The sequence below is a fragment of the Crotalus tigris genome, unplaced genomic scaffold (assembly GCF_016545835.1).
Source record: "Crotalus tigris isolate CLP2741 ecotype Arizona unplaced genomic scaffold, ASM1654583v1 scf7180000017731.4096049, whole genome shotgun sequence".
In the NCBI taxonomy this organism is placed as follows: domain Eukaryota; kingdom Metazoa; phylum Chordata; class Lepidosauria; order Squamata; family Viperidae; genus Crotalus; species Crotalus tigris.
Genome location: NW_024096599.1, coordinates 1,808,533 through 1,930,428, shown reverse-complemented (window position 1 = coordinate 1,930,428; position 121,896 = coordinate 1,808,533). Strand labels below are relative to the sequence as shown.

Here is a 121,896-nt window from a genome sequence, read left to right as displayed (position 1 = left end):
AAGACTGCTGACCTGACAGTTGTGCAGAAAACCATCATTGGCACCCTCCATAAGGAGGGAAAGCCTCAAAAGGTAATTGCAAAAAAAGTTGGATGTTCCCAAAGTGCTGTATCAAAGCACATTAATAGAAAGTTATGTGGAAGAGAAAAGTGTGGAAGAAAAAGGTGCACAAGCAGCAGGGATGACCACAGCCTGGAGAGGATTGTCAGGAAAAGGCCATTCAAAAGTGTTGGGGACTTTCACAAGGAGTGGACTGAGGCTGGACTCAGTGCATCAAGAGCCACCACACACAGACGGATCCTGGACATGGGCTTCAAATGTCGTATTCCTCTTGTCAAGCCATTCCTGAACAACAAACAACGTCAGAAGCGTCTTACCTGGGCTAAAGAAAATCAGAACTAGTCTGTTGCTCAGTGGTCCAAAGTCCTCTTTTCTGATGAGAGCAACTTTTGCATCTCATTTGGGAACCAAGGACCCAGAGTCTGGAGGAAGAATGGAGAGGCACACACTGCCAAAAGCACCAAAACCTGGTTCAATGACCATGGGATTACTGTGCTTGATTGGCCAGCAAACTTGCCTGAGCTGAACCTATGGAGCAGCGTTTCTCAACCTTGACAATTTTAAGGCATGTGGACTTCAACTCCCAGAATTCCACAGCCAGCATTGCTGGCTGTGGAATTCTGGGAGTTGAAGTCCACATGCCTTAAAATTGTCAAGGTTGAGAAACACTGCTATAATCTATGGGGCATTGCCAAGAGAAAGATGACAGACATGAGACCGAACAATGCAGAAGAGTTGAAGGCCACTATTGAGCATCCTGGTCTTCCATAACACCTCAGCAGTGCCACAGGCTGATAGCTTCCATGCCACGCCGCATTGAGGCAGTAATTGCTGCAAAAGGGGCCCAAACCAAGTACCGAGTACATATGCATGCTTATACTTTTCAGAGGTTCGATATTGTTCTATGTACAATCCTTGTTTTATTGATTACATGTAATATTCTAATTTTCTGAGATTGTGGATTTGGGGTTTTCATGAGCTGTAAGCCATAATCATCTCACTTATGACACATCACGGCTTGAACTATCTTGCTTTGCATGTAATGAGTCTATCTCATATATTAGATTCACCTTTTAAGTTGCATTACTGAAATAAATGAACTTCTGCATGATATTCTAATTTTTTGAGTTTCACCTGTAGAACTAAGAAGAAATTGCCTGACAGAACAATTAATCAGTGCAACAACTTGCCTCCAGAAGGTATGTGTTCTCCAACACTGGAGGTTTTAAAGAAGGGACTGGACAGCAATTTGTCTAAAATGGTGTAAGGTCTCCAGGGTGTTGGATTAGAAGATGTCCAACTCCTTTACTCTGTAAGCAAGGTCTGTAAATATCCTTCAATTTTTCAGAGTTAAAATACTTTTCTCCATTCAGTATTAGTAGTTCTTCTCTTTTAATTATAATCTTTAGTTCTTTCTAATTGCTTCTAGTGACCAACCTTCAAAATCTCTTATTATGTTTGTTGCTAATCCACATTTTCCGGGGCAAAGGTTTCTTAAATTAAAAAGCTTCATATATTTTTAATAAGATTTTAAGGAAGTATTATAATTATTATATTCCATGTTATTTCCTATCAATTTGGCATCTTAGTCATTTAAAAGCTATATAAAACCACCCCTTCGCTGCTTATTACAAATAACAAAGACTTTGGTTAAGTTCTTAAGCTTAGGTGAAACTTCTTTCACTGAAAATTGAAGAAAAATCATCCAGTGTAATAATACTTGTCTTTCTAAAGGATCTTAATACTATACCTAAAAGCAATTTAAAATCCATTTCCAGTGATAGTCATTAAGAAAGAAAGTGTGCAAACTCAGTACCTCTTTGAAACTCCAAAGCACAGCTTGGGCAAGGCCGACTCTCCTGACTCCAAAGTTCTAAAACCCTTCTACTAGTACAGTGTTTCCCAAACTTGACAATTTTAAGGCATGTGGACTTCAACTCCCAGAATTCTACAGCCAGCAACAATTTTAAGGCATGTGGACTTCAACTCCCAGAATTCCACAGCCAGCAACGCTGGCTGTGGAATTCTGGGAGTTGAAGTCCTCATGCCTTAAAACTGTCAAGTTTGGGAAACACTGTACTAGAATATACTCCCCATCACAGTGGCAGGCATTTTGCTAATAGCAATATATTAATTATATGTTCACAAATAATAGGAATATACAAGTACAATCTTATCATGGAACTTTCAAGGATTTATTTGTCAAATTGTATAAAACTTCAAAAATGAAAATTTCACAATCACAAGGATTCAAACATCTGTTAGCATGACCAATAGAATTTATTAAACATAGTTATTTACAGTTATTTACATATGTTTCTATCAGGGAATATTAAAATAGACAATATACAATTTAAGATTTCTCATTGAGAGACATGTAAAAGGAAATAAATTGAACACTGAAAAACTCCCTTAGAGACCAGGATGTAAGAGCTGGTTTTCTAATCTTGTAAAGATTTTAAACAAAATACTCTTTTCAAGTTAAGTCACAAATATGGCATTATAGCAGCAGAGCAAACGACAAATGGCTCTGTGGAGTTAAGACATAATCCAATAAGCACTGCAACATACTACAATGAAAAGGGATTCATGCAAATTTCTCTGAATGAATGGATGCTGTACAAAGCCGTATATTGGATTGGTAACAAATATTTCAATCGGTTAGGTACCCTGTAGTAGGGAAAAATTCAACTGAGCTAGCATGCAATACCACTCAGTATCAAATCTTAGCAGTAATGGTGATGAACAAGCAGCTAAATCAAACACCATGCTTTTAAAAGAAAATCGTTTGTACATTACATATAAGAAACAACAACAATTTTGGTCCAATAAACATTAGACAAAACAGTTTTACAATTAAAATATCTATTTTTGTACAGGGCTGAACATTAAATATAAGAGTATTTACATTTGCACAATATGTATAAAATAAGTTATTTTAAAAAATGAAAACAATATAACATCTGTTTCAAAAAGAAAACTGTACAGTTAACCTATAAATTATGTAAGATGAATAGATTCATTCTGCACATTCCCACAAACTTAAAAGTTCTTCCACAGGTTTTTGCTGTTTTTGTAAGTTTAATAATAAAAAGCATTGAAGTCAACTTTAAATAGCAAGACTTTTTGGTGGACTTATAACAGCTGCCAGCGCTGTTAAATCTTGAGTGAAAGACTGTCATAGGTAAGATTTATTGAGTAGATGCTTTTTGAACCCAAAGGCTAAAATAATACCATTTATTAACAAATGGTATTTACATGTGCAATACTGAATGAGATCTGGAGCACATTTCAGAAGGAATACATGGAATATTGATAAAGGCAGTATTCCATTTTAGTGCTATAATTTAAACATCCCACAGTCTTGAACTGTAACAAGAAATGCTAGCTGTCATATAGGTGTCAATTCAAAGTCGTCATTAACATCCACAAGAGGAACATAGAATTCCTGGATTTCATAAATGCTGACTGATTTGTATGTTGCAGGATCAAGTTCTTGTAGTTTAAGCTGCCATTCCAGTCTCTGAACAGCATTTAAAGCTGCTGCTTCATGTTGCTGCCTCATCAGGAGACATGTCTATTTCAAAATAAATAGAAGAATCTTTAGTTATCTCAAGCAAGCTTCTATATAAAAAGCACACTGTACTTCTATTAATCCAGAAGCTATTAGTTTGGCAATCCACAGGTCAATTAGACTTATGAAATGGTTTGGCCTGGTTCTCATAACCTATTCCAATGTTTATCTACAGATATATTTTAAAATTTTAATCCATAATGTTATTATAATGCAAGTACTGTATTGAATATTAATTTTAATAATAGTCTCTTGTGTTTAAATAATTAAAAAAACAGAAGTACAATCTATCCTGTAAAACAATAGCACTCTTAGGCTTCAATTCTACAGGTAGTCCTAGTTTAGCAATTACAGCTGGGACTAGCAACTTGGTTGCTATGTAAATTGGGTTGCTAAGTGGAAAATCACCTGACCATAACTGTGCTTTCTGGGTTGAAACTGATAAGAGTAATAATTTCATACTTTTTGGCTTTTGTCTGCTAACCATTACCCTGCCCTTTGTAATACTCATCCCAGCACTGGGTAGTTAACAAATGCTTGTATCACTGGAGAGAAGGGATTAGAAGAGAATACGGCACACTACAGAAAATATACCTCAAAAGCAATGCATTGGTGTTGACAGCTGTGAGCATGCTTGGCAAATGGCTACATATATTTCCCTATGTGCCTCCTTACTCTCTTCTAACCCCTTAACCTCCAGTCTTTCTATTCTGTGAATGGAAGCAGAAGGGAGAAATCACTTATCAGGGCCCTTCTTTGCTTGTGGGCCAAGGGGAGAAAAGGGGCTGCAATTGACATACAAGAGAAGAAAGGGCATGGAAGCACTAGAGTGACTTGGATATTGATAGAGGCAGGAGAGAGAGAGATATGTGGATATTCCCTCTTTCTTACTTTACAAATCTGGGCAGTGTGTTTGAATGGGAAGATATCAGTGAGAGAAATGAGGGCTATTAGTCATGCATATGGCAAAGAGAGTTAACCCTAGTCCAATATGGCACTGGAAACCGAGGAAAGATGAGTGGTGAACAATGGGTTACACACAACTCCCAAGTGGAGCAGAGTAAAGAGGCGGCATCCCTTGGACTTCCGGTTCCAGATCGCGGTGCCTCTAGTCACATGGGGAGACTCATCTCGTTGGCTAGTTTCCCTCTGCCGGTAGACCCTTATGCGGGTCGAAGGTTGCCCTGGAATGTACGACTTCTGTCGAAGAGGCTTCGCTCGGCTGTGGAGGAGTGGCGGCTCCTCCAGCTGTCCGGGCCAACTCTGAGGGCCGACGGAGAAGAAGACCGGCCAGTAAAATAGCCGATCACCTAGCTGTTAGAAACTGCAAGTCAAAGAACATCTAAGCTGGAAAAAACACCGTGGTGAATCTGGGTAAGACTTTTTTCTTTGCTCCTCTTTTTATTCTACTTTGTTTTCTTTTCTTTTTTCTTCTTCTTTTTTTGCCTGTAAGAGCCCTGTTGGAATTATTTCCCTGGCTTGGAAAAGCAGCTTCTACTTGTTTGGGAAGAAAGGCATTGAACAAAATAATAAAACAAATCTTAAAGACTACATCTTTTTTATACATGTTTTGGGGTACCACAAATTTTTTTTTTTTAAGAGCTGTACTATCAGTTTATGCTGTTCTTTTTTTTTTTGAGCAGTATTATTATCTTATATTGGAAGAGTACTTCTTTCTCAACTTTTTCCTTAAAAAATAGAAAGGAAAAAAAATGACTCTTGAAAAAGATTTTCTAGCTTACTGAGGACACCTGCTGGTCAAAAGCTAATATTGTAATTGTTGACTATTTGGAGATGAGATGTTTGGCCTTCAAACTGTTTTTTTAAGAGAAAGATAACCTGATCCAGCTGAACAACTTTTTTTTTTTTTATTAAAAAGTTTTATAAATTTTACAAAAAATAAAAGACAATACAAAAACAAAAAACAACATATACAAATAAAAACAAACATTACCCAACAAAACCCCCCTTCCCCCACCCCTACCCAACCCCCCCTTCCCCCCCCAGGGCCTCCCAGAGCAGAATATAGGCTTAATTAAAAAAAGTTAAAAAGTTAAAAAAAATTTATATTTATATAAAAAAAAGAATATAAAATAGAAAATATATATATATAAAGTTAAAAATTATGAAAAAACTATATAGCATTTTTTTATATCAAATTTAAATTGTATGAATTTTATCCATTTATCCCAAACAGCAAGGAATTTCTCTTGCGTTTGACCCTTTAAGAAAGCCGAAATCTTTGCCATTTCCGCCAAATGAGACACTTTAAGAAACCATTCCTGCAATGTAGGCAAAGATTCCTTCTTCCAATATTGTCCTACTAACAGCCTCGCAGCTGTAATCAAATTTAACATCAATATAACCTCCTTTGTATCACAATCAATAACTATACCTAACAAAAATAATTGTGGAGTAAATTTTACCCTCCTTTTAAAAATTCTCTGGATATTCCACCATATCTTAATCCAGAATGCTTTTATCTCTCTGCACGACCACCAAATATGATAATAAGTAGCGTCCATACAACCACATCTCCAACATTTAGGTTGTAAGTCAGGGTACATAAAAGACATTTTTTGTGGATCAAGGTGCCATCTATAAAACATTTTATAAAAATTCTCCCTTAAGTTCTGTGCTTGTGTAAATTTGACATTTCTCACCCAAATAGTTTCCCAGGTGTCCAATGGAACTGGCTCACCAAAATTCTGCGCCCATCTAATCATACAATCTTTAATTAGTTCCGTTTCTGAATCCAATTCAACTAAAACCCCATAAATCCTCTTAATGTGGGTTTGTCTTTGATCCTTCACTTGCTTAATAAGATTTTCATCTTCTCTGAGAAAACCCACCTTACAGTCCATCTTCCATCTGTCTAATAATTGCCTATATTGGAACCAAGAATAAATAATATTTTCTTGTGCTAACTCTTCCCGTAATTTTAACTGCCAGTTTTGTCCATCCCATTTAAGTAACTGTCTATAGGACACCATATCCATTTTAACCCCTCTTTTTATTCCTTCTATTGCATGCCAAGGTATAGCCCATAATGGTACTTTGAAATCACTTTTATAATATTTTCTCCAAACCCTAAGTAAAGAAATTCTTAAGATATGAGATTTAAAAGCCCAATCCATTTTTTATTAAATATTAAATAGGCATGCCACCCAAAAAGTAAATTCCATCCCTCTAAGTGAAGTATATCAGAATTTGTCAAATTTACCCAGTCACTAACTAATGTTAAAACCACCGCATCATAATATAATTTCAAATTCGGCACCTTGAGTCCTCCCCTCTCACGGAAATCTTGCATAATTTTAAACTTAACCCTTGGCTTTTTCCCTGCCCAAATAAATTTATTAAGGCCTTTCTGCCACTCAGTTAAATTGATCTCATTCTTCAAAATCGGTATCATTTGGAACAAAAAGAGAAACTTGGGTAGAATATTCATTTTTATCACTGCAATTCTTCCCATGAGGGATAATTGCAACTTTTCCCAATTCTTCAAGTCTCTCTGTACCCTAACCCACAACCTTTCATAATTATTTTTAAATAATTTTGCATTAGGAACAGATAGCATCACCCCCAAATATTTTACCTTATTAACAATTTCAAAACCCGTCAAATTAACCAAAGTCTGCTTCTCCCGACTAGTCATATTTTTAGGTAAAATTTTAGTCTTATTAACATTAATCTAACAACTTTTAAAATGGAGCCGCATTCACACTTAAATTGTAAACTTATTCTGGAAAAGATCTATGAGGCTAAAGAAGAAATATGTGCTCTAATGAAAGAGTTTACTACAGAACTAAGAGTCAGAATCTCTTCTTTAAACTTCAAAATTGACTCTCAGACTACTTCTGATTATTCTATAAAACAGACCACATAAGAAGAAGACTTAACTGAGAATAAAGAGAAATTGACTTTGCCTGATAAGCAGTTCACTTATGGTTTTGAGGATCAGGAAAAGCAATGACTGAGATTTGAAATGTCAAAGCAATGAAATTTTATGGTTAAGAGAAACAGAGGGCCAATGTAGAGGCCAAGATGGTTTTCATGGATCCAAATGATACTGCAAGCAATAAAGAGAGACATGGAAGGAAAGCTCTGTTATGAAAACCTACCTGAGAAAAGAAGAAGGCCAGAATAAGACTAAAAAGAAGTGAAATTTAAAACTTTATGTAATGGATTAAAGGCAATTTAGAATTATGGACTGATTTAAGGACTAAGATTATGAGTGAGATGTAAGAGAAACGGGCGATTAATGGAAGATATATATTAAATTGACTAAGAATGTACTTTTTGAATTGATCGGTTTATCGATATGAAAATAATTAGTTTTAATAAGATGATTTGTTTGTTTGATGTTTAATGGAATGATTTAAGGTTTGATATTATCTTTTCAGCTTAAAAAGTAAGAGAAAAAGGGTTGATTAATGGAATATATAATTTTTTTAGAATGATAGATTTATTTGTAAGAAAACTATTATGTAATGTTGAGTTAATCTAATAAGATGATTTGTCTGTTTGATAACAGGGATGTTATTAGTTATGAAAATTAACTGGATAAAATTTGAATTCTGTCAAATGGATTGAAATGATTTAAGGTCGGACTTTATTTTGTCAGCTTAAAGAGATTGATTGATGGATGGACTAGATACGTATAGGATAGATTAATATTTATTTTAAATAAGGGATATTAGTGGAAGAAGAAATAAATAAGATCTATGATAAAATTAAGGAACTAGAATATATTTGGAAGGGATACCCGAACTGATAATGTTTGTACTTAAAGTTATTTTGATTATGGTAGTGTAAATTTATAAAGCTTTAAAAACAGGTTTAGGTTGAATAAATTTAAGCTAGAATTGGATTATGTTAAATAAAATATGTTACTTAAAGGAAAAAGAGAGGGAATATTTGATGTATTGATTGAATTATGTATCTATGTTTTGTCTGCGGATGTTTGACTACTCTAACACCTGTATGTATATCTTGAGTACTTTGTTTTAAAAATCAAAAAAACCAATTAAACTTGTTTTTTTTTTTTTTTTTTTTTAAAAAGAGGCGGCATCCCTTGTCTGCTGCTCCTGACGAGGACCTTTATTCCTTCTTGGCCACAGGGGAGATTTGCACCTGCCTTGAAAAGACATCCATTAGCTTTTGCATATCTCTTCCTGGCTAGGATCTGAAGGGACCCCAAAGGGCATTTTCATGGCCCCCTTTGGTGTTATGAATTGCACCCAGCTGGAGTCTCTATCTCAGCATACTTGCAGAAAGAATGTCCCCACAAGCGGATTGACCAACCAATTTACGTCATGCCGGCCATCTTTTTCTGTTTGGGCAGGGCAAGATTTACAGGGGAAGTTAATTCCATTATTCTCCATGCAGAGCAGAGCAACTGGAGATGAAGGGATTAGAAGAGAGTAAGGAGGCACATAATGGGAAAAATACCAGCACTCATGGCTGTCAGCACCAGTATATTGATTTTGATGTGTATTCCCATTGTATGCATGCTTACTCTGCTCTAATTCTTTCTTCTCCAATCCTCTGCTCTGCAAGGAGGAAAAAAGAAAACAACAGATTAGATGCAGGAAAATGAGAATTGACTGTAATGATGATCAATGTGAGGCAGCAGGGACAAGATTCCATCTTCGCACCCCAATGTGCGCAGATGATGCTTCTGGGCGCGGGTGGAAGGCGTGGCTGCCATGGCGCTGCAGGGTTGCCTGGGCAATCTGCGGCGGGCTGTGGCAGTGGGGGCCCTGCGAGTGGGCAGGGATGGAGCAGGGGGTGGAGCAGGGGCAGAGTGGATGGGTGGGCGGTTTTTGAGCACTCAGTCTCTAAAAGGTTCACTATCACTGGTATATATGCAAGTTACTCTTTAATATAATTAAGATTCTAGTGATATAATTCCAAAGAACAAGAATGAAAGTTTTTATTTGTGCCCAATAGACTTCATCTTTGCTTTGTCTTCTCTGAACTGCATTGGAAATATGCAAAATATCTGTGGTTGAAGCATTTCATTTTCAGAATATCCTGATCTGACATAGAATTAACTGTTCCCACCTCAAAATTTGACATTGTAAACTAGATAGCTTCTGGGATACTGGGTCAGAATTACATTCCAAAGTCTAAACAAGACACTCCACAGATAAAAACATTTTGACTCTGAAATGTTCTGTGTATCTTTAAATTGCAAATATAATTATAGCATTGATGTAGATTCACTTCTTAAGAATTGCTCAATTTGGAGATTCATTTTAGCTATTATAGCTAGTAACATTTCCCCTATTTTTCTGCTGCACCTGTGTGCTTTTGGCACACGAGCTTGTCTTATACGTAGCCTAAAATTTTACGTATATTGTTTCATTCAATAGGGTCCTGTTTGAATTAGGAGAAAATATGCTCTTTAACTTCCACTGAAACAAAAGTGGTTGAATGTATTTGCATTTGTCTTGACTGTGTACTTGGAAAAGTGTATTAAGAATATCTCAGTTAGAATTCTGCTATACTCTAAAGTGTATAATGGCCACCATTGGCTTACTCATCTATTCAATGGGAGAAATTTCTAACCAAACGATTCTTCTAGTACTGCGCAAAAATCAGAATAATAGTTGGAAACTGTAGAAACTGCTCCTTCTGACTCAGTATCACATAAAACAGTTTTGATTAGAATGTAGAATAGAAATGTAGATACCAATGCTATTACATTGCTACTATTTCTTTCTCGTTTGAAATCTAATAGCAAACAGTCTTTTTAGAATAGATCTAAAGACATTTTGGGAGGGTTTTTTTAGCAGACGAGTAAAATAAAATGCTATTTCCACTTGAATTTATAATAACACAAAAGAATCAGATAGAGTGGGCAGCATATCTAATGAGATACTAGAAATGTTTAATGGAAAAATATTTTTGGAGAAGTTCAATGAAGATACATACCTTTAATTTGTCAAATTTGTCATCCACATCCTGTAACCATGACATAAATTGCCTTGCATTAAATCTGTCTCTAACTGATGCTTTACTGTCATCAGTCTGTAAATTAAACATATCAAAAATTATACCTGTTAATTATAGGCCAATATCCATTCATTCTCATGCTACACAATATCTTTGATGGATCTATATGTTTAATGAAAACTATAGTTTATCTCTAAAGATGATATTTTTAGGGAAAGACTTATTTCCATTTAATGGAAGAATTAAAATTGAAAAGTGGGATTTGCTAGACAATCCAAAGAAATCTTTACTGCACAATCTCTTTTCCACTATAGGTACTCCTCACCTAACTCCCACAGTTGGGACTGTCAACTCTGTCACTAAGTGTTGCAGTCATTAAGCAAAACTTCATCTGACCACACTGGACTTATGACATCAGTTCTGCTGCACTTGTTATGCAAATCACCCAAGAATATGAAGTGAGCCATCGTATGATTATAACTTGCAATTTTACTGCTAGCTTCTCCATTGGCTTTGTTTGTTGGAAGCCAGCTGTGAAGCTTGCAAATGTGGTGCTGCGATGGTTGTAAATTTGCATCTGTTATGAAGCACCTAAGTGGCAACTATGTGATTGCAGGAATGCTGCAACTGTTGTGTTTGAAGATCATCATAAAGTTATTTTTTTAGCACTGTCATGACTGTGAATAGTTCCTAAATAGGGCAGTTGTTAATCAAGGACTACCTGTATCTTTTATAGCCCCCCTACAGTGTGTGTTTTCTTCATAGGTTATGCCTTTGATAATATAGCTTTAATTCAGCAATACAGCTGCATTGTAAGCTCTATTGATGCTCTTCTGATAGTTCATAAAACATCTCTATTTTCTACTGCCTACACCCACTTGGCTTCAAGTCATATAAAATGTAAAGAAATTTTACATTAGTATCACAATGCCTTCTTTGTGGGATGAATGAATTAATATAAATAGAATTTTATGTATTTGGAAAATTTATAACACATTTTAACACAATTGCAATGCTCCAATGCTCACCATTTTATAACAATCTTTACAACCTTTTGCTTAGAAAATCAACAGCAATCATGGTAAAATTTAAACATTATTCTAAATATCTCTGGTCATCATTTGTAAGATAAATATAAAATGGAGAAAATCTTTAGGGAATATACACAAGAACTTAATGAGAGGTATGGTTGATCAAACAAAAGGTCTACCCAGCCCACAAAGTTTCAGTGAAATTTAAGGTGTCACAAAAGCAATACCTCTCCCACTTCTCATTAAAAAAAACCCCACTATTCAAAGACATATTCCTTTTATCTTTTTAAAACTAATATCTATTAGTATCTATTTTTCATAAATTTTAACACACTCCTTAAGTTACTTGCATTTCTGACACTAGAAGCATGTAACATCATTGTACAGACCTACACTGGTTACTGATAGGTTTCTGAATAGAATTGAAAATGCTGGTGTTGACCTATAAAGCCCTTCATGTTTGACAATTGGGCATCTAGAGAACTACCTATTCCCAACATTAGCCTGACATATCAGATTATTTTGGGAATAGCTACTAATGTTCCATGCTTCCAGTAGGTGAAGCTTACTTTACCTAATATTTCCAATGAGTCAATAATTTTACATTTGCTATAATTCTTCAAACAACTTTTTTTACCTGTGTATCAAGAGGCACGTTATATACTTCAGCATCCAGCAGAACTGTACATGCACTGAAAGGCAAAGTCTGATTTGCTAAAGTTCTTGCTGCTCGATAATGGACTCGTAGTACTTCTTGCTCGTTGGAAACAATAAGCTTTTCCTAATTAAATTAAAAGACATATAATTTAGCAAAATTATATAGTCATTTTTTAAACTCAAAAGATACATCTTATTTCTCTGAAAAACCAACTTTTTCCTATACTTATGAAGGAATCCTGTTAAAAATATACAATGCATTGTATTTTAAAATTCCCTTGAAAAAAATGGAAATGTTTAGTTCTGAATCAATCTGAATTAAAAGTGGTGATCAGTCAGTAGATTTTATTACATTCTTACCCTTTCAATACTGTGTTGTAAACGAAGTTTCATCCTTACAACTTCTTGCTGTCTAAAGAGTTCCTTAAGTGGATCAGATAGTGATGGTGGTGGTGTGATCTGTGAAAGAAATATCACTTTGATATAAATCTATATATGCAAAAGATATATTCTGAATATGTAAAAGATACATTTGATGGGAGGTGAAAAATTACAGTATTTAAGTGGTGGCTAAAATTGAGGCAAAACTGAGTATAAAAAAATGAAACACTTGCTTTATATTCTCTTGAAATTTTTTAAATACAGTAATTTTAAAATACATTGGGACGTAAGGTTGGACTTGATATAAGGCTTGGTTCTAGTAAAATTGATCATTCATACAAGATTGTTCTAAATATTTTTTACACTGCAATCTTGCATCACCAATCCAAGAATGTCACACCCCAAAAATATTACCATGCATTTAAAATATTCTTGCCAGAAAAAGAGAAATAGGGAAAAAAAGGTAAATCCAGACAAAAAGTCCATGCAATTTCCGGTTTTCTCATTTTGTCAGCCTAAAGTTGTCTGCTGTAGCTCAAACCAATTCTGGAAATTTTCCTTCTCTAATAAATGTGCGTACATATACATATTCAGCAGTCTCTCCAAAAAAGTCAGGACCAGGTCAAGGATGGTATACATATATAAAAATACAAGTAATATTACAAAGAACTACTAAATGCAATAAATAACTACTAATGAGAATTGCTTGTAAAATAAGGTAATTCTTTTATAAAATAAATCCCATATCTATATATCTGAACCATTCGTTCTGTCATACACAAATCACCGTCACATAGAAAAACATATATGTACTCATATGTACATAAAAACACATATGTACTTTATTTTGTCTTTTTGGTTGTTTCTTGCTGTTTTTCAAAGAATAGGAAATACATATGTACTCATATGCGTTTCCTATTCTTTGAATAACATCAAGAAACAACCAAAAAGACAAAATAAAGGCTGAAGAGAACAAGGAAGAAGGAAAGAAAAGAGAAAGGGGAGGAACAAAACCAACTGGAGATGAGAGACAAGGCGAAAAGGTAACTGAACAAGGAAAGAGGGCAAACCCTTATTTAGATATATATTTAAAAAAGAGTCCAAATTTCTTTGATTAAACACTCTCAAGCAATTGCTAATCTTTAGTTAATCTGTAAAGGCAATCAATTTTTGAGCAGTGAAGTTTGTTATTATTTGCACCTCCTGCTTCTTCCTTTTCTATTTCTTTTTACCAGGCTATGTCTTCATAGATATTTATGGGGGGAAGCTGTCTTTCTATGAATTGATATAGAATAAATGAGATGATTTTTCACCAAACTACCACATGAATACATGATAACTAAGTTAATTTGCATCCATTTCTCTGTATAAATGCTGATGAGAGAATCTATGTATAGGAATTTATATAATTAAAAAAATATGTAGGAATGTACTTGAGCAGGAACTGTCAGCCAAGGAGCATCTCCAAGTTGCAGAGTACTTCTGAGCAGAGGAATGCAACCATATTCAGAACCAGGGTAAATTATTACCCTGGAATAATTTAGCCAAAGGTCCAAAGTTATCCAGTTTTGAAAAGATTCATTCTAAATCTGTTCCTCTCCATCCAGACTCTGACATCCTCCAAATACATTTCTCCTGTATCAAATGTCTGATGAGCAGCCAAGATATCTAACATATAAATCAGTGGTTGTACTATATGCATTTTTTTCATGATGCAGTCAAGAAATCTTTTTTTAATTCCGAATTTGCATAATACACATTTTATATTTGTTGTTGGAGGGAATTCATGAGTATAACACGATTATGTCTGAATATTCTGACTCAGCATATCAGCAAGATAAACACTGATATTGTTACCTTACAATGAAATGGAGCTTTTAAAGCAAGAGCCAACAATTAATTCTATAGTAACTCAAATTCCCAGTTACTTACTGTTGGAATGCATATCTTGCTCAGGGGATTGCCATCTAGGAGGTATGATCCATTGAAGGTTACATATTCATCATAATACTGGGGTGCTTGAGGAATAACGCTACATAGTAATTTACGTTTCTCTTCTATTTTCTTTCTTATATGCAAATATTCAAAATACGGATTTGCTCTCTCTGAACTGTATGGCTGAATCTCTTCTAGTTTTAGAGAGTCTACAACAGCTGCCAGAGACTGATGAGTTTTTTCTTTAGCTTGCATTATAGATGCATTTATTTGAACAGGCTGAGGAACACGTGACAGCTTTCTTTTACGTGGATGATGTGGCTGAACATCATCTTCCTCAGTTAATCTTATCCGTCCTTTCAAAGATGCAGATGAGTCAAAATCTCTTTCTGAGATCTGGGAGCAACCAGAAAGATTTTGCTTACTTTGATTAGCAAGAATATTTGCTCTATTCCTTGTAACTCTTTGAGGAATTTCATAGTGTTGTGCTTTAGGATCTTCTATTGCTTCTTCCAATTCTAATTTAATACTTGGACTATATTTATGTACTTCATGTCCAGTTAACTGTGAATGGCTTTCCAAATGAGGCAGTAGGTACTGTTGCCTTTCTTCCATTGAATTATTTTCTGCACTGTCCATATTAAAAAAATTTCTATTGTAGTCATTTGTAATTCCTTTCAATGTTCTACCATTTAGATCTTGAAGATCTAGGTCATTTTTATTACCAGCCATATGGGATGAACAGATGTCAACGGAATGAGGTTTTTCACCTTGGAACTGAATATCAATTACACTATTATCCAGTTCCTCAGCTTGTGACGTTTTATAAATAAGCTTACTTACTGCAGATGAACTTGCACTGGAGTGTAAACGAGGATCATTTGCAACAAAATCCTTTTCAAAATTTTGTGAAATATCTTTAGTAATATTTTCAGGATAAACTGTGATAAGCATATCTGCTTTTTTGTTGTTTGACAAGAAAACATTTTTTTCTATCTTTTTTTTGCTGGCAGCATCTATGTCTAAGATCGAATTGCTAGGTTGAATGGAACTTTGTGGGTTCTTAATCAGAAGCTCTTGGCTGTTTGTATCTGACAAAGCTACATGCTTTGACATATAAATTGTATCTGTGCTTGGCTGAATCTGAGAAGGGCAACATGACTGAACAGACAAAAATTCTGCCATTTCCTGGGATGTAGGATTTGATACATTTTCAGCATGATGATAAAAAGATTCAGAACTTTTCTGCTCTTTCATAGTTTTATTTTCAAAATTAGTTATGGTTGATACATTTGTTGCATCAAGCTCACAGCCTGAATAATTTGAACAGGAACACTCACTATTTAATGAAATAAATCTATCCAAAGGCACATCCCATGTTTTACTTGATGGAGTTGAATTATTATGCTCTAAATATTTATGACTTTCTCCTGATGAGCTTGAAGGAGCATTTTTACCAATTGCATCTAACGCATTAAGTTTATGAACAGATCTACTCGGGGATAAAGCGGAACTGGAATACAAGCTGGTCAGTCCATTCTGGGAATCCTTTTCAAGCAAATTGCAACATTCATGTTTAGGAAAAGAATTATAACTTTGAACTGAGAGCAAAGTACTGTGACTACTTTCTTCTGATACTCGGGACTGTTTTGTATTTTCATAAACAGCTGGCATACTGCATCTTCGCACTTCTACAACTGGTCTGCAATCATTTATAACAAATTTTACATCTTCAACTGATGCTGATCTAATATAAGCTGGAAGTCTGTTTAAAGTAGGTGCTTTATTGCGCTCTGGCAATTCTGACAAACTATCATTCTCATAGTTTGCAGGTGACTTGGCATTAGGCAAAAATGGTGAATGTGAAAAAGACATTTGAGAATCAGATCCTTCAAGCATAAAATCTGAATCATATTCAACAACAGGTCTTGGAGGAGTTACTGTAGCATGATAAGAATCCTCTGAGCTAGCAATTGAAATCATGGATATTGATCTGGAGGTTAGACCAGTTTTTTCACTTTCTGATCTAGGAGACCTACTTAAGCTACTGTCCAATGCTAGGGATGGTTTTCCACTGGAATTTTTTATATCAACTGACTGTGATCTACTGCTGGTAGCATCTTTTAGCTGTTTATCTTTCCCAGAAGCATCTGATAACTCTGAACTTTTTGAACGACTCAGTTCTTTGTTCTTTGATTCAGAATATTTTATTTTATCCTTATCTTTTATTTTATTAAGTTCAGTACAGGATCGATTCTTTAATCTTTCTTTTTCTTTCTGTTTTATTTTTTCTTTGTGTTTTCTATGCCATTGTTCAATTTCCAGATCTTTAAGACTAAGCATTCTTTCAAAGCTTGTCTGCATCAAGTCATCATTTAATAACCTCTTTTCTTTAGGTCGAGTATCTTTAGACACTGGTAATGGTTTAGATTTAAGCTTTTCAGTTTCAGATTTTAATTTAGGTACATTATTTTGCTGTATTTTATCTTTATATTTGTCACGCTCTTTGTATCTGTCAATGTCTTTATCTTTTTTATCCTTCTCTCTTCCATCAGGAGTTTTCAGCAATTCATCCTTTGGCTTCTCTTTTAAGAATAAAGTTTTTTCACTACTGCATTTTTTCTCTTCTGCTGTTTGCTTCATGTTTGTAATTACTGAACTATCACGTTCTTTTGATTTCTCTTTTTTTTCCATTTCTTTTTCTTTGTTTCTACCCTTTTCCATTTTTGAATATTCACTGTCCTTTTCGGAACTCTTGCATTTCTTATCATTGCTGGGTTTTTCTTTAGATTCCGAAAAGAATCTATCATTTTTTTCTTTATCATGCTTCTTTTCAAATCTTTCTTTGATTTTTTCTTTGTCATCAAGCTTTTTAATAGTACTGAAGCTTTTTAACTTATCATGCTCTTTATTTGTTTTTTCTACCTGTTGAAAGTATACCTTTTCCTTTTCTTTTGTTTTTTCATTATTTTCAAGAGAATCTAATTTATCCTTTTCTAATTTGTGTTCACATTTTACTTTTTTCTCTTTATCTGTATTTTTTCTTTCTATTTTTTCAATAGAAGAGTTCCGCTTTTCATTTTTTTCTCTATGATCCTTTTTTTCTTGTTTATCAATGTCTTCCTTCTCTATTACAGTTATATTTGTTGCCATATCCCTAACACCTAAACAGAATAAATCTGTTTCTTTATCAAGAAACATGCTATGCTCTTTTGTTTTCTCTTCCTTGTCATTTTCTTTTTTAGTTTTTTCTCTTTCTTTTTCTTCTCTAAAAATTTTATCTTTTTGAAAGCTTCTCTCTTTCACATATTTGTCTTCTTTAACTAAGATCTTTTCCAATTTAGATTTCTTCTCTGACATTTGAGGGTCATGCTCTACAGTTGACATATCTTCTGTCTCATCACTTTTGAAAAAGTTTTCTTTCCAAAATTCTCTATCAAACTCAATATTCCTCTGGACATCCTTGGAATTTTCCTTATGCTTATATCTTTCTTTCTCTCCATCCTGTTCCTTTTTAAGCTTATCCCTTTCCTTTTCTTTATGCTTCAATTTATGCTTTTTAAGCATTTTCCCGTCGTCAGTCTTCTTCATCATAGTGTCAGAATTTTCAAAGATTGGACTATTATCTTCATCTTTAAGTTTAGGACTGGATTTCTCACTAAATTCTAAAATAAATTCTTTCTGATGCTTACTTTTGTCTCTGTTCTTGTAAGACTTGTTACTAGAACTTTCTAAAATAAAATCAGTATCTGCATTATGGTCATATCGAATTAATTCAGATTGTGAAGTTACTTCTGACCCTTCTGGAGATAAACACATTTTAACATTTTCTTGTTTAAGTGTTGAAGACTGTTTTTCATTAATGCCACATGGATGTTTAGGGGATCTACTAGGAGTAATATGGAGTAAGGACAAAGAAGAATCCTCTTTTGGGCTAAATGTTTTTCGGAAATTATCATCTTCTTTGCTTTTGTCTAACGATTCTAACAGAGAAACACCCAGGTTTGTCAATCTGGAATGATCTTTTTCCTGTTTTAATTGCTGATTTTCTTTGTTTTTGCTTTGATTTTTTAGTTTTCTTTTAACTTTTCCTTTTTGTTTATATTCATTATAACCATATTCTTTTTTAATCTTTGCATCAGAATTTGAAATTTCTGTAACAGTACATGAAGGAGATATTATTTTTTTGTCTTGAAGAATGTCTTCATCTGAACTTTCAGAACTTGAATACAGGACTCTGGAAGGTTTCTGTTTTTTATTTTTAAATGATTTTGGAAATGATAGTTTTTCCTGTGTAAGAAATAAGTTACTTTGTTCTGTTTCAGACATATCTTCTTTTCTCAGATCTTTCCGAGGAATATGTCTATCATCTATCATTTTCTTAACTTCTTCTTCATCATCATCTTTAAATTCATATTCATCAAGAGCAGATGAAAGAGGTGTCTTATTAGAAACATGCTTGTTGTCATTAGGTAGAGATTCTTTCTCTGTCTCAGAATCTATATTGCATTCAATGCTGGAAGGATTTACAGATGGTGCTTCATCAAGATCTAGAATAGAAAAACATGTTGCTGCTGTGTTCATTTCTTTGCTATTAATGGCAATAAAATCTTACATATTTGTCATGCGTTTTCATTAGTTCAAATTAGTGTAAATAAATTAGACAGAAGTAAATATGAAAAGTTTAAGAAAAATTAATTTTATAATAAAACACTGTTATATTTAACATGGAATAATAGTAATTTGATTGAGAATTCCAGGGATAAACTACAATTCAAAATACCAATTATATTATTTGTTATTTAGGACTTTCAATTCATTTCACTTATTATGAACATTTTAATCTAGTTATGTTATTTTTTCTTACCATGCATAATTTATTGCATTTATGTTCTTTTCCCCCCTTACCATGGACGCCTTATTGTGTTTTATGCTTTTTCATTCCACAAGTTTAAATGACAGGTATATACAATAACAATAACAATGATAATTCTATATAGACACTAAAAATATAAACAGAAACATCAGAAATAGCTGGAACAACAGAAGGCCCCAAAAGGTTTTTTTATTGTACTATAATTCTCTTACTCTAATATACTGGAATATTTATTTATTTATTTATGAGATTTATATACCGCTTTAAGTGCAAGTACTCTCTAAGCGGTGTACACCAGTAAGCAATGTATATATATATTTACATTGCCCCCAACAATCTGGGTCCTCATTTTACCTACCCCGGAAGGATGGAAGGCTGAGTCAACCTTGAGCCGGTGAGATTTGAACCGCTGACCTGCTGAACACAGTCAGCTAAAGTGGCCTGCAGTACTGCACTCTAACTGCTGCGCCACCTCGGCTCATTATTATAAAATTATGTATTTTATAAAATTAAAATATATCTTCTTACTTCTGTATCTGTCAAGAAGGATACTTTTTGAAGACACTTGAAATAATCAAGCAAACCTATTTTATCCATTCCTATTACTAAACACAGCAGTTGAAATAATGTACATTTTAATTAATTTAATGGGTTAACAAAATATTTCTGAAGTTCATATTTACAATGTTTATTAATATATTCTACATACATACTTCAATTTATCAAGTCAAATTCCCTGAGTTAACTTAAAATTTGCAAGTTCTTTGATACCAAAATTTAGCAACAAAGAACCCATTTGCATACCCCTACTTGTGCTAGTATTTTGAAATATTACACAATTTAAACATAGTATATACAAACACTGATAATTTAACATCATTTTTTCTGACCTGAACAGCTATCTTCATCATCAGAAATAGGAACTTCTCTTTTCAGTAATAGTTCCAGTTCTTCTGTTTCTGCTACATCTACAGGTCTTTCTCCATGTTTATTGGCTTGGAATGGATTACCACCATGTCGGAGGAGCAACTTTACGATCTGAAATATTAAGTTCATTGCAACTAAAAGCCCCATTTTTAAAAAGTTTCATCAAGAAATAAACCATTGAAAATAAAAGGGAAAGAAGACACAGAATATTTTCAAACATGGGATAATTTTTACAAATGGCTAGAAAAACAGACTAGGGATGGAAGTTATATTATTATTAATGTTAAATATGTGGACCCAGACAACACATTGTTTATTAAGCATTAAAGATTTGTAACTATAAAAAATTAATAAAATATGTATAAAAAAGGAAATAAACTTAAAACACTAACCTGTATATAGTATGTTTTAGGTGTGTGTCATGTATGTGTTTCATTTTGAGAGCGGGCAACTAAATTTCATTTTTGCTGTGAGCTGTTGTGCCCACAGTAAAAAATGACAATAAAGGTTATCCTATCTTATCTATCTTATTTTTAACACTGTTACTCTGAAAAATGCCCCATGTATACTGATTCTATCAATAAATGGTAGAATGATAGCTATGATGAAAAATGTTGAAATCCTGATACTTCTTAAATGGCAAGTGCCATCTGTGATTACTCTAAAGAAGTTTTTGAAGTTGTAGTAGATATAAAAAGTTTATAAAAACCCACTGAATATTAGCATACAATGTTTAAGGATTTTTACATAATAACTTTATAATGAAGTTCTGCCAACTAAATAAATATAGGATTTGACAGAACTTTAAATATTCAATCAAAGCAAATATTATTTCAAAATATGACACACAAAAGGCTTTGACATAAGGGACTGGAGGCTAAAACATATAAGGAATAGTTGCTGGAATTGTCTAGTTTAATGAAGAGAAGGACGAGGGGGGACATGATAGCAGTGTTCCAATATCTCAGGGGCTGCCACAAAGAAGAGGGAGTCAAGATATTCTCCAAAACACATGAAGGCAGGACAAGAAGCAATGGATGGAAACTAACCAAGGAGAGAAGCAACCTAGAACTCAGGAGAAACTTCCTGACAGTTAGAACAATTAATCAATGGAACAACCTGCCTCCAGAAGCTGTGAATGCTCCAACACTGGAAGTTTTTAAGAAGAGACTGGACAGTTATTTGTCTGAAATGGTATAGGGTTTCCTGCCTGAGCAGGGATATTATTATTATTATTGCTGCTGCTGCTGCTATTATTATTACTATTATTATTGACATGACATCGACAGGTATTTTATTAAAACATGATAGAAGTATTGATGCTTTTGAACTTTAGTGTTGGAAAATACAATAGATAGTTACGGAGAAAAAAATGAATAACTGAACAAATCAGCCCTGAATTTTTACTTGAGACACAAATGATGGGCTCAAATTATTGTATTTTGGCATATTATATGAAAATCCAACTTCCTGGAGAAGTCTATAGTACTGGGATAGATGGAAGAAAAAGAAGAAGAACAAGCAGCAAAGTGGATGGACTTACATACAGTGGCAATGGGTACATTATTGGAGGACCTGAAGGACCAGGTTGGGGATAGATTCTCCTGGATAAAATCTATGTGGTTGCTAAGAGTCAACATCAATTTGACCCTTAATAAATTTCCCTTTAGTAGGACTAACTTCCATTCCGTGCTTTCCTATAAACTGAGATACCAGACATTGCATACCAAACTGTCTGGGTCTTATGCTTTGCCTTCACAACTTAATAAAAGAACTTTTCCCCTATAAAGGTTCTTGAAACATTGACCTAGGAAGATTGTCTATGCCAGTGGTTCTCAACCTTTCTAATGCCGCGACCCCATAATACAGTTCCCCATGTTGTGGTGACCCCCAACCACTTATACATCACCGGGTGCCAGGGGCGTGGCCAAAGAAAAGGGGGAAAAATGGCGGACAGCCTTGCTTGGCGACCCCCGTGAAATGGCCATTCGACCCCAAATGGGGTCCCGACCCACAGGTTGAGAACCACTGGTCTATGCGGATTCTCAGTCATCCAGGTCATGGGGGTCCCAAAGGTCCTTTTTTTTTTTTTTAAAAAAAAAAAAGGTAACTGGACTTTCTGATTTTTCTTTAAAGCATTTCACTTGTCATTCAAGAAACTTGAATTGAATTGAAGAAGCTTCTTAGATGAGAAGTGAAATGTCTTAAAGAAAAATGAAAAAGTTAAGTTGCCTTTTTTTTAAAAAAAGCACCTTTGAGACACCCATGACTTAGATGGCTGAGAGCACCTAGGAAGATTCTGTGTTTCTTTGCAGGCTTCTTTCTCCAGTGGCTTTATTATTATATATTTTCACAGATAATATTGTTGAGCTATATTGCAATTCTCCTTTATTGCCATATATATTATGGTTGTGATTGCATATGATTTGAATCTCTATCTGAATAGATACCTTGAAATGCACAGTAAAATAATTGTCTTTGTCTTTGCCATGATGCTGATAACAAATTATTCATATCCAAGGGTCTAACTGATAATATAGGATTCCTTTGTTACATTCTGTTTAGTCAGCTTTGTTTATTAAAAATAAACACATATTATGTATTTAATTTTTCCATGAATGATACCTACCTTTCTATGTCCACTGCTTGCAGAATCATGGAGTGGTGTATCATCATCTAAGCCTTGAGTATTTACATCTGCCCCTGCTGCTATCAAAACCTTAGCAACATCATAATAACCAGCATTACAAGCTTCATGGAGTGGTGTCCAACCTATAACAAAAGGCAGAACATAATTTTAATTTTAATGTTTTGCCTTTATCAAATTTTCAAAATGCAGGTAGTACAAATATATTTTTATAAGTAAGCTACAAGTAATTTTAAAGCCAGAGTATTGTTTTGTTTTATACATTGCACATAACACAATTTGCCAGATTTAATATATTATGTTTTTCCAAATGCAACTTGCTGAAAACTAAAGATATCACAGAGTAAAATTCTTTATATTAACTGTTTTTGGGAAAAAAAACCAAATGATTTTTATATTACATATTTTTAGAAAAGACTTTCAGAATACATGCCTATTGCTTTATAGAACAATGCTGAAATTGCTCAAAGTATTTTCTAAGTTGCATAAAGTTACTAATTATTTTTATTCTCTCATTTCCCCCAACAAATTATTAATTAGATGAGGCACTTACACATTCTTCATTATGAATTTATTATATATTACTGTGTTTCTACCAAAAAATCCAATCCAACTACAACTAGGCATGATCACAATTGTACTGAAAATATTGTATTTTTATTTAATTTTGATGTGTCTTATTTTATTATTTTCAGCTATAGGGACTGAAGTTTAGATGGTAATTCTGTCAATTCCAGTTTTAAAAAGGCACTATCATTTTCTAATGAAAAACAATTAGATAGAATCAAGGATGGTTGCAGTTCCTAAATATGATAAAATCAGATTTCCTATACAAAATAATTAACGATTAATAGAGTTATGAAACTTAAATCTTAAAAGAATATTCTTTGAAAATGTTTAGTTATTCTAAAAAGCAACATGAGGTATATCTTCTGAAATTCTTGTCCAAAGATATGTAATCTACAAACAAATTTTAGCCTGAATTCAGGCCTTGTGCTCAAAAGTCCTAGAGAACTGGATCAAAAACAGTAAACATAGTGCAGAAAATGTAGGCAGAAATGTCAGTGGTGTTTTCTTTTTAATGCTGCTTTACTCAGGTTGCTTTATTTCTGCTTCCATTTTCTATGTGTTTGTTTGTTTACAGATTCATAATTACTAATTTTGCATAATTTGATGTAGTGCTCTTATTTGATTAGTATATAGGTAGTCCTCAATTAACAACCACTCATCCAATGATGATTAAAGTTACAACCTAAAATGTCCCTGAACCCCTGCAGTAATGTTTGTAATCTGGAGACTTGTCAACCAGCTCGTACTTACAATAGTTACAGGATCCTGTAGTGATTGCAAGCAAAATCAATGGGGAAACCGGCAGGGAAAGTCACAAATTGTTCAGGTAAATCTCCCCCACCCGTGTACACTCCACAAACCTTGTATCATGCTTCTCTGACAACCCACGAACCCTTCTCCATCCTCACATACCTGCCATTTACCTGCCTCCCAGCCTGCTTGCAAGTCCTTGAGGATTGCAACTTCCTGCTGGATTCCCCAGGTGGTTATTGAAAGCCTATAGTTGCAAGGAGATGTTTGCTTAACGACCACAATCCTTGCTTGACAATAGCAATGGGGATGCAGGACTTGTTGTCCCTAAGTGATGTGATGTTACCTTTATTTCCTTGGCAAAGGAAATTCCATTCCTAACTGCTGTCATAACTCAAGCATTACCTGTACCTATTTCATTGCATTTATTAACATCAAAATATGTTTTTCATTGTTACTCCACTTTTGGGATTGTACTAATGCCACACACTCCCAAACTACTTATACCTAATGGACCTGGATAAAAATCCTGTGGAAGAGGAATTCTGTCCCATCTAGATTCTATTTGAAAAGAGGACATCTTTCAGTTGCCAGATGAAACTCTATATCTAGTTCTATCTAGACTGTAGAACTCAAGTGAGAGATGGGAAGATGACTATTACCCATTTCCCTGCTTTTGAGAAATTATAAATATTCAAATTCACTGTTTTTTAAAAACCTATACTGTAAAAAATCTTACAGTAAATCTGGAATTCAGTTTCATATTTGATAAGGGATCAATAATTTTACTAATTGTAAAATACAGATAGTCTTAAAACTGACTACTCATCAAACTTACCTGCAAAATCTTTCACGTTCACATTTGCACCAAGGCTAATTAATTCTTTAACTTGTTTAACATCACCTCTAATGGCAGCTGTATGTAAGGGGGTTTCCCCTCGTTCATTTCTTTTGTTAACTTTATCTTTTTGGCGTGATGAGGAGCTTGGAGTTTTCTTTTGTGTTGTCACTGTTTGTAAAGGGTGATTTAAATTAGGATCTACACAAAAACAAACACAAACTATGAATCAGTAAAAAATTGCAAAAATGAATGTTAACAAATTCATTCTTCAGATATACTGTACTCCTCATTCTTTCTGTACATTCTCTCTCTCTCTCTCTCTCTCTCTCTCTCTCTCTCTCTCTCTCTCTCTCTCTCCTTCCCTCCCTCCCTCCCTCCCTCTCTCTCCCCAGTTTAGTGTAACAATTAAGAATGTAACATTTTGTAGCTTCTGGTTCCGGGTCACAGCGCTGCGGTCATGCGAAGAGACTCGTCTCTTTGCCGATCGAGTTTCCCCGCCGGTAGACCCTTGATTGGGTCGAAAGTTGCCCTGGAGGGGGTGACCACCGTTGAGGAGGCTGCCTGTTTGACTGCAGAGGGGCGGCGGCGGCCTCTGCAGTCCAAGCGAGTTCCTTTGGGCCAACGGAGTAAAGATCGGTCAGTAAAATAGCCGATCACTTAGCTGCACCAGCCGTAAGCCACAAGAACATCTAAGCGAAACAGAACTACCGTGGAAGATTCGGTGAGACCTTTCCTTGCCGCTCCCTTTCCTATTTACTCCTGTGAAAAGCCTCTGGAATCATTTCCCTCTCTCTTTAAAGCGGCTTTGTTGATGGGGGAAGAAAAGCCTTGGAACAAAAGAAAAATTAATTTTAACTTTTTTAATGGTTGATTTTATTTTTGAATATTTGGGAGTCCTAAAATCCCTGTTATAGAAACTTAATATGCTAGCAATTTGGAGAAATTTTTTTCCTATTTTTATAACTAAAGAAAAGAAGGAAAAAAGGAAAAGAGGAAAGAAATTATTTTTATTGGGGGCTGGAAAGACTGAACAACTGGTTAACCCTCTGGGGACATCTTGTGGTGAAATTATTTACTACTATTGTTATTCCCTTTCTTTGGACTCTGAGTCTGACTTTGACCTTCAAATTATCTCAAAAGGGAAAGATAAAGAAGCTGTATAGCTGGGTGGAAGTGGATATTGACTGATTGTTATTAAATACAGCCTCCACCAAAAGAATAATGGCTTTACATACTACTGAAATGGAGGAACTTTGTCCAGATTTCAATTACAAGTATATATTGGACAAAATTCTTGAAAATATTGAACAAATAATTGCCTATATAAAAGAGATTATTTTTCAACAACAAATCAAAGTGCAAGGTGTAAGTGAGCACTTTGTAAGCCAAGAAACAGCAGAAGGGGTATATACTAAAGAGACCCGTCTTCAACCTTATCCACAATTTACTGAGATGGAGGAATTAAACTTACATCAGGACTATCAACCTACACCGGAAAAAACTTTTGATGCTAATGAACAAATGATTTTTAGCACGGAAACTAAGGAAGTTACCCCAGAAGAGCAGGCTGATCTCCAGACTCCAACTGATTACCTGACAGATAAAAAACCAATAGGAGGAGAGCAAAATAATATTAAAGAAGACTCTACATTATTTTATAGACAATCTATTGAGACTTTGGATGATTAAAAAATGACTGTAATTAAACTAGATGCAACTTCAAAAAAGACGAAGATGGATCCACAAACTTTTGAGAATCACTACAACTTTTTCACTAGCCTATTAAAATGGACAATGGGAGATTCTCCCCTGATTTATGCATTATGGAAAAAAATGGAGGGAGTTTTATTTGCGGACTTAGAGGCCTTACTATGGAAACCCGTTTGGAACAGAAAGAAAGCTAGAATAAGATATAAATATGGAATTTAAGATTACATTTATGGGTTGCAATGGCTTTATAGAGATGTGGATTGATTTGGATTTGGATTTTTAAAAGGTATTTTTAGGATAAGATTTAGAATTTAATATTGAAATATAGTAAGAATATATATTCTGGAATAATAGATCTTCCTTCTTTTCTCTTTCTTTTTCTTGGTCTCTTTTTGTTTCTTTCTATTAATTTTTTTTTCTATTTTTCCTATGCTTTTTTATTATTAGTTATGATAACTAATTTGTGGATGATGGAAGAGATGTAATTAATAAATGAAGAATTACTGAATAAGAAATAAAATATAGTTGAGAAATGTAAGAATGTAATTATGGAAATAATGTGCTTAAATAAGAGAAATTATGGACACCCGAATTGTAAATAATATTTTTGTTTAAGGCTAAGTTAGATATAGTATTTGGAAATTAATAAATCTAAAAACAGGGTTTGATTTACATCGATGAAAGGTTGCTGATAATGTCTATTGATTAATTGAATTCTTATTTAGGAATGTATTAATGAATTAATTTTACTTCGAAATGTATTAGTTTGACTATACTATTCTAATTGTTAGAGAGGCAAATTTTAAGGAGCATTATTTGAGCTATATATGTATGATGTTATTGTACCTGATTACCCTTTCTCCATGTTGTTTTTTAAATGTTCTAGTGTAAAAGTGGAAAAATCAATAAAATTGTTTGGGGGGAAAAATGTAACATTTGTAAACAGATTATGATCAGAATAAACTGCATTTTTATTAATACCCAATGGATTAAATTTTTAAGTGTTAGTTTTAAATAAAGCTCCATTTTTTTCAAAATTACTAGCCTGACTTGAAGGGAAAATAAATCTGCAAAATAGTATTGCCAAATAAAAAATAAAAATAATTTAATTGCCAAATTAAATATATGAAGCCATGACTTGAATCCACAAATCAGTCCCATGCATGTGTATTCAGAATACATGTCCCAGTACTTAGTAAAGCTTTTTGTCATGAAAGGTGTCTCAGGATTAATCATGTTACATTAATTGTCAGAGTACAAGTGAAGTAATTCAATTTTTAAAATAAAGTTGGTCTATTATCCCATTTATCCCAAATCAGGAGTAAATTGCAGTACAGTTCCAATTAAAATCAAAATGTCCTGCTATGTTACCTTACCCTCTACATGCCCTTGATTAGAGAGTTATATACAAATGGAAAGAGTTCTGCTATTACCTGGGCTGTTGTCTCTTGCAGTCATCTGCATAAGAAGGGCCATCTGTTTACGTTCTGATAAGGGGTAACCAAAAAGAATGCTAACAGGTGCTGTTTTTTTATTTCCAGCTTCCTTTTTCATTTTCTTCTTTTCTGGGACTTCTTTCTCTGGAAATACCAGTAAACTCATAAGAGCAGTAAAATATTCCCAATTATAGCAGATTCTAAATAAAACAAACATCTTCAAACAGGGAAAATAACTCCCTAAAGCTGTTACATGATTTCCTTATGTTGATGGAAATCCAAGAACATTAAATATTCCCTCTGTCTGAGTCCTGAGTAAATGAGACGTACATAGAGCATCAGTCATAATTTTTGGAGAGTTAGATTCAAATACATGAAAAGCAATACTTTTTACTCTAGAACAACACATCTAAGCTCAACTATGCATACAAGGCTTATAAAGTGGAGGTGGTAAAAGCACTGTATTTTATCAGCATAAACTCCGAAAAATGGATATATAGCTGGAGAACTGGTACTGAACTGCTTCCTCATCATTTATACACACATACACATATACATATTATACTGTGAGAGTGTGTCTGTGTGCGCAGATAGATAATATAGTGATTAGAGCACTGCCTTTGATATGGGAGGCCAGGATTCGAATCTCAGCTGGTACCTAAACGTACCAATACGTGTCTTTGAGCAAGACCTCTTAACACTTCATCTGCCTCACTCAAATATGAGAGTGACACAAACTAGGAAAGTAATGCCAGCACAGATGTCATCTGGGTCAACAAGTTCTGTGTCAGCTGTTGGGGAACCAGGACAATCTGACAATGTGGACTATTGGAACAAACCATAAATGGACTAGGTAAGAGAACCCTGAATTCATGAATGCTAATCACAACAGTAAATTTAATGAGAGGAGATATATGAACAGTATGAGGGAGCTATGGATGGACAAAAGACCTACATCCACACTAACTGACAAACAACTAAGTTACTTGATTCTTCAACATTGTAAAAGGAAGCTACTCTCACAACTTGAGAAAGACCAACTACACATAACACATGAACTCAAGAACATCTGGAAGTACAATTAGATATGCAGCCAACACCTGAAGCTGGAACATCACGTTCACCTCCTCTACAGAGCAGAGCAACTAATGTGAGGCATAAAATAATAATAGTAATAGTAATAGTAATAGTAATAATAATAATAATAATAATAAAGAACTGTGGGAAAACCCAGTGGAATATAATAAAACTGCGTCCTGGATCAAAGATATCCAACACAAAACAAAATGGGGAATATTGTAATAACCACTGATATGGTTGCAAAACAAGTAAAGAAGGTCAAGAACTGGAGTGCACATGGCCTGGATGAGCTGCATGGATACTGGTTGAAAGATCTCACCAGCTTCCATCACCGCATGGCCACTCAGTTTGATGAAATGCTTCAAAATGCCACAAGTAAAGAATGGTTAACAGCTGGTCGAACATACTTGATAATGGACCCAGAAAAGAGCACAGAACCAAGTAACTACCACCCAATTACTTGTTTGCCAACAACATTCAAACTTTTTACAAGAATACTGGCAAATTCAGTATTCGATCATCTGATGGAAAAGAGTCTGTATCCGGTAGAACAAAATTATAAAAAATCAAGAGGAACAAAAGATCAGCTGCTCATTGACAAAATGGTACTTAAAAATGCAAAACGATGGAAAACGAACTTAAATATGGCGTGGATTGATTACAAGAAGGCATTCAACTCATTAGCCCATAGCTGGATCAATGCGTGTTTGGAAAATTTTGGAATCAGCAAAAATATCTGTACATTTTTGAAAGCAAATATGGAAAAATGGAAAACAGCCCTAACAGTAAATGGGGAGAACATTGGTGAAATTAACATCAGACGAGGAACTTTCCATGGGAACTCACTTTCACCACTACTGTTCAACATCGCATTAATTCCATTGACAATAATCTTACAAAACACAAAACTGGGCTACTACATCTCAAGCCAGCATGGCAAGATAAACCATCTACTGTACATGGATGACTTAAAACTGTATGCAAAAAGCCACACTGAACTTGAATGAATACTCAACGCAGTCCAACTATTTAGCAGCGACATTAGAATGAACTTTGAACTTGGAAAATGTGCTGTACTATCCATGCAACGAGGAAAAATGGCAAAAATAGAAGGAATAGAACTGGGAAATGGAAGTATTGTGAAAGCACTAGCAAAGGATGATGGTTACAAATACCTGTGGCTCCGGAGCCTGCTCTGCCATTTGCACAGAGAGAGAGAGAGAGAGAGAGAGAGGGAGAGAGAGAGAGGCACTTGCACTTCCCTTCTCTCTCTCTCTCTCTCTCTCATGGGACTTGCCCCCTCTCAGGGCTCCTGATTGGCCCTGCACCCAGGTGCCCCGCCCCTGGGAGAAGGGTGGCCAGGAAATCCCTTTCCCAGGCCAAGATGCACGTGGCCGGGGAGCCGTGCAGGGAAGCCCTGCTATCCCCCCAGGGAGCGGCCCACCGAAGCCTCTGCTAGCATGGGAGGCTCCAGTGTCACCAGTGGACAGAGCTGACTGGTCGGCAGGCCGTTGCAGCGGTTCCAGCCCGAAGATGCCGGCGGCGCACAAGGTGGGCGGCCCGGGGAACGATGTCGTTGCTGGCTGCCACCCCAGCTGGGACTCCATGCTGCCCAGGCTCGCCCTCTGCCCGTGGGATGTAGCCACAGCGCCATGACAGGCCGTCCCTGTGTGGTGGGGGTGAGCGCTGCTCCGGAGTGCCTGGACGGCGTAGCAGAGGAGGGCGTGGGGACGGCGGCGGCGGCAGGCAGGATGTGCAGCGTTTGGGGCAAAAGGCTCTCCAGGCTCTTGTTGGCCTGCTGGCGGCGCAGCCCCACCTGGGCAGCCATGACACACTGCTACTCTTGTGGCCCTTCAGCCGTGAGAGCACGCTGTGGTTGCAGCAGCGCGTGCACTTGGGCATCTGCTGCAAGGGCGCCCGGGCCGGCTGAGCCACCGGGCCACCCATGTACAGGTATGGGGAGCCGTAGCCATTCATGGCGCCCTCTCACTGCAGCCACTAGATCCACCTCACTCGCGCCAGGGCCATGCTCGGCCGAACCAGGCGCTGAACTCGCTACTGACAATCCAAATTGCTGACTTTGCAATGACAAAGTTGAAACTGTTTCACACTTAATTTGTGAGTGCAGCAAATCGCGCAAACTGATTACAAATCTAGATATGACCAAGTTGCTAAATTATCCACTGGGCATTGTGTAAAAAGTACAACTTGCCTATGTCCGAAAAGTCGTGGGAACATAGGGTGGAAAAAGTTGTTGAGAATGAGAGGGTGAAGATCTTGTGGGACTTTTGAATACAGATAGATCGCCATTTGGAACATAATACGCCGGATATCACAGTTGTAGAGAACTGAAGCATACAGCTAATTGATATCACTGTATCAGGAGATGCCAGAGTCAAAGAAAAAGAACCGGAAAAAATTACAAAATATCGCGACCTGGCCATCGAAATTGCGCGATTATGGATGAAACGTGTAACAGTGGTACCCATTGTCATCGGGGCACTGGGAACTATGTCCAAAAAATACAAAATGTATTTTGCAAAATACATCAAGAAACTGTAACTTCCTGCAATAACTCCATCAATGTTACAAAAAACTGCGCTACTTGGAACATCTTATATTTTAAGGAGATACCTGGTTGACACCTAGGATGCTGATAGCAACCCATGTCAACCACCAGCACCAGCCAATTTGAATGTTCAGTTGACTGAGATTCATGTTTAATGAATAAATGATGATAATGATAATGATGATGATGATGATAATAAAAATAGTAGTAGTAGTAGTAGCAGCAGCAGCAGCAGCAGCAGCAGCAGCAGCAGCAGTTATTGGAAGGTATCTTGAAGGTCTTCTAGTCCAACCTCCTGCTCAGGCAGGAAACCCTATACCAGACAAATGGTTGTCCAGTCTTTTCATGGCTAAAGTAGCTGCAGTCAAGGCTCAGTGCAGAAGTATCATCCAATAGTATACTAAAAGATGCTAATAAACCTTCACTACAATTCCTATGACCACTATAACTCAAACCAATGAACTGATATATGCTACAGCCTCTGTAATGCTGGAGATGCTTGGCTACATGATCAAGAACAACAATACACACCCACACACCTAGAAAATGAGGTTAGAGGCTAAGACCAAGACAACTTAGAGAGAGATTAGTCAACTGGTGGAATTACAGAAGGATGTGAATATTAAAGTTAAGATTTGATCAATGAAAAAATACAAGGGCCTGACTCCATCTGAAGTCTTAGAGACTACTAAGCAAAGGTACTGGCTGCCAGATAAGTTGATACACTAGAAAAGCAGCGATCAAGAAGATAAATGTCCTCCTCTGTAAAGAACCATCCAAAGTGTACTCAAAACTGCAGTGCAAAAATACAGTAATAGCAAATCTATCAACAGCAGAAACTGAAGAGTATTGGAAGAAGATATAAGAGAAACAGCAGACATATAACATCAATGCAAAGTGGCTGCAGGATCCGAGAGCAGATTCCCAGAACAGGAACCAGTCACCATCATGTTAACAGACATCCAGCAAATAACCACATGTATTGGCTAAAAAAAAAAAAAAATTCAGCAGTACATGAATGCTTAGCAGCACAGATGAACCAACTGCTAGTAGCAGGTTCCTACCCAGGCCGGCTAATACAAGGAAGGACAGTCCTGATAATGAAAGTCCCCCATAAGGAAACAGATCCATCAAACTACCAACCAATAACCTGCCTTCCCACAACATGGGAAGTCTTATCAAGCCATATGGACAAGACCCTGCATGAGATGAACCATACACAGATTGTTGAGATGGCAGACATTAGAAAATCCTACCAGTGTCTGGAGAGGGCTGGACCAAAAGATAATACTGAGGCACTAATCACAGCACACACAAACAGTACTAAGCACCAGATCCATAGAAGCAGGAGTCCACCACACCAGACAAGACTTGAGGTGTAGACTATGCAGAAAGGCCTCAAAGACAGTCCAACACATAACAGCAGGCTATAAAATGCAGGCAGGAACAGCATACACTGAACGCAAAACCAAGTAGATGGGGCGTTGTCTTACTTGAATGCCTTTTCTCAGCACGGAGATGGAGAATCCACCAATGGGTTTACTCTGTCTTCCTGCCCAATCAGATCAAGTCAGCCAAACCTGTTACGCCTGTCCTGGACTAGGGTGTCCCAGTCTTGACGTGGGCGAAGCCATTAACTGACAGTATGACGTGTTGGCTCACAGAAACTAACCATAGGCCTAAAGAACCTGCGAGGGAGGGAGTGGATTCTCCATCTCCGTGCTGAGAAAAGGCGTTCAGCTAAGACAACGACCCTTCTCCAGCACAGGAGATGGAGAATCCACCAATGGGACATACCAAAGCCTACTGTACCTGTGGGAGGGAAGCAGGCTGGTCTGGTGTGACGCCTCTAGGTATAACCTGTTGGAGAACTCTCCTGCCGAAGGAGGCCTCCGTAGAGGCGAACCTGTCCAGTTTGTAGTCTTGAATAAAGGATAAAGGTGAAGACCACGTAGCCACCCTACAAACGTCCTCAATGGACGCCTGAGCGCTCCATGCCGCAGAGGTAGCTGCCCTGCGTGTTGAGTGGGCCGTGACCCAATGTGGAACCGGCAATGAATCGGACTGGTATACCCCCACAATGCAAGCCCTGATCCATCTGCCAATCGTGGAAGCAGACACCTTCCGAACCCTGGAGGAAGGGTAGAAGGAAACAAAGAGGGCCTCAGATTTGCGGAAGGCAGCTGTCCGTTTGATGTAACAACGGAGTGCCCTACAAACATCCAGAAAGTGCCATTGCCGTTCCAGATCATGAGATGGATTAGGGAGCACAATTTCCTGAGCCCTGTGGAATAGGGAATTAACCTTAGGGACAAAGGTAGGATCTAAATGAAGGACCACTCGGTTCTGGTAAAAGATGCATAAGTCATCCCTGATGGAAAGTGCCGCCAACTCAGATAACTGTCGTGCGGAAGTGATTGCCACCAGGAAGGTGACCTTGAGAGACAATGATTGCAGATCACACGTCCTGAGAGGCTCAAAAGGTGGCCTGGTGAGGGCCTGAAGAACCCGAGGCAGTTCCCAAGAGGGATACCTATGCACCACAGGGGGCTTAGTGTTTGTGGCACCCTTAATGAATGAACGTATCAATGGGTGTTGACCTAGGGATACTGTGATGTCACAGGTAAGTAAGGTGGAGAGAGCTGCAACCTGTCTGTGTATCGTATTCGGTGCTAAACCCCTTTCTAGATCCTCTATTAGGTAAGATCCTTGGAATGTCAAATCCGATGTAGTCAGGTGGTGTTTTGTGCACCACAGACAAAAATTCTTCCACGTGGTCTCATAAATGCGGTTGGTAGCAGGCGGTCGGGAGGCCTGGATCATGGAAATGACGCCTGGTGAGCAGGACTCCTGGGATAGGATCCTGCGCTCAAGTGTCAGGAGGCTAATTGGAGCCATTGGGGATCCGGATGTTGCAGGGCCCCTTGGCTGAGCGAGACACGACCCAGAGGGATCCTCCACGGGTGAGATATGGAAAGGCTCATGAGATTGGTGAACCATGATCTTCGCGGCCAGTACGGGGCCACTAGAAGAACCTCCGCCCTCTCCTGAAGGAGCTTGCGGACGACCGCTGGAATAAGAGGGAGAGGGGAAAAGGCGTAGAGCAGTCCCTCCAGCCACGGACTCTGGAGAGCAACCGCCCTTCCCGCTCCTAGGGATGGAAAACGGGAAAAGAACCTTGGTAGTTCAGTGTTCGTCGGGGAAGCAAACAGGTCTAATATCAGAAAGCCAAACCTATCGGAGATCTGCCTGAAGAGGTCCGGATGCAGATGCCATTCCGAGTGGTCCACTGTCGACCTGCTCAGGAAATCCGCCTGTCTGTTCGCCTCCTCTGAGATGTGGTCATCTCTGATGGAGGCAAGGTTGGTCTCTGCCCAGGAGCCCAACAATTGGGCCTCGGTCATGAGGGTATGGGATCGGGTACCGCCCTGCCGGTTCACATGGGCCTTTGCTGCCACATTGTCCGTGAGGACCAGCACATGATGTCTCGCAACTTTGTTGTGGAAGTGATGTAGGGCTAGGTGTATGGCCCTGAGCTCCAACCAGTTGATGTTGTGCCTCAAGTCTGAGCGGGACCACCGTCCTTGAGCCCACTGCGACTGGAGGTGCGCTCCCCAATCGAATAGACTGGCATCGGTCGTGATGGTGATTCGAGTGGGTTCTTTGAAGGAGGACCCTCTGGCCATGGCTCAGGAGAGCCCCCACTTGAGGGACTGCAAGGTCTGATGAGGGACCCTTACCCTTCGGTTGGAGGAGCTGGAGTCCAGCCTTTGGAAGGGGAGCAGGAACCATTGGAGGTTCCTGGAATGTAGTCTGGCCCATAGAACGATCACTATGGCCGATATCATCTTCCCTAACAATTGGGAGAGGATGGCCAACATCGCTGTCCGGTCTCTGCATTTTTTGAGGACCAACTCCCAGATACTGTCCCAGTGTTCCTGGGACAGATAGACCCGTCATCCTACCGTGTCTATGATAGCCCCTAGGTGTAATAGCCTGGTTGCGGGAACCGTCTGGCTCTTTAAAAAGTTTACCGAGAACCCATGGTCCTGGAGGACCTTTATCACCAACCTGACATCTGAGTGGGCAGCCGGGATGGACGATGACTGGATTAGGATGTCGTCCAGGTAGCATTGGACATGGACCGGCATCAGTCTCAGGTGAGCAGCCAGTACCGCCAGGATCTTGGTAAACACTCTCGGAGCCGAGGACAGACCGAATGGGAATGCCCTGTATTGATAATGGTGACCCATATAATTGAACCTTAGAAACCGGCTGTGGTCGAGAGAGATGGGAATGTGGAGATACGCTTCCGTAAGGTCTATGGACGTCAGGAAGTCTCCCCTTCTTATGCTGTTCAAGATGGACTGGAGCGCTTGCATCTTGAATTTTCAATATGCAAGATGGTAACTCAGACCTTTGAGGTCTAGGATCGCTCTCCATCCCGAGGCCTTGGGGACCACGAAGAGGATGGAGTAGAATCCCCGACCCCTCTGACTTGCCGGCACCGGTTCTATGGCCCTTATGTCCAGGAGGTGATGAATGGCCTCTTGCATGAGTCCGCGCTTTGTGGAATTTCTTGATTGAGGGTAAGAGATGAAACGCCCCGGAGGGCTGGAAATGAATTCCAGGGACAGGCCATGATGAATGGTGTTTAGGACCCAGATGTCTTCAACTGGTGAGCGAAGAGGGACAACCTGTCCCCTATGGGAGGGACTGCCTGAGAGTCACTTAGACCGTTGGAATGGATGTCCCCCCCAAAAGGGCCATTTGCTCTGGAATTGCTGCCTGGGTCTGGAACCCGGCCTGTCAGCCGGACGGTCCTGCCTGGCTGTGAAGGGATGGTGGGGTTGGGTATAGCTGGGACTAGCTTCTGACCGAAAGGACTGCCTCTGGGCTTAAGGGTTGACCCGTCTGTCGGCACATCTGGTAAGATGGTTAAGTACCTTACATTTGTCCTTCTTCTTGGTCCGGTACGATGCTAAGGCTTCCCCAAATAGTTTACCACCCTGGTACGGAGCTGCTGCCAGGCGCCACTTGGACTTAGCGTCAGTGTGCCCAGTGCTTTAGCCAGAGCATGCGACGTGCTATCACGTTGGATACCATGGCCCTGGAGGAAAACCTGGCAGCGTGTAGAATCGCATCGGAAGCATATTCTGTTGCCACTATTAGCTTGCTCAGGTCCTGATATGTGCGAACATCCTCCAGGGGAATCCTGGCTTGGAGCTGTCGAAGTCAGAGGAGAGAGGACCTGGTAAAAAAGGATGCTGAAGTGGTTGCCCTAATAGCCCACGCCGCTGCCTGATGGGTCCTGCGGAACATTAGTTCCCATCTCTGATCCTCCACCTTCAGTGCCTCAGACATATCTCCTGAGATCGTGGTGGGGGATACGAGAGGGGTGAAGGGGTCGTCCACCGTAGGCACCTCCAGCACATCTGCTAAATCTGGAGCAACGCTGAACAGTTTTTTATCGTTCCCGTTGGGGAGGGGAAAGGTGTGAAGGGAGACCCGCTGTTTCCGGACCTCATTGAGGAATAGGGGCGGACAAGGTACATGGTGCTGTGTTGTTACCGGTTCAGTGAAGACAGAGTCTGCATCTGAATCGGGTGTCGTTGTTGCTGCTGGCGTAGACCGATCGGGGCCAATGTGAGCTGTAGAACTGGCCTTACGAAGCAAGGGTAGAAAAAGAGAGGGGTTTAAAAGCCCGCCAAATGGCGGTGAGTCCAGGGGGGGATCCTCCTCCTCCGACCAAGGGGCATCTAATTCTTGATCATACTTCAGTGGGGATGAGGCCCTGCTATATGAAGATTGGGATGGGGAGGGAGGCCCGTGATATCCCATGGTTGCCGATTGGGGAATCGGAAGGGAAATGACTGAATTGGCCCTGGGCATCTGTGACCTGGCTGCAAGAGCCCGATTCACTGACTGAGCAATCAACGCTTGAAGGCGATCCTCGGGGGGGAGGTGCCAGCCTCAGCTACCCTGAGTCCAGCAGCCATGGGGGTGAAGGTAGCCTCTGGGACCGGGCGCTGGACCCATGGTACAGGTAACGATTGAGGGTTGTAGATATCCCGATCTGGTCCAGGCGGAGCGGGAGAGGTGAGGGACTCTCCTGGTGACCAGACCCCCTGGGCAGAGGTAAAAGGACCCAGTGGTAAATCAAAAGGAGGAGCCTCGGCTTGTTCAGCCTCAGCCCTGGCCTGTTTTTGTGCTTTGGAGACTTCCTTCTCCAGCCTAGGGTCTCCTGCTGGCCTGTTTCTCTGCCAATTTGGAGATCTTCCCCGCAGAGATGGCCTTGGCCTTGGCCGAGATCCTACCTGCGGCCTCCTGGTTGGAGGATCTATGCTGTTTCCAACCCGAGGAAGGAGGTAAGGCGTCCTTGGTCTGGGAGGCTGTGTTGCCCTCCATCCTGGTGAAGGTAAATTCAGGTGCACAAGAGGGTACCCGTGGTAATAAGTCGATTGGCGGCTAAGAGTGAAAGGCAGGGGAGGATAATGATCGCCCTGACCCCCCGGTCACCAGACCGGTGCTACTTCGATGACCGGTTGCGTCTACAGCCGCGGCAAAATCACCAAGGTGATGACAGCCAGCCTCCTCGTAGGATGCGTGGTGTTGCCAGGCCAGCGAGGTGATAAGTGGCAACACAGTTTGCGTGGTGGGCGGATCTGTGGGACGGCAAAAATTCCTTGCATGCTGACCACAGTCCTATGGACGACCCATCAGGGGGTGACCAGGTAGGGAGACACCAGATTGGGACCTAAAATCTGGGCCCTGTGGACCTTGTTCTCTAGAAAAAAAAAAACAAAAAATAAAAAGAAAAATATGCCTGGAGTGGTAATGTGCCTATGAGGAGGCTGTAAAACTCCTCAGGGGAAGCCCCTTACTGCAGGCCCCGGGGGGTTATTGCAGGTACTGCACAGTCGTAGAATGCACGGCCTACAGGCCAGTGAAACCGAGCATGAGGTCCAGTCAAAATGGCGGCCATGGCCTGGTCTAATTTTCCCTTTTGCAGAGCGAAGAGAGTTCTGAGAATGGGGTCTGGGGAGAACGCTTCCGGCTCACTCCACTGAGCGAGGACCCCAATTGAGCTTGAGATGACTGAGGAGAAGGAGGGAGGATCCCCCCAGTTGTGGTCCCCAGTTAAGGATTGTTGCCACCACGCGATCTGCAACCCAATTTTCTAGTCCCCCCGATCGATTCTCGGAGAGGAGGGTGAAGACGGCCCACGCACCTGCCTACGCAGCCTTTCCGGCAAAGGAAATGATCAGGAGACCCCACAGGAGGCGGCCGCCGAATTCGGGATTGGCTGTACGTCAGTGTGAACGCACGATCCGGTTGTCACGCGGCTGCCGAGGCTGCGGCTGTAATCCCCGACGAAGGGAGCAAAGGGGATGGTAATAGCACTGAGGGAAGGGAAGGAGAACAGAATTCAGGTTTTAACAGTCGAACTGAAACAGTGCTGGTCCCAGCGCTGCTCAGGAGACTGAGGCAATATGAAAAATCCACAAATAGGAGCTGGTGAAGGGGATGACAATAGCACTGATCCCAGTGCTGTCTGAGGGAAAGGAAGGAGAATGGAAGCCTCCATTCCGTCTGGATCACAGGGGGGAATTCAGGTATTTAACAGCCAAGCTGAAGCAGTGCTGATCCCAGTGCTGCTCAGGAGGCTGAGGAAATATGGAAAATCCACCAATGGGACTCGATCTACCTGCCTAAGAGCCAAACTTGCACATCTGTCCTGGGCAAGATCAAGTCGAGACTGGGACACCCTAGTCCAGGACAGGCGTAGCAGGTTTGGCTGACTTGATCTGATTGGGCAGGAAGACAGAGTAAACCCATTGGTGGATTCTCCATCTCTTGTGCTGGAGAAGGCATTGTATACATCTGCACAGTGTATGGGCCAGACCCTCCTAAGTCTCCATGGGAGATTCCATTGAAGGTCGTGGAGAATAAAAGAGCTAAGACCCTGTGGGACTTCCAGATCCAGATGAACAGATACTGGCCAAATAACCAGACATCAGGTAATAGACAAGGATCAGAAGATAGCAATGATGATAGATGTAATTGTGCCAAGTGACAGCAACATCAGAAAAAAGGAGAAGCAGAAATACTAGGACTCGAAGAAGGAACTAGCCAGGATGTAGAAACCAAAGGCCAAAGTGCTCACAGTGGTTGTAGGATTCAGGCAGTGAATCCGAAGCTGGGAGAATGGCGCCAGCATAACCCAGGAAGAACATCAGAGCAATTTCTCCAGAAGAGTACAGTGCTAGGAACAGCTAAGATAACTGCGCAGAATCCTCAAACTCTGAGGCCTTTGGTAGAAGACCTGATATTGAGGAAGAAACAGACTATCATGAGAGTGAGAAAGGAATTTTTTAACTATTTCACTTTTTTTCATGATGGAACATCATGATTTGAAATAATATTTCCCTGTATTGGCAAAAACTCCTGGGAGGGAAATAAGTGGGGAAGATGGAATATGGAAAAATAAGACTTCAGCATTCCCTTTCTATAACATTGTTCACATAACACCATATTCTATAAGTATTGTACTTGATGTGTTGGATCATTAACAATGGATTTAGCTTGATCATATGACTTATATAATGTGATACAAAATAAATATATTCAGAAATTATATAGCAGGATACTAATTTCCATATTCTCATCCTAAATAAATATAATTTTCATAAGAAATTCATAAATAAAAGTAATTATTTTTATAATTGAATTTCATTGTCATTGTTAACATACTTTTGCCATAATTATTATAATTTGTAACACATTTCATAAATAAGTAAGCATACTGATATTTTCTATATTTATCGTATTTTTCTTGGAAGCAACATTATAACATGAAGAAAAATGTACTGTTAGTAATATGACCACATATTCAAGAGCGTTATGATTCACTTACATACATAATTCTTTGCAAATTTATCAACAGGATTTATTCTGATGTATAGGACAGCAGGCCGAGTTCTCAGTTATAACTACATTGTCTCGATATACCTTCATAATAAACAAATAATTTTCATTTTTTGAGATCGGGTATATCAACTGAATGCACATGGAATCAGGAGAGAATTGATGGGAAAATATGTTTACTCTAAAGATGAAATGAGGTGGGGATTAATATGCACCAATCAGTAACTTCTGAACATTTTTGCATCTATCTTAATCAGCAATTCTTCTTATAGCCACATGACTTAGTTTCTTTAATATTGTCACTATATTAGTTTGGCATCAGCTATGGGTAAAGAGTAGACCTGTCAAGTTTATTAGCCTGAATGTCATGCACATATTGCTTTTGCTTTTGTAAATCTAATAAAACAGGGAAGTCAAGCTTGTCTAGCATGAGTTATAATCTGTAAACTATTTTCTAAGAAATATATACCCCTTGTACAAATACATTGTTTATATTACATTTGCAGAAAACATATCTAGCAACAGAAGCATTAAGAACACTTTTACAATTATTTTACAGATCAATCCAAATACTTAAATGCAGCTCAGAATCCTAGTTCTCAGAAGTTTCTTTTGCCAATGGATGAGTTCCATTGCATGGTGACTTTTTCCACCCTAATGCTCCACTTCTGTCTGACAAAAATCTACTGGCTGCAGAAAGAAGGTATATACTATGGGCAATTAATCTCAATCCATCACATCCCCTGCACCCCACCCCTCATTCCTTAAGTGCTAGGACTAGACCTCTTAATTATATTAGCCTGGAGTTAGTGTGACAAATACTCAGACAAGTCAGTGCATATAATGAGAAAAAAGTTAAAGAAAAAAATATTTGCTCAATTAATATTGTTCCCATCCCTTTTTGCTTGAATCGATATAACAAAAACACTTAGACTTATATAGTGCTTCATAGAGCTTTACAGCACTCTAAGTGATTTGCAATGTCTATTGCTCCCAACAATCTGTGTCCTCATTTTATCAACCTCGGAAGGATGGAAAACTGAATCAACCTTGGGCCATCAGGATTGAACTCCTGGCTGTGGACAGAGTTAGCCTAACATGTAAAGTTTTAGATGTGAAAATAGATTTCCTGCTTCACTCCCATCAATACCTTGTTCTAGGTCAGTGGTTCTCAACCTTTTTAATGCCGCGACCCCCAACCGGTCGTAAATCGAGGACTACTCAACCGGTTGTAAGTCGAGGACTATTCAATTGGTGCAGCACCGTTTGCAGAATGGGACTTTTGGCGGGCTCAGCAGGGCAGAGACAGCCTGGACAATTCCTATTGGCTTTTGAAAGCCAATAGAATTAGACTCTATTCAAGAGATTCTGTTCTATTGGCTTTCAAAAGCCAATAGAATAAAAGGGAGTAGCACAGCTAAGGAAAAGGGGGAAAAATGGCAGACTGCGTTGTTTGGCGACCCCCATGAAATGGTTGTTCGACCCCAAATGGGGTCCCGACTCACAGGTTGAGAACCACTGTTCTAGATGTTAATTACTCTTACTATTTAACATATAAATGATGCAACTGTATATGGAATCAAAACTGCTTTTGCTAATAAATTAGTGGTTACTTCATGGTAACAGTCGTATTCCTCCAAAGGTATTCACTGGAATGGAAAAATACTATAATAGAAGTTTAATCTGCATTTTTAATTTTCCAATGAAAAAGTAATATTACATTTATATTAATAAGTAAGTTATTTGCAGGCTGTTCACTAGTACAGAAAATAAACAAGTACTGTGATGAATTAACAATTTTAAAGAAGCAACTATAGTAAGTACACCTGGTAATCTATTTACCTGAATATGTCCTGTAAGAAGGTATTAATCTCTCCCCCCCCCCCCAGTTTTCATTTGTATGTTCTGGATCTGAATCTATAGAATGAAGAAGACATGGGAGAAAGGGATGGAGAAGAGCAGGAAGAAGGAAGTCTGGCATACAAGATAGATACACTACACATGATATTTTGGTTATTTTGTAACATCTATCTACCACCAATTACAGTGTCATTTAAAAAACCCTAACAAACTTTAGAATAATTCCTACTTGTATTAAACATACTGGTGATATCAAATAATATAATGTCATATTGAAATACTGAATAATAATTCAGGGAAACATTAATGATGTAATTTCCTTTTAGTGCTCCACTTTAATGCTGTTATATATGAAAGTTATAATCTAACTAGTACCAGCTTTCTCTTATTTATACATTGATGCATCTTTTTCAGGTGTTGATTGGCTCAGTAACTATCTGCTTCTACTTTATTCTAAGACTTTACTGCTTTTCACTGATTCTATGCATATTCACTATATTTTGCCAGTTAGGGAGAGTGGAGGATGAAGTGAAAGAAAAGTTTTTTTCAACATGCACAGATTTAGCTAAATCACACTTCTACAAGAATATTCAGGTGAAAATTTTTCCTTCAAGAGATCACATAAAGTTCTAAATATACAAAGGTATGTATAGCTGATATTTACTTTCATTTCTAAAAACTGAATGTGTTGAACTGGAGAAAAGCCCTAAAGAACCACCAATATGAAGTAGCATCATTAGAGAGGGCTGATATAGTTCTATAACAAAATACAATTTGTTAGATTTTTCCTTTACTTTATCAAGTAAAGCGTTGCGCAGGGGAAGCTGACGAGGGTGAGGAGGAATGGAAGAAAAATACCCAAGAGCCCTGGGAAAGGAAAATGGAGAAGGTACACCCCCCAGCCTCAAATCGTCCGATCTGAGGCAGCGTTGATCCCAGCACTTCTGGAGAACAGTTGGGATGTGAGGAGAGTTCCAAAGGGAATCCACTAACCTGGCGGAAAGGTGGAGGAGGAAAGGAAAATTCAACAATGGGATATCTAATCTGCTGAATAAAGATTCAGAGTCTCTTGAAATCTGAGAGCCAAACCTGACACGTCTTCAAGAGCTGGAGACCAAGTCAAGACTGGGTTCTCCTAGCAACAGGGGCGTGTCAAATTTGGCTAACTTGGTCTCAAGAGCAGGCAGACAGAGAAAACCCATTGGTGGATTCTCCATCTCCTGTGCTGGAGAATCTTAATTACATCTCAAAATTACTTTTGGTTTTAAATACGGTTTGTTCTTACTAGTTAAATATTAATTTATTTCTCTCGTAACTGAACTCACACTATTAAACAACAGAGGAAAATAAATCTCAGATTAAAGAATACACAGACACACACACACAGACATACACCCACAAAGAAATATTTCAATATCTTAATAGATCATTAAGAAGCTGGAGAGTTGAATTATAAATAATCTTCAACATACAATCATTTACTTTTGAGTCCAATAGCACTGAAAAAAGTGACTCGCAACTAGTCCTTGCACTTACAAATGTTGCAGCATCCCTACTGTCATGTGATCAAAATTTAAATGCTTGGCAATTGTCATGTATTTCAATGCTTGTAGTGTCCTAGGGTCATGTGATTGTCATCTGCAAGCTTCTGAGCCAGTTTTTGACAAGCAAAGCCAATTTGGGAAGCTAGAGTCACTTCACAACAGAATGATTCATTTAACAACTGTAATAATTTGCTTGATAACCATGGCAAAAGGGATCATAAAACTGAGTGTGATTCATTTAACATCTTGCTTGGCAAAGAAAATTCTGGTTTCAGTTGTGGTTATAAGTTGAGGACTATGTGTATTTTTGAATACATTTCCATTAAATCTAAAAATACATTATTTGTTACAATGTAGGTCATTAAGATAACCAGTTTGGTGTAATGGTTAAAGTGGTGAGCCAGAAACCACAGATGGTATGCTCTTGGCCTCCTTTAGGCATGAAAATTGCATGATTCAGTCACTTTCTTTCAGCCCAATCAACTTCACAGGGTTGTTGTTGGGAAAATATGAGGCAGGAGTGCTAGATTTGTTCGCAACATTCAGCTATACATAAAAATGGGAGTATAAATATCAAATTATAATAATTTGTGTAAGGACATCATTATGCAAATAGCACAAATTATAGCATTCATGAAGATTTATGGTAGTTCTTTAACATAACATAAATTTCAGTTTCTGTTCTGGACAACTTCAGTTGCAGTCAGTATATTGAAGGAACAACTTCAACTTCAGGTATTATGTTAGGGCATAGTCACACAGAGGTTTTGACTATTACATCTGAAGTCCATAAAATAGCAGTTTGTAAAATTTTCTCCATTCATAGATTGAACCACCTAGTTTTTTGAAAAACACCTGATAGGGCAGAATACATCTGAAAGATACTTTTCAGTGTTTTTTGAAAGCAAAAATAGGTTTCTATGTTTCAGAACACTATAGTAATTAGGAACAAGAAACTACATGAAACCTGTCTAATCTTATTACTACATTTTTGGAAGCACAATAGGAAATATACGTTGATACTTGACCTATTAGTTCTAAGCATTTCCTTCAAGATGGAAGAAAAGGAAAAAAAGAGGATGACCAGGAGCAAGGTGGCTGAACTCAATTAGTGGCAGATCGACGCAATATTGGAAGATCTGAAGGCCTAGGTTGAGGACAGGTCATTCTGCAGAAAATTTAGCTATATGGTTGTTAAGAGTCAATACCAACTTCATGGAACATCACCACCACCACCATCATGGCCCTGTTCTTGCAGTGCCTCGAAAACCTTTCTCCAAATTGTGCAATTTGTAGAAGTAAGCTTTTGAAAGATTGCAAAAATGGCTCCCGTTTGCAGAATGGTGTGAGGTGGCCTCAGTAGGAAGGCTGTGCCTCTCAGTGGCTGGGCACACCTGATAGCAGCTGCAGAAAACTGCAAAGGTTAAGTGGGACACTTTAACTGGCTGAGGCCTTTTCATAGGCGGGAGAGCAATTGAGGCCTCCTGGGCCAAGACAATTTTATGTGTGGTGATGGGCTGAGTAGGTGAATAAGAGATAGATGGGTAGGGATAGTTGTAACACACTTTTGATTGTAAATGCAGGTAGACTGCTAAACTCCTGAATTTTCATCATGTGACTGTGGGAGTGCAACAATTTTGAGCACAGATTATAAATTCTTTCATTGAGCATCATCTTAATTTTGAGCAATTGTTGAACTAATATTGTTAAGCAAGGATTACATGTATTCTGAACCAACTGAAATTTAGAGTGCCTTAAAAACAGCCTTGTTGAGGAGATAGGACACGGAAAAAAAAATCCCCAAGAGAGTATGATTCCACCACCACCCATCCCCCCAGAAAGGGCATAACACAACTGGTAAACAGATTCCTGGACACTATCACTAGCAAAAAATTTTAAAACCTAGAAGTATTCCTCTGCACAAAGAAAATGTGAATCCTTAAACAACATGATCTATACTTCTAGATCATCAAAGCAATTCTCAACTGTCTAAATAATCTTTACTTTTATTGTTTCCACGCCAAAAAACCCAAACAAACCAAACCCACAAGGAACTAAACTTTCTTTCATGTTAATTCAATATCCTTACTTTGAGGATTAGGAAATGGAAGCTGAGTATCATCTCAATCAGGATGAATCCCCACATATTTATTAGGTCCATGTAATGCTAACATGGGAAATAGGAAAATACTGTGAGAGCCCTGTATTATACTTGTGAAATGTAGAAGCAATCTTCCAACAAAATTTAACCCAGAACAATACAAAAAGCAACAATTATCAAACAAACCTTTCAACATGTATGCAATATAATGTTGCAATATAAAGCAGTATAAGAATATTCAGGGAGGGGGAAGAGGAAATGGACTAAGAATGAAAGAAACTGTCTCAATGAAGCTCCACGTAAAGCAAATTATTTTGTAATGAGTTATAATCTCACAGAGGACTGTTTCCTTTGATCTATACCAGGGGTCCCCAAACCCCAGTCCTTGGCCTGGACCCAGTCTGCAGCCTTTTGGGAATGGGGCTGGGCAGGTGGCAAGTAGAAGCACGAGTGCATGAAGCTCCATTTGCGCAAACAGTGGGAGCGCGCAGGAAACCATCTTCTCTCCCACCCCTGCCAGTCCATAGAGCCAGAAAGGTTGGGGACAGTTCATCTGTACTATGTACAAGCTTGACTCGTTTTACATGTTAATTAAGTAAACAAAGAATCAAGCGTGCTTTAAAAGTGCTTTTGTGTATATATATTCTGAACTTAAATACTGCTACTTTCCCTTAGACCAGGATAGGCAAACTTGGCTCTTTTATGATTCGTGGACTTCAACTCCCAGAATTCCTGAGTCAGTGCTGACTCCGGAATTCTGGGAGTTGAAGTCCACGAATCATAAAAGAGCCAAGGTTGCCTACCCCTGCCTTAGACACTAACATTGCTGAAAGATCAGGCAAGCACAAACTCATCTTAAAAATTAAACTTACAGTTCACTGAAAATAAAATACAAAATCATAAAGAGCAAGGTCATTAGATATTTTAAAACAATGGAATTTGTAATTTAAGCAATGGAGTGCATATTCACATCAATTCTGAGTACATCATCTGTCAAAATGAATATTTTAAGCTTCTTTAACTGAGAGATTTAAAGATGCACTGAATTATATATTTTAAATAAGTGGGATTTGAAGATGCTTAAATGTAAGTGATTTGTGTCCTCTATATTTACATATCAATACATTAATCTACAACAAATATCTGATCGTGTTCTTTATCAATTTGATTCTTTTTTTCTGCCAACACATCACTTATAATTAGCAATTGTGTTCATCATTGATATGCATGGGTATGAATTTATTTAAATGCATTAATAGGAATGCCCACACAAAATACTGTTGTAAAGCACCGATCTGACTTTAAAACAGATGCATAACAGGTACACTTGCTATGAATTCTATAAAATGAAATATTTTAATAGTTTCCCTTATAATTTAAGAGAATCACTTTGCTGAACTAATAGCTAAAAAATGGGATATTTCACTCTTATTTCACTATTAATTTTCATATTTTGTGACAAACCAATGTTAACAAAATTACCATAAGCATAATGAAAAGAGAAAATAAAACAAAAAAGGCTCTACCTGTATCTGAATTTCGATCTTCATTTCTGGATGGACTAACATTAAACTGAAGTTTACGTTTCATGGAAGATTTTTCTTTCATGTCCTTTCCCACATCACTCCTATCCACTTTTGCAGTTTTGCTGTAGGAGGCAATCTTGTCCTTGCTCTAATATAAACAAAAATATACTATGTTATAAGTACAATGTTTGCATAAGACCAATAATAAACAAAATAAGTGCATTCATTGAAAAGGCTTCAACTCAATTAGCTAACAACAGTTTCCCCTATAAACTATTCCTTAATTTATAACATTCTAGTAAGTATATTAAACTTTATTGTGAAAACTTTGTAAACATAGTTGAAACAAAATGCTAAAGAGCCAGATATCTCCTATTTTTTATAGATAAAAATAAAATTGTTATTGTGCAAACTGAGCTAGAATAAATAGAATTATGGAATAAAGAAGCTATTCCAAATCTCCCTATCTCAAGAAAAATTCTAGAACAAATTATCAGTTTGATCAACTTGTATCAAAATATTTTATTGAAGTCAAAAGAAAAATCAGTAAGGATATAATAAACTGATTCCTAAAACTACAACTGAATCCTTCAGGTATGTCAGTTTGTATGTTCTAATACACTACACATAATACACTACAGAGGGCATCTGAGTAACTGATTGAGCATATAATCAAGGGGTGGGTTTTTTTTTTTTTTTTTTTTTTACAAAACATACATACATATTCTGTTTATATATGCACCCAAAGGGAAAAACAATGGATTGCATTTTATCTTTCTCTTCAGCATTCTGTTTTAGAGTAGCAAAAAGTTAAGCGGACAAGCTTTTTGCATGAAAACTTTTGATAATTGTTTAATTGTGGCAGAGTACAAATTAAATGAATTAATAAAATAATTATCATAACCTACTTTAGCAAAAGTCAAAATGCATTTGGTTTTTCTTTACCTATCACCCTTATATTTAGGGCTTGTAGTAATTGGCCTAGAAACTACACCTTGCACAGTAAATAATAATTTTAAGCAAAACTTCAAATTCAACAAGTGGGATGCCACTTAAAACTGATAATATAGAAATCTCTATTATTAATTTTGGTGGCCTCTTATAGGAAAGCCAGGACAGAGATTGTTATACTTAATAGAACTGGAATTACTACAACTTAATATCACCAATTAAATTCTCAGGCATTTTCTGGTTTTTATGTGCACATCCAGCATCTCCAGAATTACTCTGATTTTGGCAATTGTTCTATGAAATGAAACATTTTTCATTAACTTTGATGCATGGATGGTGGGAGGGCCTAGCATTCATTTGGCAGTCTCCCTATACTAAAGTAGTTAATATATTCAAAAATTCATCAGGATGAATACAGAAAAACATATTAGAAATAAATCAAAGAAGACATGCTATAACAGACAGAAAGAGCTATTGTTATAAAACAGACAATATTAATGCACGAGAGCAAACTGTTTTGAAAGATTAATATGAAACAGAGAAAATCAAACTTCTTAATCTAATATTTCTTCACTTAGAACCTTAAAAACAGATCTTACTTTTTTCCAGCCATTCTATATAAATATACTGCTGTTAACCTGTACATTCCAACATTTAGAATTTATAATTTTCATTCATTCATTCATTCATTCATTCATTCATTCATTTCTCACATTTATATAGCTGCCCATCTCAGGACAAAGTAATTCTGGGTACCTTATAATAAAAACAATAATAAAATCCAAATGTTAAAAAGAATCACAATTAAAAAACATCAACAATATGAATATTAACAAGATAGTGGAGAGAACTGAATGCAGACATCTCAAATTCAGCAATTCAAATAAATCCCTAAGACATGACTGCTAATATATTACTGATACTTAATAAATGCAGATGTTATCCTCTATTTACACTGAAGCGTACTATCGGGATCTGCAAAACTTGCTTATTTGAGAATCAAACGTTAGAGAGGATTCTGAAATAATTTATTTCCCACCAGATTATGCTGACTTCCATCTGGAACATAACATCCCAGGACTGCTTCAAAGTTTTTCTAAAGTAAATCATCTGAACTGGAAGCAATTCAAAGAGTTCTGGGAAGAGCCCAGGTCCAAGCAGATGTATTTTATGTGGAATGTTATATGTAGGACATCATAAACTGCTTCCAGTTCAGAGAAACTACTTGCAGAAAGTGCCAAATTTGCCCTTGAAATGGCATTGTCCAGAAGAATATTTCTAAATACTGTAATTTCATGGAAGCAGAAGGAACTGCATAAGAATGGAAATATTAGAATATAAAGGATGCAAATTAAGTTTTCTTGACTGAGAAAACGCATAGGGTGCTAACTCAAATAAATGTCAATTTCAGTTTTAGCCAGAAGTTAAGTTATTTAATTTTAAGAGAATTGTTACTGATGCAAGTGACCTACTTCTATGGACATATTTAAAATTTTTAATATGTCCCATTCATTTATAAACGATGTAACCGAATCAATATTTCAATTTTGGCAGAATGATACCCTGTTTAAACTTGTAACATACAGTACATTTAAGTAACTAATTTATAAGTCTGGTTTAATTGTTAGATCTAATGGAAGATTTGGCTGATTAACTGGTTACACCTAACTATAATTAGATAAACTTTTCATGTTTCAGCTCTATCTTTTGCTTAACTATGTAATGCTGCATGTATATCTTATAAATAAACAATTTAGTAAGAACAATGTTCTAAAAGTGCATTTATTTATTTTTGCTTTAATCTGGATTTAATCTATTTCTATAATTGACAATGAAAATGGAAGGGTTCCTTGAAAGCAAAAAATGCTACTATCTGTATACCTTTTTCTAAGAGAAAATGCAGTTTGCATACCTAATTCACATTATTAACAGGCAGCCTCATTTAACAACTACTTGTTATATTCTGCATGGCAACAGCTACCCCGATCCTGTTATATTGTGTGAGCCACTCACCACATCCTCACCTGCCCAGCACCAGTCACTTGGTTCTGTTATATTTGTGCTGCACCTTGCAGGCCACTTACCCATCCTCCACACTTAACAACAGGACCCCTATCCCTGTTGTAATTGTGCTACACCTGATAGGGCACTTAAACACCCTCCATCACTTGGTAACAGCCACCTCCAGTTCCATCATGCTCACACTGCACCTTAACTGTTGGCTGGTCTGCTTGCAGACAGCCTGGGACTTGCTTAATAACTCACAATCCTTGCTTAACAACGGCAGTGTTAAGGATTGCTGTCGCTAAGCAATATTATGTTGTGCTTTATGATCGCATTACTTAATGATGGAAATTCTGATCCCAATTACCACTGTTTACCAAAGATTATTTGTATTCAGAAATAAGTCTTTATTGCAATCTTATCAATTAAAAATGTCCTCACTGATTCTGACTGAAACTCCATAATATTTGTTACAGAATAAGCACAAACGGACTGTTTAGAACTTTCTTTCACTATATATTTATAGGAAACTGCTATTAGTTTATTTTATTCTTCAAGATAGCCAAGAGATGAACATTACTGTAGTCAGAAATTCAAGCGAAGCCTTCCAAGAGGGAAAAAAACCCTGTCTTTTTCAGACAAAAAGTGACTTAAAAAGACAATTCCCAGTTGCACAATGCAGAAGCAATAAAACACACTATACCTACAAACAGAAAGTTTTTGCAATTTTGGCACAGTCAGTCTTAAAAGCCTCAAATAAATTTTCCTTATTTACACTCAGTAGACTAGCTATAAAATGTATGTTTTATTACAACAATGTATTAGTCTTTTGAAAATAGGCAAACACAGGAATATTAGTATGCAACAATTCACAATAACATTTTAACACATTAATTCAAAAGATAAAATATATTAGCTCTGTATTCATGCTAAACTGTTGTCAGGTATTGTTCCTTGATCACTCTATTCAAAGAAAGTTCATTTTACTCCAGAAAAACAGCTCTACTAGTAATTCGAGAGATTGCTAGGAAGAATGATTATCCAAAGGAATAAAAAAGAGCCTAATTATGTATCACAGTGATCAATGTAAGGTAATATACGTGCATCTTCAATTGGGGAACTTGTGCTATATACTTACCTACTACACTAAAGTGATATGCCCCCAGAGAATTATTATTTTTCAGAAACTGAAAACTGACTGCTGTTCAGTTATCTAATCAATGAGAAAAATCTGTACAGTAGATATCAAAAGCCAAAATAAACCAATCCTAAGGCATTCCAACTACTAAATCATATGAATATTTTAGCTATGTACTCTTGTAGCACAATTTTCATTAAGCAGATCTATAAGAATACAGTCAAATATACAGTCATATAGACAGAATTTTGCCAGATTAAACCTATCCTAACCTAATAGATATACTCTGGAAAATTCTAGGGCAGCGGTTCTCAACCTGTGAGTCGCGACCTTTTTGGGGGTCGAATGACGCTTTCAAGGAGTCACCTAAGACCATAGGAAAACACATATTTCCGATGGTCTTAGGAATCGAGACATTAGTGAGAATTTCTGCTCAAGGCTAGCTCCGCCAGCCAGCTCAGGTAGACAGGAAAGCAGCCACCTCAGCAGCATGGCGGGGCTGCGCTACCCATCGCACAGCAGCTACTGCCGCGTTGCCACGGCTATGAACCTCCTGCTCTGCGTCTTTCAGGTCCTCTTGCCTGGCTTCCGTCTGGGAGAAGCGCAGGGCCAAGGTAAAAAAAAAAAAGCCTGGTGAAATACTCCCAAGGGGTAGCGTTGATCTGTAGCGGGAGGTGAAGGGGGTGGGCAGGCGGGAGGGGGGTCAACCAGAAGGGAAACAGGTCTGATAAGGGTGAAGGTTGAGTGAGATTTCCCCCCTTGCCCCTCTCTCCGCCTCCCTTTGTGCAGCGGCGTCTCTGGCTGCTGCCTTCCCAGTCGCCGAGAAAGGGAAAAAAAGAGCCATGACCAAGTTCCCCTTTCTGCCTCGTTGCTTAAAGCTTTTTTTTAAAACGACCACTCGTTCAGAACTCCTCGGGCTTGTTTGCATGAGCTTGTGGCAGATCAGTAAATAAAGGGGTGGGGGAGTCAAACCGTCCAAGGCGTTTGCACCCTGAACATGTGGACGCTGCTTTCATGACTTCCCGTCCTGCTCTGGCAACACGCTGCTGCTGCTGGCTAAGCTGCGGCGCCAAGCTGGTCCCCACACCTCCTGGTTGCCCGGCCGCGCTCCACCCCCAGCCGCCCTCTCCCAGAGCCTCCCCCGTGCCGCCCGGCCAGCCTCCCTCACCGTCGGAGGCCACCTTGGCCCTCTGGCGCCCAGCGTGGCCCTGGGACTGGCAGGCAGGAGCAGCTCCTTCCCGGCTCACCAGGCTCCGGGCCTCAGAAGTGGCCAGGCAGCAGCAATGCCCGCATGTGCGTCGGAGGCCAGCTGGCCGGGCTGGGAGGGGAGAAGCAGCACCTTCCGAGCGGGAGTTGGCGCTCCGGCCGTGCCCCTCTCATGTGCGACAAGTCAGGGAAGGGTCGTGGTGGTGAAGGGCTGCGCGGCGTGGAAAGGGGCTCCCGCAATCCCGTCGCTGCAATGGCGCTCAGGAGGCTGGAGGGGTGGGCAGGTCCCGGGGGGGTGGCTGGGAGAGGGCAAGAGTGGGGAATGCTGGGAGTTCATCACCATCTGGAAAAACATGACTCTCCAAAGATCAATCCTTCCTTCCTTCCTTCCATCCATCCATCCATCTCCTTCCCTTCCCCTTCAATCTCTCTCTCTCCTTCCTTCCTTTCATCCATCTCTTTCCCTTCCCCTTCAATCTCTCCTTCCTTCCATCCATCTCTTTCCCTTCCCCTTCAATCTCTCCTTCCTTCCTTCCATCTTTCCCTTCCCCTTCAATCTCTCCTTCCTTCCCTCCCTCCCTTCCTTCTCAATCTCCTTCCTTTCCCCTTCAATCTTCCTTCCTTCCATCTCCATCCCTTTCCCTTCAATCTCTCTCTCTCCTTCCTTCCTTCCTTCCTTCTCCATCTTTCCTTTCCCCTTCAATCTTCCTTCCTTCCTTCCCCTTTCAATCTCCTTCCTTCTCCATCTCCTTCCTTTCCCCTTCAATCTCCTTCCTTCTCCATCTCCTTCCTTTCCCCTTCAATCTTCCTTCCTTCCATCTCCATCCCTTCCTTTTACATCTCCTTCCTTTCCCCTTCAATCTTCCTTCCATCTCCATCCATTTCCCTTCAATCTCTCTCTCCTTCCTTCCTTCCTTCCCCTTCAATCTCCTTCCTTCTCCATCTCCTTCCTTTCCCCTTCAATCTTCCTTCCTTCCTTTCCCCTTCAATCTCATTCCTTCTCCATCCCCTTTCTTTCCCCTTCAATCTTCCTTCTTTCCTTCCTTCCATCTCTATCCCTTCCACTTCAATCTCTTTCTCCTTCCTTCCTTCCTTCCTTCCTTCCTTCCTTCCTTCCTTCCCCCTTCAATCTCCTTCCTTCTCCATCTCCTTCCTTTCCCTTCAATCTTCCTTCCTTCCTTCCTTCCTTCCTTCCTTCCTTCCTTCCTTCCTTCCTTCCTTCCCCTTCTCTCCCTCCCAACATTTTTGAGCAAGGAAGAGTAAGCTTCTCCAGCAAGCATTGCTGTATTGTTTTTGTGATTAATCACTATGCTTTAATTATGTTCAATTCATAACAATGAAAATACACCCTGCATATCAGATATTTACATTAAGATTCATAACAGTAGCAAAATTACAGTTATGAAGTAGCAACGAAAATAATTTTATAGTTGGCGGTCACCACAACATGAGGAACTATATTAAAGGGTCGCGGCATTAGGAAGTTTGAGAACCACTGTTCTAGGGAATGGCTATCCTAAATCACTTCCTTTTCCTGTGATCCAGCTCCCTTGTCTTGTCTCTTCCCCTGCCCCACTTTCGCCTTGTAATGTGCTCTCTTACTCCTGAAAACTTGGTGTGTTACTGTAGTCCATCACATCACCCGCCTGTCATGGTTCCAATAGATGAAACCCATCAAAAGAACTTCAAGGCAAGAATTCTTCCTTAAAGAACATTTTATTCAGAAAACAAAGTATCGGCACTACATAGTTGAACCCAAAACGAAACTCTCTTCCCCCGGATTTAAAGTAACAAATTGCAATTCCCACCCCCAATAAGCAGTCATAAATCATGTTCTCCAATTAGCCTGAAATGTGGGCTTTCTCTCCAGCTCCTCAGCCCGCCAAACCGTTATCAGTTCGTCCTTTATTTCCCACAAAGCAGCGTTATTATTATGGCTAGCTGAGCTCAAGCATTCATCCCAATCCCCTTTCTGCACCTGATTTCTAAATAGAAGAAAAAGCAAGTTAAAAGCAAAGTGGAAATGGCTTTGGGGTGGACTTTCCCTAAGAGTCTGGGAAGCTTTAACTCTACCATAACTGGGTCTATAATTCTTATGATGGGGAAGGGACCTAGATACTTTGGTCCCAACCTCTTACTAGGTAACTTGAGCCATAAATATTTTGTGGATAAATAAATTTTTTCTCCAACCTGGAATGACCTTTTTTATCTTTTTTATCCACTTGTTTTTTGTATGTCTCGGAAGCCTTCTTCAGAGCGAGTTTCATTTTCCTCCCATCCCTTCACCCACTGGTCAAGCGTTTGGGAAGTAGAGGGTCCTTGAGGATATTTGGGTATTGGGTTGAATTCTTTTCCTGTGGCAATTTTAAAAGGCATAAACCCGGTACTGCTGTGAACAGTTATTGTAAGCCACCTCTGCGAAAGGGAGGTCAGTCCAGTTCGTTTGTTGATAATCCACATAGCATCTAAGGTACTGCTCCACTATTGAGTTCGTTTTTTCAGCTGCCCAATTCATAGATGGGTGAAAAGCCGACGACAGTCCCTGTGATGAGCCAATCAACTTGAGGAAACCCTTCCAAAACTTAGTCGTAAATTGCAATTATCCGTTTTGGCGCGCCTTACAGTGTGTAAATGTGTTTAAGAAACATCTTAGTTAGTCTCTGGGCTGATGGGAGTCCTTTGCAAACAATGAAATGATCCTGCTTCGAAAAAAGATCAATCACAGTTCAAATCACTGTATTTCCTCTGCTTTCAGGTAACTCGATTATAAAATCCATAGTAATTTCTTCCTATGCCTGCGAAGGGTCCGCAACCAGTTGTAATAGTCCAGGGTACTTCCCCGGAATTCTTCATGGTGGCACATACAACACAGCTTTTGACATAATTCTCCATGTCTTGTTTCAAACCTGGCCACCAAAATTGTGGACGAACCAGATGCAGTGTTTTTAAATAGCCAAAGTGCCCAGCTTGTTTCACATCGTGACTGTGCTGGAGAGCATTGAAGTGGAGGGTTTTGGGCAAATACAGCTTCTCCCCCTTGTAAGCCAATCCATCCCTGCATGTCAAGGAGGTTTGATTGTCTTTGAACCATCGATCATTGAGGAGTTCCTGTTTTAATTTTGTCGCCCCAGGGTTACCGGGTTTGGACTCTCGAAGACGGGGCTCTTCGTGGCATTAGTTGAGATGCAGCTTGTGGGGTAGCTATGATTGCTTCATTGACTTCTTCACGCTAACTTTTGTACTGAGGCAATCTGGATAGAGTGTCAGCTAAAAAGTTTTTCCCCTCTGGTATGTATTTCAGGGTGAAGTTAAATCAGCTGAAATACTGCGCCCATTGTACTTGCTTCGGGGACAGCTTGCGAGGAGTTTTCAGTGCCTCTAGGTTTTTGTGATCAGTTCATACTTCGAAAGTCACCTTACTCCTCTCTAGGTAGTGCCGCTAGTTTAACAGAGTCCATCGAATTGCAAAGGCTTCCTTCTCCCACACTGCCCACCTTCTCTCGCAGTGAATTCTTTTGAGGTGTAGGCACAGGGCTGCAGGACACCCTCATGATACTTTTGCAATAACATAGCTCCGACAGCCACGTCGCTGGCATAGGCTTGAATTACAAAGGGCTTCCCTGGGCAGGGGTGCTTTAGGACTGGCTCAACCGCAAATAATCTTTTCAGATATTTGAAAGCAGTTTGACAGTTCATAGTCCATGTCAGCAGCTGGCCCAGTCGCGGCTTCCCCCCATCTTTGCTGGTTTTTAACAAATCCGTGAAGGGTAAAACAATTTTGACAAAGGGGATGAATTGTCAATAAAAGTTGGCGAACTCGAGAAAGCTCTGAAGCTGTTTGTGAGTCTTCGGAGGTTGCCATTCGAGTACAGCTTTCACTTAGCCAGGATCCATTTCAATACCCTTACTGGAAATTCTATAGCCTAGATAATCCAGTCGGGTTTGATGGAACTCACACTTTGACAGTTTAACATATAGTTTGACATTCAACGATTTAACATTTCTCGCACTAGCTTCACATAGTCAGCCATATTCTGACTGTATATCAGGATGTCATCAAGATAAACCAAAAACCCCTTGTACAAATGAGTGTGTAGCACCTGGTTGATCAGCTGCATGAAACCAGCTGGAGCCCACTGTAGTCCAAATGGCATAACTTTGAACTGATAGCTCCCCATGGGACAGTTAAAAGCGGTCTTCCATTCATCTCCTTTTCTTATTCTCACTCGGTAATATGCCTCTCTTAGGTCCAATTTAATGAAGATGCTCCCCTTTGCTAGATGGGTTAGTAGATCCTTCAGGAGGGGGAGGGGGTACTTGTTCTCTATGTTCACAGCATTTAACCCTTTATAGTCCATGCAGAGAAGAAGCCACCCATCTTTTTTCTCTTTAAATAACACCAGAGTTCCCACCTGAGATTTGGCTGGCTCAATTAATCCTCTTGCTAGGTTTTTGTTCACATATTGTTGCAGTTCATCCATTTCGATGAGGGTCATGGCGTATATTCTCAGCCTTGGGAATTTAGGTCCCGGTAATAGTTCTATGGTGCAGTCATTGGGTCGATGGGGCAGCAGGATGTCGCACTTTCTCGCTAAACACCTCTGCTAGATCCCACTATTCGCTGGGGATAAGTGGTTTGCCCGGCTGGGGCATGGTAGCTATTTTTGCTGATTTGGTGGATGGCTTAGACCCTCCAGTAACGTTGGCCGAATCAAGAGGGGGTTTGGGCCCTATGGGTAATCTCACAGTCCTCATTCCTTTTTCCCACCAAATAAAAGGTTTTCATTTGTCTAACTAGGCTAGACCTAAAATCACAGCCTCAGTCATCTTCGGAGCCACCATGAAATGAATGAACTCCCAATGTTCATCTATTTCTAAGCATATAAACTCTGTCAGTTGTGTGACTAAAGTTCCTCCCATTAAAGAGCCACCTGCTTGTTCAAATCTCACGGGCTTGGAGAGTAATCTTGCCCGTATGCCCATCTTAAGGGCAAGTGGCAAGCTGATAACACACCGGGAATGCCCTGAGTCCATTAGCACTCTCAAATCCATTTGTACCCCCGTCTTAGGGACTATGAGTTTGGCTGCAAGAGAAAAAGATAGAACAGGTCGACTCATCACCGGGTCGTTCTCCCCTTCGTCGTCGCTGTCGTAAGAGGACAGAGCGGTGGCAGGTCCAGCTTGGGCCTCGGCGCTTTCCTGAATGACCTGGGTAACGGGTTCTTGTGTGATCCAGTTCAATTTCTCTTTAGCTGGCTGTTGGGTTGGTTTCTTCCTCACCGGTGGTCCTGATCTGCTTCCCTCTTGGGGGTATGGGATTGGGCAATTCGCTGCTCGGTGTCCCTGTTGTTCACACCCAAAGCATTTAATTGGTGGACCAGCAGGTGACTTGGGGGATTCCATGGCTGCAATGGCCGAGGACTTTCATGGAGGAGGCCGCCTGGTCTGCTCTGGTTTTGGCCCGGCTTCCTGAGGTGATGGCTTCTTGTAACAAGCAAGTTTGACGTCCAATCTTACTGCCGCCTGATATCACTCCTGTAATTGATTAGGGACAGCCCGGTAGATGCAGGCCTGGGAAAGGTGATCATCTAGCCCCTCCTTGAAGTGATGCACTTGGGATTGCTCAGGCCACCTTTCTATCCAACCTGCTACCTTGTGAAACTCTCTTATGTATTCCAATGCAGGTCTGCCGTCTTGCTTTATCTTGTGAATTTGTTTCTCTGCTTTGAGGGCTATGGACGGGTCCTCAAACCTGGCTCTTAATCCAAGGAGGAAGAGGTGGAGATCTCCCAGCTCAGGCACTTGCTCATTGTATAGATTGTTTAGCCACTCAGACACTTCCCCTTCCAGATTGGCCGCAACAACATCGACCATAGCAGCTGGATTTGGGTAGAAATTGGCATTGCGATTAAATGTGGGAATGTACTTGATTGAGGAAGAAGATCAGCTTCTCCGAATCGCCATCAAAAGTAGCTCTAAGGGGAGGTGTCATCATGGACTGCTGCCCCCCCATTGCGGCTGCACTCCCAATGGCAGGTGGCCTCCCTGCTGGGGCTATTGCCAGCGGCTGCTGACCTCCCAACGGTGGCTGCGGCATCCCCAATTGCTGCAGACCCCCCAGTGGCTGTTGCACGTTCAGGGGTTGTTGCCCCCCCATTGCTGCTGGGTTCCCAACGGTTGCTGGCCTCCCAGCGGTGGCTGCTGCGGCATCCCCAGTTGCTGAAGTCCTCCCATCGGTTGTTGTGCATTCACGGGGTACTGCCCACCCCATTGCTGCTGCATCCCGAACGGTTGCGGTGCCCTGACCTGCCCAGCCAACAGGTCATGCAGCTGTTGAATTAAATCTTGATGAACACTCACATTTGGGTCTTTCCCCTGTGCAGGCCTCGGGTGGCGCCAACAGTGATGCAGAGGGCTGTGACCAATAGTAGCAATGGTCAGAGCTCTCACGGTACCTGTGATGATCTGGACTCTGGTTGCCCCAGTGGTGGCTTGGGCTTCGGTAGTGGGGCTGTTCGACTGGGCTGTCATCATAATCCACCACCTGGAACCATCAGGTGGCAGTGGCTGTGGAGGGATCGCGATAACTGACCAGGGCCTCTCCAGTGGCTGGGGCTCTTGAGTTGTGAACGACGCTCCAGAGTCCTGGAGGAGCGGCGATGACTCGGACTGCCATGTCTAGAGTGTTGGCCGGGACTCTCCGTTCTCGCGGAGCTGGAGGTCAACGCTGGCGGCTTTGAAGATGGGGAAGCTGCCTGCACTCCATCAGTGGGGCTGGAGTTTCTCTTAGGCACAGATTGGCGTCAGCATGGTCATCATGTTCACTTGCATGCAAAGAGTGAGAAAGTTGTTCCCTGCTCCTCACCTCCAGCCCTTCAAATCTCTCCACCAACTTTTTCACCGACTGGCTACAGACTGTGGATAGGTACTTCCATTCTCCAGAATCCTCGGTGGTCGCCAACCTTCTGGCTCCCCGATGGTCCGGGGAGTGAGATCGTCAAGGGGCCCATGCTTGCAAGTCGGCTTTGGACGCTTTCGAAGAACTTGCCTTCAGCAGGGTTGTCTTGAGGTGCTTGGAGCCTCCACTGGGTAAGGTCCACTCTGATGACCAGATCAGGTCTCACGTCTTCAGTCTGGCCCCCTGCTGTGAAGCATCAAAAGTTCCTTTCTCCTCTGATGTGCTGTTTACAGGTGCTTCTTCCTTCTCCATGATGAGATCTTTCCTGAGTGTTTGTCAGCCTATTCCTCGACTTAGGGAAGGTGACTGGAGCTCGGGACCAGGATAGAAGTGAGTTTTGGATTAATGTCATGGTTCCAATAGATGAAACTCATCAAAAGAACTTCAAGGCAAGAATTCTTCCTTAAAGAATATTTTATTCAGGAAACAAAGTATCGGCACTACATAGTTGAACCCAAAACTAAAACCCCTTCTCCCAGATACAAAGTAATAAATTGCAATTCCCACCCCCAATAAGCAGTCATAAATCATGTTCTCCAATTAGCCTGAAACGCGGGCTTTCTCCCAGTTCCTTAGCCCGCCAATCGTTATCAGTTCATCCTTGATTTCCCACAAAGCAGCGTTATTATTATGGCTAGCTGAGCTCAAGCATTCATCCAACCCCCCCCTTCTGTACCTGATTTTTAAATAGAAGAAAAAGCAAGTTAAAAGCAAAGTGGAAATGGCTGCATTTTCATCAGTTGTCAGAGCAGGAATATCCAATGATTACAGTGTTGACAATGCCCCTGCTTTGTTATTATAGTCCGTCACACCTTGCCATGATAAGGGAGTGAAGGTAATAGCCCCCAACTCCAGATCATCACCACTGCACCAAGATAACTAGGTCTAGTACAGGGGTGTCAAACTGCTGGCCGACGGGCCGGATGCGTCATACCAAAACATCGTCTACCCCATTGCCGGCAATGGAAAAAAATCACAATACGTCGCAACACATCACATGACATTGTGAGTTTGACACCCCTAGTCTAGTATATAATCACTGCTATGAGGTTTATTTGTTTTTTATTGTGTCTTCAGATCAGTGTTGACTTCTGGTGACTGCCTGGACAAGTCCCTTTAGTTTCCTTGCTAAGGTTTTTCAGAAATGGTTTGCCATTGCCTCCTTCCTCGGATTGAGGGAGAATAACTGCCCAAAATCATCTAGCTGGTTTTGTGCCTAAGGACTAGAACTTATGGTTTCCCACTTTCTAGCTGCTATCTTAACCACAACAAAGTAACTTTCACTTTCACTTTTTTCCTTCTCTCCTCTCTTTGGTGCTTTGAGTAAGTCTTGATGCCTGGTGATTGCCTGGAGAAGTCCCTACAGTTTTCTTAGCAAGTTTTTTTTGTTTTTTTTAAGTGGTTTGCCTTTCCTTCTTCCTATGACTAAAAGAGACTGGTTTAAGGTCACCCTGCCTAAGACAGGACTAGAATTCACAGTCTCTTAGTTTCTAGCCTGGTACCTTAACTCTTGTACAACACTGGTATTTTTCTAATGAATTAGGTTCATAATGTGGGCCAGGTACATAGTTGCCCAGAATGCCTGAGCTAATTCTGAACCTGTGCTCAGAGAAGAGAAATCAATGTTGCTCAATACCATGAATTTGGGGACCTCCATTGCCAACCCAGCCACGGTCTTATGCAGTTTGGATGCGGAGCCTCCAACATAGCAGGAAGGCTGGTACAGTAACAGCAGTCCTATCTGATGCCTGTACTAGTGAGATTTCACTAGTGCAGACTCATAACCAGTTAGCTATGGAGCAGTACCTAAAAGCAACCAGGATCTCTCACATGGCAGCAGCTTCCTCCTGTCCTTGCTCTGAAGTTGGGCCACTCTCAAAACTCAAGTCAGCATGTTTCTAAGTGAAGACTCTTCTCGTTCTCTATCAGATCATGAAAGAGGAGGAATTATTCCAGTTAGATCTGATATTCAATAGCAACAGTCAAAGCACGGGACACTGTCAGATTGCCGGGTAAACCAGACAGGAAACATAACTAAATGAGTTAAATCTACTTTACTGTAAGACTATATTAATATAATCTTGTAAATCTAAGGGTACAAACTTCCCACTGCCACTTTTAACCATTTGATCAATTAGGGTGGGTCCTTCCTAAATTTCTTTTTCTGACTATTAAATCCTTGGTGGTTCCCCCTTCTCTTAACTGATTGATCCCTAGGCAGCATCTCTTTCTCTGAACCCCCAAGGTCATCTGCATATTCCATTACAGGCACTCTGGGCCTGAGCACAAAGAGCTGGAATGTAGAATCTATACAACAGGTCAAGCATGCCTTCTCTGAGAGCACCTTGAACTATCTCCCACTATATCTCCCTTGCCCATCATCATAGGCATATATCACAGCCTGTTCCTACCCTCAACACACTAATCCTATCATGTCGTCCCCTCCCTCCCAAACAAAAGGCCTCAACTCACATTCAGATGACATAACCACCCACCAGCTCTCTAATCAGTTCTTTAGGATCTTCTGTCTAACACTCAGAATCTCTAGTCAGATGAACAGCTGATCAATGAGGCTCCACTGCCAGCTCACGTTCAATCCAAATAGCTGTATAGTCCTGTCCTAGCCATGATCAAGGATGTTCATCAAACAGATCTTCCTGATCTTTCATCTCCTTTGCTGCTACTCTTTACTGCTGCTGCTGTTACTATTGTCACAAAAAGGAAGTCTGAAGACCCCGAGTCCATACATGACCTCCTCAGATACAAAAAACCAACAAGCTTTTTCTAAAACTCCTGCATTCTGATCCCAACATAAATATATATATACACATCCAGGAGGAGGAAAAAGCCTGCAGATCTCTTAATGTTTTGTCATTCTTTATGCTTTCCTGTATGATTCTATGTTGCAACTAGGAATTGTTTGGTCAGAATCAATCCTTTTGGGAAGATTCATTATTGTTTGATGTCTCCATTTCAAGATTGTCTCCACTTATGAATCAGTTGAGCCCTAGAGCTTTAGACATTTTTTGTAATCTTTGCCAGATTAGTAGGCATAAGGACTCTTTACAAACGTCTATACAAATTTCATTTGAACAGGATGTGGTCTATAAGCTGGTATGAATCTTACTGTAATGAAACAAGGTAAGATTATGAGATTTACATAGGCTGGATCTGGCCCAAATCAGCACTGATTATTTAATGAAGTATCCAAATAATTGGCTATAGGTATCCCTTTAACAGAATTGCTTGAAGTAGGGGTAGAGGTGGGGAACAGTAATACTTTTCCACATTAGCACATTGTATGTTGAATAACTTTGTCAGTAGGATCCACATGAAACTTTGATAACATTCTGGGGCAAAAATATGTAAAAGTTCAGAGAAACTCAAATGGGAAGAATACTTTTAATAGAATGCATTCATGGCAACAGAAAGCACCAATTTACAAAATAAGAATTTCAATTACAAAAGTCATTGTGGAAGCACCAGCAATTTTAGTACAGGATTGGTTTATTAAACTAATATTGAAACAATAAAAACAACAATTATTGTATCAATTTATGAGTCTTTAAAATCTTAATGAAAAGTAATTGAATTAAAATTCATTCAGGCAAGTAGTATTATGTAATTAATTCCACGAACAGGTGTTAAATCTTGAACATTTCAACTCATCACATATTATAACTATGATTCTATTGTTCCTGAATGACTATTCCAGAAATTATAGATACTAAAGACTTCCCTTCCATAAACAGGAAATGACTAATTAGCAATGCTTCTTTTCAACAAAATCCAGTGGCCTTTCCTGAGATAAACTTTAAACTATTTAATTAGTTTTCTCCTCTTCTAATATTTCATACTGGATGAAGTTTACTGAGATAGAACAGGAAGTGACAATTTCTATAATACAATTTCCCATCTCACCTCATTTTACTACTGTTTCAAATCTTAAAATTAATGCTATGAAATACCATATTCAGTATGTTAAATGAAACAGTGAGTTTACCTTCAAGCAATTTCACCAATTATTATATATGACTGAAATGTTTTATAAAAAAAATACAATAAAAAATATTATATCAAAGGAGTAGGGTTTTTTTTAGCATGTGACTATAACAATTCCTTTTGGTACCAATTTTGTTGTTGTTAATTGCGAAGTCGCGTCTGACTCATCGCGACCCCATGGACAACGCTCCTCCAGGTCCTCCTGTCCTCCACCATCTTCTGGTACCAATTGGTACCAATTAAAATCCATTTATTCAACTAATTGTTTTTAACTTACAAAGATTCCATTTCCATAAATTAGCTAAAATGTAATCTTAAGTTTCTTTTTATACCTTTCTTCCAGTTGGTTTCTCCACCATGGTGCTATCGCTGATAGAATTCTGAACTTGAACTGTCTTTGTTGACCCAAACCTGGGCATTTTATAGTTGTTCACTAAATTTATCTTGCATCAATATGCTCATTATGTATCTGCCAAGTAAAAGAAAGATAAAGAAATAGAAATAACCACCTGTATGTATGAAATTATTCAGCTACACAGATAAGAAATGCACTTCAGTCTTTACAAAATTGTTTACATGTAATAGCATAATTAAATTTTACTGAGGCTCTTAAAAGCATAAATATACTAGATAGATATGATTCTGTTATCTTTATTCATGTGATAGACATAATGAAATGAAAAACAACCCCTATGGTAATAGTGGAAGTGAGGTAGCTGGCATTCTTTCTGTCAATGCAGATTATCAACTTAGACTCAATCAATATAATTTTCAGTTGCTTATTAAAAGATATTGAAGTTAAAGTAGCACCACTTACTATGGAGGCTAAATCGTATGTCGAACAGTTGAAGGAGCTAGGTATGTCTAGCCTATTGAAGAGAAGGATTACAGGGGTACGTGATAACTGTCTTCTAGTACTTGAGAAGAGGGGATTGACATTCTCCAAAGCACAAGAGGGCAGGATAAATAGTAATGGTGAAAGCTTAAAGAGAGATCTAACCTAGAAGTAAGGAGAAATTTTCTGACAATGAGAACAATCAATGGGATAACTTGCCTCTTGTTATGAATGCTCCATCACTGGAGGTTTTCAAAAATAAACTGGACAACCATTTGACAGGGATGGTAAGGTCTCCTGCCTTGAGCAGGGGGTTGGACTAGAACAGTGGTTCCCAACCTTTTCTATACCCCGCATCCTTAGAATGCTTCTGATATATTCTCGCACTCCTTACAAAAGTTCAAAATGACAACAACAAATTATGCATATACACTATAATTTTGAAAACCCAAGCTTTTGCACCCCCTGTAATATCGTCTCACACCCCTGGTTGGAAACCCCTGGATTAGAAGAACTCTGGATCCCTTCCAACCCTGTGATTCTATGTTCTATATATTTTATATTTGTAACAGTATTGGAGAAAGTTGGAAGTTATTTATTTCTATTAGGTTTTCTTTATTTCTTTGCACCTTCCCTTCCCTGCCGTTCCCCTATCTTTTTCCTTTTTAATAATTTTTGTTTGCTTTTTTATATTTTATCTTTCGTAGATGTTTAATGAAGTATTTTATAGAACAATGGGTCTTGAACTCTGCTTATAAGTACATATTAAATAAAAATACCAAATATTAGAGTTAAAATATTACATAAATTTGGGAACATGTTGTACACATAGAAAAGGCTAAAGGATCCATAGACTGATCAAAATGTTAAATTAACATTTTGTATGGTTAAATTAAAGATTGGCATTATATGTTAATATTTATCCTTGGATAAACAATGATCAAACTGATATGCAATTTAATATGTACTTTCAAAAGCCATGGAAGGTTAGGTCTACAGTACATATAGAAACTTTAAAAAAAATCCTAGTACACAACTCCATGTTATGATGACAATTTTCATGACAATGAAAATATCTCCCTCCATTTGTTGCTCTTTGGCATGGATGGAAGCTGATGCTATCATTGTAAGGACCAGGAGCAGTTTATAAATTGCTTTATAGTAGTCCTTGGTTACAACTCTAATTGGGACCAGAATTTACATTACTAGGTGAATATTTAACTACATGAAATATCACATGACTGTGCTGCTTAGCAACTGCTGTCCAGTCATTCCTGGTTGCAATTATTAGGCAAGGACCTTGTGCTTTTCTTGCCAATTGCTTTTGCTTCAACTTCCCCAGACCTTCCCTCTCCATCTCTGCCCCTTGGCTGCACTGTACAGCATGGCCAAAATGAAGAGGCTACTGCATTTCTCTGCTGATATCCTTGCCGCCATTGCCCAAACTGACTTTCAAAATTCTTCACCTTGACTTTCTGTTGGGCTTGCCATTGCTCCCAGCCTCAAGTCTATAGGGCAGGGGCTTTGTCTGCCTTGTAAGGTGCATTGGTAGGGATGCCCACTTCACCAATATCAGCCCACCACCACCCTTGCCTGAAAGATTCTGCATGCTCCATGTATTCCTGCCCAAGGTCCAAGAAGCAGAATCCACACATCAATATCACACATAAGCCATATATCAGACATTGTTTCCATCAAAAATAAGAAGCAATGGATGGAAAGACAAGAAACAATGGATGGAAACTAACTAGAGAGAGAAGCAATCTATAACGAAGGAGAAATTTTCTGACAGTTAGAACAATTAATCAGTGGAACAACCTGCCTCCAGAAGCTGTGAATGCTCCAACACTGGAGGTTTTTAAGAAGAGACTGGACAGCCATTGGTTTGAAATGGCATGGGGTTTCCTGCCTGAGCAGGGGGTTGGACTAGATGACCTCCAAGGTCCATTCCAACTTTATTATTATTATTAAAAAGAATAGGGGTAGAGCAGATTCTTATATAGGCTGCAACCAGTTGTCATCAATCAGGCTTATTTCTTTGCTCAGAGCAGGGGTGTCAAACTGCTGGCCCACCAATCGCACTCACCACATTGCTGCCAATGGCAAAAAAAGTCACGATATGTTGCAACACGTCACGTGACCTTGCGAGTTTGACACCCCTGGCTTAGAGAAAAACCTAATAGACCTTCTCTGTTCTGCTTCCCTTTCATTGTGTGTTTGAGCTGGGAAGTTTTTAGTCCTCCTCCTGTGATTCTTCCAGCTGCTCAGGTGTTGCCTGTGTTTGATCAGCCACATATGATTCCTCCAGATGCTTATCTACTACAGATTCAGTTGGAGCTTCATTTTTTAGGGTCAGATCCAGAATCTGAGCCTGGCCCTTGACAGATGTTCCACTAACTTTACAGTAAGTGTTTGAAGCAGGACCAGCCAAGTCTCACAAATCCATGATTGAGCTGGTGTTCAGGCTGCACCACCATTGGCAGCAGCAGTTAAATGCCCCCCCCTCTACTCAAGGGTTAAGAATTCTTTCTCACCACTACACTCACTGAATGGTAACAAGAGGCCTGTCTGCACTTGGAAGTGGATGTTGCTTTGTCAAAGCTATTACTTGGCCAAGGGATTCCCATGTGGCAAAGCGATTGTAGGGGGAAGTAGTGGAGAGAGTGCCCTACATACATGGTTGATAGAGCCCACATACCATGGAGCTTGAGGCCAGCCAGCATCACTGAGGCCAGTGGAGGGAGGAAGGCAAAGAAGCTGTCAAAGCTCAGCTGGGGCGATAAATGATGGCTGGTCACCACATGCTCAAATTTTGAACATTTGATCACAGGGATGCTGAGATCATCATGTGCAAAGACTGGTCATAAATAGTTTTTTTCAGTGCTATCCTAACTTTGAACACTTGCTGAATAAATTGATATAACCCATGAACCGTATATTTTACAGTAGATTCCTGCCTACAAGATGGTCAATCATATTTGATTCAGCATCATTAATCTCTCCAAAGCATTTTTCCTCAGTGTTTCATATTTGTATTCATTTTTGTCCAACTGAATCAAGGGTGATCTGTGGCAGGGGTCTCTAACCTTGGCAACTTTAAAACTTATGGACTTTAACTCCCAGAACTCCACACCTAGCAAAGCCCAGGTTGGAAACCCGATCTACAGCATCTTAATACACTGTTAAACTTAAATTAAAATGAAAGACAACTGATGTCAATCATTAGAATTCTAAAAATAAATACTATTGATAAAATATTTTCAAAACTGAAATGCACTTTTTTGCTTCCGTTACTCAATAGAGGACTGAAGTTCTATTTTTAAAGAGAATCTACGAGTTTTATTTATATATTGACAGTAATTTGGCTTTTCTGGATGACACTTCAAACATAGGAGGTATTTTTATTAATTCCACATTTCTAGATAAACATTATGACTGCTCTGGAAGAAAAAAGAAAATAGTGACCTTACATATTGAACAAACAGAATAAAGTAGCTCTCCAGGTTGGAAATCAAAAGGAGCTAACATCTTGCTGCCACCTACAGGAGAAAAGGAAGCTAACAACTGATTTTGGATTATAATTTGATTTCCAAATTGTAGAGAAAAAAATATTCAAATTTATGTTAAAGACTTAATTTTTTTTTTATACTGAGCATCTTATAAAATCAATTTGGCTACACTGAAAATGGTGTTCAAGTGAAGCTCTACTAATGCACGTCAAAGAATAAAGCCTATTTGATGGACTTCCCTTATTGTTTTGGGTAATTCATGAATTACCATATTTTAAGTTACTATTTAAACTGGACATTGTTATGATTAGGGTATGAATTTTATGAAATTTGTCTTAAAGTAACAGCAAGAATTTGTACAGATCAAGTGCCCTGATTACATAAGATATTTTAAGTAACAGATGGTAAGAGTAATAAAATTCTCATATTAAAGTTATATTTTTCTAAAATGCATATAACACAGCAATATTGTCTGATTTTTATTAAACGTACATGAAGAATATTTACTTCTTTTCATAGAAGTTAAATTGTGAATATTTAAGTTATCTATTGATTACACTAAAATAAAAGGTCACTTTGAAGGACACATTGAGGATACTATTACCTGTGTTGTGATTTACTATCTGCTAACATAATTCTATGTTTAGATATTTGCAAAATTAGCACAGCTAACAAAGATACACAATTTTAAACCATATTCTCATCTAGAGGAACACACAATCATGCATTCATGGAATTCTTCTAAATTAAAAAACTGAATGAGTACATGACAATGATATATTCAATATAGACCTGTATTGAAAACCAACTGCATTTTGTACATGTTAATATCTTCATATTAAGATACTGCCAAAGGACATAGATGTCAGACTGCCAATGGGCCCAAATATATTTTTGAATCGAGTGATATAACCAGTTAACTTTCATTTTTGTATTTTCATCATCAGCTATAGCAAGCAGACACAATAATAGAAACCATGGAAGCTTCTTGATTCATCCAATTATTTAGGATTCTACAGATGGAACATTTTCACTTGGAAAAAAAAATCCAGTCTCATACACTATACCAGACATGTCAAACATAAGGCCCAGGGGCTGGATGCGGCCCGCGAAGCCATTCTGGAAACAATGAGGGAATGGCCCCCACGCCGGCCGGGAGCCAACGTACAATTTTGTGCTGGCCATCTATACTGAAACGCATTCAGTCTCCCTCTGACTTTGCCCTGGTACTCATCATGAACAACCTGGCTAAGGAGAGCAAGCACAGCAGCAGCAGCCTTAAGGAGGAGGTAAGTGCAGCTGGATGCCCCCTTGGGGAAGTGGGGCTGGGCTTGGTGCCATGGGTGCTCGAGGGCCAGGCTGGGCATTTGACTGCTGCCCAGGGCTCTGGGCAGCCTGCACCACCATCCAGCCCCCCCCCACATGGCCTGAGAGGAAAAGTGAGGCTCCTCAAGTAGACCATGCCTTGGCACTTGCCCTGGTCCCATCCCCTTCTGCCAGAGACCCTCAGATTTGTCCCACTCCTGCCCAGGCCCCCACAGGCACCAGTTACGTGAACAATGTAGAGCTGGCCACACCCACTCTCTCCACACCCACCCAGTAGGCCTCACCCACCCTGGCCACACCCACCCGGCCCCCCAAGGGCAACTTCAATACTGATGCGGCCCTCAATGAAATTGAGTTTGACACCCCTGCACTATACAAAACTATAGTTTGCCTTAGTCAATGCTTATAAAGTAAGCCGCAATCGCCATCTGACTTTCTGCATTCAGTTTACACCCAGCATCACTAAAATGGAGGTTGTGCCAATAGTACTAGATCTTAATCCTATTTAACTTTTGTATGTCTCAAATCTTCCTTACTTACCCTATTCACTTATCTGACAAATTTTAATGTAATCACAGTAAAGTTACCTATCCAGCTAGCAGTCTGAAAGCCTGCAAATGCAAGTAGATAAATAGGTACCACTTTGGTGGGAAGGTAACAGCATTCCCTGAGCCTTGGAGTATAATTGTACTGGCCACATGACCACAGAAATATATTCAGACAATGTTGACTCCCTCAGCTAAGAAACAGAGATAAGCATCATCCTAGAGCTGTAAATGACTGGACAGGAGAAACCTTTACCTTTAAGGGAAAGGCATCATCATAGGTCTAATCCACAAAGCAGCCAAATCTTCATGAAGCAGCTCTTTTCTTTGCCAGCTATAATATTTATGATTATGTTCTATTCTTCCAAGTTTATACTGCTGTTCACTTTGGTCATACCCTTTCATTCAAGTCAACATAATTTGACTTGCCCCTTTGTTAAAAGATGACAAAATCCCATGATTACCTGCACAATAATAAAGTTATATGTGGTTCTTTTTTATTATTCCCATCTTGCAGCAAGTTCATAATAATTGGTTCTTTTGATTAAGGAAAATGCAAATTCAAGGACAATCAATGTAATTTAAGCTTCATTTTGTTTTCCTTAAAATAAAGCAAATGACTATAACCCACCTAGTTGTGAATCAAAACTCTATACAAAATCAATTCCTGTCTTTCCACAATAAAGGTTCATTACAAATGGCATTGCCATGGGAACCACACCCAACAGAAGAAAACTGGGATGGACCATTAGAAATAATATATCAGTTTATCTGCTATGCTTTTGATATATAATAGTTACATTTTTATTTTCTAATATGCATGCCTACATTTTCTGTTAATTATAAATAAAAATATGCAACTTTTGAATTAAACAGATTGAGCAAATTATTCCCCATTTTAGAGAGAGCTGTTCCTCATTTAATGATATATAACATGCAAACCAGTTGATAACTCTATAAAATCTCTTATCTTGAAATCTGTTCATCAAAAAACAAACAGGAAAGAATAGATTTAGATCCCACTGGGACAAGTATAATCTGGTGCTTATTCTGTCCATTCAATGAAGAGTTGTCATGTGTAAAACAACAACAATAGTTGGAAGGGACCTTGGAGGTCTTCTAGTCCAACCATCTGCTCAGGCAGGAAACCCTATACCAGTGATGGCAAACCTTTTAGAGACCGAGTGCCCAAACTGCAATCCAAAACCCACTTACGTATCATTGGGTGCCGGGCGGGCGTGGCCCGTTGGGTGGGTGGGGCCCATTGGGTGGGCATGGCCAATTGAGTGGGCATGGCCCTTTGGGTGTGCATGGTTTTGGTGGTAACGGCAGATTGGTTGGGATTAAAAAGTTCAACCAGTCAATTCCAAATTTGCGAGATCTTTTTCCCCCCCCCCGTGAGATGTTGAAATTGATTGATTGAACTTTTTTTTTTTGCACATGGCGGCGGAAGCTTAAAGTGAAAAGGTTTTATAAAACCCAGCTGAAGGCCTAACTAGGACTGGGGCGACTGTGTGCATGCCCACAGAGAGGGCTCTGCGTGCCACCTGTGGCACGCGTGCCACAGGTTCGCCACCACGGCCCTATACCATTTCAGACAAATGGTTGTCCAGAGTAATATTTTCTATAGTTTGAAAATATTTGAAACCTTTACATTGCTTAATAAAATGCAAACAACTAAGGTAAAACTGATAAAAGTAAATGAGGCCACTTCTATTTGTGCCATCCTAGCCATTAGCTTTTCATCATCTGTCATATGGACAGATTTTTTCCATCTTAATTAGTAGGGATGAACAATTTTTATGTTAATATATACATCTTCTACAAGAAAGTTATAAACTTTTATTTATAGAGTTTTACACTATGTTTGTTGCCCACTCCAAGCAAAATATATTCTTATTGTCCTCACTGATATGTAGACAGTTATTGAAAGACAAATGCCATAAACTATAAGCTCCTAAACTAGTAAACTAAAGCACTGAGCAGAAATGTTTTGTTGATGTTCTTCTTTACAGGTAATCCTCGACTAAATGATCACAATTGAACCCAACATTTTTGTTGCTAACCAAGACAGCTGTTAAGTTAATTGTGCCTCATTTTATGACCTTTCTTGCCACAGATATTAAGTGAATCACTGCAGTTGTTAAGTTAGCAACATGGTTGTTAAATGAACTTTGCTTGTCAGAAGGTAGCAAAAGTGATCACATGACTCCAGGACACTACAACTGTCATAAGTATGTGTCAGTTGCCAAGCATCTGAATTTTGATCACATGTTACAGATACTGTAACAGTTGTAAGTGTGAAAAACAGTAGTAAATCACTTTTTTCAGTGTCATTGTAACTTTGAACAGCCACTAAATGAACTGCCTGTATAACTTTCTGTGTACTGTCCTGAGTTTATGTTGAGTTTCAGAAATTACCTGTGATTATAAGAAACTGATACTTTATATATAAAAAAAGCCAGCTACATGGCTAAAATAGAGTCAAAACATAAAATTTCAGAGAAAGGACAAATTCTTTTTTTTGAGGGGGAGGAATATCATATCTGGTTTATTGAAGGAATGTAAATTTAAGCCCATTTTCAGTTGGGGAGGATTTTTACACAATTTTATTTGCTATTTCTAACCAAAGCCATCTACATAAGCAAATAATTTACCCATTAGGATTTGAAAATCTCGCCTACCCATCGCCAGTGTTATCACTATCAGAAATCAAGTCTGTGAAATACAATAAAGCACCTAGAGATTTTCTTCTCTTGGAGCTTTTCTGGATACATACTGATTGGTGAGCCCCACTGTTAGCTGAGCTGTTCTCCCATATAAATAATACAGGTTGCATCTTGCCTGGGTTCTCCATATAAAAAAAAGGAAGCAAGGGTGATCCAAAATCTTGTAGATTTATAGTCTTATTACAATCATGGCTAAGATGAGTAAAACAGAAGACTTGGTGATGGGGAAAAAAACCCTCTTACTGGAAGAACAAACTGCAATTTAGATCAGAGCGCTCCACAATAGACAAATGTTTTGTTTTACACTGTGTCATAACAAAAGGAGTAATTAAAAACAAGAAACCGTTTACTTCCTTCAGAGATCTCAAGTGTAGCTTTCAATTCCATAAATAGAAACATTCTTTGGAAGAAATTAGCTACATTAAAGATGGAGCCCAGACTCATACTCCTGATTAAGACCCGCTATTCAAACACGTACTTGAAAGTGTGTAGTGGTGTAAAACCCCATCCATCAGAAATAGTTACTTGTCAACTGTAGGCCCCTTTTAGCTTTAGATATCTAAAATCCCTACTTGAAAGAACAGTCACCTGGGACCTGAACTGAAGATTGTCCTATTTTCTCTTGGGCTCTAACATATGCACTATTAAATTTATACACAAGGTAGTTTAGCTAAGAATCTATTCTATTAAACAGATTGGTGTATTGAGTAAAAGTGATTATTTATCTGAACATTGATGTTTTTATTTAACACATATATTTTATTATTGAATTTTCTTTTACCTATTTCATCTTGGAAATATACCTTATATTTTACCTTTATTTTATTGATATGGTCATAAGATCAATCAATCAATCAATGTATTAAACTTAAGTCTTATGTTGAGTGTCTGGTCATAAAAAATGAATAATTATTGTTTGGGAGTAAGTCATACCAAACTGTCCTTATTTTAAAAAACATAGTTCTAAATTGAACATCGTATAGTAGAACATATATCAAGATTATCAAATTTATGAGATACCAAAGGTGTATAAGTATGCAGTATATATTAATGCAAGAAGAGTTTTTTTTTTAAAAAAAAACTGGCTATTTTTATTTAAACATTCTTATAACTATCATTGCCTTTTTCATTTTTCTAAGTGGGAGTTATTCTTTATATATCATCATTGTATTATATTTAAAATGACTGGAAAACATTGATATTATAAAACATGTTTTACACATGTTTTAAAATTAATTAGAATGCAAATTAAAATTATTTTGATTTTATTACTTGTTTAATTCAATGTTTGTAAATAGAAAAAAATAGTTCAGCCAATATTATTTTGGAAGCTTCACACAATTACCATTACACTGGAAAATGCCAGAACATTTTGCAACAGATTGCTCACACAACAAATATGGAGAGCAACATAAGTGTTGTATCTTTGAACATTAAACAAGAGAAAACATACTGGAGAAAAATTACCTTTGTTGGTTGTTTAATAAACACAGAGCTATAGTTATTCTATTTCTACCACCAAATCCAAAGCGAAGGTAAGTACTATATAGAGGGTCCTGCAGTTTTTAAAAGTTAGTTACTGCTAGTCTTCAATAGCATCTTATTATTGCATTTAATTATGCTTTGCAAAGCTTTTTGTTTCATTCACAAAAAAATAAACAGCTCCAACATTTGGAAATACCTTTTTTAAAATCTGCATTTGCAGACATGTTGCAAGTTGAAAAAATATGGAAGTTAGCATCACCACTATTGATAACACATTCCAGAATTCAATACACTCAGATGCAAACATTTCAAGTAATTAAAAACGTACTGATTGAAAATGTCTCCCAAAAATTTAAAACACTGTACCTCACATCTCACATAAAAATCCAGCAGTTTCATTAGAATCAGCAATGAAATAGAAACAAATTTATATTCCACATAATTCAAAATTAGCTCATCAACAATGATGCACAGCCAATAAATGGTGTATAGTGAAGCAAAAATCTTAGTTCTGCTTAGTTCTCTTTTGTGAAATCCTGCATGCTCCAAAGTAAAATCTAATAGAGAGAGGATTTTTATTATGCAGGAAGTTGGGTTTTGAAGCAGTTTTGCTCCATATCCCAACTGAGTGTAGAAAACAATACCTACTGCTTTCCCAAGTCCTCTGACAAAGGAACATTTATGTCTATCCTACATTACTTCTAATGATGTTTGTGAAAGAAATAGTATCGATAGTGTACAAGGAATTTGCTGTATCTTTGATATATTATGAAATAATCATGACTGTACTCTTCCATTTAATTGCAAAAACAATAGAAACAAATTTAAAATATGAATAAAATAACTCTAAGATGAAAAAAAATTCTAATCAATGTATAATAGAATTTGAATTCAAATAAATATATGAAAGCATACATATTTTAAAACAAGTATTTCAATTTATCTCAGTGAAAGGGACTAACTTCCAATATATTTTTCTATCTAAAAACAAAACCACTGTCTTTGAGGAAAAACTACATTTAAATGGTACATACAGCAGAATATTTTGAATTCAAAATATTTCGAGCTCAAAAGAGTTGTTGCTTCAACTGTCATTTGAAATGGGTTGTTCAAATCTTACTGGAACTGTTCTGATGTTGTTCCAAGGTTCTCGAAATGGTTTTGCATGTCCCTCTAAAATATTCTAAAATGTCATAATGGTTGTAAGGTGATGTTTTGCTTTTTTTTGCTTTTTGCTTAGCTTAATTTGTAGACATCCCCATTACCCAGAAAGTTCTAGGGGAACCAGGCTATTATCATTTGATCAACAGACCATAGTTAAAAGGTTAAACACTTGAACTCCTGAAAAAAAGCAAGATATAACAAACAAATATGTGTGATTTTGGCTATTGATATAGTTCAAAGGTTTATATTGTTTAGCCTTGTGTCACCTGCTCTCTTTCTTGCTGAGATCTCAGAAAAGACTAAAATTTGTTCAAAGCTATACAGTACACACTTTTGATTTAATCAAAATGAGATAAACTTAATACATTCAACAGTCTAATTACATTTAAATTAATTTTAAAAACATTTTTTGTTCATTCTGCTTAGTATCTACATTCTCTGATAAGTCAATGGTTAATGTAGTTCTATGCTAAGTTCAGAGAAGAGACGAGTGCAATACAGATAGTCCTCAAATTACAAATACAATTGAGCCCAAAATTTATGTTGCCAAGTGAAACATTTATTAAATGAATTTTACGACTTTTCTTGCCACAGTTGTTAAGTGAATCATTGCATTTATTAAGTTAGTAATATGGTTGTTAAGTAAATCCGGATTCCACAATGATGTTGCTTGTCAGAGGGTCTCCAAGCTGATCATGTGATTCCAGGACACTGCAACCATCATAAATAGGAACCAGTTGCCAAGCATCTGAATTTTTATCATGTGACCGTGCGGATGCTATAACAGTCATAGTGTGAAAAACAGACTTAAGTCACTTTTTTCAGTGTTGTTGTAACTTTGAATGGTCACTAAATGAACTGTTGTAAGTCAAGGACTACCTGTACTATACTATATAGATAACTATACTCTTTCGTATAGTCATCTATATAAAATACTTTATCATTTCTGGCTGCTTAATGTTTAAAAAAAGGTCGCATGACTTAACTACATCATACAGGTATTTAGAACGTTTGATCTCAACATGCATGTTTATTTTATGCAAGTAAACTACATTACCTGTTTCCAATCAGTGGAAAGATCCGAAAGCTTAGATGACTGATCTAAAATTGACCATTCCTTGGAATTCCCTGCCTTCCTTCTACATGTCATTCTCCTGCTAACTGAATATCAGCATAGCTTTGCTACTCTTTTCATAAATGCACTGTTCTTACCTTACAGAAACTCAAAATGTATGCTACCAATGCATATGTTCAACATGTAACAAATTGAAACAAGTGAAAAAAGGAATATTTAGCTCTTTGCAAAGAAATTCAGTTGAAAAAGGGCCAGATAATGAAGAAAGTAGCTTGATGCATGGGGGAAAAAAATTAGCTTTTCTCCCCCATGACAATCTATCAATTTGCAGTTTGTCAATAAAACATCCAAATAACATGACTGAGCAGTGAGGACAAAGAGTGGATAGCATTCTAGAGCCTACATAGGTATTTTACCTCTGATCTTTGAAAGGAGGTTATTAGAAAAGAATGGAAAATTGAATTAGTACCCTTTTGGGGGGAAACTTTACAGTGGCACTAGAATAGCTAGATGAATTAATGAATCAATGAATCAATAAATTAATTCTATGGAGGATGAAGTAATATGGTGAGGACTTGAAATAGTATTCTGAAAGGTAGATGATTAGAGAAAAACATCCACCTCACTCTGAAAAAAAATATATATACTCACTGGGATTTTAACTCATAGAAGACTGGCCTTCCCTGAAGGAAGGAAGGAAGGAAGGAAGGAAGGAAGGAAGGAAGGAAGGAAGGTCATATTTTGAAGAAAAAAGTAACTTTTACAGGAACAGAAAGCTTAATTATAAGTGATGCTTCTTTTGGATACACAATGTGGAGATAGCATGCAAATTGGGATTCTAATACCACAACATCATAGTGATATGGAAAGGTCTATGTTTAATATGATCATATTTGGACTTCACTTAAGTAAGATCAGATAAACTTAAGATGTTAATGGTACAAACATTGTAAAAATCAATTAAAAATATTTTCCTATTTTACAAATCATTTTATTTAGTATCTTTTGTATGTTGACCGTAGTAGTCCTACAGGAATTTATAAATTTAGAAAAATTATAATGAATTTGTAGCACATGTGATTTAGAAGAGCAGAAATTCCATCCTACGCTTTGGTTTTAAGCATTCTTTTTAGTTGAAAAAGCTCTGGTTTTAAGCATTCTTTTTAGTTGAAAAAAGTATATGCCAATTATTATTTTTATTATGGTTTGTCACACAGTCAGCCAGATGGTTAGACTGGATTTGGCATTTTTATCCACCTATTGAGTCCTTCCCAAAGACCTGGAGTAGTCTATATTTGATTTGTATAGTCAATTCTCCTTATTGCTGGATTCTGTCTTTGCAGATTTGCTTACTAACTAAAGTGTATTTATAAGCAAAAAGTCAACACTCATGTGCTTTCACAATCATTCACAGACATGCAGAAATTGTGTCTATGAATCAAAATATATAAGGGAGAAGAAGAAAACAAATCTGAAGCTTATTTAAAACAACTAGCCTATAAATGGAGTTTATCTTTCATCTTGGCAACAATTTTAAATTGATTAATACAATAATATCAATATTTTATTAGATTTATTTTGTATGCTACATTTCTACATCACTCAGTAGAGATGAAAACCAAGAATAGTAATAAAGAATAACAATACTACAAATTGGAATAAAATTATTGATCCAAGAAACACAATAAGGTAGGTGATAAACTTTTCCAGGTTTGTTTTCAGGTTTCATAAACAAAGCACCTGTCCTAAAAATGTCCTTTTTGTGATTATCTGCCTCACTTAATTTGGCAAAGGTACTTGAAGATAAGCCTTATTCACAGATCACTAGAATCCAAATAGGTAAATATTAGGAAAAGATGTTCCTAAGTTACTAAGCCATTTAAAGCTTGTAAATTAAACACTAATACTTTGAACTGGGTTTGGAAATGGACTATAGACAGGCTGCAAAGAACAACATAATATATTTTGCACCTGTAAGTCCAGCTGGCATAGATGCTGATTTGAATGAACTGTAGTTTCTGCACTATTTCCAAAGACACAGACAAATCATTGTAATTGTCCATAGGAAGTTATGAGAACATGAATAATTTTTACAAAATAAGCCGGTCACAAGCTATAAGAGAAGAGCAACTAAGATGATTAAAGGCCTGGAGACTAAAATATAAGAAGAACGGCTGCAGGACCTGGGTTTGGCTGGTCTAAAGAAAAGAAGAAATAGTGGAGACATGATAGCAGTATTCCAGTATTTGAGGGGCTGCCACAAAGAAGAGGGGGGTCATGTTATTCACCAAAGCTCCAGAGGGCAGGACAAGAAACAATGGTTGGAAACTGATCAAAGAGAGATTCAACCTGAAAATAAAGAGAAACTTCCTCAGTGAGGACAATTAACCAGGGGAACAGCTTGCCTCCAGAAATCGTGAGTGTCCATCACTGGAGATTTTTAAGAAGAGGCTAGACAGTCACTTGTCTGAGATGGTGTAGGTCCGTGGTGGTGAACCTATGGCATGTGTGCCACAGGTGGCACGCAGAGCCCTCTCTGTGGGCACGCGTGCCGTCGCCCCAGTCCTAGGCCTTCAGCTGGGTTTTATAAAACCTTTTTGTTTTAGGCCTCTGCCGCCGTGTGCAAAATAAAAAAAAAGGTTCAATCAATCAATTTCAACTTCTCGCGGGCAAAAAAAAGATCTTGCAAAGTTGGAATTGATTGATTGAACTTTTTAGTCCCACCCAGTCTGCCGTTACCACCGCAGCCACACCCACCCAATGGGCTATGCCCACTCAATTGGCCACACACACCCAATGGGCCACGCCCACCCGGCGCATGACAATACATAAGTGGGTTTTGGGTTACAGTTTGGGCACTTAGTCTCTAAAAGGTTTGCCATCACTGGTATAGGTCCTCTTGCTTGAGTAGGGGGCTGGAATAGAAGGCCTCCAAGATCCCATTCCCATTCCCTTCCATTCCATTCTTTTAATAAATAAAAAGTAAAAGCCCCTGAGACTTTGAGCCTCTAACGCAGTGGTTCTCAACCTGTGGGTCGGGACCCCATTTGGGGTCGAACAACCATTTCACGGGGGTCGCCAAACAACGCAGTCCGCCATTTTTTTCTCCTTTTCCTTAGCTGTGCTACTCCCTTTTATTCTATTGGCTTTTGAAAGCCAATAGAATAGACTCTCTTGAATAGAGTCTAATTCTATTGGCTTTCAAAAGCCAATAGGAATTGTCCAGGCTGTCTCTGCCCTGCTGAGCCCGTCAAAAGTCCCATTCTGCAAACGGTGCTGCACCAGTTGAGTAGTCCTCGACTTACGACCAGTTGGGGGTTGCGGCATTAAAAAGGTTGAGAACCACTGCTCTAACGGATCCAAGAGTTCTTCCATACCATCTACCTGATCTTTTAAGTGGAGTGAAACACTTTTCCTATACATGTAGAATACTTTTTAGAATTGATATGAACAGTATTCAGAACAAATAAGAATGAATATTCTTAACCACAAACATGATTATCAGAAATACTGAATCATTTTTCCATTATTCCAGCACATATTTATGTTGTGGTACAGTAGTCCATGTTACTGATTCTGAACAGCAGAATGAGGGAGCATTCATCTCAGGGGTGGGTAGGTAGGTGGGTGGGTGGGTTGATTTACATAGCTGCTACAACCTTCTTGGCCTACTTACAACTATTAAACATTTATCTCTATATGAATATTAGTTTCAAGCTGAACTTACCAAATTTTCCCCTAAATACATTTATGTATAGCTAAATAACAATTTCAAATACAAATATAATGCAATAATCCAATACATTTATGATTGGGACTTTGGTTAATAATCTTGAAAAGAGCTCAACTAAGGAAACAGCAGGTTAAGGGCAAGTTTTATCTGTCATCAATCCTGAACTATCTTTTCTGGTCAAATCTGACAGAGTTACCATGGCATTTATAATCTCGTTTTCTTCTGCCACATGAAATATTGCCAACATTGTATGATATTTTCACATCATGCCATGTGGCACACAATTACCAGTACGTATCATATACAAAAAAAATTACAAAACCTCTTTGCACCCCATTTCACAACTAACCAAATTTTTAGGTGTGATTTACTCTAATATACAGGGCAAGATGAATAGTAAGGAAAAGGATAAGAAACAACAACAACAAAAAAATCCAGAATATTTGTGAGCAAAAGGAAGAGAAACTTTTCATTTAGGACAACAGACAAACAAGTGGTTCTTATATTGAGATATATGTGATGAATACATTATGTATTTCAGGGGAAATGACATTCCTCTACTCTCAGTATAGACAGAAACAGCAGCTTTCAGTCTGGAATTTCAGGAACCAGATAAAGGACCACCTCAAAGACCAGTTAAAACCATTACACATCTGTGACATCTGCAATTATTTTCAGGCAGTATGATCCAAAAGTAACGGCTTGTGTGAGGCACAGAAGCAAATGAGAGCTAATCAAATCTTCTACAACAGCACTTCCTGTCTTCCAGGTATATTTATTAATTACATAATTCATTACTATATAATTTCAGTATAATTGCATTAAGTATTCACTGTTGCAAGCTTGGAGAGCTTTTTGTCTAAAAGCACATAGAAATAGCTAATACCGGTACTCTAGCAACATTCACCAAATGTCACCATGGTTCTCAATATGCGATTTTTCTCATTCTAAAAACTCTGGCCATTTTTAGCCAAAGAGTGGACTTCTTTTCCTTTATTTTTTTATTTTCAAGCCATTTCACTTTTAAAAGTTAAATACGAATTTAAGAACTGGCAAAAGTCAAGCAAGAAACAGAAAGCTACTTAAAGTAAAAGACTTTTGACATAAATATTTTATTCAGTCTTAAGACCCAGCCAAGAGACACGTCCTGCACCAAACTAGGTTAACCGGCTTGCCTGAACTTAAGGCGCAGTTTTTAAATAATATTTTACTCCTAGCACACACTATCCATCAGAATGATGCTGGCAATAACTATTTCCGTAAGCTCTAGAAACGGCGTTTATGCTTTCTCTCCCCCCCCCCTCAGCAGCCTGTAGAAATCTACGCACTCACTCACTGGCGGGGGCGCGCGCGCGCCCGCTAACCACCGCCTCTTCCTTTTAAAAAGGGCTGACAATGCTGCAGCCCAGTAAACTCGGGAGTTAGCAGCGCTGGGATTGCTATGAATTACCCTACTTTGGCCCATAAAAACAGAAGCCTTAGTATATGATGGGGAACACGGAGAGAACGCGTATCAGGGACCAGCCCCCAAGTACGGAGAAGAAGTGACAGCAGCGGCGGCCATGGCTCCAGCTGCAGCCGCGCCAAAGGTGACAGGCTGGGAGAGTGCAAGAAAGCAGGGACTGCTGACTACCGAGCGACGGTTCCAGAGAATGCAGCCTTTTCGTGGAGGCTGAGAAGAAGGCGTGTCGGGAGAGCTGAGAAGATTCGTGCCCGTTCTAGGAAAGCAAACCGGCTCCAGTACCTCCATTACGAGGAAAGGCAATGCAAGAAAGGGGGTGGGAAGCAGGAGGAGTGTTCTCTCTTCCTCTCAAACGCGCCGGGGGAGCAAAACGACTCCCGCTCAGCATACAACACACAGGACCCCAAGAGGGACGATTCGCGGGGTGCACCACCGTAAACTGTGCACTGACCCGGGTCTACACACGTACACGCGCGCGCGCACACACACACACACACACACATATACATATACATATACATATATATATATATATATATATATATATATATATATATATATATATATATATATATATACACACACATACACACATACACACACATACATACATACATACACATATACATACATATATACACACACACACGCCGACGTCCGTCCATCCGTCCATCTATAGACGGGTTGAGGCTGTGAGGGGCGGACATACACGCTCGCCTCTACCACAGAAAAACAGCCACATTTGCAGAAAAGAGCGAGTCTGACAGACACATATATCTATATATGGCAGAAGGAAGCGAAAGAAAAAATCTCGGAGCAGCGTTAAACCATTACCGCGGCTGTTTTTATTCCCGCCACCTCTCCCCCCTCACCTCAGGGCTATATTAACACGGGGTGTCATCCACCTAATTACTGTCGCCGCCGCCTTCATTCCCCCTCCCCGGACCCGAATCTGCGGTAGCGACAGTGGCAGTTTCCTCTCTTTACCTTTCCTCAGCGGAAGAGAGAAGAGTCCTGACAAGGCGGGCTGTCCTTTCCAAGAGAGCCAGGCTGCTCAGCCACCCGCTGCCTGTGAGCGGCGCCCCGAGTTCCAACCCCGTTCCAACAGCTACGGTAATAGTCGGGTTTGGACGACACCCCTTCCCCTCAGTTCAGTCGCTCCCCTTTCCCTCGCCTCTCCCCCTCCCTCAAGCCCGTCAGTATGTCGGTTTGTCACTCGCCTCTCGGATTGGTGGAAACGCCATTCACGTGACGGGAGTCGGGCGAGAGGAACGGGTAGACACGCGGTACGATCGTGAGCATTAGCGAGACGAAGGGAGGTGAGGAGAGTTCGGAGTAAAGGCCAACGTCATAATTGCCCGTTCTTAGCATTTCTAGGTGTTCCGCGGCAGTAATTTAACTCGGTTCTTAACATAACCACCGACCAGGAGAAAAAAAGAATAACGGGCACGGTTACGATTAGAGGGCGGAGAAAGTGAGTGTCAGTGCGCAAGCGTCGAGATCATCTTCTCTTCTTGGGTGGTGCGGCTAGAACTTTCTCGAAATACCGGCGGCGGGGGCTGGGGTGGTTTTGTAAAGACGCGTAGAGGGGAGAGAAGAACCTACGGACTTGGCTTGCCCAGGTGACTCGAACAGGTACCGGAGCACCTACGTTTAGGAGTCAGTCGTTCAGGATACTCCCTTCCCAAGGGAAGGGCTTTTCGGGGACGGTGGCGCAGTGAATTTTTAATAAACACTGAGCACGCATGCGTGGCTGGTTTGAGGAGCTCTGCTGCATTCTAATAAAACAGTCGTCCGGGAACAGGTGTTGAACCGCATTCGGGTTCTTTTCTTCCTTTGTACTTGTTGCAGACTGCCCTCCTTTTTTTCTTTTCGGGGGGGGGGTGGATGAGTGAAATCCACGAATGGCGTTCAGTGCACTATTGACATGTCATTGTAGGCCGACTTCCATGTAATCCTTTTGCTTGTCCTGAGTAATAGTGTCACGAACAACCGGTTTCTGTTGGAAGCTTTTGAGTGGATGCCGACATTGCAAGTTCGAAAGGCTGCTCGGAACACTCTTCAGTGGTTTGATCGTGAACTGTACCTCTCTCTGCTTGAATTAGAAAAATGGGCTTTAGATTAAGATTTAAATCAAAGTACTATATGTTGGTAAGTTATCAAGTACCATATTATTAAATTTAACCTTAGTTAAAAATGATTGGTGGATACTCAGTGATGGCCCTAGGTTACAACAACTGTTAAACGACGATTTATGAAGTTATCTTTACTGTTAAATTAAGAGCCTATTTAGGATGAATCTATAGTAAAAATATTTTCCTTTTTGGACCATAAAGTTTTGTATTTAGAATGTGTTGTATACACAATGTATTTAGGTGATGTATACAGCACTATTTGTATACAAATAGATATATGGGCAATAGTTCTATAAGATTGTTGTTTCAGTATTCATGAACACATATAGCAGATAGGTAGGAACCTCTGCTTTGAATTTCATAGCAAATTTTTAGCTGTAACAGAGTAGACATTATGGAATGGTCATAGAATTAACTGTGTTGAAGGATAGTTGGCTAATCTTATTTGTAGTATTAACTGAGAGGCTCCTTAAATTACATAAAACAGTTTTGGCTATTTAAAACTTCAGGACTGAATGAACAGAGCATAAAGGATTACAGTATAGTGACTTTTAGAGTTAATATCCTCATCCCCATGTTATTAATATTAATTTCCAAAGAAAATATTAATACTTTTTATTTGGTCTTTATAGTGGGATACAAAAAAAAAAAAAAGTGAAAAAGTAATCAATTCACCAGAATTCTTCCAGACCTGTGCAAATGATTAGTAAGTTTTTAGGCAGCTACCAATGTAGATGTAATTCTACATACTATAGCAGCAAAGATGAAGCTGAATTGTTAAGATATTAATTTGAAATAAGAGATTCAGAAAGATGGGGAATCATTTCATTGTCCTCATTTGTTTTCAATGTAATTGTATTTGTGTTTTATAATTATTTATAAACTGCCCTGAAAAGGAGCTGACTTGTTTAATTGACTTTGTTCACAAACTAGGACTACAGATCTGGGCTAGCAAAAAGTTGTTGCCAGCTAGTGACCTGTTTTTTGGGCTCTAAAGATAATAAATGTGTGCCTTCTATAACTTTTAATTCCTGATGATACTTGGACAAGGCCCTGTAGTTTTCTTGGCTAGCCACTGCCATCTTTCTAGGGTTGAGATAACAACTGGCCCAAAGTCACCCAGCTGGCTTTGTGTTTAAAGCATAACAGGATATTGGAACTCTCCCAATTTCTAGCTTGATACCTTAATTCCTATACCAAATTGTCTCTCTCATGTACCCTGTAGATATTTCAATAATAAACATGTTTGCCCATGTCACAGTGAGAAAACCAAATCTCCAATAATAAAAACCAAATGGTTATCTTGGTTTGAATAATTTCTTTTAAATGTAACATTAGATTTTATAGTTTGCTAAAGTGATCTTAGGAGAATGCATTGCCATAATTTCAAGAAAAAAACAATAGAGCCTAAATATCAGCATGATTCATTCAGTGTTATGTAAACTTTTTTTCCAGTAGGATTTTCGCTTACATTCGATCCATGATTTTCCTTAATTTTCCTCCATAAGATTCCTTAATTTTCCAAAAAAGATTTTATGAGAAAAGGGGGAAGATCCGTCCAATAGATATAGTTGAATATAATTCAAGGCATTATTTTCTTCTTTAACAGATTTAGTAGTGTTATTTTGGAAAATGAGAAATGCAGACATATTATTCTGAACAATTTGATCCATCAGTTTATAGATTTTTTAAAATTAGTTTATTTTATTATATCCTTATGTCATCCCCTTTTTCTAATCCTCCACAATATGTGGGTTTTTTTCTCTTTCACCCCACATGTAGAGGATACTCTTAATTTTGTTGTGTAGAGAATGCATAGAAAAGTATAGGTTGCCATAATACACATTTGACCATAAAAAACATAGTAAAGAATATTATTCTGTCAACATGCAACAAAATTAAATTTTAATATCTCTTCTGAAAATGCGCCTTTTAACCACAATTCTGCCATTTCTTTTTTTCTGCTCTTTTACTTCCCATGCGTAACTGAAAGCAGTACCATAAATGTTTTTTGTCAATCATCAGAGAAACAGCACCCATAAGTTGGAATCTTCCTTATTTATATTTATTTAAAAAATTGCAATAATTTTATATCTATTCTTGAAAGGTCATCCTATACACCTCACTCTATGATTAATAAGCACAACTTGCATTAAATTTTGTAGCATTAGGATTGGTTAGACTTTAGATGGAAGACAATCTATAAAATATCAAATTCATAGGAACCAATGAAATAATGCCAGAAATCTTTTTAAATTTTTTATATGCTGAAGCCAAAGTGACTGCTATTTCAATCAACATGAATATATCATTTATATCAATATTTATATAATGGGAACATGACAGTAATTATTCAGGACAGTAGCTGTGCTACTGACTTAAAGCTATTTTAGGTTTGGCCCTAAAGACTTCATTAATTATATTTTCTTAAAGCTAGTTTTGAAATATAACCACTAAATAAAAAAATGAGAACAAAATAAGAAAAAACTAGCAAATCTTCTTTTATCATGAAAGAAAAATGATATATTTTTGAATATTGAATTAGCTTGATTATAACATTCTATACACACATAATCAGAAATACATAAAATGAATTTTTTTGAATATTGAATTAGCTTGATTATAACATTCTATACACACATAATCAGAAATACATAAAATGAATTTGAATTTGCAATGCCATAAGTTGTTGACCTTAAACACAGATTTTCAATACCATTTTTAGCGTAATTGATGAACTAGATTTAGTTTAAGAATCTGTAGCTATTCATACCAAACTGAAAATTCATTTGAAATAAGGCAAAGAAATATTGTATTAAGGTTCTTTATTTATATATGTGTCCTCCAAGTCAAGCTATGTTGCCTCATCATGATGGGTGTGTAGCTGTTTCTGGGAGAATGGGCTATGAATGCCAGGAATTTACAACAGTATGATATAGCTACAACATCTGGGATGTGAAGGTCATCCTAGGTGCCCTTTTAAAGCAGGCAGGGATTTATATACGGGAGCAGTCACAAAGAGGAAATGGATGATTGTTTTAGCAACAACTGCAAATGTATCATTTCATACTGTAATGGGAAAAGGCAATAGTAGGTCATTCCTGTATTTAACCATAAAAGCCACCTGAATGAAGTGATTGATGTTATAATCCCAGATGAGGGGGGCCCCATGGAACAAATGGCACTTAACTAAATGGCAGCAAATATGATACTGAGAACAGTTGAGGGTTTTTGAGTACCAATAATTTTAGGACATGGCTAGATTGAAGCCATGTCTAGTTCTGGGCATCTAGTTGCCGTGAAGTTGCAATGTAGGAAAATAAAAACTGAAACTGTGAAAACAAAATTACAGTGGGAACATAGAACATAAGAAACATGGGTCTGGAAAATCTCAACACAATGAAATACAATGAATCAGTTACACAATGCATCTCAGGTATTAATGAATTGAAATAACGAGTTGAATAGTTTCATTTTTTTTTACTAAGGAAATAAAAAAATGGCATTTCACAGGGATTATTGCGAAGACAATACTGAGGTAGAGTCTAATCAGTGACAAAATATATCTTACACTTAAGGGACAGCCTTGCTTTAATAACTGATGCAGTATAGAGGTTAATGAATTTTATGATCAAGTTCAATCTGAAATGAACAGAATGTGCAAACAAGATATGCTGCGTGTGGTTGGAGAATGGAACGTCAGAATTGGAAAAGGAGGAAAACAATGTTAGACTATATGGCCTAGGACAGAGTTCTCCAACCTTTTGGGGCTTGCAGCCTGGAGGAGAGAGCAGTTTCCAAATTACTGTGTGCGCATGCATGCACACAAATGGGGACAAGCCCACTGGCCCATTACTAGTGGTCGTGCATACACTGGTGCCATGCGCATGTGCGAACGGCCACACCCCTGCGGTGGCTAGTGCCCGTTCATGCATGCGCAGATGGGGCGTGCACACCCGCTGCGCTAGCATTCCTGTTCGAACCCACATGCATATTCACACAGCTGTGGGTGCTAGCGTGAGTTGGGAATGTGCACCCATGCATGTGCGCCCCGCTCAGCCATTTCTGCGGCCCGCTGACCAAGAGCCTGTAGCCCAATAGCGGCCTGTGGCAGAACAATTTAGTTTTTAACAATCCAATAATTTATTGCTAACACATTCTTCAAACAACCTAAACAACTGCTACATATATGGACATCTCTAGATATAGTACACAAAAATTAAATGGACTACATTATTAGCAATCATTGGAAAAGTTGTTATAATAGAAAAATGTGGCCAGGGACTGATCAACTGCTCATGTACAAGTTCCAAACCAGTTTCTACAATATGATCCTGAGCATCTACCCACCATTTTCAAGGATAACATCAAGAATTGCTTTCTAGAATAGAATAGCATAAGAAATAGAATAGTTGGAAGGGATCTTGTAGGTCGTCTAGTCCAACCCCCTTCCCAAGTAGGAGTCCCTATACCATTTCTGACAGATGGCAGTCCAGCACACAAAAATTAAACGGACTACATTATTGGCAATCATTGGAAAAGTTGTTATAATAGAAAAATGTGGCCAGGAGCTGATCAACTGCTCATGTACAAGTTCCAAGTCATGCTAAACTGAAAGAAAATCAAACAGTTTCTACAATATCCTGAGCATCTGCCCACCCTTTTCAAGGATAACATCAAGAATTGCTTTCAAGAATAGAGTAGAATAGAATAGCAGAGTTGGAAGGGACCTTATAGGTCATCTAGTCCAACCCCCTGCCCAAGTAGGAGTCTACACCATTTCTGACAGATGGCAGTCCAGTCTCTTCTTGAAAGCCTCCAGCGATGAAGCACCAACAACATCTGAAGGCAGTCTGTTCCATTGGTTGATTGTTCTCACTGTCAGGAAATTTGTCCTTATTTCCAGGTTGAATCTCTCCTTGATCAGTTTCCATCTGTTATTCCTTGTCTGGCCTTCAGGTGCTTTGAAAAATAGGTTGACCACCTCCTCTCTGTTAATAGTCCTTAAAATATTGGAACACTACTATCAGGTCCTTCTCTTCACTAGACTAGCCAAGACTTGAACACCATTTATAAGGAACTATAGTAGGGGTTCCCAACCGGGGGTGTGAGATGATATTCCAGGGGTGTGAAAACTTTGGCTTTTCAAAATTATAGTGTATATGCATAATTCATTACTGTTATTTCAAACTTTTGTAATCAGAAGCGTTCTAGGGGTGCAGGGTATAGAAAAGATTGGAAACCACTGAACTAGAGGAACTGAAATCAAATAAGTTATTACGGATCAATATGAAAAGAGATTGTAAAAGATCCAGTAGCAGATGAACACTGCATGTCAGAACAGATGATGGAAAATTGCCAAGAAGAGATAAGTCAAAACTAAGAAAACCAGAGATCATGGAAAGAAACTTAATAAAAAATTTCAGAGAAAAGACAAGCAGAATTATAATGACATCTGTAAAGATATTGAGGATAGAAACAGATTATGGAAAAACAGGGCAAGCCTTCCAAAAGATTTTTGAACCCAGAAGAATGTGGTATACTAAAAGATCCAACTTGACAGATGACCAGTTCAAAAATCAGCAAGATACAAGGACTATACTGAAATTCTATACAATAGGTATATTAGTATTCAAAATACTTTAGATTTTTCCTGTTTATAAGAAACTCTAATAGAAGATGAATTTAGATTGCATTATGATCATTGCCACAATAGAAAGCTACAAGAATATATGGGTATCTTCAGAACTATGGCAATCAACAGAAGAATTTAAGATTCTGACCCAAACTATGCCACAAAGCAGTTCCAAAATATCTTATTGGGAGGATGTGCAATAAAACCTATTGCTTAGTTCTTTCATTGTATCTATCTGATATAGTTTGGTTTTTTGCAGACTGCACATCATTATTGACAAATCGATGACTAATTCATTTTGCTGTTGATCAGAAATTTAAAAAAACTTGTTTTTCTCATTTATTTATTTACTAACTTTATTTTATGTATGTTTCTGGGTGATGTACACAATTTAAAATTTATATTTATAATACAAAATCCCAAACTGAAGCAGGATTGTCTACATTTTTAAATTTTAGGTAATCAGCTTGGCTGGATACTTACTTCAAAAATAGCTATAGTTGGCATTAATAGATATACCATCTTAATATAATAATTATTTGTCTACTTGATTTGTATGCTGCCACAATTAAAAGGACAGCACTTCACGTACATAATCAGAAATTAAACACCTATGATAAATGAATAATAAAAACAATAAGAGCACAGTAACACAATAGTCATTATGATGATGTCAGTTCTTTTCTGAAAGACTTTCCAGACCAACTCAATTTTTAGTAGCTTGTGGAAAGGCAATGCTCTCAAAAGTAATAGCAAATCAGTGCAAGGCCCAAAGCATAGAGGTTAGCAGGTTCCCAACCAAGTTACCAAATGCAGCCCTATATAGAGAACATTCCAATATTCTAGGCATATGGAAATGAGGATATGAGTTAAGTTCTTTTGATCCTTTGGCTCCAGGTTAGGGGCAGGATTAGTGCATTTGGAATTGGGCAAAGCCTTCAGCCCTTTCCTCCACCTGCTATTTAGTTGTGAGTCCAGGAGGATCCACAAGTCATCGACCTGCTCTTTTGGAGACTAAAATTAGTCTAACTTTGCCTTGAATCATACTTTTAAAAAATTCCTCTTGTGCCATTATTTCCAAATAATTTTTATAGCATTCTGGCTACTTCATCAGTGTACTAATTAACTGTATTGTGGGATGCCAAAGATCTTCATTTTTGTTCGCAAAAATCTTTTTGATAATTAGTGAGCAATATACTATCATTTCCATTATATTTATGCACCACTGGTGTGTCACATATAATACAGGGAGTGAGATATCTACATAACTGTTCAATAATAATTATAAATATAGTTAATCAATACTGTTGCTTCTGAATAACTGGAATTTTTGGATTTCTTCCATTTCTTGTTTTTAATAAATAAAATACATATGTTTAGCAGCTGTCCTAAAATAACTTTAAACTTGAATTTCCATTGTCCATATTTTAGAATTTATTTTTTCAATGATTTTTACACTTAGAACAATAGTTTTAAAGATCTGACCGAACTCCAAAACCAGGTCCTTTGGGTGGTTCTGTCAGAGAAGTCAGACTACCAGAAGGCTCACAAGAGAAACGTCCACTTCTAAAAAGAAATAAAAAAATCAATATTAAACATTGTTCTGTATAATTTCAGTCATTCTCTGTATAATTTCAGTCATTCTGAAACATCCACAAAAATCTGTTTCAATTTTTGATGACTTATTTTAAGCATCTTTAGTTCAATACAAGATAGAATGTGATGGAAAGAAATAAAAATGTGAAGTTGGGGGCTTTCTAGTTGTTAAATGTACACATATTCTGATTACAATAATGCTTGACTTAATTACTGTAATGAAGCTTGTCTATCATGAGAGCTGTAAAGTGGGTCACCACATTACCAACCTAATTTTACAACCTTTTTGCAGTGATTGTTAAGCAACTGTTGACAATGGCCAACTTTGTTGAAAACCAGAAATAAATGCCAGTTGTAAATTCCAGCAAATGTGACTGCAGGAAGCTACAAATGTAGGCCAGTTGACTGCCCAAAATATGGTCATATGACCCTGGAGGGGGGGGCTGACCATTAGAATTGGGTCAGAAATATCCTTGGCAAGGTCCATTGTAACATTTAACAGTTGTTAAGCAACTTGTCATAAATTGAGGACTGCTTGAACAATGAGGTTCTGTAAACGTCTGCTTGAGTGTAATCCCACTGACATCAGTATGAATTACTTAAGAGAAACTGTACAAGATTAGTATCTATGACTAATAACATCACTTTCTTTTTTCCATCTTGAATACTATCCCACATTTCCTATAGATCAGGGGTGTCAAACTGGTGGCTTGTGAGCCAGATGCGACATGCGCAGGCCATGCCCACCCTGGCTCCACAAAGGCAAAAAAAGTCACGATACGTCACATGACGCAATCGAGTTTGACACAGGTGCTGTAGATCTATCTTTGTTTTTAACAGAAACAGCGTTAACATCAAGTAACAAATGAAAATGGTTTCTCAACAGCTAAAAAACCCTGAAATTTCAAAAAGCAGAATTTGATGAAAATTAATCAAATGGTGATCACAAATCAATGATGCACAGTGCAGTATACCTACCAAACGCATTTAATTAACTTTTTCCTATACAACATCAAAATATGTTGATCATTGTTGGCTGAAACTTTGATCAGAAAGGTCATACAACATCTGAAATAAATTTGGGGATATAGGGCTACCAAATTAAACTCTTCGCAGAATGTTAGCATATTTAGAAACAAAAATATTTTATATATAAGAAAAGCAGTCTTCTCTCCAATAAAATTTGGCAAATATTTGATATTAATTTGCAAAAATGCCTACAAACATCTCCTTAAAAATTAAAAAGCAGCTTCTTATAGGCCACCATAGCATGGAACATAAAAAGGAAAATGTCTTGGTAATAAGATTTTATATTTAATCTCATACTGAAGTATATATCCCGAGAACTTTCTACAGCAGGGACCAGCACTGAGCCATGGCATGCCAGAAACCGGGCCATACAAATACGTGAAGCCCCATCCATGTGATACAGACAGCCTGCAAAACCATGTCTCCTCTGATCTGCGGAAAAATCTCTCTACAGAACCGGTCCCTGGTGCCCAAAAGCTTGGAGGTTGTTCTACATCCTCAGGATTGTTTTAGTAGTTTTTTTTCTTGCTTTCTCATGGTATTTATTTTATTATGCAAATAAAATACCTTGGTCCAGGTTTTGGAATATTTCCAGCTTTCAATTCATCAATTATGTTTTCAATGTCATTTGTTGTCAGATCTTCCTGTAAAATTAAATGAAAATATTACACGTATTAAATATATGTCATTTTCTTCCATTATGAGTATGTTTATTGTATTTAACATGTTATAGAACTCTTTTTTTTGCTACAGATTATAAAAATTGTACTTCAGAAGTTATTAGACTATCTTATATTTTATTCCATTTATATGGCTGCCTATCTTTCAATGGTGACTTTTTGTGATATTCTGAAAATTAAAAATATACGCATAATGTATTTTACTGTGTCTATATCAAATGCATAGTTAATAATCAGTTATATTAGCAACAGAATACAGTACTGGCAAAATTAGATATCTGAGAATGATAGATTTCTTAATTGTCCAACTGAAGGTATAAAAGGAAAATTTGAAAATCTGTCTATATGTTTATTGTGTCAATTGAGTTGAATTCTACATACTTAGTAAAAAACATCATACTCTCATTGGAGTACTACATGTGATTTAGCACAGGGATTTTCAAGCTTTTTCAATTTATAGAACCGATTAATTTTTTTTTTTTTAAAAATCTGGCATTCCCAGACAAGAGATAACACTCTAGTAGGAGAAAATTTGCTATGTTTGAACTTTCCCCCCTTAATGTCTCAAGGAACCCCATCAAGTTCTCATGAAACCCTAGTGTTCTGCAGGATACAATTTGAAAAACCTGATTTAGTGCACAAAAGCAATCTAGGTAGTACACAACCAAAACTGCCAACTGAATGAGGAGCAAGAGTTTTACACTGGTATAAAGGGATCACAACATTTCAAGTTGCCATGATAAAATCCTTTATAATGCATCATCTTGTAATTAATCTAGTCAGATAAATATGCCTAAGGACACACATGCCAATTAGGATTCAATCACAAAGATAATGTTTTCACAATGGACAAAACCTCTTGACAAAAAAAAAATATGGTTATTGACAGAGATGAATATGCTCTCCTGCAGGAGTCATATTCATGATTTTTCCTTCCCATTACTGTATGTTGTCAATCAGTATAGGCATTACCTATATATTCCTGCCTAGTCATAAGGCCAATGACACTAATGACCAATTTGCCCTCAGTGCCAAGACTTTAGGTGTGAATTGTGTTATACAGGTAGTCCTCAACTTACAACCTTTCATTTAGTGACCATTCAAAGTTACTAGAGCACTGAAAAAGTGACTTAAGACTGTTTTTCACTTAAAACCATTGCAGCATCCCCATGGTTGTGATCAAAATTCGGACACTTGGCAACTAGCTCATATTTATGACAATCTACACTGTCCTGGGGTCAGGTGATCACCTTTTGCAACCGTCTGACAAGCAAAGTCAATGGGGAAGCCAGACTCACTTACAACGGTGTTACTAAGTTCAAAACTGCAGCGATTCACTTAACACTGTGGCAAAGTCATAAAATGGGGCAAAATTCACTTGTTTAGCAATAGTTGGGCTCAATTATGGTTATAAGTTGAGGACTACCTGCACCTACTTTTGAGAGTACCTTAACCAGACTGTTACGTATACTTTGCTCCTCATCGAGGCAATTTTTGCTGCTATTAATAGACAATGAAATTTGTTAGGTCAAGACTTCTAAGGTTTCTCTAGTGGCCTTTCTGCTTATGAATGTTCTTGAAGATTACTTGGTAAGGATCAAATAACTAGTAAAAAGGCTTGATTTAAATCAACTTGATTTAAATCATACTTTTTAAAGGGCAACTGTTGTGTCTGTCCCACAGCGGCTCCTCTTGACCTGCTGTTGACTCACCAACAATCCCATTCAGTTTAATGGGACAGCTGGTGATGCGGCAGTAACACAACAAGGTGAGGATGTGGCGGGCAGCAGGTGAGTGGATGCCCGCTAACAGGCGCTTCCATGATGGATCTGAAATGACAGGTGCTTCTTAAATGGAAGGACTCATTCTTGCTGGTAGTTAGAATCTTTAATATTATTTGTAAAAAAAATGAAGGTTTCCTATTTAGAATAAGCTGTCAGGTTAATAGTTTAATCACACATAGTTGGAAAACTACTCAAATTCTTTTATTTAACTAAAACACAGATACATTTTACTTCTAATTTTAATTTAGTTTTGATAAGTTCTGAGGATTTATTTATTTGTATTTGAGAGCATTGTAGGTGTTTCTTATAACTCATTTATTTTTATTTTTTTGCCACAAACAAAAGTGATTGTTGATAACAATGGGAGGGGGAAAAGCAAAAATCCTTTTTTGAGGCAATTTATTTTTTAAATCAGTTAAAGCTTTAAAATGTAACTGTGGTTGCTTAGCACATCAAAATTTACCTGGGATGTCTGCATGAGATTATAATTTTTGATGATACATTGGAAAAATTGTTACATCTACTTCAGGGCTTCAGAGACAGAATGCAAGCTGGGTTAAAGGGCAGAAAATATCACGAATGAAGGCAAATACACGTGTCCCAAGATAATGTTACAAGTTCAAATCTGGGTTAGTCGCCAGGACCAAAGGTTTAATCTTCGGTGCTTTCAGACTTGTGCTGGAGCCCATCCGCAGGAAACTTCTGGCTTACAAGAACAAGTCCTTTGAGCTATTCTATAAGTTGTATTTATGTGGTGCCTTCCTATTGGCTGATTGGTGTGTTGATGGCTGGTAATTGGCTGTTGTTTCCTTGTGCTGCCAAAACTATAATGTGGTTCCTGATGAGATCATGGTCTCCTCTGACATAGTGTCCCTATTTACATCCCTCCCTCCACATTTAGCATACAAACAATAGATAAAAAAAGCAGAAGAAGAGTACAACACAGATCAAAACAATCATGTTCAAAAGGGAAATGTATGAGCAAATAAAAGGGACACCCATGGAATCCCCAGTATCAGGAGAAACTGTGTGAATTAGAACATCGTGCATTTTAAAACTACACATCTAAATTTTGGTGCCATAACGTAGGGGACACATTTGTCATCATCAAAAGAAATGCACTGAACTCCATCTTCCCAGACATACAATTCACAATGGAGGAAGAAACAGCTAGACAACTATCATTTTTAGAAGTGTTTGTCAACAGGCAGGAAGATGGAAGCCTAGAAACCACGGTTTATCACAAGGGCACCAATACACCACATATACTTAGTTTCAACAGTAACCATCCACTGTCACACAAAAAGAGTTGTGTCAGAACACTTATGGCAGGGTGAGAACTCGCTGTAGTACACCGCAAGCTAACTGGAGAAAAGGTACCTACGTGAACAATTCAGGCAGAATGGGTACCCACAAACATTTATTATAAGAGGCCTGCAGAACACGCAAAGAAGAAAAATGAAGAAACAAGGTATAAGACCAATTATATAGCACATCCTGCGATATATCAAAAACATTTCAGAAGCAGTAGAACACAGCTTCTGACATCCGAAAGTGAGCATTGCATATCGCCTAGAGCAGTGGTTCTCAACCTTTTTAATGCCGCGACCCCCAACTGGTTGTAAGTCGAGGACTATTCAACCGGTCGTAAGTCGAGGACTACTCAATTGGTGCAGCACCGTTTGCAGAATGGGACTTTTGGCGGGCTCAGCAGGGCAGAGACAGCCTGGACAATTCCTATTGGCTTTTGAAAGCCAATAGAATTAGACTCTATTCAAGAGAGTCTATTCTATTGGCTTTCAAAAGCCAATAGAATAAAAGGGAGTAGCACAGCTAAGGAAAAGGGGGAAAAAATGACGGACTGCGTTGTTTGGCGACCCCCGTGAAATGGTCGTTCGACCCCAAATGGGGTCCCGACCCATAGGTTGAGAACCACTGGCCTAGAGGCTACCATAAGAGGACAAATTATGTATTGCAAAGATCACTTGAAGGTGGGAGATACTTCTAATGTAATCTACTGGATCTCCTGCATGGATTGCCCCATGATTGTAGGATGGACAGGGAGATTGCAAGAACACAAGCAAGTAGTCAGAAAAGTAGACTCAAACTCATCGGAAGTCTCACATAGCAATGAACAAGGACATATATTCCATTTTGCAGCTACTAAGATTGTTAGCTGTGTAGGTACAAAGATAGCCAGGAAATGATTGAAATCTGGGAAACAGGCCCCTTGTCAGTCAACAGGAGTCCTGATTTACCACCAGCTTACCAGGTACTTAGGAGCCAAGGACTTGGCAGCACAACAATACACCAATCAATCAATAGGAAAGCATCATATAAACACAATGCATAGAATAGTTCAAAGGACACATTCCGATAGAGAAAAGTTCCCTGCAAATTGCCTAAAACTTTATAAACTTCCTTCTTGAAAACGTAGTGATCTTTTTCTTTTTATCATGATGGAACAACAAATGAAATATTGAGAACCACTGATCTAATTCATATAAAATTAATTTCAGTAAACTATTCTGTTCATTAGAATATCGTATGAAAACCCATACGACAGAAACTTGTCATTTATGCTAATTTAATTTTTCTAGGCAACAAACATATACAAAATGGATACACTAAAAGATCTAAGGTTTATTCCTACTTACATAATAGTTGTCATTTATTTGTACCATTGGTGCATTTACACAGGCTCCCAAGCATTCAACTTCAGTTACAGTGAAAAGTTTATCAGATGTAGTTTCCCCAACTTTTATACCTGAGGCAAGACAAATTAGTTTGATTTATAATAAAGCAAACTGTAAAAATGAAAACTTTATGACTATTTGTCCCAATATAATGTTCCAAAACAGATTATAGCAGTTTTTATAATTCTTAGTTTGGATTTACTGTATTAAATTGGCATATATGTTTCCCAATCTGTTCTCGCCACTATAGTTGCAATCCTGTTTATAGGAATGCATGGGCATATAGCTGGCTGTTAGATAATATAATGAGCCAAATGTTATCTTAAATGAAGGTATTAATTTTATTTCATAAACTTCACAAAAAACTATTTTGTGGGTTGGGGTAAGAATAAAATAGTATCTTAAATTTCAGCAAGCTTAAACATATGCATCTTGCCCTTAAGGAGTCTCACACCACAAAAAGCCAAAATGTTGGTCTCATCTTCTCAAAAATTGGAAATAGGAGCTGGAAAAAGATGTTGATAGTACAGCTACATTTTAAAAAGCATCATCAAATAAAATCAGCTTTATTATAGCCATTTCAATGGAAACATCAGGTCACAATCTTGGCTTTTTTTTTTTTTTTAAAGAACTGATTTCATTATGACTGCCCATTTTTTTCAAGAAACACATTAAAAGGTAGTGTCTGAGTTTCTTATTTTTGTTTTTCTTCCCTATTCTGTTTTATGTTAAAAATATTCAATTTTTATTATGGTCACAGATCAGTACAAAAAATTAAAGATTAAAATAAAGCAAAACGTAACAAAACCAAACAGAACAAGATACAGTAATATATTACAATTGATAGTGAGATCATCAATGGGTGATCAAGGTCTACCTAATTTTATTGACAGCGTAATAAAACTTAGTTATATTCAAGGAAACTAAATTGTACTATTGCGACAATAGTAGTTGTATACAAAAGAGATCAGGATATTTCTGGGATATTTAATCAGATAAAGTGTTGTAAGATGGGTCTGTAATTCCCTATGGGGGGGGGAGGTTGTGTGTTAGTGTTTTGAGTTTCAAGCTACAAGAGCAGAGATTTTTGTTTTCATTAATCTCTATCTTGTCTTTAAATTCTTTCCAAATGAAAGGGGAGAGTGCACTATGGTGCTGTGCAAGCGGAGGTGGGTGGAGCACACTATGGAGTGTGTGGGGAAGTTGCAGATATGCACTACTGGGATACTTGGGGAGGGGGGGGTTGGAGAGGCCCCGAAAGGCCCAATGCAAGATGCATGCAAATGTCTTTCTCATCAGGCTAAAAAACCTGCTTGGTTTTTTGGCATGGAGGATTTTCAAGGCCTGAGTGGGTCCTCCCAGGGTCTCCCCTACACCCTGAGGCATCCCACGCACCTTACCTGTGACTCCAATCACTTAACAACCTGCTCGATTGCTCAATAATAACTGGGAGTCCTGAGATTGCAGTCACTGAACAATCTTGTAATGTCTCATTTAACAATCTCTTCACTGAATGACTAATATTGTTATAAGTCAAGGACCACCTATATTCTTAATTACCTCCCATAACTTCTGTTCTCAAATTACTGGCTTCTTTTCTCCCAGGCTCCTATTTCCTTTTCCCCCTTTTCTTAGCTATAAACCAGCCTCTCAGGCTATGCAGCTCCACCATCAACAGCTAAAAAAAATCCTATTGTCCAGTTCTAAAGGGTACAAGGGCAACTGTCGTGATCATGTTTCTTTGCAAATATGCTTCTCAGAGTACAAATATAAATTGGATTAAGTAAGAAAAGTCAATACAACAAGAACATGCTCATGATACAGGAAAATTAAGTGCTGTTTCATACCAAGCTTCTTCTGAATGGCTTCTAATATACTATCTGAATCTCGAAGCATGCAAGGTGTGGTAGTGCAGATTTGAATATGATATTTCCCAACAGGCTTACGATTAAACATTGTATAAAATGTTGCTACTTCATAAACTCTCATAGGAGGCATTTGTAGAATGTCAGCAACCTATAAATAGAAGATCATTTTTATTTGAATAAAGATATTTACATATATTGCTATTTTTAGCAGAAGCAATACAAATCTCATAATGTCTTAATTTTCCTAAATTAGAATTTACAGAATTCTTGCAGAGTACAACCTGAAGTTATTATCTGAATATTTTTAAGACTGAAAAACTTCCTTATATAACCTGACAACAATCTAAATTAAGAGAGGTTTTAAGAGAGGTGCCTAACGAATATTAAAATTATTTTGTGTTACTATAGTTATTGTTCAGTTAAATATATGCTAAATTATCAGATTAAAGAGAAGTACCTTATTCATAGCCGATATAGGTAACCATCCATGTTGTCTTTGAGCTAAATCCAGGACTGGGATTACTGCCGAAGATTTATGTCCTTCTGGGTAGTTGTTTACTATTACATCTATCCTCTATTAAAGAAAATAAATATTACAATAACCAATTTTTATTGAAATAGAAATACAGCATTTCATCCATTAAAACATGAAAGGTCATCAAAAAGGAACTAAAATGGCATAAAAGCCAAAGTAATTTAAAACAATATAAAAAAACATACCTTATAATTTTCAGGAGTGAAATCAAATGGGGTACTTGGATTGTTTTCAGGAGTATCTCTGTGCTGTACAAATTACAATAAAATGATGAAAAATGCATAGAAAACAAATTTCAGATAGTTACATATAGAAAAATTATAGCTCTTGTATCTTAATAATTATTATACTTCATGAGGAGAGATTCCTCTTATGAAGATATGAAAAGTTCTAATAGCAGCTGAATTATAGGAACCATCTATGTATCATCAGTCTACTCAGTAGTTCAGAAATAAAATGTTGCATCACGCTATATATCACACGGGATATGAAAGAAGTGTACTAGTGAATACTTTAATCATCGTTTCAACGTATATATTTATTATGTAAGCAAATTGCATTATGAAAATAACTTTGCAATAACTGGATGCAGAATTGAAAAATAAAAGTTTATGATAACCTATACAGTTGCATGCCATTTAACTGATCACCTAAAACTAAAACTTATTGTACCCAGTCAAATATTACAGTACAGGTAATCCTTAAGAAACGACAGGCCCTGTGACAACTGTTCAGAACAACAACCGAACACCCCAAATGTACCTACAAACCTGTTTCTTCAAAGTTACAACAGATGCAGAGCTCCCGCAGTCATTCATACTTACGATAGACCACGGAGATTCTGCAGGACCTTTCCCTGCCAGGTCTTCCCCCCTCATCCCCTGCAGCATTAGGTCTCCCAGTGACTCTTGAAAGCAGTGACATTTTCATTATCCTTAAAATGGTGGCTGCTTTCCAAGTGTTCTGCACCTGTCTGTTGATCCTGATCAGCTGACAAGCAGGGAAGCTGCAAAGCTCTCCCACCTCTCTAGGTTTTGGGAAGCCAGCCCTTGCAAAAAAAGGCAGCTTCAGGATGAGCTTCCCAAAACCTTTTCCTTACTTACTCCCCTCTCTACCCCTGTGCCACATTTTTTCAAAACAAAAAACAAACAAAGCAAATAAGTGATGACCATGCTATATGGAACACTGAGTTTTAAAATTTAAATGGAATAAACGAGGGCAGAGCCCTCTTTTGGGGCACACGTTCCATCACCTCAGTCCTAGGCCTTCAGCTGGGTTTTATAAAACCTTTTCGCTTTAGGCCTCCGCGGCCGTGTGCAGCAAAAAAAAAAAAAAAAAGGTTCAATCAATCAATTTCAACTTCCCACGGGCAAAAAAAAGATCTCACAAAGTTGGAATTGATTGAACTTTTAATCACACCCAGTCTGCCGTTACCACCGCAGCCACGCCCACCCAATGGGCCCTGCCCACCTGGCACCCGACCATACATAAGTGGGTTTTGGGTTGCAGTTTGGGCACTTGGTCTCTAAAAGGTTCACCATCACTGGGCTATACTGTATTTTTCTGTAGCTAAGAAGAAGAGATGGATATAACATATGAATAATGATGGTTTCAACTTATGGACTGTACTGATGAAGGCATGTAGGGAAATGAAGGTTTAATTACAAACAAAAAAGCTGAAATATGTTTAAAATGACTTGGAAACATTTAGACTGTTAAGGAAACCTATACAGGCAGTAATTTGTAGTTAGTGATAGTTGCATGTTACACTCCACTGAACGGGGCTAATGAAAGAACCATGTGTGAATTTCAGGAGAAACTTCCCACAATATTTTGAATAAGAAGATAAACATTACTTGGTTAGGTAACATGAATGGAAAAGTATTAATGCCAGTGTATATTAAAACAGGGGTCCCCAACTCCTGGTCCATGGACTGGCACAGGGCCATGCATGCCAGAAATTGGGTCGCACAAACAAAGCCCCATCTGCGGGATGCAGGCAGTATGCAAAACCATGCCCCCTCCGGTCCATGGAAACACCTTTCTCCACGGAACCAGTGCCTGATGCCCAAAAGGTTGGGGGCCACTGTTAAAAGACACTGAACTATCCAGGGATCCAAGAGGGAATGAGAATTGTGATTGGTGAATATCTGTTTAGAAAAGTATTGATTTGTTTGGAGCAAGCATGTCAAACTTGCGACGTCACGTGATGTCGCACAACGTATCGGGACGGTTTTGCTATTGCCGGTAATGGGGTGGGCGCAGCTTCCGCATGATGCGTCTGGCCTGTGGGCCGGCAGTTTGACACCCCTGGTTTAGAGTATATAGTTAAGAACTGGTGTGTAGACATGAAAAAGGAATAAATAGGAATTTTAAAACATGATGGATCTGACAGCTTGTAATGGAAGTTTAAGAATGAAAGATACACAGGTGACAGGAAATTCTGAATATGGGACAGATGTTTTTGTAGAAAGAAATGATTAAAGGAAGGAAATTAAAGAAATAAAAGTGAAAGTACAAAGAATGTGACAAGAGACGGTACTAGTCCTATATAAGAAGTATTAGTAAACATATTAATTTCCTAATTAAATATAAGGAAAAAGGATACAGAACTGTTTGGAATAAAGAATACACAGTACCACAAATGTAAGACATATACAGGACGATACCAATAGTGAAAAAAAGAAAATTTTCATATTTTTCTGAAAAAAACTAGCAGAAACTTTAAAGTTTTAGATGAACCGTGATGGGAGTAGGGAAGGTCGTCTAATCTAATATTTTTTTCTTTGGAATGACCAAAATGCTTTTAACACAATATTTTAAACCCAAAATTTCAATGTTTATATACAATCAATTTATACTGCTAGAAATTCAATGTTATTATAAAGTTTAATTTAACAACTAAATATGCTGCTAATCCTCAATACATACTGTCACCACACTACACTAATTGTTCAATAAGTACACTTTTTAAGTTACAAAATATGTTTTTTATTTCCAACTTTCTATCCTACTTCACAGTTGACAAAAACAGAAATCTGGTCAGGTAAACTTATGCATTCTGTATATGTCATTTTGTGTATGTAAAACTAATGCAGAAAATCTATACACGACTGCTAAATAGGACATATGTGTATATAACAGACAAGCATTTATACTTTGGGGGCTGATACATGCTTGTTGGAAATATATTCCACTAAACAAAATAAACTTTTCTAAACATGATAGCTCAGTAGGTTGATATATTTGCCAAGAACAGCAATCATATATGCAATCACCTACAAGACTATGTATAGCAGTTTTATTATTACTAATAGAAAGGAAGTGTAATGTTGTTATAAATAGTGTTAACAAATTGCACACAAATAAAAACCACATTTTTCCATTTTACTAAACATTTTATATAATCATTTATGCAAACTACTTACCACAAACAGAGTTCCATCACTACTTCTGCATTCTGCTGATGTATGAAGGCAGCGAAGATTTGTCATCTACAAATATTTCATATAAAGAGCACATAGTTTGTATTTGCAATTACAGCTAAGAAATTGAGCCAACCTTAAATTATGCTTAAATCCTTACTGAATTAGATGGGTCTATTTAAAGTTACTGTACTGCTGATAGTCTGTCTGCACTACATATAAACCAAAAGTATATAATATTAAATGAAAAAGTAGGTAATAATATCTGTAATAATATGTATTAGCATTTGTTTAATTTTTTATTTTCTTTTTCACCATACACCATACACCAAAACAAACTTAAAATACATAAACATAAATCTTTTCTTTTAACAGAACAGTGCTGTACATTTTAAACGTTCTTTACATCTTCTTTACATTTTATTTACATCACTAATTATATCTTTTTCTTTCTCTGTTCTAGCCAATTATAACATTTATTCCAAATTTCATAAAATTCTGTCGCCTCCTTGTCTTTTAATTCCAGTGTAAGTTTATTCATTTCTATGCATTCCAAGATTTTATACATAATCATGTCATTTGTGGGTGTATTTTCACTCTTCCAACATTGAGCATATGCTATCCGCGCTGCAGTCAATATGTGTATAATGATGTGTTGGAGTTGTTTTTCAATCTTTAAATTTATTATGCTGAAAAGAAATAATTCCAGTTTGAAGTCCATTTGTACCTCAGTTATCTCCTGTATCCAATCTCTTATTCGTTCTGAATAGTTTTTTGCTTTGGGGCACAGCCACCACGTATGATAAAATGTTCCTTCTCTGATTTTACATTTCCAGCACTTCGGGTCCATGTTTTTATGCATTTTGGCCAATCTCGCCGGTGTTAAATGCCATCTATAAATCATTTTATATTGATTCTCCCTGTATGCAGTTGATAGCGTCAATTTGCAATTTATGTTCCATAATCTTTCCCATTCCTCTAAATTTATATTTCGCCCCACATTTCGTGCCCATGCTATCATCGACCCCTTCACTATTTCTTCCTCTAACTCTATCTCTAATAAGTATCTATATTTTTTTGATAATAATTTTCCTTCCTTACTTATTAGAATTTTATCAAGTTGATGTGGGGTCTGACTTATTCCATATTCTTGCCTATCCTTATTATATCTAGATTGAATTTGTAAATAGGGCCACCAGCCTATGGGTATTCTTTGTTCCTCCAACTCTTCTCCTGACTTAAGATTTCCTTGGTTATCTAGTAAGTCTTTGTATCTAATCATCATCAATTAAAAGGAACTGAGGAAGAGATCAGTAGTAAGGAAGAACTAGAATCTAAAAGTCAGGAAGACCAACAACAAGAAGTTAGGGAAAGAGAACGAGGGACAGAAAGTAAGGGAGAAAACGGACAGAGGAAGGAGAAAGGACCAGGCCTAAGAACAAGACAAGCTCACAAGTAAAACACACAAGTAGAAAATAGAAAAGGAGATTAGGTTATTATCTATTAATATTAATGGACTAAACGCACCAGCAAAGAGAAAACAAATATTAACAAAACTAGCCAAACAACACATAGACATTGTCTGCTTACAAGAAGTACATATTAAAGAACAACATAGGAAGTACTTAGAGTTTCCCAAATTAGGATCACTATATACAGCATTAGCTGAACAAAAGCAAAGAGGAATAGCAGTTTATATTAAAAAAGAGATAAATGCAAATTTAAAATATCAAGATACAGATGGGAGAGTACTAATAATAGAAATACAAATTGAACAGAAAACCTGGTTGCTACTAGTAATATATGCACTGAATGAGAACCAATATAACTTTTATTATAAATTACATGAGAAATTGATAGAATTGGGTCATCAAAATATTTGTATTGTGGGTGATTATAATGCGGTGGTGGATGCAAAAAAAGATTATATGAGTGATAAGAAAAATAAAAAGAAAAGGAAAATATTACCAAAGACCTTCTTTGATCTGGCACATGAACTTAACCTATCGGATCAGTGGAGAAAGAGAAATAATAAAAAAAAAAGGATATACATTCTTTTCAAACCCACATAAATCATGGTCTCGAATAGATATGGTATGGACAAATGAAGAATTGGGACAGGATATAGACACTATAGAAATAAAGCCAAATATATGGGCAGATCACAACCCGTTGGAAATAATTTGGAAAGGACATAAAAAAGTAAGAAAAAGATGGGTAATGAATTTGCATATTTTGAAGGAAAAAGAATTTATTGTACAGACTAGAAGGGAAATGGATTATTTCTTTAAAGAAAACACAAAACAACAAACATCAATACAAACCATTTGGGACACAGCGAAGGCGTATTTAAGGGGACTAGCAATAGCCTATATAGCAAGAAAAAATAGGGAGAAAAAACAAAGGCAAAATATGCTACAGGAAGAGATTAAAAAATTCGAATCTAAATTACAAAAAGAGCCTCAGAATGAATCGATCAAAGTGGGAATGGTATTAGCTAAATATAAACTAAATTTGATGGAGCAAGAAGAAAGAGTTAAAGAATTGAAATTGGCCAAACAAAATTTTTTTGAACGTGCAAATAAACCTGGGAGATGGCTCTCTTATAAACTAAAAAAAGAGAAAGAGAAAAAAATTATTCAGGAACTTTATGATAGAAAAGGAGAGTTACAATACAAAATGGACAAAAAGAAAGAAATAATTCAAACCTTCTTCGAGTCATTTTATAAAAAAGATGAAATAGACGGGGAAAAGATTAAACAATATTTAAAGGTTAATGGTCTGCCAGAATTAAAAGAAGGACAAAGAGACATACTGAAGTGGGAAATAACAGTTATAGAATTAAAAAGGGCAGTGCAAAAACAAAAAAACAATAAGACCCCGGGACCAGATGGCCTTCCAGGGGAGCTATATAAAATCTTCCACGAAGATTTTGAAAAGTTATTACTGGAGGTGTATAATGATGTGTTGGAGAAATCTAAATTACCAGACTCCTGGATAGAAGCCATCATATCTCTTAACCCAAAAGAAGGCACAGACCCCAAACAAATTAAAAATTATAGGCCAATCTCGCTGTTAAATACGGATTACAAAATTTTTTACTAATATAATGGCTGAAAGACTAAAGTTAATTTTACAGGATATAATACATCCAGACCAAAATGGTTTTTTACCCCAAAGACAAATTAGAAACAATATCAGAACAATGTTAAATGTCCTAGAGTATTATGAAACACACCCAGGAAACAGGCAGCTTTGATCTTTTTAGACGCGCAGAAAGCATTTGATAGCCTCAATTGGCAATTTATGTTTCAACAGATTGAAGATATGAAATTTGGTGAGAAATTCAGTAACATAATAAAGGCAATATACAGAACACAGAGGGCTACTGTGATAATTAATGGAGAGAACACAAAAAGTTTTGAAATAAACAAAGGGGTAAGACAGGGATGCCCAATTTCACCTCTACTTTTTATCTTGACTCTTGAAATATTATTAGTTCAAATTAGAGCGAATAAAGAAATAAAAGGGGTACAGGTCAAAACAGAGGAATATAAGGTACAGGCATTTGCTGATGACCTGGTTTTCTTCATTGAGGAATCTATAGAGAGGAAATATTTTGATGGGCGAAATAGAAAAATATGGAATAGTGGCAGGATTAAAAATTAATAGAGAAAAGACTAAAATGTTAGTAAAAAATTAACCGATAAACAAAAAAGGAAACTGGAAGAGAATTTGGAATTACAAGCAGTGAAAAAGATTAAATACTTAGGAATTTGGTTAACCTCAAGGTGTTCCTCAATAAAAGACAATTATACAAAATTGATACTAAAAATGAAACAAGATCTTGAGACCTGGGGGAAACTCCAATTATCACTATTAGGCAGGATTGCATTGACTAAAATAAATATACTACCAAGATTATTGTATTTATTCCAAACAATTCCAATAAAATTAGAGAAAACTTTTTTTAAAGAATTGGATAAAGCAATAAACAAATTTATTTGGGCGGGCAAAAAAGCCAGGATAAATATGAAAACGCTACAAGATAGTAAGAGTAGAGGTGGTCTTGGATTCCCTAAATGGGAAATCTATTATTATGCAGCAGGGTTATTATGGATCAAAGACTGGATAAACTTGGATAACAAAAGGATACTAATGATTGAGGGACATGATTTACAGACGGGCTGGCCTGTATTCCTATGGGGGAAATAGAAGAAAATATATACATATTTCCAGCAACATCAGATAAGAGGAGCATTGATCGGGATATGGGAAAAAATAAAAAAAAGACACTATCGGAAAATTCCAAATTGGTTTTCGCCGATGGAGGCAGTGATTCACCCAATACATTAGAGAAAAAAAAAAGATGTATTAGCATTTCAAATTTGTCCTTTACCTGCACCTAAATCTCCATGATTCAAAAGAAGAAATTACTTGCAGGAAGTTTAGAACAGAAAAGATATAAACAGCTTGAATTTCACCTTGCAATAGCATGCTCTTTAGAAATCCCAATAAAGCTCCTTTCCTTAAAAAAGGCATCCTATCAACAGAATCTTCCGTGCTTTTGTGACATAACTAACCACAACCATCTCCTTCTATATATCTGCCTACATGAATAAAGGCTTTTGATAGAAACATGCTGAGGGAATACAGTACTTTTTTGATTTGAGTTTAAAACTCCAGACCAAATGAACTAGCCAAAGCTATAGGGATTGAGGAATTCTGGACAATTGATAAAATGACAGCTGAATGAATGATAGCAAATGTCAATAACTCAAGAGAAGAGGAGAGGAGACCAAGCTCCAACAAACTATAGACTACTAAAATTCTAGAGCAGATAATAAAAGGATACAGTACCCTGAAAATACTGTAGTAATTGCCAGAAATCAGAACCAATCTGGCTAGGCTAACGTGACTTCTTTTTGATCATGTAATTTTCCTAATGGATTGTAGGAATCTTACAACCTTAATTTTGCAAAAAATTAACAAAGTATTCAGTGTTGAGTTAATTAGCAAGTTAGTTAAGCGTGGATCAGATACTCTGACAATAGATACTCGGCTGACTCAAATCTTGAAAGAATGCTCATCAATGATTCCTCATCTTGACAGGAGGATCTTAACAAATTGGAAAAGTAAGCAGAAAGCTGCAATGGGGACAAATGCAAATTTGTGTGTTTGGGTAGCTAAAAGTAAAAAAAATTGAATACAGGATGACCATTACTGTCAGCAATATATTGAAAATACATCTTATACAGTGGTGGGATTTAGCCAGTTTGCACTGGTTCAGGAGAACCGATAGCTAAATTTACCTGAATTCAGAGAACCGGCTGGCTTCCAGAAGTCTAGGCCTTGGAGGAGTCCTCCCAGGCTTAGAACAGCCCACCAGAGGTGCATCATGCCACTTCCGGAAGTCCGTTTTAGGCATCGGAGGCCCTGCATCAATTATGAGAACCAGTTGTTCAGGTGTTTGAATCCCACCACTGATCTTAAGTCTTGGTGAATCACAAGTGAATATAAGCCAAAAGCATGATATAGCTGCAAAATAATCATGAAGGATAAGAATAAGGGTCTTGCAAGGATTAAAGTAATATCTCAATCAGCTTGCTTACTGTCAAACAGTGATGGTTGCAGAAGAATTGGGTATCAAAATTAGAAAACTAAAAGCAAAACCATATTTAATCCCAAAGAGGGTCACATTGGAAACCAAAATAAAATAATTAAGATCAGATACAAGTAATTTAAAGAACATGAAAGAGTAAAAATTAATAATGTAAGGATAAAGACAAATCTAGTTTAAAAAAATCTTAGCATCAGAAAAATTGAAGAAGCTTTGGAAATCATAAAGCAACCAATAAAAGCAATAGCTGGGAAAACTGATGCATGAATCATCCAATTTAAGCAAAATCAGCTATTTCAATCAGACCAGAGGCAATTCTACCAGAGTATAAATGGCAAATTTTGAAAATGGAAAACCAAACAAAAAGAAAATAATCCAGTTTTGGAAAGATCTATGGGAAATTTTAGAAAAGCTATATTAAAAATGCTGAAGGGATAAATGAATTTGAAAATGAATTTAGTAAAAATTAAATGGTAGAATTAACAACAGCAGAAATAGTTAACAATTGAATGAAAAGAATTTTAAAAATGGACATTTTTTGTAAATGATCAATTGCATAGCTTCTAGCTTAGATATCTGACTAGCTGACATCCAGCTAGTTTATGCAATGAACTACTGCATAAAGGAGACATCAGTAACTGATTAATAACTGACAAAACTTATCTGATTCAAAAGACCCAGCAAAAGCACACCAGGAAATTATAGGCCAATAACAAATTTGCATACAGAGTTTAAATTATTTACAAGCATAATAGTAGACAAATCTAAGATTTAGCAGAAAATAATATCTTTTCAGTAGGACAGAAAGAAAGTAAAAGGAAAAAAAATACAAAAAAATCGGTATCTGATTGATAAAATGGTATTGCAGAATTACAACAGCTGAAATCCCAATTTGCATGTGTGGATTGATTATAAAAAGTGTTTGTTTCCTTATGAAATCATTAGAGCATCAAATGTTTGGAAACAACTAGAATGTTTACAGAAAAAATAATGAAGCAGTGGAAAACAGAATTGGTGATTGGAAATATTTCCTGCTGATAAGAGCAGTTCAATTTTGGAAGACTCTAGTTAGGAGATGAGTGGCTCTCTCCCTGGATGCATTTAAATCAGGGGTTCTCAACCTTGGCAACTTTAAGACTTGTGGACTTCAACTCCCAGAATTCCTCAGCTGGCTGAGGAATTCTGGAAGTTGAAGTCCACAAGTCTTAAAGTTGCCAAGGTTGAGAACCCCTGATTTAAATAAAGGCCATCAGTCAGATGTTTAGGTGGATTTCTGCAGCGAGCAGGAAATTGAAGATGATCTCTAAGGTCTTTCCAATCTGTACATATTAACTGAAAATATTAAGTCAGATATCACAACGATCATGCCTGGATTTTTTGAACATTTTAATATTTATAAGGAAATGCGTACCAAAGTTGTGCATAATACTCAATTTAGGTAAGATATGTATGCTAATTTCTTAGAAACCAGAAATCAAATTCAACCCAACGTTGCCACATTAGAGATACAAGCTGAAAATAATAGAATGGAATAAAATAAATGATTTGAATGAAATCTATCAGAGAAAATTGTAGAGAGTTTTGTTTAGGTAACAAAAATTAAATCAAAAGGAAAAAGTGCTTTACTTGTTTTGATAAGAATTCTTGTGAAATATAATCTTGGAATAATAACAATATGATCTGACAATAAAAAAAAGAAAATACAGTTTTAGATCTCATCAACAGAAATAAAATTTCCAAACCCAGGAAGTTAAGAATTCCACTTTTAATTGTGCTCAGTTGTTTAACCCATTTTAGTGTGCTCAGAATAAAGTATCTCAAAACACAGTGTTTAGTTCTAGGCACCCTCCCTTAAAAGATTCTGACGAACTGAATAAATTCAGAGAATAGCAATGGGATGATTGGCAGACTAAAAAGTTAAGTCATATGGAGAGAAATTGCAGGAGTATAGCATATTTAGCCATGAGAAAAGATAGCAGGAATGGGGTATAGCAAGATGATAATTGAAATGGTAGCTTGGTCTAGAGGTTTTTTGTTTACCAAATTTATGAAAACAGTTACACAACTGGCAAAAAGATTCTTAGATTAATAAATGCATCCAGACCATCTAATTTATCTTAATTTCTATTTCTGCACTTATTGAAGGGCTAATAATTAACCTAAATGACCTCTTCAATTCCATGAAATAATCTATGCTTTGGTAGCCTCCATGCAAAAAACAATATGCAGTAGATACAACAGATATTCAACCAAATGTACAGGAATTAATGTTTGAAAACAATGTTGGTGCAGCTATTAGCCAGATATATAGCTGATTGACATATAATTTTGATCAAGGAAACATTCTACAAGATATGACTGCTATATTAATGGACTTATTTGAAATTTTAATAGTATCCTGGGTAGCAAAAGTTTTCTGGAATGAGCAGAGTCCATCTAAAATAATCAGGTCATACAAATACAAAAATAATGTATGGTGTACAAATGTAAACATATTGCCCACTTCTTGTCTGGTATACTATTCTTTTTTCTGTTTATTAAAAAAATGATAGAATCAGGAAGCGCTCAATATCTTGGACTTTATAAAAGGAAAGATGCACAGTAAACCTTTTGATTTTTGTATTTCTAACTCTTGATCTGTAAGAATCAGGCTTCATTCAGAAATTAATATTCATATATTTTCCACACCAATGTTACCTGATAACATAGGATAACAGACCATAACAGTTTCAAATATGCGTTAACTATCCAACTCAAATTTATGTAGAAAACACTGCTTACATTAATACAATTTCAGCTCCTGTGTTCCGTTAATCAGCTATGGTATAGAGCAGTGTTTCTCAACTTTGACAATTTTAAGGCATGTGGACTTCAACTCCCAGAATTCCACAGCCAGCATTGCTGGCTGTGGAATTCTGGGAGTTGAAGTCCACATGCCTTAAAATTGTCAAGGTTGAGAAACACTGGTATAGAGTATAGTTTAACGCGGAGGACCTTTGTGGTAACCAAGAGGTAGAAAAACTGTTCGGGCAATCATGAAGATTGCAAATTTCGGTCCTATGCCACCATCACCTAGTTCGACACATGCGAATTAGCACAAATGAAACGAATCTGAGAATTGAGACGGACTGATTTTCGGAGCGATCTGAAGGCACAAATGGTTCGCTCCGCATCCATCTTCCCCTCGCTTGCAGGTTTAGGCCCGCCGCTTCTAGCAAAATAGCGTTGCTCTGACACCCAGCCTGCCCTACTGCTCTCTTCGCTTCTCCTCCGCCAAGGAAATGAGGTACAACAGCCCGAACCTCAGGCTCCTCCCCTTCCCGGAGAGGAAGGCCACTATGCCCTTGGCTGCTCTTAACTCTCCTCCGAGATCGCTAACGGCGCCCAACTTGCTCCTTTAAGGACCCCATCTTTTCCTGGCCCCCTCCTTACCAAGCGCGGAAAGGCAGTCCGAAAACGAACAGAGAACCACATGGCAGCAGCCGCCCTCACCGCCACCTCAACCCAGCTCGCCCGCTCTCAAGCGTCAAGAGACTCACTACCCTGGGCGCTCTCGACAGCGCATGCGCAACCGCTGCAGTGAAAACAACCGGCCTCTTGGGCGTGCGACGCGCGCGCTCTTTTAGGACCATTATTATGAACGCACGCGACACTAACGGGTGGAGTGATGCTTAGAAAACGCGAGGTTTTCCTTTCAAAAGTGTAGCTGTGGACCGTGGAAGAGATCAGATACGGATCCTGGCAGTCTCATTTTCAGCCTGAAGTCCTGATGTATGATGCATACTTTTAGGCTTTTTGGCTTTTTAAAAACAGTTCCTGCTTGCAGAACCACAAGAGTGTCTTCCTGTGCCGTTTGAATCTGCGCTTGAGATGTTTATTAAAAGTTGTAGCAGCCGAGAAAAGGACCGATTTCATCTCTCCCCATTCATTAAATGCCAGTAATAAGGGCGGTAAAGAGGACACAAAGAGACCAAGCAGTAAATCGGGCAAATATGACATTTAGGTTCATCATTGTCTTAGAAGCTGACTGGAGCAGAGATACATGTTTATTGTAGTGTAATCCTGTGTAAATGATGTAAATCTATCTAAACAGAATTTAGGAGAACTTACATAAGAAATTGAGAAGAAATTTAGGAAAACATACAATACAGTTCTAGCCTGCATCAACAGAGGGATAGTATTAAGATTACCAGAAGTGTTAGCACTGCTTTATATTGCTTTGGAAAACCCCGCCTGGAATACTGCATCTAATTTTGGTTGCCACAATATTAAAAAGATGTTGAGAGTCTAGAAAGCTGCAGAGAAGAGCAGCAAAGATGATTAGGAAATGACACTAAAACATGATGAATATTTGCAGGAATTCTGGGTATGTCTAGTTTAACTAAAAGGATTAGGGTGACATGATAGAAGTCTTCCAATATTTGAGGGGATGTCACAGAGAAGAGGGGAAGCACATGGGGGCAGGACAAGAAGCAGAAGATGAAGTAACAAGGAGAGATCTAACCTAGAACTAAAGACAAATTTCCTGAGAACAATTAACCAATGGAAGAGCTTTGCCTCCGGAAGTTGTGGATGTTCCATCACTGGAGATTTTTAAAGAGATTGGAGAGCCATTTGCCTGGAATGCTATAAAGCAGGGGTCCCCAATCGGTGGCCCACTACCTGGCTGCGGCCTATTGGACACAGGGCTGCATGAGTGGCTGGCTGGTTTGTGTGTGTGCATGCTTGTGTCCAGCCCCACTTGTATGAGTGTTGCCAGTATTCATGGCCCCACTCTGCGTGCACACTCATGCATACATGCGTTCACCCCCAAAAAACCATTCCTTCTTTCCCCCCTCCCCCCCACTTCAGCCGGCAATCCCAAAAGGTTGGGGAACTCTGGTATAGAGTCTCCTGTTTGAGCAGGGAGTTGGACTAGAAGACCTCCAAGGTCCTTTCCAATTCTATTATACTGTATTCTGCATATGGTTTTTAGAAGGGGCAGGCAGTTTGGCATCCCATGGCTACATGTTGCCTCTGGTTCCCATTTGGGGGGCTGTTGAACACACTTTTGATAAAAGTTACCAAAATCAGAATCATCCTTTCTTCCTATTTTGAGATGTGAACAGAACTATTGTAATTTAAGTCCTAAAATATGCTTGGCATCATTTAAAAATATATCTGTACAAAGCATATTGTTCCAGAAAAATGTTGGACCATCGTTGGAATGTCCAGATTGGGGTAATACAAATGAAGAATGAAAGATTCAAGGTTTCTGAAATGTTTTAGTTCAAAACTATACATTTTTTATCCATCACTTTAAAAAACAACACTTTATTAACCCTTTCATAAAAACCAGGATACCCTCCAGTTCCTGTCTTTGCTTGTGGGTGTACCATATGAAAGCTTTTTGTAAAGTACTTTTTATAAAAATTAAGTATGTTTCTTAGTCACCTAAAGGTCACCCGCCCTTAATATATAGGACTGCACCATCAGCATATGAATGTATGCATTCTAATTATGAGAAAAAGCAATCTCACCTTTCCATTAGGTAAATATGGTATTATTTAAGTCATTTTTGATATTCCCACTACCCAAAACAAATTAGCAAGGTATTACAAACAGCAGATAACTTGGTAGAATATGAGAATTCCATTTCTCAAATAATGCTATTGTAACTCAACTCTAAGGGAGGTTAAACTTTTTCAGTTTAAAGATAGTTGATTGAAAGTATAGGGATAATAAAATAGACCTGCTTTGACTAAAATGATAAGGCTGTTGATCAGATTTAAGTGGCAACTAAGATTGACTTTAATGTGAACCATTAATGTAAGATGAGAAACAAATTGGTTTGCAAATGAACAAATAAGAAATATTTTATCATAATGTATCTGTTAATTAAAGGATTTAATGAAGAATTAACTTGTTCTAGTAAAAATACTGGTATAGTATTTATCGACTGCCATCTTCTGGACAAATGCATGAAGCACTCAATTTTGTGTGTGTGAACAGTTATGTGTATGAACAGAATTAGGATGATTAGCTACCATATTTCTGAATTTCAATTATTTATTCCAGTTTAAATCTCCAGTCTTTTCTTTTGACCATATAAATATTGCGCAGAAGGCTTATAGGATTTCAAAAGAGAGCCACAGTCATTATTTTACCAACAAGGTATGTAAGGACATGTATGTCTGTATATATCACCTTATATCCATATGCTTATCTGAAAAGATTCATTGTGGGACTACTTTTAATCTATTTGTTTATTCCTTATTACTGCAGAATTTTTTTTAGCCAGGAGGAATGGAAGTGGATTTTCTAAAAGCCCCCTGAGTTCAACCCAAATTAAGTTTTCTGCCAGTCAGCCAGACACGCATGCAAGGCATCTGCTGGTATTGTCAAAAAGTCAAGATGGTGGCCATTGTTCTGGGATCAAAGCCCTGCTCCCAGTGGTGAAGTTTCAATCCTACAGTTGTGATCATTACCTTGCTTTTGGTCATGATCACCATCTTCACCTTTTTGACCTCTGCAGACCCACTTGCCTTCTTGCCATCCTCCTTCTAGAGCACAAGGGTGCTGGTTTCTTTATAAGAGTGAACTGCTTGCTACAAAGGATATTTTTGGCCTCATGGGGGAGACTGGAGAGTTGAGGTAGTGCACTGATTAGGGTTGAATTTAGGAATAGGGAGCAAATCAGGTTACAAGAGGATGGAAAACAATGATGGCAGAGGAGAAAGCCCAGGGGCATAAACAATAATGGTGTGTGTACATCAGCCTCAGGTGGCCAATAAGTGCTGAATTGTTCCCACTTGGATGGCCAATTGGCTGCATTCCTGACAGAATAATCTGCAAACCACTGTTCCTTTCTCTGTCTACAAATCTTAAAGTTGTCAGGATTGAGAAACTCTGGTGTAAAGTACATCAGACTTCACATACTTCGGAATTGCTGAAGTATGCTGCCAGCTCTTAAGGGTTATATACTAATACTAAAACAGTTAAGGGTGATTAACAATTGTCTAATATATGAATATAGTCATGGAAATTTGACAGCATAATGCAGTTGCTCTGGCATGGGATTAGCCTATGTGTATTTTGTGAACAAAGAGTAATGTGGATCTGTACATGTAAATAGGATTTTACATAATGCTCTGCTGGATGAATGTATTTCTATCTTTTATCACTGTGTACCCATAATGGGGGGAGGGGAATAATGAGTTTGTGGGAGAGCTGTAAACTTTCAGATGTTACTCCAATTGGTCAAGTTGGCTTGAATTTCTGGGAGCTATAATTCAGCCATCATAAATATTCCCTATCATTCAAATTCAGAATATGCTGTCGATATTAGCATTTTTTGTAAGATTGGTTATTAAACCAGTAGATGGCAGTGTTGCATCCCTTTGCAACTCACTGATATGTACACTTGCTAATGGGAAAGTATAATTGCTATTAAATTTATTTACCATACATTTATACACACATACATTTATACTGCGGTCAATCAATCTGAATTTGTATCAGTTCACTCTTTTCTTTTAATAATCCCTAAACAATTACATGCAGTATAAACAAATGGGGAAAAAAAAACCCCTCCATAAATATAAGACAGACACAGTATACAAAGAAAGATTGGGACAAATAACTCCTCCAATTCTTCATTAAAAGTTAAATCAGTCTCATAATACTGTACCATAAACCTGAAACCAAGTACATTTCAATTATAGTGACATATAGAAATTATCTTACACAATTCATTTATAAAAAAGGAAAACCAGGTTTCTGTTTTGCCGGCAATACAAAAAGAGTCGCGATATGTTGCGAGATGTCACGTGAATGTGGTGAGTTTGACACCCGTGCTATAGATGTTTGTACCGCAAATGTAATTGAAGTTGTAAGTATAATAATTTTTAATACATTTAATTCTTAGTTAGGTGTTTCTGTGTAAGATGTTTCACACGTTACACCTCTACTGCAGAAGTTGCATTGGCTACTAGTTTACTTCTAGGCCCAATTCAAGGTGCTGACATTGAGTCCTAGATGGCATGGGACAGGGTTATTTGAGGGATTGCCTCTTCCCAATTTCATCTGCCCATTCCACCAACAGAATGGGCATGTGACAGTTCCATTGTCTAGGAAGCTACATTTGGCCTTAGGTGATAGGCCTTTTTTCGTGTGGTGCTCACATTGTGGAATCTTTTCCCTCTACCCGCAGAGATGAAATCAGCCTCATTATTTCTGATCTTCTGAAGGTTCTTCAAGATCTGGTTCTCAAGATCTGTTTATGCCAACATGCTTGGGGACTCCAGGGGATGGACAAACTCATGGGGTGTCTCTGTTATTTTAAATATTGTCTAGTATTTTATGTTCTTTAATTCTGCTTTTATAGTTTGTAATGTTTTTAATAATATATATAAGTTTTAGGTAATGATTGTTCTATATTTATTTATATTTTGGATTGTTGTACTCCAAGAATCACTTCCTATGAGATGGGTGGGCATATAAATTTGATCAATCAATCAATCAATCAATATGAAACCCTGGATGGTTCACATTATAAGCACAGAATAAGAAATATAGAATCCAAATAGAAAGACTGAAACAAGATGTGGAATCCGGTCAGCAATAACAAAACATATCATACACCCAGCAATGGGCTCCAATCATTCTAGTTTAGAGCCTGAAGAGGACCCAGGTCTTTAAGGCTCCCAGGAACATCAGCAGGGTGGGATCCACTTGGCTCTCAAGGGGCAACTCGTTCCAGACAGTAGTGCTACAACATAGAAGGCACACATTCAAAGTCCCAATGGATTGCCCTGCTTAATCAAAGGAATCCAGAGTGTGTGCCAACCCTTCCAGAGCAGGCCACATAGGCCAACCACCACAAGAAATAATCGCACCAGGCTTTATATATCATAACCAGCATCTTGAATCACACTTGGAAGGTATCTGGCAATCACATGGTGTACCAAGGCATGCCTATCACAGTCCATGCCTTTGCATTCTGGACTAGTTGAAGCTACCAAGTGGCCTTCAAAGAAAGTCCCATGTAGAGTGTGTTACAGTAAACTGAGCCATGAAGTGAGTAGGACATGAATTAAATCTGAAGGGCTTCCCACTCTAGGAAATGATGCGACTGGGTGCCAAATGAAGCTGTGCAAAGGCCTTCCTGGCCATGGCTCTAAATTGGTGACCTGTAGAAAGTTTATTCCAAAGAGGCTTTTTCACAAGGCAACTGGACTTTCTCATTTTTCTTTGAAGATGTTTCGCTTCTCTTCCAAAAAGCTTCTTCAGCTTCAAAGAAAACGTCTTCAAAGAAAAGCAAGAAAGTTGTCCGTGAAAAAGCATCTTTGGTATAACCTGGATGACTGAGAATCTTCATAGACATGTAGAAAGTTTAAATTTTATTTCCTTTTTATTTTTTTTAACAAACTGTTTGTGATATAATATAAGGCCAAATTGTGATGGCTGGGAAATGCAGTGAGATTCCAGATGCCTTTTCAATGAGAAAATGAGAAAAAAACTAGTTCCCTAGCAAAACTAATTAGATTGGGAATTAACTACTCAGTTGAGACCTATTAATCTTTAATGTAAGTGGTAAGTTGACTTGTACATTTAATTGTGGAATGCACTAAACACAGCTGTGTTCTACTCTGTTCATTTTATTATTCAAAAAACTCTTGGTACAGCATATATTTCCTTACAAGCCCAAACTAAATGCTCGTCTTTCTTCTAAAATCCCAATAAATCTTTTCCCAAAGTAAGCTTCATGTTCTATTCCATGCTTAAACCAATGTCCTAAAATACAGAAAAAACAAGTATAGTGTTTATTAGCAAGTATAATATTTTATGTTATTATGATTATTATTGCTTTTTTTAACAATTACAACTTCATTTAACAAAAATAAAGTTAAGTGTTAAGACCCCAGGATAGAAACGAGGAGATGGTGAGTTCTAGTTCCATCTTACACATGAAGTCTGGCAGGTGACTTTGAACCAGTCATTCTCTCTTAGCCCAGGATGTTGTGCTCAGCTGAGAAGCTGAACCAATGGATCAACATTTGGTTGATCTGTGGGAAAATGCTAGGAAGGAAAAAAAGAGCGTATATAGATTTAGAGATATATTTTAATTTTTTCCTTTTAAAAGGTATATCAACAGTACTCTGTGCTTGTTTGATTATTATTTCTAGTCTTGGAAATTATTTAATTTTATTTAAAATAAAATTGTATTTTCAAAAAAAAATCAATGAATAATAATTAATGAAACTAAACAGTTATTGCTCAATAAAAGATTGGTAAAAAGTACCAAGCAGAGTGTATTAAATTGTTTTTAATATAAAAATAAGTATAAATTTTGAACTTAGTGCCAAAATCTTCACTACATTATTATTTATAAATATTAAAAAAAAAGAAAAAGAAAAATGTTCCTAAAAATAATATAGCTAAATATTTAATTCTGGCTTCCCCCTTTGTATTCCAATTAATTTGTAGTACCTCCAGTCCCATAACTGAGGATTATGATTGATACTAATCTATGATTAAATATACCTGTGACTTTGTATTGTTACTTGATTACCTTCGATCGCCTGTATATATTTTAATTTTTAACTCACTGGTTTTAGTTTTTCTGTCAATAAATTAAGCATCAGAAAATCTGACATCTAGCCTTAGTATATTTTATTTGATCGGTAGAAAAAAAGGCAGTAGTTATTAGTGGCTAAATTCCCAGTATATAACCAATCAAATAATTCTGACTGCTGGTCTACTGGTCTCTTGTGCACCATTATGCTATTCTTAATTATAGAAGGCTATACTTCAAATAAATTATTTCTGCCAGAAGACGAATTAATGTCACAAACTTTGTTGAGCTCCCTGGTTCCTATTTTTTTTGTTTTCACTGTGAGGAAACTGAGAAAATATTTTTGAACCAAATTCTATTTTTCTCCCACCCCTTTCCCCCTTTTTTTGATTTGTTGAACTTTGGAAAAATATGCATTTAATGCAAAACAGATCTTTAATTAACTAATTGTATTATTTTGCATAATATTAGAAATATTTTAATAGCATGTCATAAAATTGCAGTTCTGCGGAGCTGAATCAAAAGTTGTTAGGACCATTTCACAGCATGGTAATTTTCTTCAAAGGCATTAGTTATAAGCATGCTATCTAATCAATAGAGATATATCAATTTGACTTTGTGATGGTGGGTAATTAACACTGTCTGAGTATAGAGTTGGCCCTAAGTAGATCCTACTCACTGTGTCTCTGTTTTTGAATTAAATATTCCTGAATGTTTACATTCCTGAAATATTTCTGAATGTGAATATTTCTGAATGTGAACTTTCCACAGGGCAAATATTTTACCCATTAAGTGCTAGCTTACTTTTCACCATTTATTTGTTCTGAAAGGAAACAATATGTAGAAAAAAATGCCCTGTCAGCTTGCTATCTAGTACATTGTAAGCCTGACTTTTAAGAGTCTTCTACATACTTATTCATAATTTATTCCTGATTTCAAGAAGAAGTGAAGTAAAGTTACATAATATCCTAGTATGTCATGATTAGAATACTGGCCTATGAATAGGAAGACAGCCCATGACATGCATTCTCTGGTTCCTTGGAAGATCTATCCAGAGGCAATTGCCTGGATAGCTGAACAGGACATACAGTTATGAGGTCACTGCCGTACCTCCTTAGACGTTTTGTGTATAATTACCTGGGTTGTGTGTATATGTTTTCTTCTCTTTGTCATGTTCTCATTATATGCTAAAGAATAAATAATGGAAAGACTCAGTTTCCAATCTCTGTTGACCATAAACAGCAGAACATGCAAAGATGAAGTAAGGAAAGAAAAGGCTCAGAATGAACAAAGACTTGCAACAGAAATCAAGGATAATAAAAAAAAGTCTCTTCCAACACATTAACAAGGAAAAAAGTCAAGGAAACTGTAAGTTCACTAAAGAGAGAAGGTGGCAAGGAAATAACAGGCAACAGGGAGAAACAGAGCTACTTAACTCATACTTTACATCAGTCTTCATACAAAAAGAAACTATAGCCCAACATACCAAGAAAACCACTGCAAAAGACAAACTAGAAACAAAAATTAAAATAAGGAAGAAAATGGTAAGAGAACACCTATCCGACCTTGACGAGTATAAATCACGGGGACACAACAGACTACATCCCAGAGTTCTGAAGGAGGTGGCAGATATTATCTCAGAACCATTGCACCACATATTTCATAAATCCTGGAGCACCAGAGAAGTACCTGAGGATTGGAAAAGGGCTGATGTACTTCCCATCTTCAAGAAAGGGGAAAAAACAGACCCAGGAAACTACAGACCAATAAGTTTAACATCAATATCTGGGAAGATCCTAGAAAAGATAATAAAAAACAGATCTGCAAACAACTAGAAGCAAACAAAGTTATAACTAGTAGCCAGCATGGGTTTGTTAAAAACAGATCATGCCAAATCAATCTTATTTCATTCTTCAATAAAGTAATAGACGAGCAAAATGCTGTGGACATAGTATACTTAGTTTTCAGTAAGGCATTTAATAAAGTGGACCACAACCTACTCCTTGGTAAGCTAGAAAAAGGTGGAATAGATAATATCACCACCAGATGGATCTGTAGCTGGCTGGCAAACCATACTCAACCAGTAATCCTCAAAGGCACCACATCCACATGGAGAGAAATAAGCAGTGGGGTACCACAAGGTTCCATCTTAGGCCCAGTACTCTTCAATATCTTCATAAATGACTTAGATGGGGGAATTGAAGGGGAACTCATCAAATTTGCAGATGACACCAAACTGACAGGAGTAGC

At 37.9% G+C, this 121,896-nt stretch overlaps 2 protein-coding genes across 4 annotated transcripts; both read right to left on the bottom strand.

The window, feature by feature from the left end:
* Window positions 1-2,236: 2,236 nt before the first annotated feature.
* ANKRD12 (ankyrin repeat domain 12) lies at window positions 2,237-89,040 on the bottom strand. Of its 3 annotated transcripts, none has more exons than XM_039339206.1 (12): window positions 83,309-89,040; window positions 64,558-64,694; window positions 47,967-48,114; window positions 28,356-28,502; window positions 25,210-25,410; window positions 23,034-23,176; window positions 20,368-20,515; window positions 14,599-19,151; window positions 12,646-12,744; window positions 12,266-12,409; window positions 10,577-10,672; window positions 2,237-3,637 (listed from the first exon to the last, which is right to left on the bottom strand). In XM_039339206.1, the coding sequence occupies exons 2-12, from the start codon at window positions 64,642-64,644 to the stop codon at window positions 3,452-3,454; spliced, it is 5,952 nt and encodes a 1,983-aa protein (XP_039195140.1). In that variant the 5' UTR covers window positions 64,645-64,694; window positions 83,309-89,040; the 3' UTR covers window positions 2,237-3,451. The 3 variants fall into 3 exon arrangements, with proteins under 3 accessions (XP_039195140.1, XP_039195139.1, XP_039195141.1); XM_039339205.1 differs by lacking the exon at window positions 83,309-89,040 and adding an exon at window positions 83,076-83,276; XM_039339207.1 differs by lacking the exons at window positions 64,558-64,694; window positions 83,309-89,040 and adding an exon at window positions 83,076-83,276.
* Window positions 89,041-91,268: 2,228 nt separating this feature from the next.
* On the bottom strand, window positions 91,269-112,677 carry NDUFV2 (NADH:ubiquinone oxidoreductase core subunit V2). The gene is made up of 8 exons (XM_039339204.1): window positions 112,524-112,677; window positions 103,475-103,540; window positions 100,232-100,294; window positions 99,969-100,085; window positions 99,491-99,659; window positions 97,605-97,714; window positions 93,051-93,127; window positions 91,269-91,424 (listed from the first exon to the last, which is right to left on the bottom strand). The coding sequence occupies exons 1-8, from the start codon at window positions 112,563-112,565 to the stop codon at window positions 91,331-91,333; spliced, it is 738 nt and encodes a 245-aa protein (XP_039195138.1). The 5' UTR covers window positions 112,566-112,677; the 3' UTR covers window positions 91,269-91,330.
* Between the last annotated feature and the right edge of the window lie 9,219 nt (window positions 112,678-121,896).

Coding starts and splice junctions, on each gene's coding strand:
- ANKRD12 (XM_039339206.1), bottom strand. CDS start 64,644: ATGCCCAGGTTTGGGTCAACAAAGACAGTTCAAGTTCAGAATTCTATC. Junction 25,411..28,355: donor TGCAAGAGACAACAGCCCAG/GTAATAGCAGAA, acceptor GTTTTTGTGTAG/ATCCTAATTTAAATCACCCT. Junction 20,516..23,033: donor CAAGCAGTGGACATAGAAAG/GTAGGTATCATT, acceptor TTAATATTTCAG/ATCGTAAAGTTGCTCCTCCG.
- NDUFV2 (XM_039339204.1), bottom strand. CDS start 112,565: ATGTGGTTCTCTGTTCGTTTTCGGACTGCCTTTCCGCGCTTG. Junction 103,541..112,523: donor GGACTGCCTTTCCGCGCTTG/GTAAGGAGGGGG, acceptor AAATATTTGTAG/ATGACAAATCTTCGCTGCCT. Junction 91,425..93,050: donor ATTCCAAAACCTGGACCAAG/GTATTTTATTTG, acceptor ATTTCTTTTTAG/AAGTGGACGTTTCTCTTGTG.